Consider the following 142758-nt stretch of genomic DNA (forward strand, 5'->3'; position numbering starts at 1 on the left):
GAATCTTGTCACATGCTGCTTCTGCATCAATTGCTGGGACCCTCTGATTTTTCTGCAGTCTGTTATCGGTGTGGATTACAGTGATTGGCATTTGAGACAGCCTTTTATCTTTCAAATAAACACCTTTTGTTCATGGTGTACAGTTGGTTCTGTCTACAGTGGGTTTCCATTTTTCTGACTGCACCTGCGGCACCTGGAGGTTCCCAGGCCAGTGGTTGAATCTGAGCTGCAACTGCAAGCTATGCCACTACTGCGGCAATGCCAGCTGCTTAACCCACTTCACCACGGATCGAACATGCGCTGCCACTAACACACTAACCCACTTTGCCACAATAGAAACTCCTACAGTTAATTTTTTCTTTTTTCTTTTTTTTGTCTTTTTGGGGCTGCACCCTCGGCATATGGTGGTTCCCAGGCTAGAGGGTCAAATTGGAGCTATAGCATGCTGGCCTACACCACGGCCAAAGCAACACGGGGTCTGAACCATGTCTGTGACCTATACCACAGCTCACGGCAACACTGGATCCTTAACCTGCTGAGCGAGGCCAGGGATGGAACCCGTGTCCTCATGGATTCTCGTCAGTCATTAACCACTAAGCCATGACGGGAACTCCCTCCTGCTGATTTCTATTGCTAATGTTTTCTCCAGAATGTGTGCGTTTTCATGTGGGATTTACCTGGTCATTACTTTTCTTCCCCTCTTTTTAGTAAAAGCATTTTCTGTCTCCTCCCCTGCCCCTCCCGTCTGCCTTCATTCCTCCCACTTTGATCTTCCCTGTTACACCTCCTGTAGGAAATATGTTGGATTCTCACACAGAGGTGTCATGGTCAAATTGCTACCAACTGATCAAAGAGCAGAAGTGGGAGCTGTAATCCTTGGCGTTCAGGAAGCTGGGGAGGCCCCAGCTGACCCCCTGCGATGTGCCCGGCCAGGCCCGTATCTTCACTCTGCTCATCACCCCCAGGCTGCCGGACAGAATGCTTGCGGGAGGGGTGAGGGGAGCAAAGGGAGAAGAGAGGCGATGGCAGGGGAGGGAGGGAGGAAGCGGATGCCTCCCTGGCTCAGGCCCAACCTCCAAAGAATGTCTCTTCCTACCCTGTCCCTTCCCTGCCCTCCTAGAAAGTCACACTCACACCCAGGCCACCAGGCACACATATTTGCCCACTCGTACACCTGGGCTCTTTGTTGCTGTGGAATGCAGCCCAGAGGGAGCTGTTTTTTTCCTTCTTTTTTCCTAATCCCTTTGCTTCGTGTTATATCATGGTAATACTAGCTTTATATCATGGTAATATTAGCCTCACATATTGAGTTGATGTGAGTTCCCTTTGGAGTCAGTGGCTTAAGAACCTGACTTGTTTCCATAAGGATGCAGGTTCCATCCCTGGCCTCACTCACTAGGTTGAGGATCCCACATGGCCCCTTCAGTGTAGGTCACAGATGCACCTCAAGTCCTGCAGCGCTGTGGCTGTGGCACAAATAAATATTAAAAATAAGGAGTCCCCCTCCTGGCTCAGCAGTAAAGAACCCGACTAGGATCCATGAGGACTCACGTTTGACGGCTGGTCTCACTCAGTGGGTTGAGGATCCCGCATTGCCATGAGCTTTGTAGGTCACAGATGCAGCTCCGATCCCGCATTACTGTGGCTGTGGTGTGGACGGCAGCTGCAGCTCCGATCCGACCCCTAGCCTGGGACCTTCCATCAGCCTTGCGTTTGTCCTTAAAAAGGCAAAAACTAAGTAAATGATACATTGAATTGGTAAATAATCTTTACTTTTTTTTTAACTCTCAAAAATAGCAAGTTTAACAGTTAACAGCTTTTCTTCTCTTGTTCTGAAGGGAACACACGGATTGCTAGTAACTGTAGTTCCCTGGGGATAAGACTCATCATGTTCCCATTGATCTCTTCTTAGGAGCCTCACAGGGACTCAGAATTTCGTTCCGTTGTCTTATCGTGATTCCTGGGAACAGTGATTGTCACGGTGAATTCAAATTTTACTTCGTGGTTTTCTCCTTTCCCAGGGCCCCTTTGTTTTGAACAACTTTTAAAGCATCGTGCTATGTAACAACAATGCTCCTGGAATAGCTACTCCCCCAAGGAGGTGACTTTATAAAACATCCCCTGAGAGTGTCAGCTCCTGGTACCTGCTCATCCCCTCTTCCAGCTGGGATTTTTCTACCTTACTGACCTCTCGAGATAAAAGAAAATTCTTTTTTGGTCTGGCTTTTGAGGCTTTACAGGTATTATGGCTGGACTATTCTTGACATGGTAATAATCATTTGGGAAAAAAAAAATCTCTCCTTATGTAAGTTCGACAGCGTTAAAATATTTCAGTTATTCTACTTGAGCTCAAAAATACATATTGGAGTTCCCATCGCGGTGCAGCGGAAATGAATCCGACTAGGAATCATGAGGTTGCAGGTTCGATCCCTGGCCTTGCTCAGTGGATTAAGGATCCAACATTGCCGTGAGCTGTGGTGTACGTCGCAGATGCAGCTTGGATCTGGTGTTGCTGTGACTGTCGCTGTGGTGTGGCTTGGCAGCTGCAGCTCCGATTGGATCCCTAGCCTGGAACCTCCATATGCCAAGGGTGCGGCCCTAAAAGGACAAAAGACAAACAAACAAACAAACAAAATATATATATATACATATATATATATGTATTTATTTAGGGCGTTCCAGTTGTGGCACAGCAGAAACGAATCCTACTGGTATCCATGAGGTTGCGGGTTTGATCCCTGGCCTCCCTCAGTGGGTTGGGGATCTGGCGGTGCTGTGAGCTGTGGTGTAGGTCGCAGATGTGTCCTGGATCCCGCGTTACTGTGGCTGTGGTGACAGCCAGCAGCTGTCGCACCAGTTCGACCCTTAGCCTGAACCTCCATATGCTGTGGGTTCGGGTTCCGCCTTTAACAACACAAGTATTTGAGTATTTCTAGGACTGTGTTTGTCAACATGCATACTTAGATGTCAGGCTATTTCCTTGTGCTTTTTCCATTTTTCAACTGTGACTAATTTCTATCTGTTTCATAACAATATACAGGAAGACATCTCAAAACCTTCCTGTGAGTTAGGAACTTTTTATTTCTCGTGAGTGTGTTCATTTTGCTGCTTTTCAATTTTAAAACCAGCAAAACTCCCCATTAAAAAAAAAAAAGACTTATGACTTTCCCTTACCATGGGCTTCTGTACTGTTTTGTTTAGTGGAAAGTTCCATCACCAACTCATTTCCTTGCTCAGAATCATGGAAGTTCCTACTGAAATGTCTTTCTTAGCAACATTGCATAATACAGAGAAACTTACTTATTTAGACCCCACAATTTTTTCCAGTCACCACATGTTTTTAAAATATGGTGATACAGAATTCCCATTGTGGCTCAGCCAGTTAAGAACCCAATATAATATCCATCAGGACTCAGGTTTGATCACTGGCCTCACACAGTAGGTTAAGAACCCAGCATTGCCACAAGCTGTGGCGCAGGTCCCAGATGCGGCTCAGATCCAGTGTTGCCGTGGGTGTGGTGTAGTCCACAGTTGCAGCTCTGATTCAACCCTCTCCTGGGAACTTCCATATGCTGCAAGTGCAGGCTTAAAAAGAAACACAAATAAAATGTGATGATATATCTTAAATTCAAAAATGTGCTACATTAGGACATTCTGTCATTTTACTGGAAAACATTGCAATTATCTAAAAATCCTCATAGCTCAATGGACTGTCACATCTGTATGGATTTTCACAAACATTATCATGTAGGGATATGCAAAAAATACTTTGTAGTAAATGCTATCCAACAGATATTATCACAAATATATTGAGGGTCAAAATGAAGTTGCTGCAGAGTTCTTGCTGTAGCACAATGGGGTAAGGATCTGGCCGCAGCTTGGATTCAATCCCTGGCACAGGAATACCCATATGCCACGGGTGCAGCCAAAAAAGAAAATGAAAACGAAGTTATTGCACAATTGATAATCTAGTTTTGCTTCTTTATACCTACCCATTAAATGTTCTTAAAATATCGTAAAATTAATTATTTTGATGAAAGCAAACCTCAATTTCTTCTGAAGAGTATTTACAGGCCCTTTTATCTACACAGGACAGAACTTTCAGAAAGGGAAGACAGGGAGTTCTCGTCGTGGCTCAGTGGTTAAGGAACCCAACTAGGAAACATGAGGCTGCGGGTTCGATCCCTGGCTTTGCTCAGTGGGTTAAGGATCCGGCATTGCCATGAGCTGTGGTGTAGGTTGCAGATGCGGCTCAGATCTGGCGTTGCTGTGGCTGTGGTGTAGGCTGGTGGCTACAGCTGTGATTAGACCCCTAGCCTGGGAACCTCCATATGCCACAGGAAGCGGCCCTAGAAAAGACAAAAAAAAAAAAAAGAAAAAAGAAAGAAAAAAGAAAGGGAAGACAGTCAAGGAGCTAAAGGTTACCATTTTTTAAAGAGTAAACTTTCTGTTTACTCTCATGATTGACAAGTATATTCTGATGTAAACGAGTTTTTCAAAGTTATTTAAAGGTAATTCTTGCTTTTAGGGCTGCAACCACGGTATGTGGAAGTTTGCAGGCTAGGGGTCAAATTGGATCTACAGCCACCAGCCTACACATACCATAGGCACAGCAGCAGGGGATCCAAGCCATGTCCCCGACCTACACCACAGCTCGACCTACACCACAGCTCACAGCAACGTCAGCTCCTTAACCTCCTGAGCAAGTCCAGGGATCGAACCCATGTCATCATGGATGCTAGTCGGGTTCCTTAACCGCTGAGCCAGGATGGGAACTCCTAAAAGTAATTCTTTTTTGTTTATGTTTTTGTTCTTGTTTTTGCTTTTTAGGGCCGCACCCATGGCATATGGAGGTTCCCAGGCTAAGGGGTCGAATCGGAGCTACAGCTGCTGGAGCTGCCGGCCTAAACCACAGCCACAGGCCAGGCAGGATTCGAGCTGCACCTGCGACCTACAGAACAGCTCACGGCAATGCCAGATCCTTAACCCACTGAGCGAGGCCAGGAATCGAACCCTCCTTACTAGTGGGGTTCGTTTCCACTGTGCCACAAGGGAAACTCCCTAAAGGTAATACTTAAGTGGAGAGTAGGAAGCACCTTCTACACAGAAGAGTTTTGTGATACACGTTCTAGTTTGTAACACAGAGAAAGGTCCAATTATTGTTTACTTCAACTGCTTAAATTAATTCTAACTACTAGAAATGTACCTGGTTCCCATCACTTCCTTCTGGCCACCACTTGGAAACCCAAGTTTCCAGAGCTCTGAATTTCTTTAGCCGCACTATTGGGACATGCGAGAAAGCTGCTGGCTTAAAAAAACCCGAAAAACTTTGTATTAAACTTTTAAAAACTTGTTAAGAGGAGACATCTTAACTTTTGCGAATCTGGCCTCTATAATTATAAAACTTTACCGTAAAATTCTTGGGGACAGTAACCTAAACAGGTCCAAGCAGAGGAATCCACTTCCCCCCTCCCCCCCGCCGCCCGCCCCTCGTGGGTCCATAGGGAGCTTTCTTGGCTCCGCCCCTTGCCGACGGCGCTCCGCCCAAGCCCCGCCCCGGAGGCCACGCCTCTTTCCCCTGCGTGTCTGCAGTTTCCCACGGAACCGGAAACGGAAGGCGCGTGGGGACGGTCCCGAGGCCGCAGGTAAGTTTCTTGTTTCTAGTAAATGGCTGCTGCGCGGTTCCCCCGACTCAAACCTCAAGGTCTCGAAGTCACTATGGCTCTTAAACCCCAGCACCCGGCCCTCCGCCGCTAGGCAATCCAGACGTCGCCGTTACAGGGCGGGTGTATGTCCTCTGGGTTTGAAGTCGTTCTGTGCCTGGTACCTGTCCTTGGTTTTCTGCTTTCGATCCACGTAGACACGGCCTTTAGGATCGTTTTTCCTGCTTGAAACCCTTTCCTACCTCCGCCCCCAGCCACGTGAGGTCCTCTTGCACTAGGAGGACCCGCGCCCACACCGTGGGGGCGGCACCGGCCGCCCCGCTCCCGGAGAGGCCGCGTCCTCGTCCTGGTCCTGGGATTCGGGAGCCCGCCCTCTTCTGAGACACCCGCCCTGCAGCCCCGCTGTCCTCGCGTCCGTTCAGGCCGGTCCTTCTGCCCCGCAGGCCTCCGCTACGTAGTCAGCCCTTCTCCGCATCCCCCGGAAGGGAAGGTGACCCCAGTCAGTTTCAAAACCCTGTGTTTTGTCCCAAATTCCACCCCTCTGGAAAACGGTCGTCTTCGGCAGGCAGGCATCTTCGTCGCCCTCCATGTATATACGACGGCGAGGAGGATCAGGAGAAGCAGAAACGGAGCGACTGCCAGAGAAACGGAAAACCTGAGAAGGAGAGATGAATGGGGGAGAACGGATCAGGTAGCAACGTCGGGAGAGGGGCCGTTTATCTGCTGTAGGAGGGAGAGCAAAGCAGTGGTGAGGCACTTCACACTGGGGAGTCCCAGGGCTCGGAGTTGAACGCTAACCACATGGCCTTAAGAGCAATATGATGCTGGGAGAGAAAGAGGGGACAGGCAGTGCCTAAAAGAGCAGAGGAAGAGAAAGAGCAGGAAGGAGGCATGACCAGCTGGGGTGCCAGAGCGAGGGAACTAAGGGATTGTGGCAGGCGTAGAAGACATCAGAGGGCGTAGAGGGCTGTAACCAGGAGGTCAGATAGGGAGCCAACATAGAGACTAAAGACGCGGAAGTAGGAGTTCCCATTGTGGCAAAACGGAAACGAATCCAACTAGGAACCACGAGGTCGCGGCTTCCATCCCTGACCTCTCTCGGCGGGTTAAGGATCGGGCGTTGTCGTGAGCTGTGGGGTAGGTCGGAGAGACGCGGCTGGGGTCCCGCCCTGCTGTGGCTGTGGTGTAGGCTGGCAGCTGTAGCTCCGATTGGACTTTTAGCCTGGGAACCTCCGTATGCCGCGGGTGCAGCCCTAAAAAGCAAATAAATAAATAAACAGAGGAGGCATGAAACCGTCGGGAGAGTAGAAGGTGACAGAGAGAGAGGGAGCTAGATAAACCTAATGAAATGCAAACACATAGCAATGCAGGTAGAGGGGAGACACTGAGTCCGGATGGGTGGCGAGATTGGATATGGATAATTAAGTTGTGACATATCACCTTGTGGCTGGGCTTTACAGTCTAATGAATTTAGGATCTGCTTCAATTCTGCAAATGGGGATGAGAATTGCAAAGATGTCTGCTAGGTTTGGGGCGGGGTGGGGGGGGAGCATTTGTTTGTTTCTTCTGGCCACACCCTCTGCAGTATGGAAGTTGCTGGGCTAGGGATGGAATCCCAGCTGCAGCTGCGGCAAGACCACCTAAGCTGTCTTCTTACAATGTTTTCTTCACAAGTGGCTGTGTTTTTGCAAATCTGCATGTTTAAAATATTTTTCTGTGATCTTTTGGAAAAGAAGGATTAAATGACTGGTGCCAGTGAGATCAGACTTTGAAAGACAAGTTTCCTTTGCTCAGGCTCATGAAAGATGCTCCCTGTGTTAAGTGGGATAGGCGAGAAGGACAAAGTGTCACTGTCGCATGAGGCTCCTATTTCGTAATCCAGCTACACCTGGAGTTCCCATCGTGGCTCAGCGGTAACACACCCGACTAGGCCCCATGAAGACTTGGGTTCGATCCCTGGCCTTGCTCAGGGGTTAAGGATCCAGCGTTGTTTGTGAGCTGTGGTGTGGCTCGAAGACGAGGCTCAGGTCCCAAGTAGCTTTGGCTCCGATTTGCCCCCTAGCCTGGGTATTTCCACATGCCACGTGTTCAGCCCTAAGAAGCAAAAAGAAAAAAAAAATTATTCAGCGACACCTGGTTCTGTTCACTTAGCTCAGACTTCCTCAGAAATGTCTCCCGTCTGGGCCTCAGGGAGCCCCCTTGTAACATGAAGATGAGAGATGAGACTGGAAACTCTCAACTGATCCCTAGAATGATCAGTCAAATTGGGTGTGTGTGGAGGGGGAATTATTTCTAAGAAGAGTGTCCATTTGTATTTAAAAAAAAATTTTTTTTTCTGTATACAGGGTACTAATCTTTTTTTTATTTTATTTTATTTTATTTTATTTATTTATTTATTTATTTATTTATTTTTTTTTTGTCTTTTTTTGCTATTTCTTGGGCTGCTCCCGTGGCATATGGGGGTTCCCAGGCTAGGGGTCAAATTGGAGCTGTAGCCACTGGCCTACGCCAGAGCCACAGCAACGCGGGATCCGAGCCGCGTCTGCGACCTACACCACAGCTCACGGCAACGCCGGATCGTTAACCCACTGAGCAAGGGCAGGGACCGAACCCGCAACCTCATGGTTCCTAGTCGGATTCGTTAACCACTGCGCCACGACGGGAACTCCTAAAAAAATTTTTTTTAACACATTTTTTCACTTTATTTTTTTGGCCACCCTGTGGCATATGGAATTCCCTGTTCAGAGATCACAACTACAGCAACGCTGGATCCTTAACCCAGGGATTGAACCTGTGTCCCAGTGCTCCCAAGATGCTGCTGATCCCATTACACCCCAAGGGGAGCTCCTGACATTTTTTTTTTTTTTTTTTTGTCTTTTTGCTATTTCTTTGGGCCGCTCCCACGGCATATGGAGGTTCCCAGGCTGGGGGTCGAATCGGAGCTGTAGCCACTAGCCTACGCCAGAGCCACAGCAACGCGGGATCCGAGCCGTGTCTGCAACCTACACCACAGCTCATGGCAACACCGGATCGTTAACCCACTGAGCAAGGGCAGGGACCGAACCCGCAACCTCATGGTTGCTGGTCGGATTCGTTAACCACTGCGCCACGATGGGAACTCCTCTTGACATTTTTAATGATTCCCAGTCACCCAGAATGAAAATCCAATGTGTTCGGGTGGAGACTAGAACTTAGCCTCACCCTGAGCCTAAATCTGAAGGGAGTTTCTGTCAGCGATGGCCCTCAGCCCTCCCCTGGCTCGTCTTTGACCAAACCTGGACTCCTCCCTGTGGCTACACAGCCCTGTGTCATCCCCAGGGCCCTGCCCGTGTCTCCAGCCCCGTCCTGGGAGCTCACCCAGGTCTCACAGTTTACTCTGTTCTCAGACGCTGACAGCTTTCTGTCTCACATCTCAGATGCTTACTTTTTGACATTCCATCGTCATGACTGCCCCTACATCCTCTTCAGATCTTGGCTGAAGATGATCTCTGTGGCATTAACCAGGTTTCGTGGGCTCTAAATCAGTCACCCTCATCAGAAATGCACTTCTTCATTGATTTTGTTTGTTGCTTGGTTTTTGGGGGTTTTTTTAGGGCTGCACCTGCGGCACATGGACGTTCCCAGGTTAGGGGTCTAATCAGACCTGTAGCTTCCGGCCTACACCACAGCCACAGCAGCACCAGATCTGAGCCACGTCTGTGACTCCTACCATAGCTCACGGCTACGCCGGATCCTTGACCCACTGAGCAAGCCCATGGCTCAAAACCGTATCCTCACGGATACTAGTCGGGTTCATTTCTGCTGAGCCATGATAGGAACTCCCACCATTGAGTATTTTTAGTCTTTCCTGTTTCACCTCCTTTGCAGGACAAAGCGTTCTTCTTCTTCCCAGGGTGGCTGCAGCACCCCACTCACGGGGTGTGTTCAGACGTGTCCTCACTCATGGGGACGTGTTTGTGGATGGATGTGTTTAGATATTTAGCCTGGGGTGAGTGCTCCTCAGAGGAGAGCAAGGCCCCAGGGAAGGTGAGCAGGATGGTTTCCCACGACTGTTCTGGATGTTTCCCCTCCTACGGACCCTTAACCTTATGTGGCTGCTTAATTACTCAACGTAAGAGCAAAAAGCTGTGAGGAGGCCCAAGAAATACCACACCACCGGGGTCCTCCTGCAGGGTGCCGAGGTGTCCCCGTGTGTCATCTGCTGTGTCACTGCTCTGCTGTAGCCCCAGGGCTTCCCGGCTGTGCACATCCAGGGACCAGTTCCCTCCTTGGACAGGAGCTTTGCCTTCCAGCCGTCCATCTGCTCCATTGGGGATGGTGACGTCACTGTTTTACGGGTGGACAGAAGCCCCAGAACCTAAGGGGGCTTGAAAGAAACTGCCCTAAACAGGGAGCGTATTTTCCAATTAGATGCGAGTGGGGGGAACAGGAGAAGAGAAACGTGAGGCCCCGATCTCTGTAACTAGCTCATTGCCCTCAAATGCCTTTGTAACCCGACGCCATGCCTTCCCCAGTTGCTGGCAAGTTTTCCCAGGAGAACCAACGTCTTTTTTTTTTAAGTTTTTTTTTTTTTTTTAATTACAGTCGATTTACAGTGTTCTGTCAATTTCTGTTGTACAGCAAAGTGAACCAGTCATACATACATGTGTATATATATATACACGCACATATATACACATCCTTTTCCTCTCGTTAGCCTCCATCGTGTTCCAGCTCAAGTGACTGGATATAGTTCGCTGTGCTACACAACAGGATCTCATTGCTTATCCACTCCGAAGGCAAGGGTTTGCATCTGCCAACTCCCCCTCGCCCTTGGCAACCACACGTCTGCTCTCCGTGTCCATGAGTTTGTTTCAGGAGAACCGACTTCTTGACCTTCAGACCAAATGCCCACTGTCCTTTGGGCGGCAGCTTGTGTGTAGTCTTGTTGCAGTGCCTCTGCTGAGGGGTCTTTGTGCACGTGACCTGTTTCCTTGTGTTTGCATGTGGGACAGTGGAGGGGAGCCTGCAGGTGTCTGTGGGAGGGATGTGGCAGCAGGTGTGGGCATCCAGGTGAGCTCGGCGAAGGATGTGTGCATCTGTACCTGTGGGATCAAGGAGTGTGGGGAAGTATTGGAAAGGGGTGTCTTAACCCTGGCTGCAGCACCTTGACCCGTGTCCAGAGTTGATGGGTAACTGTGGGCTTCATTGCGTGATTTCAGGCGCTGTGGGTTCCCAGCTCAGTTTCCCTGGCACGTAGATGCTGAGATGGAAGTTGGCATGTATTGGTTATATTGGGTCTCCCCTGAGGTGAAATGAAGGCGGTGAGTGTTGAAAGAGAGAAACATTTTCCTCCAGTGCTGTTAGAGCTTTGGCCTCAGCTGTGCCCACAGGGAGCTCTGGGTCGAAGAGGATGGAAGCCTTTGTCCTGTGCCCGCGCGTCTGGAGAGTGCCCCCACAGGATCCACTCCACAAGGTGTCTTGTGCTGGCTGTTGTGGAAGGGCAGGAATCATTCAAACCTTAGAGTAATGTAGGGAAAATCTTAGCAATTACCTAAGTTGGGTCACCTTTCTTATTTTTGAGCATTCCATTGCATTACAGAGGTACTCCACCTTGCGACTGTGTAATTTTTAAAAATTTTTATTTATTTATTTATTTATTTAGTTAGTTAGTTAGTTAGTTAGTTAGTTAGTTAGTTATTTTAGGGTGACACCCACAGCATATGGAAGTTCCCAGTCCAGGGATCTAATCGGAGCTATAGCTACTGGCCTGCACCAGAGCCACAGCAACACCAGATCCGAGCCGCATCTGCAACCTACACCACAGCCACAGCACCACTGGATCCAAGCCACATCTACGACCTACACACCACATCTCATGGCCACGTTGGATCCTTAACCCACCGAGAGGCACCAGGGACCGAACCTGCATCCTCGTGGATACTAGTGGGGTTCTTAACCTGCTGAACCATGGCACAAACTCCCAGTGTGAACATTTTTGTTTGATAAACTAGAAATTTCACCTGTTTACCCTTAAGACATCTTGTTGTTCCTGGTTGCACTTGTGGCCATTCACTGGGATAGGGTTATTGAGGCTGATACTAATATTCAAGTGTTAGGAGAAGGTTTGTTATATAATTCAGCTTTCTGAGGGAAAGGTGGAGACTTCCAAGGGGTTCAGCAAATGGTTTGAGAGAACAGGCGGTGGTGACTGGCTTGGTGAGTTAAGATTCCTTGGTAAGGATTGAACTTTGCACTTCTAGCTTGTATCGATGGAGCGAGTCCTCCGGGTGTTTTATCAGTTTGCCCTCGTAGGCGGAATAGGAAGAGGCTGTCCTGCAGCCTAAAGCTGTCAGTAGTCAAGCATCGTGAAGGGGGTTTGCACTCTTTCACACAACACTGAAGGCTTACTCTTTTAAAAAATTTTTTGGGAGTTCCCTTCGTGGCGCAGTGGTTAACGAATCTGACTGGAAACCATGAGGTTGCGGGTTCGATCCCTGGCCTTGCCCAGTGGGTTAAGGATCTGGCCTTGCCGTGAGCTGTGGTGTAGGTTGCAGATGTGGCTCGGATCCCGCGTTGCTGTGGCTCTGGCGTAGGCCGGTGGCTACAGCTCCAATTGGACCCCTAGCCTGGGAACCTCCATATGCCGCGGGAGCAGCCCCAGAAAAGGCAAAAAGACAAAACAAAAAAAATTTTTTTTTTTTTGGCTTCACCCACAGTATTTGGAAGTTCCCAGACCAAGTATTGAACCAGAGCCATAGCAGTAACAACTCTGAATCCTTAACTGCTAGGCTACCAAGGAACACTTAGCTGATAATCTAGTTTTACTTTCCTTAGGGTTCATGTTAAAGAGAATATACCTCCTTACTAAATCCCTGTAGAAATATGGCAATTTATTTATTCTTCAGATGGAAATAAATCCCAGTGTCTTCTGAGGGCTTATATTTTACAGGCTCTGTTATCCATGCTTGGTACAGCTTTCCAAAATAGAAAACAAAGCGAATATTTAAAATATATTGGAATTTGAAAATAAAAAGTGAAAAGTTGTAATTGCCCTTCTAGTGAACATACAGTCATGTTGAAATTACATTATGTTTAGCTATTGTATACTCAAGTATAATTTCATAGACATGTTTTTCTGGAAAATAGTTAAAGGTAATTCCCTCGAATGTGGACTAGGCCAAGTATTTTAAAGAATAATGCAGTTGTTGGAGTTCATGTTGTGGTGCAGTGGTTAATGAATCCGACTAGGAACCATGAGGTTGTGGATTCAATCCCTGGCCTCGCTCAGTGGGTTAAGGATCCGGCATTGCCGTGAGCTGTGGTGTAGGTTGCAGACATGGCTCAGATGTGTTGCTGTGGCTCTGGCGTAGGCTAGCAGCTACAGCTCCGTTTAGACCCCTAGCCTGGGAACCTCCATATGCCGCGGGAGCAGCCCCAGAAAAGACAAAAAAAAAAAAAAAAAAAAAAAAAAAGAATAATGCAGTTGTTGTTTTTTTTTTTTAATGGCCGTACCTGAGGCATGTAAATGGTCCCAGGCCAGGGCTCAAATCTGAGCTGCCGCTGTGATCTAGGCCACAGCTGTGGCAATACCAGATTCTTTTAAAACACTTCAGCGGGCCAGGGACTGACCCTGTGCCACCATGTGAGAGTGTCAGGTCCTTAACCTGTCATGCGACAGTGGGAACTCCTAATGCAGTTCTTATAAAAAATAATTTTTTTCCTGTTATTTCCTTTTCTTTTTTATCATGTCAATATGAGATGATGGATACTTACCAAATTTCTTTCAGTAACTTTTTAAATATATGTAAATCAGAATATCATGCTGTGTAACTTCACCCTATACAATGATATATATCAGCACATCTCAATAAAACTGGCAGGGGAAGGGGGAATTGTGGTTTTAAAAAAGGCAAATAACAGGAGTTCCCTTCATCGCTCAGCAGTTAACAAACCTAACTAGGATCGGTGAGGATGCGGGTTCGATCCCTGGCCTTGCTCAGTGGGTCAAGTATCTGGCGTTGCCCTGAGCTGTGGTGTGAGTCTTGGATGCAACTAGGATCCTGCATTGCTGTGGCTGTAGCGTAGGCCAGCAGTGGTAGGTCCGATTCGACCCTGAACCTGGGAACCTCCATATGCAAGGTTGTGGTCCTAAAAAGCTTAAAAAAAAAAAAAGGCAAATAACAGTTCACATCAGTCAGAAGGACCATCACCAAAAAGTCTACAAACAGTAAATGCTGGAGAGGGTGTGGAGACAAGGGAACTGTCCTACACTATAGGTGGAATGTAAATTGGTACAACCACTATGGAAAACGGTACGGAGGTGCCTTCAAATACTAAATATAAAACTACCATATGATCCAACATTCCCACTCCCGGGCATGTATCCAGAGAAAACCTTAATTCGAAAAGAGATGTGTATGTACCCCTCTGTTCATTGCAGCACTATTTACAATAGCCACAAAGTGGAAGCAACCTAAATGTCCATCCACAGAGGAATGGATAAAGCAGATGTGGTTCATATATACAATGGAATATTACTCAGCCATGCAAATAATGAAATGTCATTTTCAGCAATACAGATGGACCTAGAGATTTTCATTCTAAGTATGTCAGAGAGAGAAAGACAAATATCATATGATATCACTTGTATGTGGAATCTAATGAAAAATGGTACGAAATAACTCATTTATTTACAAAATGGCAACAGACTCACAGATTTCAAAATCAAACCTAAGGTTACCAAAGGGGTAATGCTGCAGGGAGGGATAAATTAGGAGTTGGGCAGTAACGTATACACACTACTCTATATAAAATATAGATAAGTAACATGGACCTACCATATCATAGGAAAATCTATTCAATATTCTGTAACAACCTATGTGGGATAAGAATCTGAAAAAGAATGTATATATGTATAACTTATTCAGTTTGCTGTACACCTGAAACTAACATTGTAAGTTGGCTATATGCCAATAAAATTCAAAAATAAAATACTAACAAAAAGAAAATTCAATTTATAGCAATTTTAAACAAATGTATTGCATTTTTTTTTTTAAAGAAATGGTTACTTGGGAGTTCCCTTAGTGGCTCAGTTCAAACGAATATGACTAGCATCCATGAAGACCCTGGCCTCCCTCCTGCGAGTCAAGGAACCTGCGATGCCGTGAGCTGTGGTGTAAGGTCGCAGGCGCAGCTCCGATCTGGCGTGGCTGTGACTCTGGCGTAGGCCAGCAGCTACAGTTCCAATTTGAGCCCTAGCCTGGGAACTTCCATATGTTGGGGTGCGGCCCTAAAAAGACAAAAAGAAGAAAGGAAGAAATGCTTAGTGGGAGTTCCGTTGTGGCTCAGCCGTAAGAAATAACTAGTATTCACAAGGTCGCGGGTTGGATCCCTGGCCCTGCTCTGTAGGTTAAGGATCCAGCGTTGCCGTGGCCTAGGCTGGCATCTGCAGCTCCGATTCCACCGCTAACCTGGAAACGTCCTCGGGGTGCGGCCCTAAAAAGACAAAAAAGAAAGAAAGAAATGGTTTGTGATAGAAATGATCACATGCCTTAGTCCTCAAGTCCCAGACCCCAGGTTTTGTCCCTGAGCCTCTGGAATCTCGAGAGTTGAGTTTGGCTTCCTTGCTGAATGAGAAATGGAAGGGAAAGCTGTTTGGTAGGGTGTCCCATGAAATGGCCTGTTCTACACAGGGAGAATTTTGTAGCTGTCAATCTAATTTGTAATAAAGGAACAAGTCCTCTTTCTGTTTCTTAAGCGACTTTAATTCGACCTGCAGGAAACCGCCCCACAGCAACCCCTTAGGCACCCACATTCCCCGGCTGTCCAGCCTCAGGAGCTGGGCAGTCGGCCACCTGGTGGCAAAGTAGCTTTTTATTGAAACCATTCTCAGATTGCTCTGCGGAAACATCCTCGTTTTCGACATCAGTGGTCCCCGCAAGTGTCCCTTTTCACTCGCAATGGTTCCGAACAGTAACCGAAAGGGTGTAACTTCAAGATTCGGGGCAGCCCCCCTCGCTCCTCGCCCCTCGCCCCCTTGGGCCGGCGCGACTCGACCCGCCCCTCGCCGGCTCGGCCCCGCCCCTCACCGGCATGGCCCCGCCCCTAGGCCCGCCCAGGCCCCGCCTCAAAGTCCGCGCGGGCCTCGGCCGAGGAAGCCCTCTGTTCCCCGCGTGCCGCGTAGGTGCCGATGCGGGGCGCATGTTCCTCCTCATAGTGTACGTTTGTGCTGCACGGTCCCTTTTACTCGGTCCTCAGAGGCTTGGCATAGGCCGTGGACCTTCCGTCCCCACACTGGCCCTCTGCCCGGGGTCATAACCGACGTCGCCGTTCCGAGTCGGGTATGGTTTCCTTTGAAATCGCTCTGCGGCCAGACCCTGCCTTTGGCTTCTTTCTGACTTTGGTCCACGCAGAGGACACCTTGAGAGGCACGTTCCTGCTTAAAGCCTGTCGCACCTCCGCCCCGCCGTGTAAAGTCCTCTTCCACGAGGAGGGTCCGCGCCCCCCCTTGTCTCCAGCCCTCGCCTGAGACACCCTCCCTGCAGCCCCTCTGTCCGCGCGTCCCCTCAGGCCGGTCCTTCTGCCCCGAAGGCCTCCCTTGCGCAGTCAGCCCTTCCCCGGTGGTGACACCCGGTGCTCTGATGTCCCAAATTCCCCCGGATGGAAAATGGTCTTTTCCTGTAGGCGGGCCATCCCTGTAAATTCAGTTGCCATCCCTGTAAATTCGTGGGCCAGGGATCAGGGGAAGCATAGACAGAGCGGCTGAATAATAGAAAATCTGAGGAAAGAACGAGAGAGAACCAATGGAGACCTGGGGGCTGGCTGAGGAACCTGTGAAGAGTCCGTGAAATGAAAGAAAGCCTTGAAAATAGCAGGTGAATAAAAGAGAAAAGTAAATGAAGAAGATGGATTGCCAGGGATTGGAGAGCAGCGTAGGGAGAGGGGCCCTGAATCAGCGGTGGGAGGGGGTTAACAGCGGGGGGTCACTTCACAGGGTCGGAACCGGGGCTTTCCGAGCGTCCCGGTGCCGGGAGAGAAAGAGGGTGACCAGAAGAGCAGAGGAAGAGAGAGCGGGAAGGGAGCATCTGAGGGGCTAGGAGAAGGGCGAGGGGGCAGAACAGGGATGGAAGGGGCGCAACCCGCAGGGCAAAGAGCGAGCAGAGATGGGGGAAGAAAGGGGCAGAAACACTTGGAGATTTAGGGCAGCCGGGACGGTCGGGGAGAGCTGGCATCGGGAAGGAGATCGAGTTGCAGAGTGGCGCAGGTCCCGCGTGGGGGGAGAAATAGGAGGGCAGGGACAGCAGGAGAGCAGAGGGGAGCGAAAAGAGGAAGAGAAAGAAGCAGGAGATAAATAGAAAGATGCAAACACAGTGCAGGTAGAGGGGAAGCCAGAGGGGATGGGTGGTGAGTTGTTCGGATTAAGTTGTGATGTATGACTTGTGGATTTAGAACCTGGTACATTTACATTTTGTTTAGGTTATGTGGGTGAGGATGCGAATTGCAAAGCTGTCCACAAAGCTTGTGCATTTTGTAATTGTTTCTAGGATACAATAACTTACATTTGTCCACCCTGTTAAGCCTGGGCGGGGAGTGGGGGTTGTTGATTCACTCACTTGTGTCACCACCCCCCTTCCCTTTTCCTGACATGGAGCGGGGGACAGGGGAGAGAAGTGGGGCCAGAAACGACTGACTCTGTGACTATATGGCTTTTTTTTTTTTTTTTTTCTTTTTGCCTTTTATAGGGCCGCTCCCACGGCACATGGAGGTTCCCAGGCCAGGGGTCTAATTGGAGCTGTAGCCACCGGCCTACACCAGAGCCACAGCAACGCCAGATCTGAGCCGGGTCTGCGACCTACGCCACAGCTCACAGCAACGATGGATCCTTAACCCACTGAGCAAGGCCAGGGACCGAACCCGAAACCTCATGGTTCCTAGTCGGATTCGTTAACCACTGCGCCACAACAGGAACTCCAACTACATGGCTTTTAAAAGGAACATTAAAAGTCTTGGTTTTTTGAGTTCCTGTTGTGACTGAGTGGAAACGAATCTGACTAATATCCATGAGGACGCAGGTTCAATTCCTGGCCTCGCTCAGTGGGTTAAGGATCCCACGTTGCTGTGAGCTGTGGTGTAGGTTGCAGACTCGGTGTAGGCCGGCAGTTACAGCTCCCCATTCGACCCTAACCTGGGATCATCCATATGCCAAGGGTGTGGCCCTAAAAAGACAAAAAAAAAGTCTTGATTTTTTGTGATGGGTTTATTTTCCGTTGTCATTTCTTTACCTATAATTCTTTTTGTGGCTTCGAGTACATTTTAGTTCATTCCATTTCTACTTCTCGATCAGTAATTATTATCTCCTGCAATAAACTTTGGTGGTCTTTTAAAATTGAGCCATTTTTCTAAATACGATATATTGTCAATTCTCTAAAACTTTGTTACCAGAATTATTATTTTTTTATGATGTTTCATAATTTCCTTGAGGCCTGCCCCTCCTTTGTCCTCTTAATGTTATATAAACAGTCAAAACCTAGTTTTACCCATCAGTCTTTCTTTTTTGGGGGCGAGGGGAGGCTTCACCTGCGGCATGGGCAGTTCCTGGGCTTGGTATCAAATCTGGGCTGCAGCTGCTGGCTTTGGCCACAGCCACAACAAGGCAGGATACAAGCCACATCTGTGACCTGTGCCACAGCTTGCAGCAATGCCAGATCCTTAACCCACTGAGTGAGGCCAGGAACCCATATCCTCATGGATTCTAGTCGGGTTCTTAACCTTCTGAGCCACAGTAGAAACTCCTACCCATTAGTCTTACATTCAGGTTTCTCTATTTTCTGGTTTTGTTTGTTTGTTTGTTTGTTTGTTTTTAGGGCAACACCTGCAGCATATGGAGCTTCCCAGGCTAGGGGTCTAATCGGAGCTACTGCTGCTGGCCTACAACACAGGATCTGAGCCGCAACTGTGGCCTACACCACAGCTCATAGCAATGCCAGATCCTTAACCCACTGACTGAGGCCAGGGATCAAACTTGCAACCTCATCGTTCCTTGTCAGGTCCTTTTCCACTGCGCCACACCGGGAACTCCTGTTTTCTGTGTTCTGCTAAAACAGTGAGCTGTGAGGTGATGTGACCCTCCTGTCTGTCTTGACTGCAGGTGATAATGGGTGGGCTGGATTGACTTGGAACCTCCTCCAACAGAGCCCTTCTATGCATGATGAAATAAGCTCAGAGCTCTTTTTTTTTTTTTTTTTTTTTTTTTGCTTTTTAGGGCCACACCCTCAGCATATGGAAGTTCCCAAGCTAGGGGTTGAATCGGAGCTACAGCTGCCAGCCCACACCACAGGCACAGCCACTCGGAATCCAAGCTGCATCTACCATCTACACCACAGCTCACAGCAACACCTGATCCTTAACCCACTGAGCAGGGCCAGGGATCAAATCCACATCCTCATGGTTGCTGATCTGATTCATTTCCCTGGAGCCGCAGTGGGAACTCCCTCAGAGCTTATTTCTAATGTGACCCCTTGCAGTGTTTTCTGTACCAGTGGCTATATTTTTTGTAATTCTCTATTTTTGAGTTATTTCACTGTGATCTTCAGGAAGAGAAGAATTCAATGCTTGGCATCTGTGTGTTCAGATCTTGAAGGAACAGGTTCTCTTTGCTCAGTCGCATAAAGGATGCTCCCCTGTGTTTGAAGAGGGACTGGTGATAAGGACAGACTGTCCCCTGGCCCTTCCGGCGACCTGCTCAGAATTCAGCTCCACCTGATTCTCTTCACGGACACAGACGTCCTCATAAGTGTCCCCTTCCGGGCTTCAAGGGTGACCACGTGTAACATGCAGATGAGAGACTAGCCTAGAAACTCCGAGTCTGAGCAACACGATCCCTGAAATGTTTGGCCCCATTGGGTCTGTGTCTGTTATGTGGCAACTTTGGAGAATGTGCAGGTGCATTTAGAATTTGAAATAGGTCCCAGACCTCCCACAGTGGAAAAGAAAAACCGAAATGCTAGAACGGAGACCAGAACCTAAGCTCAGAGCAGCCTCATGGATATTTGCTGGGTTCGTTACCACTGAGCCGCAGTGGGAACTCCACATGAGGTGGTGTGCATTTGTTTAACACACTGTCATTATCTGGAACAGTATCTATCTGTGACCTTGGGATTTAAAGTGCGATGGGCCCTTCTGATGGCATCCTTGTAACATGAGCAAGGGTTGTGGTCCTGAGCGTGCTTTGTGTTGGCGCCTCTGGCAGTTGTGAAGATCTTCTACCAGAATGCAGTGCGGCTGAAAGGGAGGGGCACCTGCAGGGGTCTGCTGAGGGGCATGACAGCAAGTGGGCCATTGCAGTGAGCCCAGTCGCTGCGGTGGCACCTGTCCCTTATGGGCTCCAGGACGTGTGGAACTGGTAGAAAGGGTGTCTCCGTTCTGGCTGGAGCACCTGGAACTGAGTTGATGGGTAGTTGGGGGGGCCTCGTGTGGTCTGAGGTTCCAAAGTGTCTTAGCTCATGTTCCCCAGAACCGAGCTGCTGACACTGAGGTTGCCATGCACTGGTTTATTCGGATATTTCACGGTCACACCCAAGGAAGAGGGAAGGCAGTGGATTGAGGCAAAGACAAGCATTTTCCTCCAAAGTTAGATGTGTGGCCTGAGCCGAGCCCGAAGGCATCTTTGGGTGCAGGAGGGGATGGAGCTAGAGGGTGCTTCACTCAGGAAGTGACTTTGTCGGGTCTTTGAGAGATCAAGTTTCATCCTGGCAAGACACTACTTTGGGAAAGATCTCTGGGGTTCTCCTTACTTGCTGCAAGTAATAAATCCTTCCCTGGGGGGAAAAATATAAAAAAGGAAATCATTGTGATATTTTTAGAATAATGTATGGAAAATTTCAGAGATCACTTTTGGGGTTACCGTTGTTATTTTTTAGTATTTTGTGTTGCACATATAGTTTCAGATACACTAAGAAACATACGAAAGAGAATTTAGAGTGTTTGCTTGGGAGATGTTGGGGTCTCGCTGTGGCATGTGTGTCACTGGATACTTTTTTTTTAATGTAGGTGTTTGGTTGGTTTGTTTGTTTTTTGCTTCTTAGGCCCGAACCTGAGGCATATGGAGGTTCCCAAGCTAGAGGTCAAATCGGAGCTGTAGCCAGTAGCCTATGTGGTTTTTGGAGATGACACCATTTGATCTGTGGTCGCTGTGAATGGAAGTATGTTTTGTGTCTAGTGGTTCCTTGAGTGTCTCCAAAAGTAATTTTTGGAGTTCCCCTTGTGGCACAGCAGAAACAAATCTAACTAGTATCCATGAGGACGAGGGTGCAATCCCTGGCCTCGATCAGTGGATTAAGGATCTAGTTTTGCCGTGAGCTGTGGTGTAGGTCACAGACATGGCTCGGATCCTGCATTGCTCTGACTGCAGCATAGGCTGGCAGCTGCAGCTCTGATTCGACCCCTAGCCTGGGAACCTCCCTATGCCACGGGTGGGGCCCTAAAAAAAAACAAACAACGAAAAAAAAGGTTTTTTCCCATCTGGTATGATTTAGTAGACTTGATGTTTTCTGGTATTTGATAGCCGGGTGAGTGGGTCATTACGAGTTTCGTGGAGGCTCTGTTGGACCCTATGTGAGTTTTTACGTTCCTCTGAGGCCTGAAAGGGAATTAATGAGAACTAAGCCTCAGATGACAAGGTTTTCATTAGCGTGACACTGCTTGATGTGTGTCTCTGCGCATGTCTTGGGAGAGGCCAGTCACGTCTTTGTTTTTTTGTCTTTTTTTGGCCATCTTGTGGCAGGTGGAATTCCTCGGCCTGGGATCAGATCCGAGCCACAATTTTGACCTGTGTCACCGCTGCCGCAATGCCAGATCCTTAAACCGCTGTGTGGGACCAGGGATTAAACCTGTGTCCCATCGCTCCAGAGAGGCTGCCCCATCCTGTTGCTCTACAGTGGAAGCTATTACATGGTGCCTTTTAAAAGGATTATTGAAGGAGTTCCTTTCGTGGGTCAGTGGTTAACAAACCCCACTAGGATCCATGAGGATGTCCATTCAATCCCTGGCCTCGCTCAGTGGGTTAAGGATCTGGTGTTGCTGTAGCTGTGGTGTAGGCTGGCAGCTGTAACTCTGATTCAACCCTTAGCCTGGGAACCTCCATATGCCGCAGGTGCACCATGAACATTGGGGTTCATGAATCTTTGCTGGTATGAATCTTTTTTTTTTTTTTTGTCTTTTTGCCATTTCTTGGGCCACTCCCATGGCATATGGAGGTTCCCAGGCTAAGGGTCTAATCGGAGCTGTAGCCGCCAGCCTACACCACAACCACAGCAACGCAGGATCCGAGCCGCGTCTGCAACCTACACCACAGCTCACGGCAACACCGGATCCTTAACCCACTGAGCAAGGCCAGGAATCGAACCCCCGCAACCTCATGGTTCCTAGTCAGTTCATTAACCACTGAGCCACGACGGGAACTCCATGGCATGAATCTTTTCAAATTAGTGTTTTTGTGTTTTTTTGGATATATATGCCCAGGAGTAGAATGATTGGATCATATGGCAGTTCTATTTTTTTTGTCTTTTTGCCAAATAGTTCTATTTTTAATTTTTTGAGAAACTTCCATACTGTTTTCCATAGTGTCTATACCAATATACATTCCCACCAAGGGTGTAAGAAGGTCCCCTTTTATTCACATTGTCACCAACATTTTATTATTATTATTATTTTTTTTCTTTTTATGGCCACACCTGTGGCATATGGAAGTTCCTGGGTTAGGGGTTGAATCAGAGCTGCAGTTGCTGGCCTACACCACAGCCACGGATCCAAGCCACATATGTGACCTACACCCCAGCTGGTGGCAATGCTGGATCCTTAACACACTGAGTGAGGCCAGGGATCAAACCCACATCCTCACTGACACTAGGTCTGGTTCTTAACCCGCTGAGCCACAGTGGGAACATAGACAGCCTTTCATATGTGTTTTTTTTTTTTTTTTTGTCTTTTGCCTTTTCTAGGGCCGCTCCTGCGGCATATGGAGGTTCCCAGTCTAGGGGTTGAATCGGAGCTGTAGCCGCTGGCCGACACCAGAGCAACAGCAACTTAGGATCCAAGCTGCATCTACAACCTACACCACAGCTTGAGGCAACGCCAGATCCCCAACCCACTTGGCAAGGGCAGGGATCGAACCTGCAACCTCATGGTTCCTAGTCGGATTCATTAACCACTGCGCCACAACGGGAACTCCTTCACCTGTGTTCTTTTTGTCGATCGCCATTCTGACCAGTGTGTTCTTTGACATTTAAAGTAGCACTCCACAGAGCTCCCATGGTGGCTCAGCAGTTAAGGGTCCAGCATTGCTGCCACTGCAGCATAGGTTACAGCTCTGGTTTGGTTTCAGTCCTTGGTCCAGGAACTTGCATATCCCATAACAACAATAAAAGTAAGAAAATAAATAAAGTAGTGCTCAACATGTCATGGATATGAGGACAGGGACAGTACTGGGGGGAGGGTGCATTATTCACCCTGCCGCCCCCGTAACGTCACCTGCAAATGGAGGAGCTCCCTGGCGGCACAGTGGGTTAAGGATTTGATGTCACTGCTGTGGCTTGTTGGAGCTGTGGTATGGGTTCCATTGCTGGCCCAGCAACTTCCATGTGCCGTGGGTGCAGCCCAAAAAATTGATTAATTAAAAGAAAACAAAGAAAATGGGAGACATTGTTTTATCTTTTCTTCTCTTTGTCTTTATTTTTTCTCTTTTCCCTAATTTTATTGGCTAGAACTTCTAATACAGTGTTAATAACAGTGATGAGAGTGGACATTGTTTCCTTGTTCCAGCTCTTTGGGGAAAAGCATCCAGTCTTTCACTGCTATGCATGATGTGTGTTGTAAGGTTTTGTTTTGTTTTGTTTAACAGGTGTTCTTTATTGAGTTGAGTGAGGTTTCCTGACTTCGTAGTTTTGTGCAGTGTTATCATATGTGGTGGCTGAATTTTGTGAAATGCTCCCTCTGCATCAGTGGACAGGACCCTCTGCTTTTTCTTCTTCAGCTTAACTGTGGATTACATTGATTGGGATTTACAAAGATACACTTATATCTTTCAAATACCTTCCACTGGTTCATGGTTCTTTCTGAGGTTGATTTCTTTCTCTTTTTCTCCCCCCATGGTGTTTGTTAATTGTTTATCCACAAGAGAAACTTAGCCCAGGAATTCACAATTCATAGTTTCATAGCTCAGGATCACAGGTAAATGAGAAACCGCCATGGACCTCAACCCAGAGAAATTCTTTCCTTTCCAGATTCACTGCATCCTGAACGATACCAGCCTTCCTCATCTCCTCAAAAATCTTTTTTTTTTTTTTTTTTGTCTTTTTTGCCATTTCTTGGGCCGCTTCCGCGGCATATGGAGGTTCCCAGGCTAGGGGTTGAATTGGAGCTGTAGCCACCGGCCTACGCCAGAGCCACAGCAACTCGGGATCCGAGCCACATCTGCAACCTACACCACAGCTCATGGCAACGCCAGATCCTTAACCCACTGAGCAAGGGCAGGGATCGAACCCACAACCTCATGGTTCCTAGTCGGATTCGTTGACTACTGTGCCACGACAGGAACTCCACCTCAAAATCTTTTATGGAATCATAATTTCTGGAGAAATTTGCATGTGTCTTCATTCTTGGTTCAGCCACAGCAAACTTATATAAAGTTGCAACTCCCAGGACAATGACTGCGTGAAATCACCTAGAATTTTTGCTTCTTTTTTTCGAATACCTTTGTCTAGTTTTGTATTGTTGTAATCCTGGCCTCATAAATTGATTTGGGAAGTATGGTGAAATTTCGTTAAAAAATATGTGTAGAATTACTGTTAATTCTTCATATACTTGATAGAATTGTCTTATATCACTCTTGTGGCTTTTTTTTTAGGGCCACACTTGCAGCATATGGAAGTTCTCAGGCTAGGGGTCGAACTGGAGCTGCAGGTACCGGCCTACACCACAGACACAGCCACAGCCACACCAGATGTGAGCTGCATCTGCAACCTACACCACAGCTTATGGCAACCCCAGATCCTTCACCCACTGAGCAAGGCCAGCAATCGAACTAGAATCCTTGTGCATACTAGTTGGGAAATCCTCTTGTGACATTTTGTAATTAACATTTGTTAATTAGAGCACTCGATGTCGAATGCTGAGCAACAGGTCAACAAAGGACGGCAAGGGAAAGTGAAATAGAAATATTTATTGCTGGTAGATCCTGGAGGAGCTACCAGCCACCTGGAGGGCCTGTGTAAGAATTCAAGCCCGGGTGCAGGCGGAGAGCAGGGGGCTTGACCTGAGGCAGTTACCTTCGTTAGAGTCCATGGATGGAGTGGTTTGGGTTCTTGGGTTTAGGCTGGATGTGTCAGTTCAAACCAAAAAGAACAGGAACTGGTAAGCTTCATTTTTGGAAGAGTGTCTCATCTGAAGAAGAACCAGGGGAAAGCCTTGGATGACAGGGGTGAATGGTTATCACGTGGGCAGTTTGGGGAGTCCTATCAGGAACTTAATTTCACTGTCACTCTGTGGGCTGTTGTATAGGACACTTTTTTTTTTTTTTTTGAGATACATTTATTTTATTTTTTCCATTTTTTTTTATTACTCAAATGAATTTATCACATCTGTAGTTGTATAATGATCATCACAATCCAATTTCACAGGATTTCCATCCCACAGCCCAGGCACATCTCCCCACCCCCCAAACTGTCTCCTCCGGAGACCATAAGGTTTTCAGTATCTGTGAGTCAGCATCTGTTCTGCAAAGAAGTTCCGTCTGTCCTTTCTTCAGATTCCACACGTCAGTGAAAGCATTTGATGTTGGTGTCTCATTGTCTGGCTGACTTCACTTAGCATGATAGTTTCTAGGTCCATCCATGTTGCAAATGCATAGGACATTTTGTCAAGAGAAAGGTTAGAATCAGATCAAGATCCCTGCCAGCCAATTGCCTACACCAAATATATGCTTCTTTTTTTTCTTTTCTCTTTTTAGGGCTGCACCTTGCAGCACATGGAAGTTCCCAGGCGAGGGGTCGAATCAGAGCCATAGCTGCCAGCCTACACTACAGCTCATGGCAATGCTGGAGTTAAGACCCACTGAGTGAGGCCAGGGATCGAACCCTTGACCTCATGGATTCAAGTCGGGTTTGTTACCACTGAGCCACAACGGGATCTTCTAGGCCAAATATATGCTGAAACCATCACATTATGGAGTCGTTTAACCAGCTTCTCATGGTCACCTTTGTTCTGGGAGATTTCTTGTTTGGGTGGTGGGGACTTTGAGATTACACATTTGAAAAAAAACCAAACAACTAACCAAATTTGGTCTGTGATTCAAAGTATTTCCTCAAATGATTTGTTCATAAATCTGAATTGTGGCAGGTTATTTGTTTACCTGAAAATATTGTAATTAAGTTATTTCCCTATATAATAATCATAGTTCAATGAATTGGCATTTCTCTGTGGTTGAAAGCTTTTTCATGTAGGGATATAAGAAAACATACTTTGTAGCAGATGTTATCTGACAAATATTTCCATAAATATATTCAGGGTTGAAATGAAGTTTTTGCTTAATTGATGATCTAATTTTAATTTCTTTAGGGTTCCTCTTCAAGAGAATATACCTCCCCATTAAATGACCTGAACATATTGTAAAATTAATTATTCTTTAGATAAAAATAAATCTGAATTTCTTCTGAATATTATACACTTTACAGGCTTTCTTATCCAGGCATAACAATGTTCAGAAACAGAACCAAAACTAAAATCTGTTACAATTTTAAAAGAAAAGTAAATGTTCTAGTTATAGTTGCATCATATTTAGTTGTGTTTGACTTAGGTATGCTGTGCCATAAACAAGTTTTTCTCAGAGATATGTGAAGGTAACTATTAAATGTAGACTAGAATAAGTACTTTAAAGACTAATTCATTCTTGGGAGGTCCCTTTGTGGCTCAGTGGTTAACGAACCCGACTAGGATCCATGAGGATGCGGGTTCGATCCCTGGCCTGCTCAGTGGGTTGGGGATCCGGCGTTGCCTTGAGCTGTCATGTAGGTCACAGACTCGGTTCAGATCCTGCGTTGCTGTGGCTGTGGTGTAGGCCAGCAGCTGTAGCTCCAGTTCGATCCCTAGCTTGGGAACCTCCATATGCTGCTGGTATGGCCCTAAACAGCAAAAAAAAGAAAGAATGCATTCTTGTGAAAGGAATAAAATATTTCTCTTTTTTGCTTTTTATTTGTATGAGATGATGGGTGCTAGTTTACTGTGGTAATCATTTCAGAAGATGTGTAAGTTAGACAAATGCAGTACACCCTAAGAAATACAATGCTATAGCTCAAGTATTACTCTATGAAACTCGGGGAGAAAGGTAGTTTTAAGAGCTAAAAACAAGCAAAAACAAATTTGAAAATTTACCCACAAAAGAAAAAAGAAGAATACAATTTAAAAATTGTATTTTTTTTTTCTCTTTTTCGGCGAAACCGGCATATGTAAGTTCCCCGGGCCAGAGGTCTATGGGAGCTGAGGCAGTGCTGGAGCCTTGGCAACACCAGATCCGAGCTGCATCTGTGACCTGTGCTGCAGCTACCTGGATCCTTAACCTCGCTGAGCCGCAAAGGGAACTCTGGTGTATTGCTCTTTTGATAGTAAGGGTTAGTGACCTAAATCATCCCTTGCCTTAGTCCTCTAGTCTCTGGTCTCAGATCCTAGGTCTTGTCTCTGATTTCTCTGGAAATGAGCAGCCTCCTGAGTTTGGCTTCCCCACTGAATAAATAAATAACAGAAACAGAACGTCTCTTCTTTAGAGTTTCACTATGAAGCACTATGCAGAGAGAGTTTTGTAATTCTCATTGTGATTTGTAATATATAAACAAGTTCAGGAGTTCCTGTCGTGGCGCAGTGGTTAACGAATCCGACTAGGAACCATGAGGTTGCCGGTTCGATCCCTGCCCTTGCTTCGATCCCTGCCCTTGCTCAGTGGGTCAAGGATCCGGCGTTGCCGTGAGCTGTGGTGTAGGTTGCAGACGCGACTGGGATCCTGCGTTGCTGTGGCTCTGGCGTAGGCCGGCGGCTGCAGCTCGGATGCAGCTCCGATTGGACCCCTAACCTGGGAACCTCCATATGTCGCGGGAGCGGCCTTGGAAAAGGCAAAAAGACAAAAAGAAAAAAAAATGTGTATATATATAAGTTCTTACATATTAAGAACTACTGCTTAATTTTTTTTTTTTTCCTTTTAGGGCCGCACCTCTGGCATATGGAAATTCCCAGGCTAGGGGTCGAATTGGAGTTGTAGCTTCTGGTCTATGCCACAATCACAGCAACGCCAGATCCGAGCTGCGTCTGCAATCTACCCACAGATGGTGGCAACGTTGGATCCTTAAACCGCTGTGTGAAATCCGGGATGGAATCGACGTGTATACTAGCTGGGTTCTTAACCCGCAGAGCTACAGTGAGAATTCTACTCCTGCTTTAATTCTTTTTTTTTTTTTTTTTTTTTTGCTTTTTAGGGCCGCATTCGCGGCACATGGAGGTTGATGGAAACAGAGCTACAGCTGTCAGCCTGTGACAGAGCCATAGCAACTCTGGATCTGAGCCGCATCTGCGACCACAGCTCACTGCAACGCTGGATCTTTGACTTACTGCGCAAGGCCAGGGAAAGAACCCCCAACTTCATGGCTCCTAGTGGAATACGTTTCTGCTGCGCCACGATGGGAACTCCCTGCTTAAATTAATTAATTAATTAATTTTTATTTGTATTTTGTCTTTTTAGGGCCTCATCCTCGGCATATGGAGGTTCCCAGGCTAGGGGTCTAACCAGAGCTGTTGCCGCTGGCCTACGCCACAGCCACAGCACCACCAGGCCCGAGCCCTGTCTGCGACCTACACCACAGGTCATGGCAACGCTAGATCCTTAAACCACTGAGCAAGGCCAGGGATCGAACCCACCACCTCATACTTCCTAGTCGGATTCGTTTCCACTGCGCCACGAGGGACCTCGCTTAAATTAATTCTAATTGCAGGAAATGTACCTGGCTGCACTCACGAACCCCTACCTACTATTTGGAGACCTAAGTTTCCAGAACTCTGAGTTGCTTCAGCCTCATTAGCGTGACGTTAAAGCAACCTGTTGACAAACGAAAACCCATTTGTAAGTTGTTGAGAGGAGACATCTCAGTTTTTGACAAAAGTGGCCTCCGTGTTCCCTGCCGCGCCCTCCCGCCCTTCCCGCGCCCGCCTGGCTTCGCGCCCCGCCCCTCGCACTAGCGCCCCGCCCAGGCCCCGCCCACGGACGTCTCGTCCCGCCCCCGCTGGGCGACCAGAGAAGGAAAGCGTGGCGGCGAGGTCGCCCTGCAGAGGTAAATTTGTTTTTTCTGGTCAAGATCTGTGTTTCGCAGTCTCCCTTACGCCAACCTCCGGGCACTCCAGGAATGCCAACACCTAGCCCTCCGCCCCAGGTGGATCCAGCCGTTGCTGTTACCGGCGGGCGCCTATTCCTTCGGGTTTGAAATCGCTGAGACTGGTCCCTGCGGGAGCTTTTCGGCCTTCATTCCACGTAGACACGGCCTTTGGCTCCGTTTTCCTGCTTTAAACCCTTCCCTGAGTCCCGCCCCGAATCCTTGTAAAGTCCTCTTCCGGGAGTTGGGTCCGCGCCCCCACCTCGCCCCCCGCCCCTGGAGGCAGCGCCGGCCGCCCGGCTCCCAGAGAGGCCGCGTCCTCGCCCTGGTCCTGGGATTCGGGAGCGCCCCCTCTCCGGAGACACCCGCCCTGCAGCCCCTCTGTCCTCGCGGCCCCTCCGGCGGGTCCTTCCGGACTCCCTTAGTGACTAGAAGAGCAGGGTTAGAGAACAGACTGGAAGTATAGCCACTTGGAGGTGCCAGAGCGTGAATCAAACGGGATGGTAACAGAGGTGAAAGGGCTGTAACCTGGGTATCAGAGAGGAAGCCGAGACAGGGAATAAGGATGCAGAAATATACGGATATTTAGGACAATTCGAAATGTTGCCAGGGGAGGGGGGAAGAGCAACAAGAGGGGAAACAAGTTGCAGAGTGAGGCGGGACAGGTGTGAGGGCAGTAGGGGAGAGGACAGGAGTTCCTGGTGTGGCTCAGTGGTAACCCGACTAGTACCCATGAGGGTGCGGGTTCGATCCCTGGCCTGTAAGGATCCAGCAATTGACATGAGCTGTGGTGTCGGTTGCAGACCCTGCTTGGATCTGGCGTTGCTGTGGTGTAGGCCAGATGCTGTAGCTCGGATTCAATCCCTAGCCTGGGAACTTCCATATGCCGCAGATGTGACCCTAAAAAAAAAAAAAAAGAAAGAAAGAAAGAAATAGGGGAAAGAACAAACAGCAGGAGAGTAGAGGGGAACAAAATGATGGAGGCAGAGAAAGAAGCACGCAGATAGAAAAATCTAATTGAAAGTAAACACGTAGGAGTTCCTGCTGTGGTGTTGGTGTGTGGCAGTTCTTTTTGGAGAGAGTGTGCAGGTGTATTTAGAATTTTTGGAGTTCACTTTATGGCTCAGCGGGTTAAGAACCCAACAGAGTGTCTTTGAGGATGCAGGTTCGATCTCTGGCCTCGATCTGTGGGTTAAGGATCCAGCAGCTCGGATCCAGTGTTGCTGTGACAGTGGGTAGGTCAGCGGCTGTGACTCTGATGCAGCCCCTAGCCCAGGAACTTCCATATGCTGCAAATGCAGCCCTAATAAGAAAAAATTTAAAAATAAAAAGAATTTTAAATGGGTCCCAGTCCTCTTAGAATGCGTAAGAAAAACAAATGCTAGAATGGAGGCGATAACATAGGCTCAGAGTAAAAATGACCAGAGATGTATTTCTCTGCATAAAGTTTGAATTTGAAGAGAGTTTCTGTCAGTCCCGGCCCTTAGACTTCCCCTGGCTCTTCTTTGTCCTCAGTACCAAATCCCAACTTCTGCCTGTGGCTACACAGCCCTGTGTCATCCTCAGGGCCCTGCCCATGTCTCCAGCCCCATCCTGGGAGCTGACCCTGTTCTCAGGGTTCGCTCTGCCCTGGCACACTCACCTTATCTCAGAGGTGTCTTCCCTTCTCTCCGTCAAGTTCACCAGGGTTAATTACCTCTCCATCAGTCACCCTCAGCAAAAATGCACTTCTCCACTGATTATTTTTTGTCTTTTTGTCTTTTGTAGGGCCGCACCTGCGGCATAGGGAGGTTCCCAGGCTAGGGGTCCAATCGGAGCTGTAGCTGCCGGCCTATGCCACAGCCACAGAAACACCAGATCCGAGCCGCGTCTGCGATCTATACCACAGCTGACGGCAATGCCGGATCCTTAACCCACTGAGCGAGGCCAGGGATCGAACCCGAAACCTCATGGTTCCTAGTTGGATTCGTTTCCCCTGCGCCACGATGGGAAATCCCTCCACTGATTCTTTTTAGTCTTTCCTGTTTCACTTCCATTGAAGGACAAAGGGTTCGTCCTCTTCCCAGGGTGGCTGCAGCACCTCATCTGGGGCTGGTTTTGCGACTAGGATTGTCCACTGGGCTGAGTACTCCTTGTGGGAGACCAGGGCACCAGGGTAGGTATGGAGGATGATTCTCACACTTCTTCTAGATCCTTGCCCTCTAACTTTTCTTTTCCTTCTGTACTTAATTACTTAAGAGCATAAAGATGTAGGGAGGCCTAAGAAGTCCTGTACAAATGGCATCCCCCTGCAGTGTGCTGAAGTGTCCCCATGAGTCGTGTGCTGTGTCACTGCTCTGATGTAGCCCCAGGGGTTCCAGGCTGTGCACACCCAGGGACCAGTTCCTTCCTTGGACGGGAGCTTTGCCTTCCAGCCATTCATCTGCTCACAGTGAGGGATGGTGATTTCGCTGTGCTAAGGGAGGGCAGAAGTCTGGAACCTCGGGGAGGCGTGAAGGAGGCTCCCCTCAAAGAACTAGGGTGTCTTTTTATTACCTGTGCTTGGGGAGAACAGGAGACAAGAAACTTGAGAACCATCTGTCTTTGAGACTGAGCTCAAATGCCTTTGTAACTGGACTCCATAATGACCCCAGGTGCTGGTATGTTTTCCCAGGAGAGGCAGCTTCTTGATCTTTCCTCTGAATGCCCAGTGTCCTCTGGGTGGCCGCTTCTGTGCTTTCCTGTTGGGATGGCTTAGCTGAGAGGTCCTTGTGCGTTTTGTCCCCGTTTGCCCATGAGCACATGGAGGAGAGGTAGAAAAATGGAGGAGTGGAGGGGAGCCTGGAGGGGTCCGCAGGAGGGGTAGGGCAGCAAGTGTGGGCATCAGGGTGAGCAGATTGAATGTTGCGTGCACCTGGCTCTTATGGGATCAAGGGATGTTGGGACATATTGGAAAGGGATGTCTTTAATTCTGGCTGGGACACCTTGAGGTGGGTTTATGGGTTTTTATGGGCCTCACTGCATGAACAATTGCCATCGAGTCCTAGTTCAGGTTCCCTGGGACGTACATACTGGGACTGGATTGCATGCATTGATCGCATTGGGTAAGTCATGGTCACGTGTAAGTGGGAATGAAGGCAGTGGATTTAGAAAGAAGTGTTTTCCTCCAGGGTTGTTAGAGATATGACCTGAGCTGTGCCCATAGGGTGCTCTGGGCTCTGGGTATAGGAGGATGGGTGACATGGTTGGTCCTGAGGCAATGCTTCTCTAGGGTGCCCCACAGAATCTTCTCTATAAGACTGTCTTTTGACAAAGGGAGAATCGTCATGCAACCCTTAAAGTAGTATAAGGAAAATCTCAGATTTTTGTGGATTACCTTTGGAATTTTTGAGCCTCTTGTTGTGCAAGTGAAGAGCGTTTCAGGTGCCCTTAGAAAGATGCAAAAGTGGGAGTTTGGAGCAAAAGAGAGGTTGTGGTCTGACTGTGGCATGCGCATCATTGGAGCCATTCGTCTTTACTTAGGTTTGGGAGATGACAGTGTTTGGGCTGGAGTTGCTGTAAATGAAAATATGGTACCTTGGGTCTAGTGGGTCCTTGGGAATCTTCGCCTGTGTTTTTTATGATAGTTATTACACAGGGTGTGTGTCTGCCAGGTAATCTCATCGTACAGCTATAGGTACAGCATTTGTATTCGTTGCTTCGGTAGAGCTCAAAAAGAAAAGGAATTTGGATGTTGTGTTGGATTTACCTCCTCTAGGTGGTGCTAACCCAGACTTCACGTTGGTTCGAAAAATTCATCTTCTTATACTTGTTTTATACCCCCTGACCAGAGATTTGCCTTCAAATAGTCTGGGTGGAGCCCAACATTAATAATATTTAAGGTGCCCCAGGGGATTCCAATCCGGATCCATCCTTGAGCAGCAAGGCTCTGCGTCCTCCCAATTCTGAGGGCTGGGATCTGGGCTGAGGGCGAGGGGGCTCTGCTCTGCAGGGCATTGTGGGGTCCAGCTGAGGTGCCCACGGCTGCAGTGTGCGTGAGGGCCTCACCAGGAGGGGAGCGAGATGAGAAGAAAGTGTGGGGAAATCTCCCCTCTTGGTCTTTGTGGGAGTTTCCTGTCCTGAGTCCCTCCTGGGACCGTGGGCAGCAGAGGCCTGTCTCTTCCACATGGTGAGCTCTCCCCTGTGTGTGTAGTTGTGGCACCAGAAGGAGGCGTGTGGATCCTAAGCATTGAACAGCATGATTTTGACTTTTAAGATTGACTTCTAAAGAATCCTGTTGTCTAAGAGAGAAGATCTTAAGAGGAAGAAGAGGAAAGACAAGGAGTCAGGAATGGCTGTTTCTCAGGTAAAGTCATAGTCTCAGTTGATTCTCAGTCTGAATTTCCGGAGATGCCCTTCTTTGGACTTGCTAATCTTGTCTGACTCTGAAGTATCCTGCCTGACACTGACACCCTTACCTCCTCTTCCCTCAGGGACTGTCATGTCCCCTTAGATTCCATCTCCTCTGAGGTCCCACTGAAAATCAAATTGGTGGGGCTTTGCACCCATGGACTGGGGATGGGGTGTCTGTGCTATTGGGCTGCAAGCATTGCTTAAGGGGGTCATCTGGATGCACTGTCTGCCTCTCTGTAAATCCCTATTCCTGAAGTTAGATATTAATATGCATAATACTTGGTAAATTCTGGGAAACTGACCAGTAATGAGAAATTTGTTCTGATTTTTTTTTTTTATAATACACTAGAAGAGAAATCATTTCAGAAGCTTAATGATTGGAAGTGGAAAGCAAAGTTCAGAAAGAGATAGCAGTATTAGAGGGTGTTTTATTCCATCATTTGTTTTAAGCTATGATATCAACAAACTTCTCTGATACTTGGAGATACTTGAAGTCACTTTCATCACCTCCATTCCTCAGGAGATGTTTTCCACTCTGTTGATTGCTACCTTTGAGACAGAAGCTTTTCCCTTTGATGCAGGTAAGGGTCAAGCTTTATCCTTTTGCTGGTCCGCACCCAGTTTCCCAGCACCTTTTGTTCCTGAGACTGTCCTTTGTCTGTCGTGTAATCTTAGCACCCTTGTGAGTCCATTTTAGGTACATGCAAAGGATTATTTGTGAGCATTCTGTTCTGTTCCATTGCTTTATGTGTCTGTGTTCTTGCCCCTACCAACTCTCCTGACTACTTTGTATGTAGTGGGTTTTGGTATTTAAAAAGGTCCTCCTCTGAGTTCCCGTTGTGGCTCAGTGGCTAACAAATCCAACTAGGAACCATGAGGTTTCGGGTTCGATCCCTGCCCTTGCTTAGTGGGTTAAGGATCCGGCGTTGCCATGAGCTGGGGTGTAGGTTGCAGACATGGCTCGGATCCCACGTTGCTGTGGCTCTGGCGTAGGCCGGCGGCTACAGCTCCGATTTGACCCCTAGCCTGGGAACCTCCATATGCCGCGGAAGTGGCCCAAGAAATGGCAAAAAGACAAAAATAAATAAATAAATAAATAATAAAAAGGTCCTTGTCCATCTTCCTTCTATTTCAAAAGTATTTTTTGTTATTTCGGGTCCTTTTCTAAGCGTGTTTTTTTAATCATATATATTTTTTTATTATTGCAAAGCATGTTTTTTGTTATTACCGCAAAAATTGCCATTGAAAGTTTGATGGTATTCCATTGTATCTATAGAACAGTTTTAGAACTGTGATCATTTCAAGAATATTAAGTCTTCCAGTGCATGAATACTGGATCTTTCTGTTTGTATCTCCTTAGATGTAACAAATTTTATAGTAAGCAATATACAAGCCTTCCATCTTCATTAATTTATTTCTAAATATCTGTCTCAGTGCTCTAGATATGTTTTTTTTGTTTTTTGGGGTTTTTTGGTTGTTGTTTTTTTTGGGTTTTTTTTGGTCTTTTCTAGGGCCACTCCGGCAGCATATGGAGCTTCCAGGGCTAGGGGTCTAATCAGAGCTGTAGCTGCCGGCCTACACCGCAGCCACAGCAATGTGGGATCTCGAGCCATGTCTGCAACCTACACCACAGCTCATGGCAACGCCGGATCCTTAACCCGGCGGTTAAGGATTGAACCTGCAACCTCATGGTTCCTAGTCGGATTCATTAACCACCGCGCCTCGACAGGAACTCCTAGATTTGTTTTTTTGTTTTGTTTATTTTTATGCCACACCTGCAGCATATGGAAGTTCCACAGCTACAGCAATGCTGAATCCTTAACCCAGTGAGCGAGGCCAGGGATCAAACCCACATTCTCGTGGTTACTAGTCGGGTTCATTATCGCTGAGCCATGATGGGAACTCCCAATCATTTGTGAGTTTTTTTCCTTTATTAATGTGCTGTGTCACATTAATAAATGTTTGTGCATTTAGCCATCCTTGCTTTAAAGAAATAAAATCTATTTGGTCATAATTTGAACAAATTTTAGTGTGCTGTTGAGTTTTGTTTTATAGAGTTTTGTTTTTGTTTTTTTTTTGGTTTCTAGGGCTGCTCCTGCAGCATGTGGAGGTTCCCAGGCTAGGGATCAAATCAAAGCTACAGCTGCCAGCCTACGCCACAGCCACAGCAACATGTGATCCGAGCTGTTTCTGCAGCCTACACCACAGCTCGTGGCAATGCCGGATCCTTAACCCACTGAGTGAGGCCAGGGTTCGAACCCACAACCTCATGATTCCTAGTCGGATTCGTTTTCACTGTGCCATGACGGGAACTCCTCATAGAGTTTTTTAAAAGAATTTTGTATCAGGGAGTTCCTGTGGTGGCTCAGTGGTTAACGAACCCAACTAGTATCCATGAGAACGTGAGTTTGATCCTTGGTCTTGCTCAGTGGGTTAAGGACCTGGTGTTGCCCTGAGCTGTGGTGTAGATCACAGACTCGGCTCAGATCCTGTGTTGCTGTAGCTGTGGCATTGGCTGGCAGCTGTAGCTACGATTGGACCCCTAGCCTGGGGTCCTAAAAAGACCAAAAAAAAAAAAAAAAAAAAAAAAAAAAAAGAAAGAATAGAAAAAAATTTTGCATCAGTATGCATGGGGGTTGTTGGTTTTGTAGTTTTCTTCTTGTGTCTTTTTCTGACTTTGGTATCAAAGTCACACAGGATCCATAGACAGAGTTTGCCAGTGTTCCCTCTGAGACTCTTCAGAAGATTTTTAGCAGGATTTGAGGTAATTCTTCTGTAAATGTTTGGTAGCATTTGGTAGTGATGCTCTCTTGTCCTAGGTTTTCCCTTGTTTGGGGTTTTTGATTTTGGCTTGAATCTCCCAGTTATAACTAGGAGAGTTTTTAAATTTTCTAATGATTAGGCCTTACCAGGTTTGACATTTGTCTGAATTTACTTGTATCTTCTAGTTTATGTAACGTGTCAACATTATTGTTCGTGGTACTCCCTTATAAGCATTTAAAAAAAAAACACATTTTTTGTGACATCAGTTGCAATCTCTTGTATTTTTTTTCATATTTTCAAGTTTTCTTGAAGCTTGGTTGATTTACAATATTGTGATAATTTCTGCTGCACAGTAGTGTTTCACTAATACATATACTCACATGCATTCTTTTTCAGATCCCATGTAGATTATCACACAATATTGATTCAATTCTCCTATATGTTTTTAGCTATTTGAATCTTGTTTTTTCTTTTCCAGTCTAGCTATTAGTTTGTCCATTTAATGTTTTTAAAACACCAATTCTGGGAGTTCTCTTGTGGCATTATGGGCTAAGGATCTGGCATTATCACTGCAGTGGCTCAGGTTTAACCCCTGGCTCAGGAACTTCCACATGCCACGGGTATGTTTTTCTACATTCTATTTCATTTCTCTCTCATCTAATCTTTCTTCTCTCGCTCTTTCTACTAAATTTCTGTTCCCTTTTTTCTGTTTCTGCTTTCTCGTCGTGATAAATATATTTCTGATTTGTGTTCTCTCTTTTTTGTGGTAGGTATTTAGCAGTGTAGACTTCCTTTTTTTTTTTTTGTCTTTTTGCCATTTCTTGGGCCGCATCCATGGCATGTGGAGGTTCCCAGGCTAGGGGTCGAACCAGAGCTGTAGCCACTGGCCTATGCCAGAGCCACAGCAACGCGGGATCCAAGCCTACACCACAGCTCACGGCAACACCAGATCCTTAACCCAATGAGCAAGGCCAGGGATCGAACCTGCAAGCTCATGGTTCCTAGTCAGATTCATTAACCATTGCGCCATGACGGGAACTCCCTAGACTTCCCTTTCTGTACAAATTCAATTGTATGCTATAATTTTTATTTTTTTGTCTTTTTGCCATTTCTTGGGCCGCACCCACAGCATGTGGAGGTTCCCAGGCTCGGGGTTGAATCGGAGCTGTAGCTGCTGGCCTACACCACAGCCATAGCAATGCAGGATCCAAGCCACGTCTGCAACCTACACCACAGCTCACAGCAACGCCAGATCCCCAACCCACTGGGCAAGGCCAGGGATCGAACCTGCAACCTCATGGTTCTTAGTCGGATTTGTTAACTACTGAGCCACAACAGGAACTCCAATATGCTATAATTTTTAGTATGTTGTGTTGTTATTTTCATTTAGAGACTTTAGAAATTAGTTCGACTTGGATTTCCTGTGGTGGCTCGGTGTGTTAAGAGTCCAACTGCAGTGCCTCAGTTGCTGTGGAGATGTGGGCTTGATCCCCGGCCCAGTGCAGTGGGTTAAAGGATCTAGTAAGTTGCAGCTGTGGCTTGGATTCAGGCCCTTGCCCAGGACCGTCATATGCCACAGGTGTAGTCATTTAAAAATAAAAAAAGTTACCTTGTCTTCTCCAACACATATTGGTTGTTTAGGAATGGATTGTTGAATCTACATGTTTGAAGTATTTCTGTTTTCTGCTGGTTAGTTGAAGTTTGATTTCATTGTGTTTGGAGAAGATACTTTTTATCATCTCGGCCTCCTTAACTTTGCTAAGATTTGTTTTGTGGCCTACCATGTAGTCTGTTATGGAGACTATTTCATGTGTGCTCCAGAAGCATATGTTTTCTGTTGCTGTTGGGTGGGATGATCTCTTTGGTCCACTGGGTCTGTAATGTTGTTCCAGTGCTGTATCCCTTTGGTCTTTGCTTTGCTTTCATTTGTACATAAAACTTGGGTATGGAAGTTACTTTGTAAAATTACTGTGGCTACTGTGTATTTCTCTCTTCATTTCTGTTAGTGTTTGTTTTCTTTTGCTGGGATCTCTGATGTCAGATTATGCATATTTATAATTGTTATGGCTTCTTTGGAGAATGGACCCCTTTCTGATAATGTAATGCCTTTCTTTTTTATGTCAAATTTTCTCTTTAATTCATTTTGCCTGACAGGCAGTCATCGCCCTGCCAGCCTACGCCACAGCAGTGTGGGATCCGAGCTGTGTCTGTGATCTACATCACAACTCTTGGCAACACCAGATCCTTAACCCACTGAGCTAGGCCAGGGATTGAACCCCCATCCTCATGTATCCTCCATGTCCTCATGGATCCTGGTCCAGTTTGTTACTGCTGAGCCAGATTGGCAACTCCTTCATATTATTCTCTATGATGGTTTATCACAGGATGTTGAATATGGTTCCCTGTGCCACACCGGAGGAACTTATAATTTATCTATCCTATATATACTAGTTTTTATCTGCTAATCTTAAAGTCTCAATCCTTCCTTTCCCCATACCTCTTCCCCCTTGGCAACCACAAGTCTGTTCTCTATGTCCATGAGTCTATTTCTGGTTCTTAGATAAGTTGATTTGTGTTACAGTTTAGAGTCCACATGTAAGTGATATACTATGGGAAGTGTCTTTCTTCTTCTGACTTGTTTTGCTTAGTGTGATAAGTGTAGGTCCATCCATGTTGCTGCAAATGGCATTATTTTATTCTTTTTTATGGCTGAGTAATATTCCATTGTATGTATGTACACCACATCTTCTTTATCCATTCATCTGTTTATGGGCATTTAGATTATTTCCATGTCTTAACTATTGCAACTAGTGATGCTATAAACATAGGGATGCATGGTCTGTTTCCAATGATGGTTTTCGGTGGGTGTATGTGTCAAAAATATGACAGCTCAACTTTTAATTTTTGGGGGAGGGACCTCCATACTGTTTTCCATAATGACTAAGCCAATTTACACTCCCACCAACAGTGTAAGAGGGTTCCCTTTTCTCTGAGTGTGTTCTTCTGATCATCACATTTGGTGAAATGTTCTTGCCTTTTTTCTTTTTTTCTTTTTTAAGGGACACACCATAGCATTTGGACGTTCCCAGGCTAGGGGTCAAATAGAGCTACAGCTGCCAGCTTACACCACAGCCACAGCAATGTGGGATCTGAGCCACATCTGCAACCTAAACCATAGCTCACAGCAATGCCAGATCCTTAATCCACTGAGGGAGGCCAGGGATTGAACCCGCATCCCTATGTATACTAGTTGGGTTTGTTACCTCTGAGCCATGACAGGAACTTGCTGTTCTTGCTTAATTACAGTATTTTTTCTGTATTTTTAATCATTTTTAATGTTCCAGTAAGTTTTTAACTTTATTATTGTGTTTTCTTTTTTTTCTTCTCCTTTTTTTGGGGGGTGGGGCAGGGGAGCTGCACCTGTGATATATGGAAGTTCCCCGGCTAGAGGTGAAACTGGAGCTACAGCTGCTGGCCTATGCCACAGCCACAGAAACAGAAACTCGAGATCCGAGGTGCATCTGTGACCTACAGCACAGCTCATGGCAATGCTGGATCCTTAACCCACTGAGCAAGGCCAGGGATCAAACCCACGTCCTCATGGATACTAGCCAGGTTTGTTACTACTGAGCCACCATGGGAGCGCCCTAATTTTCTTTCTTAATCCATTAAATAAGCATATATTAGTAACTTTTCTAATTTTGAGTCAGTATACTGTTAGTGGAATACACAGATAAACTCTTTCACAGTTGGTGCAATGTGCTTTGCATTTCAGGGACCATTGACCTTGGAGGAGGTGGCCATCGAGTTCTCTCAGGAGGAGTGGGCCTGCCTGGACCCTGCCCAGAGGGCCTTGTACAGGGATGTGATGCTGGAGACCTACAGGAACCTGCTCTCCCTGGGTGAGGATGTCTTACTCCAGAAGTTGGGGTCTGCCCTTGGATATCTTTTCATTTTCCTTGTTTGCTTTTCACCTGCCTTGCTTAACTGAGCTCAAAGTCCAGTGGACTCAGGTATGAAAAGCTTCCTGATGTAGCACCAGGAGTTTCAGCATATGCCTTTTCTTGAGATGATCTGCCCGCTTCATGTTACACCAGAAATTTTTCTAGTGCTAAATGTTTGTTTGTTTGTTTGTTTTTTGCTTCTTAGGACCACACTCTCAGCATATGGAGGTTTCCAGGCTAGGGGTCCAATCGGAGCTGTAGCCTCCGGCCTACACCACAGCCACAGCAATGCGGGATCCAAACCGTATCTGCAACCTACACCACATCTCATGGCAACACCAGATCCTTAACCCACTAAGGCCTGAGATCGAACCTGCAACCTCATGGTTCCTAGTCTGGTTTGTTTCTACTGCACCACAGTGGGAACTCCAGCTGCTGTTAATACATGTCCTTTATTGTGTTGCAGTAGCTTTGTCTTTGTTCCTACTTTATTAAAGTATTTTTATCTTGAAAGCCTGTTGGTTTTTGTCAAATGCTTTTTACAACATCAATTGAGACCATCATGTAAATTTTTTAGTTTCCTTCTGTTAATGTATTTGTTTTACATTGAAAGTTTTCATATATTGAACCATCCTTATATCTCATGGACATATTTTTCTTTGTTATCGTATGTAATCCTTTTAATTGTATGTTAATTTTAGTTTGTTGTTGTTTTATTGATGCTTTTTGCATCATTATTCAGTAGAGGTTTTTTTTTTTTTTTGGTCTTTCTGCCATTTCTAGGGCTGCTTCTGTAACATATGGAGGTTCCCAGGCTAGGGGTCCAATCGGAGCTATAGCCACAGGCCTACACCACAGCCACAGCAGCATGGGATCCGAGCCACATCTGTAACCTACGCCACAGCTCACGGCAACGCTGGATCCTTAACTCACTGAGTGAGGCCAGGGATCAAACCCGCAATCTCATGGTTCCTAGTCAGATTCATTAACCACTGAGCCATGACGAGAACTCCAACAGAGATTTTAGTCTCTGGTTTTCTTATACTGTCTTTGACTGGAGTTGGTATTAGATTAATTCTAGTGTCACAGAGTTTGAAACTGTTCTGTTTTGTTTGTTTTGGGGGGAACAGTTTAAACAAGATGATTCTTATTTAGTTTTGGAATGTTGTATAGAATTATCTGATTTTCCTTATCAGTTGTGATTAGTGATTTTGTCTCCTTGCCAGTTCATGCAGACTTTAAATTTCTTCATGGTTGTGTCACTAGGTTGTGTTTTTCTCAGAATTTATTCATTTCTTGTTTTTCTGCTACCTACTCACAGTATTGTCCTAATGTTCTGTTCTAATTTTCTTGATTGTTTTTTAATCATTTGTAATGTCCTCTTTCATTTCTGATTTCAGTAATTTGAGGCTTCTCTCCTTTTGTTATTCTAGATGTAGGTAAGAACCAACTTGTAGGGTTGTGATTTTATGTAGTTTTTATGCTCTATTTCTTTGACCTATAATCTAATTCTATTCACTTCTGCCAGCTATGGTGTATTTTGTACTCCTAAAATATTTTATTTATATGTTTTTTAAGATTTATTTTTTTTCCTTTGGTAAACCACAACTTTTTTTTTTTTTTTTGTTTGTTTGGTGCACCTACAGCATGCAGAAGGTCTTAGGCCAGGGAGCAAACCAGAGCCACAGCAATGGCAATGGTGGATCATTAACCACTAGGCTACCGTGGAACTCTGACTGTGACGTTTTTTTATCTACTTAATTCTGTTTTCTTTCCCTGACTTATTGAAATTTTTTTATTTATTTAATTTTATTTTATTTTTGTCTTTTTGCCTTTTCTAGGGCCGTTCCCGTGGCATATGGAGATTTCCAGGCAAGGGGTTGAATCCAAGCTGTAGCTGCCAGCCTTCGCCAGAGCCACGGCAATGTGGGATCTGAGCTGTGTCTGCGACCTACACCACAGCTCATGGCAACGCCAGATCCTTAACCCACTGAGCAAGGCCAGGGATTCCTTGGTTCCTAGTCGGATTTGTTAGCCACTGAGCCATGACGGGAACTCCTGTAATTTAATTAATATATATTGTTGGATCAGTTTAAGTTGTACACTGTAATGATTTGATCCAGTTTTATTCCAAAATAATTGCTTCAATGAGTTACTTAATAAATTCATCTTTGAGATAATTACAGATTTTTTTGTCTGTGATGAGAACATCTAAGGTCTACTGTCTTATAAACTTTCAAATATATAGTATATTATTGATAACAGTAATTACCATGCTTTACACTAAATTTGTAGAACTATTTCAACTTAAGATGGTAAATTTATTCCTTTGATGAATATCTCCCCATTCTACTAAAAACCAACCTTTGATGACCACTCTTCTACTTTATGTTGGTCTTAGTTTGGCTCTTTTTTAAAAAATATATTTTACACATAGGTGGGATCATTCAGTGATTTTATTTTATTTTATTTTGTCTTTTTAGGACTGCACTCCTGGCATATGGAAGTTCCCAGGCTAGGAGTCAAATCGGAGCTGTAGCCACCGGCCTGTGCCACAGCCATGGCAACGTGGGATCTGAATCGCATCCATGACCTACACCACAGCTCATAGCAATACCGGATCCTTAACCCACTGACCAAGGCCAGGAATGGAACCTGTGTCCTCATGGATACTAGTCAGATTCATTTCTGCTGAGTCACATTGGGAACTCCTGATCATTCAGTATTCTTGCCCTTTGAAATATTTTACTGAGGAGTTTCTGCTGTAGTGCAACGGGATCTGTGGCATGCTTGGCCTGGCACAGTGGATTAAATGACCTGTTGTTGCTGCAGCTGTGGGCCTGATCCGGTCCCTAGCCTGGGAACTGCATTTGCCACAGGGCAGCCAAAATAGGGGGAAAGAAAGAAAAGAAATATTTTCCTGAGCCCATACCCTCATTGTCCATCTGTGTGGTTTTAAATAGGAGGGGAATTTCCATTGTGGCTTAGCGGGTTACAGACCTGACCAGTATCCATGAAGATGTGGGTTTGATCCCTGGCCTCTCTCAGTGGGTTAAGGATCCGGTATTGCCGTGAGCTATGATGTAGGTCTCAGATGTAGCTAGATCTTGTGTGGCTGTGGCTATGGCAGGCAGCTGCAGCTCCAATTTGACCCCTAGCCTGGGAACTTCCATATGCTGACCCTATGGCCCTAAAAACCAAAAAAAAAAAAAAGGACTTTTTTCTTCGTTATGGGTAAACCATACTGCATTCTGTGTATCTCCCAGGTTTTTCCATTCACCTGTTGGACACCAAGGTTGTTCTGTGGCCTTGGTTATTGTGGTTACTGCTCTAACAAGTGTGGGAGTACAGGTGTCTTTTAAGACAATGACTTCATTTTGTGTGATAGAGTCCCAAGAAAGTAATTGCTGCATTCTAGCAGTATTTTTCTTTTTTAAATTATTTCAGGAATTTTTGTACTTTGATTTCTTTGTATCTCTATTTGTGTCTGAGATAAACTCACCCATCTGCTTTGTTTGTTTGTTTGTTTTGCTTTTTAGGGCTGCACCTGCAGCATATGGAGGTTCCCAGGCTAGGGGTCAAAGTGGAGCTATAGATGCTGGCCTATGCCACAGCCACAGCAACACTGAATCCTTAACCCACTGAGCAAAGCCAGGGATCAAACCCTCAACCTCATTGTTCTTAGTCGGATTCATTTCCACTGTGCCATGATGGGAATTCCCATCCATCTGCCTTTCTTTTTGTCTTTTTTTTTTAGCTATTTCTTGGCCCGCTCCCGCGGCATATGGAGGTTCCCAGGCTAGGGGTCAAGTCAGAGCTGTAGCCACCGGCCTACGCCAGAGTCACAGCAACGCAGGATCTGAGCTGCGTCTGTGACCTACACCACAGCTCACGGCAACGCCAGATCGTCAACCCATTGAGCAAGGGCAGGGACCGAACCCGCAACCTCATGGTTCCTAGTTGGATTCGTTAACCACTGCGCCACAACGGGAACTCCCCATCTGCCTTTGATGGCCTTTTTCTAGCTTTTCTTTCAGGTTTCGGCCAAGGGTTCCACATCTTCTGGAATATTATGTATGCTCTTCGTGAATGTATGCATGGAAATAGGGCTTATGGAATATTCAGTTTGATACCTTACATAGCAAATAATGTAATAGATATAAACCTTGCTTTGTTTCTGCAATATCTCATTTTGTCCCTTTTTAAATTCCTTGTTTCTGTCTCCTACCCATATTGTAATTCCCACAGTTCAAAATGGAACAGGATATGTTACTTGCTAAGCCAGTGCTTTTCTTTAACCGCAGTCTTTCAGTTGCCTCCTGCAGTTTTACTCTCACGTGTATGCAATCGCAGGTTGGTATTACTGATGATCCTTTGTGGTCCTCTCAGCCCCCTTCTCCATCCTGCTGCTTCTTTACATGGTCCCTTCATGTGCATGATACTGTCATTTGCTCATATAATTTAAATTGTTGTCATCTTCCCACTTTCCCCAAATACTCCTCCACCTGATCCGCCACTTCCCTTCTTAATCACCCTGTGAAAACCATCTCCTTTCACCAACTCAACAACTTTCTCAGGACATGACCTAAGTTGCGAGGCAGCCCTGATAATGCCGAAATCATTTCTAGAAGGAATGACTGAATAACTTGATTTGCTATATGACTCACTTCTTTCATCTCCCTGGAAGTTTTCTCTCTAAACTGCAGGTTATTTGTGTGTTTACCATGAATGGGTATGTTCTTGAGGTCATGGTGGAAAAAAAAAACCCTTTTTTTGTGAGCTCATATAAATGTTTCCAATTCAAATGTTTTATCATGCTATGTTTGATGCTATACCCTAAACTTAATTGAATTACATGTAATCACTTTTTCTTTAGTAAAGGATCCTATTCTTAATGTTTCTAAGAATTTTACCATGGTTGTAAAATTTCCTCACTGTTTGTTGTAAGTATTAGCTTTGGTGTAATGTCATTTCTTCAACGTGAATCATTTACTCATGCATCCTCATGAGTAGGATATCTGTGGTTCGTTCTAGCTTGTAGATATCGCTCATATGGATGTGACCAGGAAACTAAAGCCAAACACCGACAGAGGTGACGTATTCCAAACACTGATGCTGGGAAGACATGAAAGCCAGGAAATCAAACATTCGTATCATCGGGAAATTGAGGAAAATACTTGTGACCATGGTTGTCCGTGGAGAGGTGATGAAAGAAATCACAAAACTACCCCTACATCCCCTGACCAAGATGTCACTGATAGAAGGTGTCACCATTCAAGAAGGGATACGAGACACAAGCGTGTTGGAAACAGACTTGTGTTAGGCTTTCAGGATGAATGGACTATGTTTCAAGATGAACCAAAAAGTGATGAATTTAATCAAGCCGAGAAGAGCATCCACCGTAGGTCTCCTACTGCCCAGGCCAGCATATCTAACATGGACGGGGGCGACTTTCTTCAGACATTAGCACTGACACAGGCGCAGAGCACACACAGGGAAGGACCTCACACATGTCACCAGTGTGGCAAAACCTTTCCCCGGGGCTCAAATCTCAGGAGTCAGCAGAGAATCCACATGGCAGAGAAGTTACCCAAATGCAATGTATGTCACAAGTTCTTCCGCCGAAATTCAGACCTTGTAGTTCATCGACGAATTCATACTGGCGAGAAACCTTACAGGTGTAATGTGTGTGGCAAGGCCTTTAGTTGGAAAGGAACTATATCAGCTCACTGGAGAATTCATACTGGCGAGAAACCTTACAAATGCAACACGTGTGGCAAGACCTTCCCTCTTGGCTCATACCTCAGAAGACATCAGCTCATCTGCATTCAAGGCAAATTATATAAATGTGACAATTTACATAAATGTGACAACTGTGGCAAAGTCTATCGTCAGAATATATCCCTCAAACATCATCAGAGGATTCATACTGGAGAGAACCTTTACAAATGCCATCTGTGTGGGAAAACCTTTGTTTGTGGCACAGGCCTCAGGGCCCATGAGGTCAGCCATGCAGGAGCCAAACCACATAAATGCGATTTATGCGGCAACGTCTTTGGTCGAAATTCCTATCTTAAGCGTCATCAGAGAATTCATACCGGAGAGAAACCTTACAAATGTCATTTTTGTGAGAAAACCTTTGTTTTTAGTACAGGCCTCAGAAAACATGAGATAATCCACACAGGGGCAAAACCGTATAAATGTGATGTGTGTGGGAAAGTCTTCAGTTGTGGTTCAATCCTTGCTCATCATCAGAGGATTCATACTGGAGAGAAACCTTACCAATGGAGTGAGTGTGGCAGGGTCTTTAGGATGGAAGGAAACCTCACAGTTCATCAGAGAATTCATACTGGAGAGAAACCTTACAAAGGCAATGACTGCAACAAGGTCTTTACTCAAAGTTCAACCCTTTCAAGTCATCAGAGAAAACATTATGATGAGCAACCCAGGTAGGCATCGCCTTTCCTGACATTTTCCTGCTTAAAACCCTTTACTCCCCTGACCCCACTGTGTAAAATCCTTTTCTGTGAGTTGGATTCACACCTTGCAGGGCAGCTCCTCCACGCTGGAGGCCACATCAAGCTGCGGCAAGTTCAGTTCCTACTTTCTTTTCTTTTTCCTTTTTAGGGCTGCAGCCGAGGTATATGGAGGTTCCCAGGCTAGGGGTCCGATGGAGTAGCTGCTGGCCTGCGCCGCAGCCCCAGCAATGTCAGATCCTACGCCACAGCCTATACCACAGTTCACGGCAACGCCGGATCCTTAACCCACTGAGCAAGGCCAGGGCTGGAACCTGCAACCTCATGGTTCCTCGTCGGATTCCTTTCCCCTGAGCCACAACAGGAGCTCCAGTTTCTACTTTTCTATAAATATTAATTTCTGAAATAAGTTTCAGTGGCTTTCTATAATTAATTCATGTCATCCTCTGTTCTCTATACGATATATTCTCAATTATTTAAAACTTTACACCAGAATTTTTAGGTTTCACATAATTCACAAATTGTTTCCATTTAAATTTTCATGTGGTTTGTTTGATATTTGTGTGCTTCCTGCATTTGTCTAAGATTTGGAAAAGGACTTTGGAAAATCATAAATAATTTTAGTCTGTTTTGATGAGTATTTGGCAAAGATGTCAAAGGTCTTTTTTTTAACATATATTCTGTTTATCTCTATTTCTTTAAAAAAATTTTTATTATAGTTAATTTACTCAAAGATCTTTCATATTAACATTCAAACCTAGTTTAACAGTTAGCCTTATATTCCATTTTCCTCCTTTTTCTGTGATCTGTTGAAATAGCTATGAAGTGATCAGATATTTCCATCAGGTCCATCTTTTTTTTTTTTTTTTTTTTTTGGACTGCATCCATGGCATTCAGAAGTTCCCAGGCCAGAGATTGAACACACAACACAGTGGTGATGATGCCAGATCCTCAACCTGCTGAGCCACCAAGGGAACTCCCCATCAAGTCTGTCTTAACTGTTCTCTACAAATGATGATGGCAGGACTGGACTGCCCTGGTACCTTCTTCCACCATAGCCCCTCTGATTCATGATGAAGAAGTTTGCTCAGAGCTTATTTATAAGCTGATGCCTTCTAATGTTTTTTAGCTTTTTTTATTTTTTATTTTTTGGCACTTCTGTGCTTTTTATTATTTTACTGTGAACTTCTGGAGACATATAACCTGCTAAATAGCATGGGAATTCCCTGGTCGTCAGCATGGTCAGTCCTGGAACAAGAAGTTTCCATTGCTCAAGATCCTGAAAGGTGGTGTTTTAAATGAGAAAATCAGTAAGGACAAACTCTGTCCACGGGCCATTCCGGCTCCCATTTCAGAATTCAGCTACACCTGGTTCAGGTCACTCAGCTCAGATTTTCTCAGAAATGTCTCCTGTCTGCACCTCAGGGAGCCCACTTGTAACATGGAGATGAGAGACTATTCCAGAAACTCTAAGTCTGAGCCACACTGACCCTTGAAATCATTGGCCTAATTAGGTGTGTGTCTTATGTATAGCAGGTCTTTTTGGAGAGCGTGTCCCGCCATATTTAGAATTTTCAGTGGGTCCCAGTCCTCCCAGAATGAAAAAGGCAAAAAAAACCACTAGAATGGATTCAGGAATGTAGAGTAAGACAGGAGATGGCTTTCTTGCCATTAAGTGGAAACCTGAAGGCAGTTTATTTGTAAAGCATAATGACAAACTTTTCACATACCCACTTTCCCGTTTTCTACCCATGCGTTTTGTTTTATTTTTTAAGCTGTTTATTGATTAGTACTTTTATTTTTATGTTTTTGCCTTTTTGCCTTTTCTAGGGCTGCTCCCGCGGCATATGGAGGTTCCCAGGCTAGGGGTTGAATCGGAGCTGTAGCCACCGGCCTACACCACAGCCACAGCAATGCGGGATCTGAGGCGCGTCTGCAACCTACACCACAGCTCACGGCAACCCCGGATCCTTAACCCACTGAGCAAGGGCAGGGACCGAACCCGCAACCTCACGGTTCCTAGTCAGATTCATTAACTACTGCGCCACGACAGGAACTCCTAGTACTTTTATTTTATAATAATTATTATTATTTAATAGTTATTTCCCCAATACAATTTTTTTTTTTTTTTTTTTGTCTTTTTGCTATTTCTTGGGCCGCTCCTGCGGCATATGGAGGTTCCCAGGCTAGGGGTCCAATCGGAGCTGTAGCCACCGGCCTACACCAGAGCCACAGCAATGCAGGATCCGAGCCATGTCTGCAACCTACACCACAGCTCACAGCAACGCTGGGTCCTTTAACCCACTGAGCAAGGGCAGGGACCGAACCCGTAACCTCATGGTTCCTAGTCGGATTCGTTAACCACTGCGCCACGACGGGAACTCCCCCAATACAATTTTTTTCCTACTGTACAGCATGGTGACCCAGTTACACATACATGTACACATTCTATTTTTGCACATTATCACGCTCCATTGTAAGTGACTAGACATAGTTCTACCCATGTGTTTTAGATTTAACAGTTTTATGAAGGGAACTACATTTCAACGTGTTATACTGTTCGCTGTGTATTCAGAAGGAGGATGGAGTTTTGAAATATTTTTCTAGACCCATCAGGGATGTCCTGAATCCTCCAGTGAACAAAGAACTGGGTTCCTGGAAAAGCCACAGCCAATCATGTTTCTTTCTTCTTACATGGAGGAATTTTTGTTTCTTATCTGAATTTTTACCCACTTTGTAGCAAGAGAAAGAGCCCTGGGCCACAGAGAGTGATGAGAATACCCTGGGGTGTATCAGAGTGTGAACCCAGGACCGCTCTCCGAAGGGCCAAGGGGAAGCCTTCTTATTCATAGTGCTTGAGGAGTTCCCACTGTGGGTTCAGTGTCTCTGTGGTGGCACTGGTTCAATCCCAGGCCCAGCACAATGCGTTAAGATTCCAGTGTTTCTGGAGTTCCCGTCGTTGAGCAGTGCTTAATGTATCCAACTAGGAACCATGAGGTTGCAGGTTCGATCCCTGGCCTTGCTCAGTGGGTTAAGGATCCAGCGTTGCCATGAGCTGTGGTGTAGGTTGCAGACGCGCCTCAGATCCCGCATTGCTGTGGCTGTGGTGTAGGCCGGCAGCAACTGCTCCGATGAGACCCCTAGTTTGGGAACCTCCATATGCTGTGAGAGCATCCCAGGAATGGCAAAAAGACAAAAAAAAAAAAAAAAAAAAAGATTCCAGCGTTTCTGCAGCTGCCACGGAGGTCGCAGCTGCAGCTCTAATTCAGTCCCTGGCCCAGGAATTCCCATCTTCCATGGGGACAGTCAAAAAAAAAAAAAAAAAGAAAAGAAAAAGAAAAAAGAAAAGTGAGAAACTTCCCTGTCGGAGAGTGCTTTGGGAATAGGTAGTTTGGTATTTGAATGCAGAGGGAAAATTTTCTTTTCCATAACTTACCACTCTCTCCTTCCATATGTGAAACGTATTCTTTGATTTTTCCCAGTGGCGCTGCGGTTCGACTGGAGACAAATAGAAGCTCTGGATCGTGATCCGCCTCACTCGCCATCTGGCGCCTGGGAAATCGTTGTCACTTGACCTACAGGAGCATGTGGCGGGCTTTTTTTTTTTTTTTTTTTTTTTTTTAGTTTTTTTAGTTTTTTTCCTTTAAATATTACCGCATTTTCCTTAGCCTCATTATTTGATGTCTCTCTGTCGTGGGGACCGGGGGGCTGCGGAGGAGGGAGTCACCTCTCTTGCGCATAGAGGGTGTGAAAGGGATGATGCCGAAAACTCCTCTGCGAGCGCACGGGCTGAGGGCCACCTTTGGTGGAACTGGGAAGCCAAGTCCCTCAGCCGGCACAGGCCCAGAGTGGGCCAGGAGGCGCTCTGCGGAGGGAGGAGCCCACCCTGTCCTCTCCCCGGCAGTCGTGCCTTGCTCAGGACTTGCTCAGGAAAAAAAAAGCTGCCAGGACCAGGCCCGCTCCTGAGCATCCTCCATGAGCCCCTGCTCACTGGACTACTGGCTGTTTGACGTAGGCCCCCTGCCCCTCATCTCTCAGTTGTTTTGGAAGCTCAATTCTCAGTCCACATAGAAAAGAGGTGAGGCCTCCAGACCCCAGTCCCTGAACTTCTCTGGGTTCCATCCTCATCTCATGTTCTCAGGAGACCTCGTCCGAAGATGGACAAACACTGGCTGCTCTCTGAGTCCGTCTGGCCCCTCAGAGCCTGCATGCAGCTGCCTCAAGCCCTGTCTGTGTGTTTGCACCCCTGAGACGTTTCTTCTCTTCGGCTTTTGCCACATGCTTCAGAGATGCATGTAACAGCCAGGTGGATTGTTCTTCTGTGACTGTTATTTAGGAAAAGGTTGAGGTCAGTGGACAGAGAGGTCTCTTCGTAGTCCCCAGGTCCCCTTGGAGTGAAGAGCTGCATCTTTCAGGCTTTTTGTTGGGTATCTGCCCTTAGAGCCCTCGTTAGCATTTGATGGTCTTACAATTCGTGACACACCTATCTTGTATTTTTATCACTCGTACTGCTCTGCCTTGTTTAGGAATCTATGTGTTTCCTGATTTTGTGTTTTCTAGGTTTGCATGATTTTGCTCCTGAAATTTGCTTTTGAAATGCATAGTCCTAGGGCCTGAAATTTTTTCTGGTTTCTTTGCTGTGATGGTCCACCCTAGTTAATGGATACCTGCTGGTGGAGTCTGTGGAGTGGGCTTACTGGGTTACAGTTTTGTTGGAGACTGTGTTCCCTCAACTGTTGTAATATTTTCCTTCTACCTTCAAAATCTCCACGTCAAGCCACTTTGTGAAGTGGTCATGATGTCTAGGAGAGGAGACAGAAAGTACGTCTGGAGCCTCCCAATGAGACTTTCTGGTTTTGAGGAATGTGACAAAGGCTTGTCTCCAGGGCACTGTGATAGTGTTTCTCATGTACTAATGACCGTCCCCTTTCTCATGTGCTAATGACCCTTCCCTTTCTCATGTGCTAATGACCCTCCCCTTTCTCATGTACTAATGAGCATCCCTTTTCTCATGTGCTAATGACCATCCCCTTGCTCATGTGCTAATGACCATCCCGTTTCAGCCTCAGTGAGTGATACAGGGATTTCTCCTAGGGAGAAAGAGCATTGTCCAAGTTCACATCTTCGTATTTGTGATGCTGTTAAGTAAACTGTTGTTGATGACTTTTTTTTTTTTTTGTCACCATTGTTCATTCTACCTCAACTCCTAATTTTGAAGCACCTTTATGTGAGAGCTTATGAAGTGGATTGATACCTTCAATGATGAACCAGAAACCATTTCCAGGAGGCATGGCTGAATAGTATTTTTAGTTGCATAGCTCTTGTCTTCTTGCATTTCCCTTGAAACTTTTTTTTTCCCCCTAAACTCCTGGAAGTTGGTGTAATAGTATGTCCTCTCTGCTCCTTGGATGGGCAGTCATGCTTGTTATGTTGTTTCAGTGTGTAGGTCCAGGTTCAAATCCTGGTTCCCTCACTGTCTGTGCCATTTGGGGTCGTGTACATAAACCTGTGAGTCTAGTGCCCTTAAGTGAAAAATCATATGTTTCCTTAAGGCTTTTAAGAGAAACTAGTACTGTGAGATGCCTTAGAATAGTGCTTTTTTTTTTTTAAGTAAGGACTCAAAAGTTACTTTTTTATAAAAAGCTATGTTAATACTGTCATGTTTGTTATCCCTTTTGTTTGCATATTATCTTCTATGTTCTTTTCTTTTTTTTTTTTTTTTTTTTTTTTTTTTGGTCTTTTTGTCTTTTGTTGTTGTTGTTGCTGTTGTTGCTATTTCTTGGGCCGCTCCCGCGGCATATGGAGATTCCCAGGCTAGGGGTTGAATCGGAGCTGTAGCCACCGGCCTACACCAGAGCCACAGCAACGCGGGATCCGAGCCGCGTCTGCAACCTACACCACAGCTCACGGCAACGCCGGATCGTTAACCCACTGAGCAAGGGCAGCGACCGAACCCGCAACCTCATGGTTCCTAGTCGGATTCGTTAACCACTGTGCCACGACGGGAACTCCTCTTTTCTTTTTTTGAAATTTATTCTCATCAACCCTGTGTTTGACCCTAACTTAATAAATTTATAAATTGCTAATATTCCTAAAACAGTTATTTCTATAAAGTTTATCTGAAAGCTCTTATTTACATTTATTTCCCTTAAGTTTTTTCACTTTGGGTTGTTTTAGGAGAATGATCTCTCCAGATATTTGGTAATCTTGGGGTGTGCTAAATTGGGTGATCAAAATTTGAATGGCTGGGTGTTTCTCAGATAAAATAAAACACTGAAACCTTAATTCCCTTTGCAGAGAAACTAGAATATTTAGGAGTAGCTGAGGCAAGACTTGGATTTGGTCTTTGTTAAAAGAGAACAAGGTTTGTTTTTGTTTATTTGTTTTTTGTTTTGGTCTTTTGTCTTTTTAAGGCTGCACCTGGGCCTAGGCCACAGCCATAGCCATGTGGGATCCGAGACATGTTTGCAGCCTACACCACAGTTCATGGCAATGCCAGATCCTTAACCTAGTGAGCAAGGCCAGGGATCGAACCCACAGCTTCATGGTTCCTAGTCGGATTCGTTTGCTCTGCACCACAACGGAAGTCCAGGAACAAGGTTGTCTTGATAGTGCTTTTGATTGTGTCTGTTTTGAAATTGTCTTTAATTTGTATTTGGTTTTGAAATCTGTTACTTTGCATGAGTACTGTTTCAAAATAACCTATGATTTTATTTGACCAAGTGTTAAACTTTTTTATATAGTTAACAAATTTTGTTTTTAGGGCTGTACCTGTGGCATTTGGAAGTTCCTGGGCTAGGAGTCAAATCAGAGCTGAAACCTTATGGTAATGCTGGATCCTTAACCCACTGAGCGAGGCCGTGGATTGAGCTCGTATCCTCATGGACACTACGTCAGGTTCGTCACCTGCTGAGCCCCAAGAGGAACTCCGTGTTTAAGAAATTTACTGAGTGTAGGAGTTCCCATCGAGGCTCAGTGGTTCAGGAATCGGACTAGGAACCATGAGGTTGCATGTTCTATCCTGGCCTTGCTCAGTGGGTTAAGGATCCAGCGTTGCTGTGAGCTGTGGTGTAGGTCGCAGATGAGGCTCAGATCCTGCGTTGTGGCTGTGGTGGAGGCCGGTGGCTACAGCTCTGATTCGACCCCTAGCCTGGGAATCTCCATATGCCGCAGGTGTGGCCCTAGAAAATGGCAAAAAGACCAAAAAAAAAAAAAAGAAAAAAGAAAAAAGAAAAGAAATTTACTGAGTGTCAAATTCTAATTAAAACTCTGACCTGCAGCTCACTTTGGGGTGCTTCAGAGGGCCCTTGAGGCATCTCAAAAATTATTAAACTAAATAGGATTATCTGATAGATTAAATTACAGGAGAAACATTGTCAAATTAGAAGCAACAGCAAGAAAATCTGTCAAGATGATGGCACATGTAGATACAGTGTATTCTACCTCTACAAAAATTAACCTCCTTGTCAGACTTTGGTTTCCTGATATCCTTGTAGCATAGCAAGTGTGCTCCTAAATCAGAGAAATTAAGGTAGGTAAACAAGGAGTTCCCTTGCAGCGAAGCAGGTTAGGGATCTGGCATTGTCACTGCAGTGGCTCAGAGTTACTGCTGTGGTGGGGGTTCAATCCCTGACCTGGGGAACTTCCACGTGCCATGAGTGTGGCCCAAAAAAATAGGTTAACAATAGCTGAGAATTAAACTGTCAGGGCTCTGGGAATTCCAAGGAGGCCACTTGGTTCTTCCCAGGTCCCGGGCAAACCCCATTTTTATTTGGTGAATGAAAGCCTTCCCTTGCTGCAGGGCAGATGCCCTTACAATGAAAAAGAAAAAGTGGTTAGAAAATGTGTTTTCTACTTGGCATGCTTTCTATAGTCTTAACTTGGCTTTATATATGCATATATATATATATATTTTTTTTTTTAATGAGGGACATTTTAAATAAAAAGATAATATTTCAACAAATATTAAATTCATTTTGTGCCTTGAGGTCAGTGTTTACAGTCTAAAACTCACTTTCCAAAAAGTTATTCCTTGCTTTGTGACATCGTAAAGTTTAATTAAGAAGGGATTCTAAGCTTGCTTCTGAAGCTGATTACTTTTTATTTTTTATTTTTTTGTCTTTTTTCTGCCATTTCTTGGGCCGCTTCTGCGGCATATGGAGGTTCCCAGGCTAGGGGTCTAATCGGAGCTGTAGCTGCCAGCCTATGGCAGAGCCACAGCAACGCAGGATCCGAGCCATGTCTGCAACCTACACCACAGCTTACGGCAACGCCAGATCATTAACCCACTGAGCAAGGGCAGGGATCGAACCAGCAACCTCATGGTTCCTAGTCGGATTCGTTAACCACTGCGCCACGACGGGAACTCCCTGATTGCTTTTATTGATCTTTGGGTGGCTATCAGAGGCCCCATGATGACCAGGAGATGATACGTACTAGATAAAGCATCGTTTAAAGAAAGATAGATAAAGCTTATTACATACATTTTGGAGCCACTGAAGCAGACGTTTAAGTGTACTGTATAGATAGGGAATTGCTTCATTTATTGGCTGTTAATATAACTGGAATTGGAATTCAGATCATGCAAGTAACCGTAGGCATATCCAGAAATCAAAGAAGGAAATCTTTCTTTCTTTTATAGGGAAAACAGGCGAGTTGGGATAGGCTGTGATAACCCGAGTCCCTTGGAGGAAGGTTTAGGTCCACAGTTTGAAAGCTTCAACTCAGTTGGGCTGCTGCAGCCTCTGAACAACCCGGCCATCATGGGACAGAGTGTTTTCCTTTCCTGCTGGGTATTAGAGACATCTCCTGTTCCAGATGTAGGCCTGAGTCACTGTGGAGCCTTTTATGATGCAAGACAGGCGGTGAGAGTGCCCCTACAGACCTGTCCCAGCTCCAGTCGCTGGGCTTTGTCTCCTCATTCCACAAAACTAAATAAGGATTTTTCAGCTTTGCAACCTAGGGATTTTTTATTTTTTTAACCAGTTTATGTGGGAGAGCAGGAGCCTAACAAGCAATGTCCTATATCCTAAAGGTAGAAAAACTGTTTCCCACTTCTCTCTAGATTATATGCTAACACAGCGGGTCATCCCAGTTACTAAGCAAAGGTAAGATGAATTATGTGTAACTAATGGTACTGTTAAGTACCTTATGTGATACCTAGCTTGACTAGTTTGCTAGTTTGCGTGTATGATAACTAGTTCTTTTTTCTTTTTTCGGTCAAGCCATGGGCATGCAGAATTTCCCAGGTCAGGGATTGAGCCCATGCCACAGTAGTGACCTGAGCCACAGCAGTGACAATACCAGCGCCTCAACCCTCTGTGCCACCAGCAAACTCCTCACTGCTCTTTCGGATTCTTCACGCACAGTGCCTCTGCACTGCGTATATGCGGGTGTGCAGCCAGCAAATGCGAAGGTGTTCCATGCTTCTCTGTTACACAACTCCCTTCCCTGGGTTTCCTTGCAGTCATCATTTGTAGTGTTCTCACAGCCTATTAGCGGAGGCTGAGCTGGTGTTATGAAAATATACATGGAAGGGCCACAGATAGTGCATGATTTTGGAGACCACTTTTTGTTTGTTTGTTTGTTTTTTTCGGGCCGCCACCCAAGACATATCAAAGTTCCCAGGTTAGGGGTTGAAGCGCAGCTGTAGCTCCCAGCCTAGACCACAGCCAGAGCAATGTGGGGTCCAAGCCGCATCTGCGACCTGCACCACAGCTCTCAGCAACACCAGATCCTTAACCCACTGAGCGAAGCCAGGGATTGAACCTGTGTCCTCATGGATTCCACTGGTTGGATTCATTTCTGCTGTGCCACAACGGGAACTCTGATACCACTTTTTTTTTCTTTTGGTCTTTTATTGGCTTCACCCAGGGTATATGGAAGTTCCCAGGCTAGCGGTAGGTTTGGAGCTGCAGCTGCTGGCCTTTGCCACGGCTACAAAATGCCAGATCGGAGCTGCATATGTGGCCTACACTGCAGCTAGCAGCAACTAGCAGCAACAACTGGATCCTTAACCCACTGAGCGGGACCAGGGATGGAACCCATGTCCTCGTGGATACTAGTTGGGTTCTTAACCCGCTGAGCCGTTCTCATCCTCTTCTGAGACTGGCTGTTTTATGTTTGGCCATGCCCGAGACACATGGTGTAAGTACCTGGGCCAGTGATCAAACACATGCCACAGCAATGACAACGCCAGATCCTTTACCTGCTGAGCCGCCAAGGAACGTCAAGCCTTGTTGTTTTGAAAGCTTGATTGCAAGAGAAAAGGCTTGTACAAAAATCCCCCTTTGCCTTCCCACCTCCCCCAAAATAACAGGGGGAATAAACATTGGTCCCTTGGGAGGGTGAAGCCAGCCTGCTAAGAGGGCAGTGCAGCTGGGTTTGGGGATAGAGTAGGGCTCACACTGGAGCACCTGCTTTGGGGGGCCTCCAGCATGTGGAAGTTCCAGGGTCAGGGATAGAATCCACTACACAGCAGTGACAATGCCAGATCCTTAACCCACTTGACACCTACTTTCTGTGCACACAAAGAGCACCCTTTGGGGTTCCCATTGTGCCTCAGCAGTATCTGACTAGTAACCATGAGGATGCAGGTTTGATCCCTGGCCTCACTCAGTCAGTTAAGAATCTGGCGTTGCTGTGACCTATGGTGTAGGGTGCAGGCAAGGCTCAGATCCCACGTGGCTGTGGCCGTGGCTGTGGCCAGCAGCTGCAGCTCCAATTCGACCCCTAGCCTGGGAACTTCCATACGCCGAAGGTGCCACCCTAAAAAGCAAAAAACAAGCAGAAACAGACTTCTCTTGGAGTTCCCGTCGTGACACAGTGGTTAACGAATCCGACTTGGAACCATGAGGTTGCGGGTTCGGTCGCTGCCCTTGCTCAGTGGGTTAACGATCCGGCGTTGCCGTGAGCTGTGGTGTAGGTCACAGACGCAGCTCGAATCCCGCGTTGCTGTGGCTCTGGCGTAGGCAGGTGGCCACAGCTCCGATTCGACCCCTAGCCTGGGAACCTCCATGTGTCGCAGGACCGGCCCTAGAAATGGCAAAAAGACGAAAAAAAAAAAAAAAGAAACAGACTTCTCTTCCCCCAGCAAAGTAGCAGCTATAACCTTGAGTCCATCAAAATCACTTTCAGCCGGGGGGAAGAACCTCATGACGACAGCTGGTGTGGCCTGAGGGTGGCCACGGTGGGAGATGGGCCTAAGAATAAGCACCTCCCCAAACTGAATGTGAGCCCCAGCAGAGAGGGTGGTGGGGTTGCCAGGGCTCAGACACACCAGCTGATTCGCCACCCCACCCTGCCTCACCTTCTCTTTGTTTCCTTGGGGGCGATGCTGAACATCAGCGTCTTATCTCCTCTACCTGGACAGTGGTGTGTAGCAAGCCGGGTAGGTGTTTGCTGTGGAGACTTGTGGGGCCTGGGAGGAGATGCAGATGAGGTCCTTGCTGTGAATATTGGCCTGCTTAAATTCACACACACAAACACACACACACACACACACACACACACACACACACACACGCACACACGCAAGATATTCCCCCCCCCAAAAAAAGAAATATTGCAGCTTAATTATTCTTTAGAGCAAAGTAAATCTCAGTGTCTTCTGAAAGCTGTATATTTTCCAGGCTCTGTTATCCAAGCTGGACTGAACTTTCAGAAATAGAAAACACAGAGCTTAAAATGCATTATGATTTGAAAATTAAAAGTGAAACTTTCTAATTACATGCCATCTATCTGAAATTGCATTATGTTTAGTTATTTTTATTTAACCATAATTCCATAAACAAGTTTCTCTGAAAGTTATTAAAGGTAAGCGTGGAATAGAGCAAGTATTTTAATGAATAATGCAGTTCTCGTAAAAGAAACACTTTCCTTTTTTTTTTTTTTTTTTTTTTTTTTGCTTTTGATTGCCTCTATATGATGACATGCTAACTAGACTTATGCGGTAACTAGTCCTTTCCCTGTGCCACTTAAACTCACCCAACAATGTGTGTCAAGTACATCTAAATAAAACTGGGTGGGTTTAAAAGGCAAATAAAACTTGAGCAAAAGGAACAGTGAAAAACTGCAACTTACAACAATGTTTTTTGAATGTACTGCTCTTTTGAAAATTATGGTTAGTGAGGGATATTATCACATGCCTTTGTCCTCCAGTCTCAGACCCCATGTTTTGTCCCCAAGTCTCTGGAACTGAGCAGTTTTGAGCTTTTCCTCTGGGTGAAAGAGGAATAGAAATGAAACAGCTGTTCTGTAGGATGTCGGTATGAAATGGCCCATTCTGCTCGGGGAGAATTTTTATATTTCTCATTCTAGCTTGTAAAAGAGACAAGCCCAGCTCTTGTTTCCTCACACTGCTTTAATTAGTGCTGCTGGCAGGAAATGTTCCCAGATCCAAAGACCTCCCCACAGCAGCCACCTGGCGACCCACGTTTCCAATCACTGAATTGCTCCAACCTCAGGAGCGGGACCTAGGAACCACCAGCCAGGCAAAAACAGCTCTTTATTGCACGTTGCCTGTGATGCAGCGGGTTAACGATCCAGCGTTGCCACAGCTGCAGCGCAGGTGTGATCTCTGGCCCGGGAACACAGGCTGTGAGCCTGCCAAAAAAAAAAAAAAAACAACAAAAAAAAAACCAAACCCCCAAACCACAGCTTTTTATTGAAAGCATTCCGAGCAGGGGCCCACACAACCGAAAGCTTTTACCTTAAAACTGTTCTTGGAGTTCTGCTGTGGCGCAGTGAATTACGAATTTGACTGCAGGGGCTGGGGTCCCTACGGAGGCTTGGGTTCCATCCCCAGCCCAGCGTAGGTGGCAGCTGCGGCTCGCATCCAACCCCTGGCCAGGGAACCTCCTTATGCCCCGAGTGAAGCCAATAAAAGAAAACTCAACCAAGTATGCTAACGGTCCAAACAGTAACAGAATCATCACTTCCGAGGCACCGGGAAGCAACCTCAACTCAGGCCCGGTGCCCCTTCCCTGGGCTCTCGGAGCCCCGAGGCCCCGCCCCGCCCCGCCCTCTCGGGATCCTTCCCCCAGGCCCCGCCCCCTAACTCTGCGCCTGCGCAGTTTCTTAGGGAACCGGAAGCGGGGAGTGAAGGTCACGCTGCAGGGGGTAAGTTTCTCCTTTCTCGCACAAATCTGTGATTCGCGGTCTCCTGTACTCCTTCCTCAGGGTGTGGGGGCCGCCACGGTTCGAAAAAGCCAGCTCCCGCCCCTCTTCCCAAACAAATCCAGACGTCGCCGCTACAGGTCGGGTATTCCCGTTGGTTTTGCAATCGCTCTGTGCCTGCTCCCGGAGCCCTTGGTTTTTCTGCCTTCGGTCCACGTAGATGCCACCTTTCCTGTCGTTTGTCTTCATAAAACCGTTTACTATCTCCCTGGAAAGTCCTCTTCGGCGAGGAGGGTCCGTGTACCCCGCCCCTGGGGGCAGCGCCGGTCGCCCCGCTCCTGGAGAGGCCGCATCCTCCCCCTGGTCCTGGGATTCGGGAACCCGCCCTCTCCGGAGACACCCTCCCTGCAGCCCCTCTGTCCTCGCGTCCCCTCAGGCCGGTCCTTCTGCCCCGCAGGTCTCCCCTGCGTCGTCAGCCCTTCCCCGCATCCTGCGGCGCGCGCGCGGGGGGGGGGTTGACCTCTGCACCCAAAATCTTCAGGCTTAAATCCCACCCCCTGGAAAATGTGCTTTTCCAGTAGGCGGGGGATTTTATTCAGTCTCCATCTCTGTAAAGGTGTGAGCAAGGGGGATCCAGAGAAGCAAAGACAGAAAGCGACCAAGAGGAGGAATGAATGATGATGAACCTATGGGGACATAGAGGACAGTAACATGAAAGAGATTAAGTCTTGGAAGTAGCAGGTGGATCATGGAGTTCCTGTTGTGGCTCAGTGGTTAACGAACCCGGTTAACGAACCTGAATGTTGAGGGTTCGATCCCTGACCTCGCTCAGTGGGTCGCAGACGCGGCTCCGATCCCGCGTTGCTGTGGCTGTGCTGTAGACTGCCAGCTACAGCTCGGATTCTACCCCTAGCCTGGGAACCTCCATAGGCCGCAAAAGACAAAAAAGAAAAAAAAAAAAAGTAGCAGATGAATCATTTGCCGGGATTGGAGAAGGACAAGGGGGAAGCGGTAGAAGGGGCAGCGGGGCCGCAACAGCGATGAGGCCCCTCACCCAGAGTTGGGGGAGAGGATAGAAGGTGGAACCGTGGGCTTCAGAGCTTCATGTCTTGGGGTGACACTCCAAGCAAAGGCAGAAAGAGAGCAGGCAGGAAGCATGGCCACTGGCGGGCCAGAGTGAGTGGGGAGGGAGGGAATGCAGCCTCTAACTCAGAGAGAGAGCAGAGTTGGGAGAAGGGGCAGAAATATACAGAGATTTAGGACAATGAGAAAGGTTAGTGGAAAGCAGCATTATTTTTATTTAAAAAAAATTTTTTTTTTTTTAGGGCCGCACCTCCACATATGGAGGTTCCCAGGCTAACAGTTGAGTCGAAGCTGTAGCCCTGGCATGCGCCACAGCCATAGCAACTCGAATCACCTCATCTGCAGCCTACACCACAGCTCACCGCAACTCGGGGTCCTTAACCCTTAACCCACTGAGCAAGGCCAGGAATCGAACCCGCAACCTCATGGTTTGTAGTCAGACTTGTTTCTGCTGCGCCACGACGAGAACTCCATCAACTATGCTTTAGTTTTTAATCATTAAAAAAGAGGGGAACAAGATGCAGAGTGGGGCAGGACAGGAGTGAGGGAAGGAATCGAGAGGAGGGCAGAGTCAACAGGAGAGCAGAGGGAAACAAAAAGAGACAGATGAAATAGGGAGCCGGATAAGCAGGATGACGTGGAAACACATAGTAGTGCAGGTAGAGGGGAGACTGGATCCGGGAGGGTGGTGGGATGTTTGGATGTGGGTGATTTAAGTTGTGATGTTTGATTTGCGGCTTTAGAATGTAGTCAGTTAATTAATTAATTTATTTGTGTTTTGAGGTCCACACCCTCGGCATATGGAGGTTCCCAGGCTAGGGGTCCAGTCAGAGCTGTAGTGGCCAGCCTACACCACAGCCACAGCCACACCAGATCTGAGCAGCATCTGTGACCTACACCACAGCTCACGCCAACGCCAGACCCTTAACCCACTGAGGGAGGCCAGGGATCGAACCCACAACCTCATGGCTCCTAGTCAGATTCATTAACCACTGACCCACGACGGGAACTCCACAGAATGCAGTAAACTTAAAATTTGTTGGCTTCAATTAGGCAGATGAGGATGAGCATTGCAAACCTTGCCATGAGGCTTTGGCCTTTTGCAGTTGCTTGTATGAGAGGCTAACTTCCACTTCCAGTCCCCTAGTCAGCCAGAGGGCAGTGACTTGACTCAAGACAGTCTGCGGTCACCCCCCCTTTCCTTTTTCCTGACCTGGGAGAGAGGACAAGGACGAGGAGCCTGGGGCAAGAAATGACTGCCTCTGTCTCTAGGTGAGGCCTCTTTGAAGGAACATTAAACGCGTTTCTGGTGGATTCACTTTTTTCTGTCTCATTTTTTTACATTTAATTCTTCTTGTTGCTTGGAATAAATCTTGGTTTCGTTTCATTTCTGCTTCCCTATAAGTGATTGTAAACTTCTGACATAAGCGTTGGTGGTCTTGTATAATCAACTCATGCAGTTAATATCATATATTCTCAGTTTTTTTTAACTTTCACCTCAGAATTTTACAAGAAAAAATTTACAAAATACTTCTTTTAGTGTTTAAGGTTTGTTTGAGGCCTGCCTCCTGTCTCCACTTTATCTTATGTTTTGGGCAAGTTCTTTGGTAATTAGTAAATAATTTTAGACTATTTTGATGGTACTTGATAAAGATGTCAATGATTTTGCCGGGCGGTTTGCACCTGTGGCAAGATGGAATTTTCTTTCTTTTTTTTTGCTTTTTAGGGCCACACCTGTGGCATCTGGAAGTTCCCAGGCTAGGGGCAAATCAGAGCTGCAGCCGTTGGCCTACACAACAGCCATAGCCACTCGGGATCCGAGTTGAGTCTGCGACCTACACCACAGCTCACGGCAACGCCGGATCCTTAACCCACTGAGCGGGGCCAGGGATCAAACCTACGTCCTCACGGATGCTAGCTGCGACCTACACCACAGCTCACGGCAACGCCGGATCCTTAACCCACTGAGCGGGGCCAGGGATCAAACCTACGTCCTCACGGATGCTCGTTACCTGCTGAGCCACGAACTGTGGTGTAGGTCACAGGCGCAGCTCAGATCCTGCGTTGCTGTGGCTGCAGTGCAGGCTGGCAGCTGTAGCTCTGATCTGACCGCTAGCCTGGGAACCTCCATGTGCTGCAGGTGTGACCCTAAAAAGCAAAAAAAAAATTCCGTTTTCAGAGTTCCTTTGTGGAGCAGCAGGTTAAGGATCCAACGTTGTCCCTGTAGCCACTTTGTCACTGCTGTGACCGGTTAGGTTCAGTTCCTGCCCCCCAAACTTCCACATGCTGTGGGTGTGGAGAAAAAAGGAAGGAAGAAAAAGAAAGAAATTCTCTTTTCCATTGATTTGGAGTCTTCCTGTTTTCCCTTCCTTGACGGGCTCACAGCATCTGTCTTCCTCCCAGGGTCACTGCAGCATCTCACTGTGGGGACGTGTTTCGATGCTGGGACTGTGGTTGGGCTGAGTCATCCTCAGGGAGCGTCAAGGGACCAGGGTAGGTGATGAGGAGGCTCCCACATTTGTTTTGGACCTTTCAGCTGTAATGGAGCCTTACCCATGTGGCTACTTAATTACTCAAAAATGAGAGCCAGAAGACATAGGGAGTCCTAAAAACCCCTACCGATAGAGTTCCCGTCGTGGCTCAGTGGTTAAGGAATCCGACTAGGATCCCTGGCCTCACTCAGTGGGTTAAAGATCCGTGTTGCCGTGAGCTGTGGTGTAGGTTGCAGATGTGGCTCGGATGTGGTATTGCTGTGGCTCTGGCATAGGCTGGTGGCTATGGCTCCGATTCGACCCCTAGCCTGGGAACCTCCATATGCCGCGAGAGCGGCCCAAGAAGTGGCAAAAAGACAAAAAATAAAATAAAAACCCCTGCCGAACTGGTGTCCACCTGCAGTGCGCTGAGGTGTCCCTATGTTTAATCTGCTGTGTCACTGCTCTGCTGTAACCCCAGGGGTTCCAGGCTGTGCACACCCAGGGACCAGTTCCTTCCTTGGACGGGAGCTCTTGCCTTCCAGCCATCCATCTGCTCACAGTCAGGGGTGGTGATTTCGCTGTGCTAAGGGAGGGCAGAAGTCTGGAACCTCGGGGCGGGGGGCATGAAGGCGTCTCCCCTCAAAGAACTAGGGTGTCTTTATTGCCTGTGCGTGGAGAGAACAGGAGACAAGAAAACTGGGGACCCTCTCAATTGGAGACTTCACCACTGAATTGAAATGCCTTTGTAACGGCACTCCATCACGTCCCAGGTTGCTGTAAGTTTTCCCAGGAGCGCCGACTCCTTAACCTTCATGCTGAATGCTCAATGTCCTTTGGGTGGCAGCTTCTGACTATTCTTACTGAGATTCCTTTGCTGAGTAGTCCTGGTGCCTTTTGGCCCTGGTGGCCCGTGAACGCATGGAGGAGAGGTAGAGAAATGGGGGAATTGGAGGGGAGCCTGGAGGGGGCAGCAGGTGCGGGCATCGAGATGAGCCCAGTGAAGGACATATGGAGGCTCAAGGGGTGTGTGGACCTGGCAGCAAGCGATGTCCCAGTTCTGGCCGGAGCACCTGGAGTTGCGTTTCTGTGTAGTTGGGGGAGAATTGCATGGCTTGGGGTGCCTCAGTGTCATGGCCTGGGTTCCCTGGGACAGAACTGATGATCCTGAGATTTCTGTGCGTTGGTTTCATTGGGTATTTCATGATCCAACCCAAGAAGGAATGAAGGCAGTAGATGTAGGCAAAGAAAAGCATTTTCCTGGAGTTCCCGTCGTGGCTCAGTGGTTAATGAATCCAACTAGGAACCATGAGGTTTCGGGTTCAGTCCCTGGCCTTGCTCAGTGGGTCAAGGATCCGGCATTGCCATGAGCTGTGGTATAGGTCATAGACTCGGCTCAGATCTGGTGTTGTTGTGGCTCTGGCATAGGCCGGTGGCTACAGCTGTGATTAGACCCCTAGCCTGGGAAACTCCATATGCGGTGGGCGCGGCCCCAGAAAAGACCAAAAAAAAAAAAAAAAAGGCATTTTCTTCCAGTGCTGTTAAAAGTGTGGCCTGAGCTGAGCCCATAGGGATCTTTGGGTGTTGGAAGATGAGTGCTTTGTCTTTAGGTGACAGATCAAAGGGGTGCCCCACAGCATCCCTTCCACTGCTGACCTTTCTCAGGTGTTTTGGCAGGTCAAGAATCATCATGCAGGGAGTTCCCGCCGGGGCTCAGCGGAAACAAAACCAACTAGTGTCCATGAGGATGTGGATCCCTGGCCTCACTCAGTGGGTCGGGGATCTAGCGTTGCCATGAGCTGTGGTGTAGACTGCAGATGTGGCTCAGATCCCACGTTGCTGTGGCTCTGGTGTAGGCCAGCAGCTGTAGCTCCGATTCGACCGCTAGTCTGGGAACTTCCATATGCCTCGGATGTGGCCCTAAAAAGAGAAAAAAAAAAAAAAAAAAAAAAAAAAAGAATCATATGCAGTTTGAGTAGTAATATGGAGTAGTAACATAGGAACAATTTCAGAGACCATTTTGTGGGTTCCCTCTGGTGTTTGTTTGTTTGTTTTTAGCATTTTAGGTTACAGATGAAGAAAATTTCAGATCCACTGAGAAAGACGCAAAAGAGGATTTGGGGCGTTTGCCCGGGAGATGTCGGGTTTGTTACTGTACCAAACTTGAATCCCCTTGGCTGCATGCGGTAAAGCCAATCCACTGACAGCAGGTTGGGGTGAAGGAAAGTGCGTTTGTGGCAGGCACCAAGCCAGGAGTCCAGGGGTTGGTGCTTAAAAGGCCCCAACTCCCTGGCCACTTTGAGGGAGTGGCCTTATGGGGGGTGTGATCAGCTCACGGACATACTTGGGGTGGCTGGGTGGTGAGGCTGTCAGGGGTCAGCACCAACCTTCTGGTTCCTGTTGGTCTGGGGTCCATGTGCTTGTGGGCGAAATGGAATTAACGTCTTCCACCTGGCGAGGATTTCAGCCGCTGCCAAATGGCTCAAAGGACATGGCTCAGGATGTCACAGCCCTTGCGGAGAAACTAAAGGTCCTTCCTTGACTTTGTTTAATGGCTGAACAATTATTATTTTGGAGTTCCCATCGTGGTGCAGTGGTTAACGAATCCGACTAGGAACCCTGAGCTTGCGGGTTCGATCCCTGGCCTTGCTCAGTGGGTGAAGGATCCAGTGTTGCCATGAGCTGTGGTGTAGGTTGCAGATACGGCTCGGATCCCGAATTGCTGTGGCTGTGACTGTGGTGTAGGCCGGTGGCTACAGCTCCGATTGGGCCCCTAGCCTGGGAACCTCCATATGCCGAGGGAGCAGCCCAAGAAAAGGCAAAAAAAAAAAAAACCAAAAAACAAAACAAACTATTTTGTCTGGCTTGAGTGTTGTCCTTTCCGAATTTTCTCCCTTCTCTGATGAACTGTATTCTTTGGATAAAGTTTTCCTTTTTTTTTTTTTAATTTGTGCTAAAATTGCTTGTTTTTTAAAATGACTTTTATTTTTTCCATTATAGCTGGTTTACTGCGTTCTGTCAGATTTCTACTGTACAGCAAGGTGACCCAGTCACATGTACATGTATATATTCTTTTTCTCGAATTATCCTCCATCATGTTCCATCACAAGTGACTAGGCAGAGTTCCCAGGGCGACACAGCGGGATCTCATTGCTTATCCACTCCAAAGGCAATAGTTGGCATCTGTTAACCCCAGGTTCCCAGTCCATCCCGCTTCCTGAGTAAAGTTTTTCTGCAGACAAAAGGCAGGCGCAGGACATGGAGGAGGGCCTCTTCTGGGAAGGTCCCCTAAGGTCCTGCTTGGTTACAGTTTCTCCCCGTTTTTTGACTCCTCAGTCTCGAGGAAAGGGAGCCACGTTTTGGATGGAGAGCTAAATCATAAACCTGGCAGAGGCACTCCATCTTCGTTACCATTTCTGGTTTGTTTGTGTGTTCGTTTCTGGCTGTGCCCACGGCATGTGAAAGTTCCTGGGGCCAGGGATCGAACCCACGCCACAGCAGGGACCCGAGCCACAGCCGTGGCAATGCCAGATCCTTAACTGCTAGGCCACCAGGGAACGCCTACCATTTCTGTTTTACCTTCATCTAACTCTTTGAAGGAACAGGACATAGACTGTCCCGGCCGCTTCCTGCTGCAATGAGGTGTCATCCTGCCTCGATTCAGCAAATGGGCAGAACTGGAAGTAATCTCTAGTTCCAAGCCTCGCAACAGTATTTTGTATCCTGAAAACACTGCTTGTCTTTCTTTTTTCCTTTTAAGAGCTTTATTGAAGTAGAATTGACTGTAAAACCTTTTACCTATTTAACGAATACAACTTAATGTTTCATATATGTTTTCATATTGTGAAAGATTATCATAAGCTAGTTAGCGTATCCCTTACCCGGCCTTTTTTTTTTTTTTTTTTTTTTTTGCCATTTCTTGGGCCGCGCCCGCGGCATATGGAGGTTCCCAGGCTAGGGGTCTCATCGGAGCTGTAGCCGCCAGCCTACGCCACAGTCACAGCAATGCGGGATCCGAGCCGCATCTGCAACCTACACCACAGCTCACGGCAACGCCGGATCCTTAACCCACTGAGCAAGGCCAGGGATCGAACCGCAACCTCATGGTTCCTAGTCAGATTCGTTAACCACTGCGCCACGACGGGAACTCCTACCTGGTCTTATTGATCATTTTCTTCTTTTTTTGTGTGTGCTGTGAGAACACTTAAGATCTACCCTCTTAGCCCCTGTCAAGTATACAAGACAGTATATTTACCTGTAGTCTCCATGCCGTGTATAGATCTCCAGAATTTACTCACCTTGCCTACCTGAACGTTTGTATCCTTTTTACTTTTTATTTTTATTTTTAAAGTTGTATTGGCGTTTAGTTGGCTTAACAAATGTCGTGTTAGCTTTGGACGTACAGCAAAAGGAATCAGTCATCCATACAGATATATCCATTCTTTTTTCCCCATATAGGTTATCGAAAACTATTGAGTAGATTTTCCTGTGCTACGCAGTAGGTTCTCGTTCATCATCTATTTTATACCATAGTGTCGTTACTTCTCTTTTTGGTTATGTTGTTACAGCACCTGGACAAACATTGAAAAAGTAGTGGACATGTTATATTGAGGTTCATGATCAAATACACCCTTATAGCTTTTCTCAAAAGAGTCTTTCTATTTCAGACAGCAACCAGGAAAGTAAGTCCTGGAATGTTGCTTTTTTACAACTATTCAGTAACCAAGTAGCCTTTTGAAGTATTTTATATATGCGTTTTAACTTGTCCCAGGGTATTAATTATACATAGCAGGAGCTATTGGTCTCTGTTTTTTTCTTTTCTTTTTTTTTTTTTTTTTTAATGCCAAACTATAATGTAAGGCAGCTTTATTAGCTAATATTCTTCTGGCGGAAAAATCTGGTGTCTTTTGCTGGGAGGCTATGGCTTGAGCTGTTTCATGGCTGTATCTAAAGTGGGATATGAGGAAACCTTGAAGCCGTAAAGTTGCAGCTTGCAGCTGTTAACAGCTGCTGTTTTTGAGAACAGTTGGTGGTGCCCTTCCATCTAATAAAATTTTGAAAATGCCAGTTCTTGGTAAGAGAGGAATGTGTCTGAACCCACAGTGGCCACCTACTTGATTTCGAATGTCAGAACCACAATTACTCTATTCTGATTTTCTTCATGCGTTTCTCCTTAATGGCAAAAGCAGATGTACAGCGCAGGTTTCAGAGGCCACAAACAGGCTGTTTCAGTTAGCTTAAAGCTCAAATTAAATCATGTATGAGCCGGAAGGACTCCCCCATACCTTAGCATGAGAAAATTTCCATGTTATCATACACAGTTGTCACATTAGCACTGTACACAGGCGTTCAGCAATAGACTTAAAAATACAGCGGGCACTGGCATATCTCAGGAGCAGTCATACACTGTGAAAAATCCCTTAGAAAATGATTTTCTGGAGTTCCTGATGTGGCGCAGCAGGTCAGGGGCCCAGTGTTATCTCTGTGAGGATGCAGGTTCAACCCCTGGCCTTGCCCAATTCAGTTTTCGGCATTTGCCGCCAGCTGCGATCTGCCCCTCAGCTGCTGCTCCAGTTCAGCCCCTAGCCTGGGAACTTCCATATGTTGCAGATGCTACCATTAAAAAACAAACAAACAAACGAAAAACAAGTAAATGATCTTCCTCCCCTAAACACTCTGGGCAACAGCATGATTAGAAGTCAAACAGTAATTTTCAGTTTTGACACGGAGACAGACCTTTGGTACATGGTCCAATTAAAGTAGCCACACAAGCCTGGTCCGCGTTCTTGGGTCTCCTGCCTGCCACCGGCGTTGTTTTCTTCCCATCCTGGTGTAAACGTTGTTTGGGGTCAGCAGTCCTTTCTATGGACCAGTCTGTAGAAGAGCAAAGGCTCTTCTCAAGGGAGGAGTAAGTACTTAAGAGTTAATTACCTTCAATTTCTTGGTGCATGATGTACTTTACCTGGTAAGGAGTTCCCTGGTGGCCTAGCAGTTAAGGAGCTGGTGTTGTCATGGCTGTGGTTCTAGTCACTGCTGTCCCTGGCCTAAACTTCTATATGCCATGGGTGCAGCCAAAAAAAAAAAAAAAAAAAGAATGCCTGATAAGTGGCCTTTCATCTACATTGGGGAGACAGTTCTTTAAATGATGCTTTTTCCAGTATGTATAATCTGCTAGTTATAGATCATGGGGCATCTGATCTTTATCCAAAGGTAAATTACAGTGATCAGCTTCAGAACAGGCTGAGAGGAGTTCCCTGGTGGCCTAGTGGGTTTAGGATCAGGCATTGTCACTTCTGTGGCTCAGCTTTTTTTTTTTTTTGCTAATTAGGGCTGCACCCACGGCATATGGAGGTTCCCAGGCTGGAGGTTGAATCGGAGCTACAGCTGCCAGTCTACACCACAGCCACAGCAACATAAGATCCGACAACATAAGATCCGAGCCACATCTGTGACCTACACCACAGCTCATGGCAACGCCGGATCCTTAACCAACTGAGCGAAGCCAGGGATCGAACCTGCAACCTCATGGATCCTAGTCGGGTTTGTCAACTGCTGAGCCATAAAGGGAACTCCTGTGGTGCAGCTTTGATTCCTGGCCTGGAAGCTTCTGCATGTGCCCTGAGTACAGCCTAAATAAATGAATAAATAAAAGGAAGCAAGCTTAGAATATCTCCTTTTGTTTGTTTGTTTGTTTGTTTGTTTTTGTCTTTTGTCTTTTGTCTTTGAGGGCTGCACTCTGGTTATATGGAGGTTCCCAGGCTATGGGTCTAATTGGAGCTGTTGCTGCTAACCTACGCCAGAGCCACAGCAACGCCAGATCCAAGCGGCATCTGCGACCTACACTACACCACACACAGCTCATGGCAATGCCGGATCCTTAACCCACTGAGTGAGGCCAGGGATCGAACCTGCACTTCATGGTTCCTAGTCGGATTCGTTTCTGCTGTGCCATTCCGGGAACTCCTAGAATATCTTTTAATAACTCAGTTAAACTTTACAATAATGTACCATAGCAGCAAAGACCTATTTGGGGATAGGAGTTTTAGACAGTAAGTACTGATCTCTATGAACAAAACTGGAATTTAACATCTGTTGAAATGTAATCTTTTTCTCTCCAAAATTATCCTCATTTTTACCAAATATGGCCAAATTAATGTGTTTGCAAAATAAGTCTGGTTAATTGATCACATCGGCTTTTTTAATTGGTTGCTTTGGAACTTTTCATAAGGAATCTCAGACTGCACTTTGTTTTTCTTTTTAGGACCATACTTGGGGCATGCAGAAGTTCCCAGGTTAGGGGTCAATTCAGAGCTGCGGCTGCCGGCCAACACCACAGCCACAGCAAAACAGGATCCAAGCCACACCTGCAGCCTATACCACAGCTCATGGCAATTCTGTATCCTTAACTCACTGAGTGAGGCCAGGGATCAAACCTGCATCCTCGTGGATACTAGTCAGATTCTTAGCCCACTGAGCCAACTGAGCCACAGTGGGAACTCCCAGACTGAACTTTTATTTATTTATTTATTTATTTATTTTTGCTTTTTAGGGCCGCACCCGCGGCATATGGAGGTTCCCGGGTTAGGGGTCCAATCAAAGCTGCAGCTGCCAGCCTACACCACAGCCACAGCAACGTGGGATCCGAGCCGCGTCTGCAACCTACACCACAGCTCACGGCAACGCCAGATCCTTTACCCGCTGAGCGAGGTCAGGGGTCGAACCCGCAACCTCATGGCTCCTAGTTGGACTCATTTCCGCTGCGCCACAACGGGATCCCCCAAGACTGAACTTTTAAAAGGCCTCTCAGGGACAGGAGAACCTCACCAAGGGCTTATCACAGATTCCAGCTGCAGTTTCTATAAACTTGGGTGAATTTTTGTTTTCTCCTTGTCCCCAAAATATTTTGAGATCTTAAATTTGTCAAGAGGTGACCTTCCTTGTTCATCTGACAAGGCTTTTGGGAACCTGAGAGTTTCTAATTTCTGGAGGGATCAGGTAGAAAGAAAAGATAAATATTTCAATTTTATTTTTCTTAAGAAGGCAAAAGTAGACAAATTTAGTTTTGTCTAGCAATCAGTGTTCCTGCATTTTATTTTAGTTTAAAATGACCTACATTTCCAGTGAATTTTTATCATTTAAGTTAATTTGGCGAAACTTTAAAGTTTCAAGCTAATAAGAATCTGGAAAAACATAATTATTTCTAAAGTGTTTACCTAAACTTTTTGTACCATTTAGCTCTATTTTATTTTATTTATTTATTATTATTATTTTTTTGTCTTTTTGCCGTTTCTAGGGCTAATTCTGCGGCATATGGAGGTTCCCAGGCTAGGGGTCGAATCGGAGCTGTAGCCGCCCACCTATGCCAGAGCCATAGCAACTCAGGATCCGACCGCGTCTGCGACCTACACCACAGCTCATGGCAATGCCAGTTCCCTAACCCACTGCGCAAGGCCAGGGATCAAACCCGCAACCTCATGGTTCCTAGTCGAATTCGTTAACCACTGAGCCATGACGGGAACTCCTAGCTCTATTTTATTATTTATGACAATATCACACTAAGTTAATTTTCTTGCTGACAAATTTTGTAACAGCTATAATATGAATTTATTGACTTTTAGTAAACATTTTCTTTTTTTTTTCTTCTTTTTTTTTTTGGCTGTCGCAAGGCATATGGAATTCCCAGGCCAGGGATCGGATCTGAGCCACACTTGCAACCTAACCACACTGCAGCAGTGCTGGATCCTTTAATCCACTGTGCCTGGCCAGGAATGAAACCTGCATCCTAGCCCTGCAGACATACCACTGATCCCGTTGTGCCCCAGTGAGAACTCGACCAGCTATTAATTTAATATTGAATATTTTCCACATCCCATGAACTTGAAATTCATTTGGGTTATTTTCTTTTGTATTTAGAAATGTTTGATGGACTGGGAGTTTGGAGTTCCTCGGTGCAAACTCTTATGTTTAGAATGGATAAGCAATGAGGTATAACACAGGGAACTGTATCCAGTCACTTGGGATTGGCTGTGAGGGAAGGTAATCTAATGAAAAGGAATGTATGTATATTCTATGAATGACTGGGTCACTTTGCTGTACAGCAGGAATTGGCACAGCCTTGTAAATGAACTGTGCTTTAATTAAAAAAATACAAAAAAAAAAGGGAGTTCCCATCGTGGCGCAGTGGTTAATGAATCCGACTAGGAACCATGAGGTTGCAGTTCGATCCCTGGCCTTGCTCAGTGGGTTAAGGATTCAGCGTTGCCGTGAGCTGTGGTGTAGGTTGCAGACGTGGCTCGGATCCTGCGTTGCTGTGACTGTGGTGTAGGCTGGCAGCTACAGCTCCGATTGGACCCCTAGCCTGGGAACCTCCATATGCCATGGGTGCGGCCCTAGAAATGGAAAAAAAAAAAAAAAAAAAAAAAAGACAAAAAAAGAGAAATGTTTGATTTATTAGCACTTATTTTCCTTTAAGCCAATTAAATAGAGCTCACTTACAAATCAACCTCCACAATATTATCCAATAACAGAGAAACATAATCATAACGAGACATATGTATATCCAGACAGGAAGAGATCTCATAGGTCTATTTTAAAATATAATCATGAATCAGATTTTTTTTTTTTTTTTTTTTTTTTTTTTTGTCTTTTTGCCATTTCTTGGGCTGCTCCCGCGGCATATGGAGGTTCCCAGGCTAGGGGTCGAATCGGAGCTGTAGCCACCGGCCTACGCCAGAGCCACAGCAACGTGGGATCCGAGCCGCGTCTGCAGCCTACACCACAGCTCACGGCAACGCCGGATCATTAACCCACTGAGCAAGGGCAGGGACTGAACCCGCAACCTCATGGTTCCTAGTCGAATTCGTTAACCACTGTGCCACGACGGGAACTCCTGAATCAAATATTTTAATGTAAAACATTAGTTTATACATTTTGTTGTATTTCCCCTCTTTATCGTAAAACAGCTCTAATTGTATGATTGTTGCATAGGTTTTGTTTTGATTCTTTTTCTTTTCTTTTTTTAAATTTTTTTTCTTTTTTGTGGTCACCCCATAGCATATGGAGTTCCCCACCCAGGGATCAGATCTGAGGTGCAGTTGTGACCCACGAGGCAGCAACACCGGATCCTCCGGCCTATTTTGTTGGGACTGGGGATTGAACCTGCACCCTGGCGCGGCAGAGATGCTGCTGGTCCTGCTGCACCACAGTGGGAACCCCTGGTTCTTTGTTTTTGTTTTCGTTTTTCTTTTTATAGCATCACCTGCAGCACATGCAAGTTCCCGGGCTAGGGGTTGAATTGGATCTGCAGCTGCAGGCCTGCGCCACAGCCACAGCCACGCCAGCCATGAGCTGCATCTGCCACCTACCCCATAGCTTGAAGCAATGTCAGATCCTTAACCACTGAGCGAGGCCAGGGATCGAACCTGTGTCCTCATGGATCCTAGTCAGATATGTTAACCACTGAGCCACAACGGGAACTGCATCCTCACCTTTTTCAAACAAGGATCCCTCTTTTCTTTTTTTTTTTTTTTTTTGTCTTTTTGCCATTTCTTGGGCTGCTCCCCGAAGCATATGGAGGTTCCCAGGCTAGGGTCGAATCGGAGCTGTAGCCACTGGCTTACACCAGAGCCACAGCAACTTGGGATCCAAGCTGTGTCTGCAACCTAAACCACAGCTCACAGCAACGCCAGATCCTTAACCCACTGAACAAGGCCAGGGATCGAACCTGCAACCTCATGGTTCCTAGTGGGATTTGTTAACCACTGAGCCACGATGGGAACTCCAAGGATCCCTCTTTTAATAAGAAACAACAGGCAGATGGAAGGATAGGGAATCGTAGCCTCATGTGTCACTGTGTCATGACAGTTTACCTGGCATGTGCAAAATTGAAAAATAACAGTTTGAATAAGTTAAATTTACTTACTCGAGTATTTAAAAAAAAAGCCTCTTTCCCCCCCTTTACCCCTCTGCTTTGAAGTTCCATTAATTAACCAAAGCCGAAGTCTTAGGCAGAGTGGATTGTGTTTGTATTTCAGGTACACGATAAGAATTAACTTCCGGCTTTCTCCTAGGAATATTTTTGTTCTCTCAAGGTCAGAATTCTGAAAAAAGTATTTTAGCAAGCCAGCTTTCTCTACCTGCATATGCAAAATGAGCCAATTCTGGAATTTCAAGAGTTTCATCTTAGCCAGTTTTCTTCAGAGTCTAAAGAATATTGTGGCCACACAGTATTAAATCATTTTTTCCCCTTTAGTCATAGGTTCACAGCTATAATCAACATTTCTCTACAGTGTGCCCCAAGGGGCACATTCCCCATCCACAAAGACAAGAAAAACAAAACACAGATGACACCTCCAAAGAAACCAAATGCTAGCATCCAAAGAAACCAAGAATTGGAGTTTCCTAATGGCTCAGCAGGTTAAAGACCTTGCATTGGAGTTTTTGTTGTGGTTCAGTGGGTTAAGAACCCAGCTAGCATCCATGAGGATGCAGATTCAGTCCCTGGCCTTGCTCAGTGGGCTAAGGATCCAGTGTTGCCTCGAGCTGCGGTACAGGTGACAGATGTGGCTGGGATCTGGCGAGGCTGTGGCTGCTGTGTAGGCTGGCAGCTGTAGCTCCGACTCAGCCACTAGCCTGGGAACTTCCATATGCTGCAGTGTGGCCCTCAAAAGACACAAAGAGAAAGGAAAAAAAAAAGAAAAAAAAAAAAAAAAGACCTGGCATTGTCATTGCTGTGGTTTGGGTCATTGCTGTGGTTTGGATTTGATCCCTGGCCCCAGAATGTCTCTGTGCTCTGGGTGTGGCCAAACCCCCAAAAAACCCAAACCCCAAAGAGTCAGCTCACCAGGAGGGCTGAGGTCCAACTGTTCCTCTCTCCCACTGGGTTACCCGTCACTAGTACAAAAGGAACAGGTTTACTGTGGGGAGGAAGAGCCCAGGGTGGATAGGAAGGGGGTTTGGTTGCACACAGCACAGCCACTCACCCTCCTGCAGCAAGTCTGTGGACGCCCAGATGTCTGTCTGTCCTGCTGGACAGGGTCCAAGAGCTGCCACCGGCCAGCGTCTTGATTCTTTTATGTAAGTAAATCTTCAGTTCCAGGGGCTGTTTTTTCTCATTTCCTGGAGGCCCGTCCCTGTGGTGGTACAGGATGGAGCAGCTTGTGTCATGGCTACAGCCTGGTCACCATGTAGTCAGCATCTTCCCCCCTGATGGGGTTTTGGTGTCTGCCACGCAGCTCAAAGCACGTGGCTCAGAATGTTCTCTGGAGCCTGTAAGGAGAAACTCAAAGAACCTTGACTTTGTTTAATGGCTAAACTATCATTATTTTGTCTCGCTTTGGCTGCTGTCCTGTCTTTGCTGTGTTTTCTCACTTCATTCATTACATTTATTCTTTCTTTCTTTCCTTTTTTTTTTTTTTTTTTTTTGACGTTTTGCATTTTCTTGGGCCGCTTCCGCGGCATATGAAGGTTCCCAGGCTAGGGGTCCAATCGGAGCTGTAGCCACAGGCCTACACCAGAGCCACAGCAACACGGAATCCAAGCCACGTCTGCAGCCTACAGCATAGTTCACAGCAACGCCGGATCCTTAACCCACTGAGCAAGGCCAGGGATCGAACCCGCAACCTCATGGTTCCTAGTCAGATTTGTTAACCACTGAGCCATGACGGAACTCCTAAATTTATTCTTTGACTAAAGTTTTGTTTTTTTTTTTAATTTCTTATTGACTAAAGTTTTTCTACAGACAGTAGGCAGGCAGAGGACATGGGAGGTAGGGAGTTGGGTTCTGGGGAGGTCCTATGGGTCCTGCAAGCGCATCATTGGAAACCTCTTTCTTTTATGTGTGGTTTTTTGAGATGACAGTGTTTGGTCCCTGCTCCCTGTGAGTCCAGACACGGTGTGTTCCATCTCGTGGTTCCCCGGGTGTCTTCCTATGTACTTTTCCCTCAGACATGATTTATTAGAGTTTGGAATGTCTTCTGCTATTTTATAACAGAGTGTGGGTATGAGTCATACGGAGCCTGTGTGGGATTTATGAGAATTTGCAAGGTCGCTTGAGCACAGAAGGGAAATTATGAGTTCTAAACTTCAAAGTTCAGAATGTTTTCATTAGAGAGATTCTGCTAGGTCTGGGTATGTGGACAGAACTTGCGAGGAGCCAGTAAGTTCTTTCATGTGGGGAAAGATTGTTCCAAGAATCAGAAGGCCAGCGTTCCCCAGGTGGCTCAGGGGGTTAAGAACCTGACTGGTATCCGTGAAGATGTGGGTTCAATCCCTGGCCTCGCTCAGTGGATTAAGGATCTGGTGTTGCCATGGGCTGTGGTGTAGGGCACAGACTTGGCCCAGACCCTGAGTTGCTGTGGCTGTGGTGTAGGCTGGCAGCTGTAGTTCCAATTCGACCCCTAGCCTGGGAACTTCCATATGCTGTAGGTGTGGCCCTTAAAAAAAAAAAAAGAAAAAGATCAGGGGGCTGGCAATGCCACAGTGACCCACATCCCAGAAGCACACCCCTGAGAAGCTATAGCTGCTACTTTCTTGCTGCCAAGCTAGAGCAGGTTCCTCTACTGTGCTCTCCCTGCCTGACTCACTCACTCTCTCTCCCTCTCTCTCTCTCTCTCTCTCTCTCTCTCTCTCTCTCTCTCTCTCTCTCTCTCTCTCTCTCTCTCTCTCACACACACACACACACACACACACATGCAAAATAGAGAACAGGGCGTTCCTGCTGCGGGGCAGTGGGTTAAGGATCCACTGTTGCTACAGCTCTGGCGTAGGTCACAACTGCAACTTGGGTTTGATCCCTGGCCTGGGAACTTCCATTTGCCGAAGTTATGGCCAAAAAAATTTTTTTTAATGTTTTAAAAAAGAGGCGTTCCCATTGTGGCTCAGTGGAAACGAATCAGACCAGTATCTGTGAGGTTGCAGGTTCAATCTCTGGCCTCGTTCAGTGGGTTAAGGATCTGGCGTTGCCATAAGCTGTGGTGTAGGTCGCAGACGTGGCTCAGATCCAGTGTGGCTGTGGCTGTGGTGTAGGCCAGCAGCTGTAGCTCTGATTTGACCCCTAGCTTGGGAACTTCCATATGCTGCGAGTTTGGCCCTGAAAAGACCAAAAAAAAAGAAAAGAAAAGAGAGAGAGAACAGGGACCGCTTCTGCTTTTTAGCGGGAATGTAAATGGTTTGGCTCTTAGTGAACACAATAGGAGTTTCCTCTGTATGTTTTTTTTTTTTTTCCTAAAGGCCACACACAGAGATTCCCAGGCTAGGGGTCTAATCAGAGCTACCGCTGCTGGCCTCACCACAGCCACAGCAACGCCAGATCCAAGCCGAGTCTGTGCCCCACGCCTCAGCTCTAGACAACGGAGCGAGGCCAGGGATCGAACCTGCAACCTCATGGTTCCTAGTGGGATTTGCTTCCGCTGCGCCACGACAGGACCTCCATCCTCTGTAAATTAAACAGAACAGCTGCACAATCTGTTTAAGCCTACCTCTGGGAGTTCCTGTTGTGGCTCAGTGGGTTAAGGACCCAACATTGTCTCTGTGAGGATTCAAGTTTAATCCCTGGCCTTGCTTAGTGGGTTAAGGATCTGGCACTGCCACAAGCTGCAGCGAAGGCCGCAGATGCCTCTTGAATTCAGTGTCGCTGTGGCCGTGACTGTGGCGTCGGCCTGCGCTGCAGCTCCAATCGACCCCTAGCCCGGAAACTTCCGTGTGCTGCAGGTGCAGTCCCAAAAAGAAAAAAAAAAAAAATGAAAGAAAAGAAACCCACCTCTGGCTAGATATCCAGAGGAAACAAAATCAGGACGGTGAGGGAAGCATTTGGACTCCAATAAGCATTACTGCATCATTCATTAACAAGATGTCTAAAGAACCGAAATGTTTGATCACAGATGAATTGATAGAGAAATTTATGTCGGCCCTAAATTATTATTCTAACATTCTGACAGTATCATTATTGTTACTTCTGACATTATTGGACTGAAAAAGATGCGTAGACAGATATCCGAAATGTCAAACTCATAGCGCCGTAGACTCTGCAGTTTGCTACGTGGGACTGAGTGGCGTGACAATTAGGGAGCTGTCGGCCAGAGGTTACCCACACTCAGTTGTGCCCTGAAGAGGTACCCCGTGTCCATCTAGTGTGAAGTGTGCCCGCTGCCGTTAATGCTGTGTTACTGTATGCGTGGAAGTTGCTCCGCGGGTGAAACTTAAGGATTCTCACCACACAGACGCCCGCTGGTAGTTGTGAGTCGACGGAAGCATCAATTCTGTCACTGTCAACATCTCTACGCATCCGAACGTCTGACAGGCAGTCCCGTCAGATGCTTCGTATGAACCCCATTGTTTGTCATCAATTACGTGCCCAGAAAGCTGGAAAAGCAAACAGGAATGAGAGGTGTCCTGGGCCCGCCCCCTCTGAGTGGTGCCCAACCCAGGCTTCACGTCCGATGGTTGGTGTGTTTTGCATATACGTGTTCCGTGCCCTTTGACCAGAGAGTCCCCTTCGAATAGTGGATGTGGGGCCTCAACAATAGTTAAGGCCCCCCCCCCAGGTGATTCCAATCCGGATCCATCCTTGAGCAGCAAGGCTCTGCGTCCTCCCAATCCTGAGGGCTGGGATCTGGGCTGAGGGGCCGGGGGCTCTGCTCTGCACGGGGGATGGAGCAGGGCTGGTCTGTCACCTGCTGGGGGTTGTGGGGTCCAGCGGAGGTGCCCACGGCTGTGGTGTGGGTGAGGGCCTCACCAGAAGAATACTGCGATCTGAAGAAAAGTCGGGGAAAACTTCTTTGTGGGTCATTATGGGTTTCCTGTCCTGAGTCCCTCCTGGGACCGTGGGCAGCAGAGGCCTGTCTCTTGCACATGGTGAAGTTTCCCTTGTGTGTGTGGTTGTGGCACAGGAAGGAGGCGTGTGGATCTTACACCTTAGGAACCTTCTCACCTTTCAAGATTGACTTCGAAACCTCATGTTGCCTGAGCAAGAAGCCCAGCAGGGGAGGAGGAGGAGGAGGAAGGAAGGCCAGGAGTCAGGAATGGCTGTTTCTCAGGTAAAGTTAATTCCTCAGGGATTCTCCGTCTGTCCTTCCTGAGATGCCCTCCTTTGGCCTCACTCATCTTGTCTGACGCTGAAGTGTCCTGCCCGACACTGTCCGTTCCCAGTCACCCGGGGCCTCCCCTCAGGGCCTGTCCCCTCCACTTATGACCCAGTGACCTGGAGCTTGGCATCCCCCTGGGCATCGTCCTGGGCTTCACACCCGTGGACTGGAGATGGGGTGTCAGTGCTATTAGGGCCCCGTCTGGATGCATAGTCTGCTCTCTGTCAACCAGGCTCCAGAAGCTGCCAGTGGAAGTCAAGAATTAATGTGCACAAAAGCCTGGTAAAATCTGGACGTGAGACCCATTAGGGGAAATGTCTTCTGACGTTTTCTTGGGCAGTCGAAGCACAAGTGAGTCTCTGACTTCAAAATCTTAATGATTGGGAATGGAATGGAAAGTTCAGTGAGAGAAGGTGTTTTAGTCCATCCTTGAATTTAAGTTACGAAGTCAATCTAAGTCTCTGACAGTTGGAAATATTTTATGTGTTTTGGTTTTTAGGGCCGCATTTGCAGCATATGGAAGCTCCCAGGCTAGGGGCTGAAACAGAGCTGCAGCTGCCGGCCCACACCACTGCCACGGCAACGCGGGATCCGAGCCTCGCCTGCCACCTATGCCACAGCTCAGGGCAACGCCAGATCCTTAACTCACTGAGGGAGGCCAGGGATTGAACCCATGTCCTCCTTGGTTACCGCTGAGCCCCAACGGGCACTCCTGGAAATACTTTAGGTCACTTTCATCACCTCCCTTCCTGAGAGGTTGTCTTTCTCACGCTGTGGGTTGTACCACTTGACACACAGTTTTCTACCTTCGTTGCAGGTAACATTCTGGTTCATTCCTTTGCTAGTGGCTCTCTCGCTTCTCAGCGCCACGTGTTCCTGAGGCTGTCCTTTCCCCTTCGTGTATCTTGAAACCCTGGTCCGTACATCTTACATATATTCAAAGGATTGTGTCTGCTCTTCTAACTTCCTCCTTTGGTTTATGTATCTCTGTTTATGACAGCGTTACATCGTCGTGACGACTTTCTAAGATGTTTTGACATGTAAAGGTCACAGCTTCCGTCCTCTTTTTCAAGAATGTTTTAGCTCCTTGGGGGTCCCTTGAGATGCCCTATGGATTTTAGTGTGACTTTTTTTTTTTTTTTTTTTTTTTTTTTCTGTTACTGCGAAAATTGCCATTGAAATTTCAATAGGGATTCCACTGACTCTATGGAACATCTGGGGCAATATAGTCATTTAAGAATGGTAAGGAGTTCCCTGGCGGCTCAGCAGGTTAAGGATCCAGTGTTGTCACTGCTGTGCCTCGGGTTCGATCCCTGGCCCTGGAACTACTGTATGCTGTGTATTGCTGTGGCGGTGGTGTAGGCCAGCAGCTACAGCTCCCACGAGACCCCTAGCATGGGAACCTCCATTGGCTGTGGTGCGGCCTAGAAAAAGACAAAAATAAAATGTCCAGAGATAACTCTCATTTTAGTTAATTGTATGTTTCCATGTGTGTCCGGGAGTTCAGGGATGTTCAAGTGCATCGTTTGATAAGATACATCCTGATTTGGGGAGTTTCCATTGTGGCTCACCCCAGGTGAAGAACCCGACAGGTATCCTTGAGGACTCGGGTTTGATCCCTGGTCTCGCTCAGTGGATTAAGGATCCGGCATTGCTGAAGGCTCTGGTGTGGGTCACAGAGGCAGCTCAGATCCTGCATGGCTGTGACTGTGGAAAGGAAAAAGAAAAAAAAAATTACATGTTGATTTCATAACTATGTGTTCTATCTTCTTTCAGTTGAAATTATATCATAGATATAATCCATGGCCTTCAGTTTTTTTCTACACTATCCTGTTAATGGTTTAAACAGTAGGAAGACTACCAACATTTTATGTGTATTTGTGTGTGTGTGTGTGTGTTCACATCTATGACCTTTTTTTTTTTTTTTTTTTTTGTCTTTTGTCGTTTCGTTGTTGTTGTTGTTGCTATTTCTTGGGCCGCACCCGCGGCATATGGAGGTTCCCAGGCTAGGGGTTGAATCGGAGCTGTAGCCACCAGCCTACGCCAGAGCCACAGCAACGCGGGATCCGAGCCGCGTCTGCAACCTACACCACAGCTCACGGCAACGCCGGATCGTTAACCCACTGAGCAAGGGCAGGGACCGAACCCGCAACCTCATGGTTCCTAGTCAGTTTCGGTAACCACTGCACCACGACGGGAACTCCTATTTTTTTTTTTTTTTTATTTTTTGCTTTTTAGGGCCTCACCCACGGCATATGAAAGTTCCCAGGCTAGGGGTCGAATCAGAGCTGTAGCTACAGGCCTACACCACAGCCACAGCAATCTGGAATCTGAACCACATCTTCGACCTACACCACAGCTCATGGCAACACCGGATCCTAAACCCACTGATCGAGGCCGGGGATCAAACCCTAGTCCTCATGGATTCTAGTTGGGTTTGTTATCACTGAGCCACAACAGGAACTCCCAGTGTTGTTCACTTTAAATTTCAATTTCTCTCAAGTTTTTTCAGGGAATCCTCCATCAATGTTTTTGTTTGTCTGTTTTTAATTTGGTCTTTTTTAGAGCAGCACCTGTGGCTGGCCTACACCACAGCCACAGCAACGCAGGATCCGAGCCACGTCTGAGACCTACACCACAGCTCACAGCAATGCCAGAACCTTAATCCACTGATTGAGGCCAGGGGTGGAACCCACATCCTCATGAATACTAGTTGGGTTCTTAACCCACTGAGCCACAATGGGAACTCCCTCTATCAGTGTATTTTTGTTGTTGTTGTTATTGTCTTTTTTCTTTTTTAGGGCCACACCGAGGTATATGGAGGTTCCCAGCCTCGGGGTCTAATTGGAGCTGTAGCTGCTGGCCTACACCACAGCCACAGCAACGCCGGATCCTTAACCCACTGAGCATGGCCAGGGATCAAACCCGCAACCTCATGGTTCCTACTTGGGTTCGTTAACCACTTGGCCACGACGGGAACTCCTATCAGTGTACGTTTAATGCTCTTTCTGTTACTGAACTTTTTGCTTCTTTAGCTTCAGTTCTGGAGCCCAGCCACCTTAGATCATGTCTGTGTTGTGTCATTTTTTAGCTTCTTGACCTGAGTTGTTTTTCTCAGAGTCTCTGACAGCTTTCTCCTCTGTAAGATGGGAACAGATCTTTCTTTTTTTTTTTTTTTTTTTTTGAGGTTGATAACAAGTTCATGTGTATAAAGCATTTAGTGTAACGTATAGCTTATAGGAAGTGTCCAAACACCCTTACTTGTTGCTCCTGTTGTCGTCATCGTAATTTAAGATTCTGACTTTTTTTTTTTTTTTTTTTGCTTTTTAGGGCCTCACCCACATGGCATATGGAGGTTCCCAGGCTATGGGTCGAATCGGAGCCACAGCTACCAGCCTACACCACAGCCACGGCAACGCGGGATCCGAGCCACATCTGTGACCTACACTGCAGCTCATGGCAACGCTGGATCCTCAACCCACTGAGCAAGGCCAGGGATCGAACCCGCAACCTCATGGTTCCTGGTGGGTTTCGTTTCCGCTGCACCACAACGGGAGCTCCAAGATCTGGACTTTTGTTAATAGCACTGTGGACTTTGTCATCTCTGAAGACACCAGTCACTCGGTAGCTCATTTAGATACTGGCTGTCACTCAATGTATAGAATATAACATGTAACACTTGTGCCTAGACCACCCATTGTTGGGTTTTATTTGTACATATTTTGCGTATTGTCCACAAAAATGAAAAATCCACATTGAATGTTACAATCTCATGAAAAAGCTTAAGAAAGTACAATTAAACACCCATCCTTTTGGAGTTCCCTGGCTTCGTGGTTAAGGATCTGGTGTTATTGCTGCCGTGGCAAGGGTTTGATCCCTGGCCCGTGAACTTGTGCATCCATGGACATAGCCAAAAAAAAAAAGAACCCGTAATTTATTTGCTCCGTATGCTTTTACTTGGATATTTGATAATGTATATTTCACCTGAGTCGATCCTTACCCCTCTCTCCTCTTCTCATTTTGTGTGACGATAAGAACTGTCCTCAGGGCCCCTTGGTGAAACGGGTTTTCCTTTCAGGGACCATTGACCTTGGAGGACGTGGCCGTGGAGTTCTCTCCGGAGGAGTGGGCCTGCCTGGACCCTGCGCAGAGGGCCTTGTACAGGGACGTGATGCTGGAGACCTACAGGAACCTGCTCTCTCTGGGTGAGCATCGCTTCCCTTGAGGGCTGGCATCTTCCCCTGGGTGTCTTTGCATTTCTGTTACGTGGCTCTTTTGAGCCCGTTTTGCGTTACTGATCTGGAATCTCTGTTGACTCCGTGAAAAACTTCAGGAGGAGGCATCAGGAGTTTAAACCTAGCTTTTCCTCGGATGCTCTACCCACTTCATGACACATCAGGGCTTGTTCCGGAGCTTAGGCGGTTTTCCAGCTCAGTGGCAAACTTTGTACCCACTCTCCTGTTTTCTCTCCATGTGCTTTTGATTTAGGAGTTCTGGGGAAAGAGCTGCATTTCTGCATAGGATCCTGTGCCCTGTGTATCCAGAAGGAGGCGGAAGTGGGTGACTTCTGAAACTATCTTTCTAGACCCACTGATAATGTCCTTTCCCCTTAGGTGAACAGAGACCTGGGTCCCTGGAAAAGCCACCGCCAATCATGTTTCTTTCTTCTTCTGCGGAAGGGTATCTGTTTCTCATCTGAATATTTTACCCACTTTGTAGCAAGAGAAAGAGCCCTGGGCGGTGGAGAGCGACATGCATGCCTTGTGGGTGTATCAGAGAGTGAATGCATCTCAGAAGGGCCGAGGGCAAGCCACGGTATTAATAGTGTTTGGTTAACTTGCCCCTCCTCGGAGAGTTCTGCAGAAGCTAATTTATTTTCGTGAACTCTCAGGACATTTTTCTTCTCCATAACTTATCACTCTGTCCTGCAACATGTGAAATGTACGCTTGGACCCTCCAGTGGGCCTGCAGCTCCTACAGAGACACATGCAAAGAATTATGACTGACAGCACTCTGGCGCCTGTGAACTCGTTGTTACTGGACTTGGAGGAGCGTGAGGGGGGCTGTTATTTCTTTCTTTCTTTCTTTTAAATATTACTTTTTTTTTTTTTTTTGTCTTTCTGTCGTTTTTAGGACCGCACCCACGGCCTATGGAAGTTCCCAGGCTAGGGGTCGAATCGGAGCTGTAGCCGCCAGCCTAGTCCACAGCCACAGCAACGTGGGATCCGAGCCGCGTCTGCGACCTGCACCACAGCTCATGGCGACGCCGGATCCTTAACCCACTGAGCAAGGCCAGGGATCAAATCCACAACCTCATGGTTCCTAGTCAGATTCGTTTCCGCTGCATCACGACAGGAACTTCTAAATATTACCGTATTTACTGTATTACCGTATTTTTATTAGTGTCAGTCATTGATGTCTGTTCATTGAGGGGGGGATTCAGCTTTCTCATGCAGAAAGGGTGTGACGGTGTGACGTTAATTGCAAATGATGGTGAAAATTCTCAGTGTACTAATGCATACTGAGGGTGACATTTATTGAAAGCTGGAAGCCAATTCTTCTGTCTGGAAGTGGCCCATGGAGGGGGGAACTCTTACCTGCCCCTACAGTGGTCCCTCTCCCGGGATGTTCAGAATAAAAAGTTGCTGGTCCCCTGCCCTCAGTCCCAGCCCCATCTCCATCCCCATACCTGGCTGTGGCCCGAAGCAGAGAAATGCCCACCTGGAGGATGGGGACCATGCCCAGAGCCTGGGGGTCCACCAGTGACCCTGCCCCACCCATGGACCCCAGTGGATATGGCTCACTCGACTGCTGGTTCTCCAGTGCTGTTTTTTTTTTTTTTTTTCTTTCTTTCTTTCTTTTTTAAAAATTTTATGATTTTTATTTTTTCCATTATAGTCGATTTATAGTGTTCTGTCAGTTTCTACTGTACAGCAAAGTGACCCAACTGTCTACCTATCTATCTGTCTATGTATGGATTCTTTTTCTCATGTTATCCTCTATCATGTTCCATCACAAGTGACTGGATTAGAGTTCCCTGTGGTATTCAGATCTCATTGCTTATCTACTCCAAATGCAATAGTTTGCATCTACCATGCTGGCTTTTTTTATCAGGGCCTCTACCCCTCATCTCTCTTTCAGGCATGCCTCCATGGGAGGCTCAATTCTCAGTCCACATAGAAAAGAGGTGAGGCCTCCAGACCCCAGTCCCTGAACTTCTCTGGGTGCCATCCTCATCTCATGTTCTCAGGAGACCTCGTCCGAAGATGGACAAACACTGGCTGCTCTCTGAGTCCGTCCAGCCCCTCAGAGCTTGCATGCAATTGCCTCAAGCCCTGTCTGCGTGTTTGCACCCCTGAGACGTTTCTTCTCCTCTGCTTTTGCCACATGCTTCAGAGATGCGTGTAACAGCCAGTGGATTGTTCTTCTGAAACTGTTATGTAGGAAAAGGTTGAGGTCAGTGGACAGAGAGGTCTCTTTGTAGTCTCCAGGTCCCCGTGGAGTGAAGAGCTGCATCTTTCAGGCTCCTAGTTTGGCATCTGTGGGTAGAACGTATGGTTCCATCTCAAAGTCCTGTACTATCTCACATCCTGTATTTTTTCCCTCTAGTACTGCTCTACCTAGTTGGAGAATGTATACTCCGATGTCATACTCTGCTGGGTTTGCATGATTTTGCCCCAAAACTTGCTTTTGAAGTACGTAGTCCTAGGGTCTGAAATTTTTTCTGGTTTCTTTGCTGTGATGGTCCACCCTAGTTAATGGATACCTGCTGGTGGAGTCTGTGGAGTAGGCTTACTGGGTTACAGTTTTGTTGGAGACTGTGTTCCCTCAACTGTTGTAATATTTTCCTTCTACCTACAAAATCTCCACGCCAAGCCACTTTGTGGAGTGGTCATCATGTCTGGGAGAGGAGTAGAAAGTACATCTGCAGCCTCCCAGTGAGTCTTTCTGGTTTTGAGGAATGTGACAAAGGTTTGTCTCCAGGGCACTGTGATAGTGTTTCTCATGTACTAATGACCGTCCCCTTTCTCATGTGCTAATGACCACCCTCTTTCTCATGTACTAATGACCCTTCTCTTTCTCATGTGCTAATGACCCTTCCCTTTCTCATGTACTAATGACCCTTCCCTTTCTCATGTATTAATGACCCTCCCCTTTCTCATGTGCTAATGACCCTCCCCTTTCACATGTGCTAATGACCCTCCCCTTTCTCATGTACTAATGAGCATCCCTTTTCTCATGTGCTAATGACCACCCCCCTTTCTCATGTGCTAATGACCACCCCCTTTCTCATGTGCTAATGACCCTCCCCTTTCTCATGTACTAATGAGCATCCCCTTTCTCATGTACTAATGACCCTCTCTTTGATCATGTGCTAATGACCATCCCGTTTCAGCCTCAGTGATACAGGAATTTCTCCTAGGGACAAAGAGCATTGTCCAAGTTCACATCTTCGTATTTGTGATGCTATTGAGTAAACTGTTGTTGATGACATATCTTTTTTTGTCACCTGTGTGCCATTGCTTATTCTACCTCAACTCCTAATTTTGAAACTTTTTTTTTTTTTTTTTTTTTTTGCTTTTTAGGGCCACTCCTGCATTATAAGGAGGTTCCCAGGCTAGGGGTCTAATTGGAGCTAGAGCTGCCGGCCTATACCACAGCCAAAGCAATGTGAGATACGAGCTGTGTCTGTGACCTACACCACAGCTCACGGCAATGCCAGATCCTTAACCCACTGAGCAAGGCCAGGGATCAAACCGCAACTCATGTTGAAGCATCTTTTTTTAGATAAGTCTATGGTCATTTTATTTATTTATTTTTTGCTTCATTAATTTTTTATTTTTTATAGTTATTTGTTGAAGCATCTTAATGCGGGAGCTTATGAAGTAGATTAATACCTTCAGTGATGAACCAGAAACCATTTCCAGGAGGGATGGCCGAATAACATTTTTAGTTACACAGCTCCTCTCTTGCATTTCCCTTGAAGTTTTTTTTTTTTTTTCCCTAAGCTCCTGGAATTTGCTGTAATAGTATGTCCTCTATTTGGCTCAAATGACAGTCATTGTCAAGTTACATTGTCTCGGTCTGCAGATCCAGGTTCACATGCTGCTTCCCTCATGATGTTTTGTATCAATTGGGGTCATGCACATAAACCTGCGAGTCTACTGCCCTTACCTGAAAAATCATAAATTTACTCAAGCCTTTTAAAAGAAATTTGTACTGTTAGATGCTTTAAGACAGTGTTTTGTTTTGTTTTGTTTTGTCTTTTTGCCTTTTCTAGGGCCTTACCCACAGCATATGGAGGTTCCCAGGCTAGGGGTCGAATCGGAGCTGCAGCCACCGGCCTACGCCAGAGCCACAGCAACGCGGGATCCGAGCCGCGTCTGCAACCTACACCACAGCTCACCGCAACGCTGGATCCTCAACTCACTGAGCAAGGCCAGGGATCAAACCTGAAACCTCCTGGTACCTAGTTGGATTCGTTAACCACTGAGCCACAACGGGAACTCTTTCTTTTTGTTTTAGGGTCGCACCCATGGCACATGGAGGTTCCCAGGCTATGGGTCGAATTCGAGCTGTAGCCACTGGCCTATGCCACAGCCACAGCAATGCCAGATCCAAGCTATGTCTGCAACTAAACCACAGCTCACTGCAACATCAGATCCTTAACCCAACGAGTGAGGCCAGAGATTGAACCTGTGTCCTCATGAATCCTAGTCAGATTCATTTCCGCTGCACCATGGGAACTCCCTCTTAGCATTATTTCTGGAATGATTTTTTTTTTTTTTTTTTTTTTTTTGCAATTTGTCCTTCGTAGCATTGTGTCTGACCTAGTTAATAAATTTACAGATTGCTCACTCTTGATTACATATATTTTCGAGCCAGTGAACTAGATGTTGAAGGTAGAGAATTTCTCCATTTATTGGCCGTTAACATAACTGGAGACTGTTTCATTTAATATTTGGTTTATTTTGCCCTCACCCATGGCAAGTGGATGTTCCGAGGCCAGGGATTGAACCGGCACCGCAGCAGTGACCCCAAGCCCTTGCAGTGACATTGAAGGAGGCTTAACCTTCTGACCACAAGCGAACTTCATTAATATTGAATTTCAATTTAATGGTGTTTCAGAATTTTTTATTCTTCATAGGTACATAGTTTTATAGAAAGTATTTAGAAAATTGTTTTATCAATTTCTTCGTTTCCTCTATGCTTTGTTTCCCAGTTCTATCCTTCCACTCATTTAGACTATGCATAAGATAAACTAGTTTTCTATTTACTGTTACAATACGTTGTCCACTCTTAAGCATTATTCTTGCATAATAGGTATGCTGAGTATATGTGTAGTATATTTTTTCTCTTTGATTATGAGGCAGCTGTATGTTTATTATTAATTGATAGGTGCTTTGTTGTCATAGTGGAAAAATATACTTTCTTTGATAGCTAACAGAAGTTTTTTTCCATTGTAAGCGTTTTTGGCTTAGGTTGCTTCAAACACTGTACCCTAAAATTAATTAGAATTACCTCCAATGACTTTTTCTTTGGTAAGAAATCATTTATGAAAAATGTGCTTCTAAAACTTTTACATCTTGGTGTTCCTGCTGTGGCTCAGTGGGTTAAGAATGCAACTAATATCCATGAGGATGTGGGTTCAATCCCTGGCCTCACTCAGTGGATTAAGGATCCAGTGTTACCACAAGCCATGGCACAGGTCACAGATGTGGCTCAGATCCCACATTGCTGTGGCTGTGGCATAGGCCTGCTGCTGCAGCTCCAGTTCAACCCCTAGCCCAGGAAGGTTTGGCCCTAAAGAGAAAAATACTAGAAAACAACAACAAAAAAAAATTTTTTTGTCTTTTTGTCTTTTCTAGGGCCTCATTTGCAGCATATGGAGGTTCCCAGGCTAGGGGTCCAATTGGAGCTGTAGCCTCCAGCCTATGCCACAGCCATAGCAACGAGGGATCCGAGTTGCGTCTGTGACCCACACCACCGCTCACGGCAGCGCCAGATCCTTAAGCCACTGAGTAAGGCCAGGGATCGAACCTGCAACCTCATGGTTCCTAGTCGGATTCGTTAACCACTGAGCCACGACGGGAACTCCAAAAAAAAAAAAAAAAAGAAAAAGAAATTCCAAGATCTTTATTGGACCGTTACTAACTTGGTTTGCTCTAAGGGTTAGTTTTGGTGTAATGTCATGTATTTAACATACTGTATTAATTATGAATTATATCCAATAAGCCACTTATGTTTATCTCTTCTAGATATCTCTCCTATACATGTGATCAAGAAATTACAACCGAAAGTAAACACTGATAGAGGAGAAGCATTCCAGACAGTGAAGCTGCAAAGACAGGAAAGGAACAAAATCAAACATTTTTACCTGAGGGAAATCCAGGGAAACACATACGACCTTGAGTCTCAGCAGAGAGATGAGGAAAGAACTGACAAAGGAATGGCTGTAACGCAACACGAAAATCTCACCGCTAAGCGAGATCGACATGGTACCAGTATTGCAGGGATCAGTCCTGCTGGTAGCAGGTTTGCAGTAAGCTTTCAGGATGAACTGCATGGATTTAAAAGTGCAGAGAAAATTCTTCAAGCTGACTCGAGTCTCCGTAGTCGTGCCTCATTTTCACCACCTCAAACAGTGTCTCCTGTCATCCAAGCCAACATCCCTAACACAAATGGGAGTGATTTTCCGCCTCCTTCCATACTGACGCAAGACCATCGTGAACACAGGGAAAGCCCGCACAGATATAATCGGGGGAGTGAAACTTTTCATCAGGACCTAAACCTCACTGAACCTCCGATCATCCTTGCAGGAGAGAAAGTGCATGACCGTGAACTTTGCGGCAAAGTCTTTCGTCTGAACTCAGATCTTGCAGTTCATCCGAGAAATCATACTGGAGAGAAAGCTTACAAACCTCCTGTGCGTGGCCAAACCCTGAGTCCCGGCTCACACAACACAGGACCTCTGACAAGCCGTATAGACGAGAACACGTATACATGTGAGGTGTGCAAAAAAGCCTTCCGTCGAAAGTCATACCTCGCCATGCATCAGCGAATTCATGCCGCAGAGAAAGCCTACACCTGTGATGTGTGTGGCAAGAAGTTTCATCACAGTTCGAATCGAAGGAGACATCAGAGAATCCACACAGGAGCCAAGCCGTACGCATGTGACGTGTGCGGTAAAGGCTTTAATCGCAATTCAATCCTCGCGCTTCATCGGCGAATTCACACGGGCGAGAAGCCCTACAAGTGTAACGCGTGTGGCAAGGTCTTTAGCCGAAAAGGAACCCTTGCGAGTCACCAGAGGATTCACACGGGAGAGAAACCTTACAGATGTACCCAGTGTGGCAAAACCTTTCACCACCGCTCCGTCCTCCTGCGCCATCAGATGATCCATAAGGGGCTTAAGTTGCATAAATGCGATGTCTGCGGCAACGTTTATAGTCGCAGATCAAATCTTGTCATTCATCACAGGACTCACACTGGAGAGAAACCTTACACATGCCATGCGTGCGGCCAGGTCTTCAGTCAGAAAGCATCCCTTGCATGTCATCAGGCAGTTCATACGGGAGAGGAGCCTTACAAATGCAGTGAGTGCGGCAAAAGCTTCCACCACAGTTCAAACCTCAGGAAACACCAGCTCCTTCATAATGGAGGGAAAGAATATAAATGCGAGGTGTGTGGCAAAGTCTTCCGTCAAAATGCATACCTCGCAAAGCACCAGAGACTTCACTCTGGAGAGACCCCTTACAGGTGCAGCGACTGTGGGAAGGTCTTTAGGAAAAAAGCAATTCTTACACTTCATCAGAGGACACATACCGGAGAGGAGGACGCTTATCAATGTCACGAGTGCGGCAAAGTCTTTTGTCAGAAAGGCACCCTTGCAAGGCATCGGCTCATCCACGCTCGAGCCACACCTTGCACATGTGATGCGTGTGGCAAAACCTTTGATCAGCACGCAACCCTCGCTCGCCATCAGGCAACCCACGCAGGCGAGAAATTACATAAATGTGATATCTGCGGCAGAATCTATCGTCGAAAGTCAGACCTTGCCATTCATCAGAGAAATCACACTGGCGAGAAGCCTTACCAATGCCATGAGTGTGGCAAGACCTTTAATTACAGATCGAAACTCAGTCGCCATCTGCTAATCCACACGGAAGAGAAACTGTATAAATGCGATGTGTGCGGCAGAGTCTTCAGTCAAAATTCCTACCTTGCCAGACACCAGAGAATTCACACTGGAGAGAAGCCTTACGAATGTAGCGCCTGTGGCAAAACCTTTAATGATAAGTCCGCCTTCAGCCGACATCTGATGATCCACACAGGAGCAAAACCTTACAAGTGCGATGTGTGTGGCAGCGTGTTCCGTCGCCGTTCACACCTTGCCGGGCATCAGAGAATTCACACTCAAGAGAGACCGTATACATGCAATGTCTGCGGCAAGGTGTTTACCCAGAATTCACATCTTAGGGTGCATCAGAGGGTTCACACTGGAGAGAAACCTTACAAATGTCACGAGTGTGGCAAGGTCTTTAGTCAGAATCCAACCCTTGCAAAGCATCAGAGGATTCACACCCAAAAGAAACCTTAACGATGTCGCGAGCGTGGTCAAGTCTTCAGTGAAGAGTCTCGGCTTGAAACTCAGTGGAAAATCCATGCTGTGCAGAAACCTTTCCTTCCGAAGGGTTGCGTGTGGAAACGCCTTCAGTCAGATTTCCACCCTCGTCAGGTAATGGGTACACAGGGGACGTCATGCCGATGTGACCTGTTTGGCAAGGACGTCAGTAAACACAGACACTTTAAATCCACGGGCCATTCACAGTGGGGAGAATGGGTGTGAATATCTTAAGTGTGGCAGAGCCTTACGTCCAACCACGGAGCCCCTGCTCGACAGAAACTGGAGCAACCTCGTGCCTGTCTCAGGAGTCTTAAGTCAAAATTCATGCCTTCACGATCCACCAAGAAATTCCGACTGGAGATAAACCTCACAAGTATCAGGAGTCTGGGGAATTCGTCAGTGTACTTTCAAGCCTAACTTACTGTCAGGTCATCCCTATTGGGAGAGATTTTAATAGAGCAAGGGTTTTAGCAGGTGTCCTCATCCACGTGTTATTGGAGAAGTCACGCTTGAGAGAAATCAGGTGCATGTATTTCATATGACCAGGCTTTCAGACCAGAAAGTCATCCACCAAAGAATTCACTCTGCAGATGACCTCACACAGGCCACGCGTGGGAAGAACCTTTACTCAGGGCTCACATCTCACGAATCATCAGACTCTCCCCACAGGACAGAATATGACAGAGGTGCCGAAGGTGGCAACGCTTTTCTATTGTGCCTTAAACAAAGCCTTCACCAAATGCTCCATGCTTACAAATTGAGTGAACATGGCAATTTCAAAGTATTACACACTCACCCCTGGACACCAGAGTATCCGTCCTGGAAGAAAAACCATCAGAATGCAGTGTGCATGGCGAAGATTTTACCCAACGATTCCAAGATGGGAAGGTCCTGAAATAATACCTTCCAAACGCGAGGAGTGTAGCAAAACCTTCTACCTGAGGTTCAAATATTCGGTAACGTGGGCAGTTCATTTGAAACCGTACAATTGCGGGGGCAGAGGCTTTACCCAGTCCTCGCAAGGAACTAGACTCTTCAGTGTACATGTTTGAGAAGCCACACAAAGCAGTGTGTGTGCCAAGGCTGGTACCTGAAGATGGAAGCTGTGAAACGTAGAGAATTAATGTTGGAGAGCTGCGTTTCGGATGCAGTGAGGGTTGTTGACATTTTCATCAAGTGTTGACAACGTCGACGTGACCTTATGTCAATATTTTGAAGTCTGTGGCTCTTATGCCTTTGCTACAGGCCTTTCAGGGTTGTCCCTGGGCAGGAATCCATAGGATAATACACCTGACAGCATTAGGTGGGGTTCCCTCGCATCCACGTTCCCTGGACAAAGTGGGACCCTGGATTTTCCGGTTCAACAGCACGTGCATTAGCCTTAGAGAAAACCCCAGGCAAAACCGTGACACGACTCATCCCGCTTGTCGGGTTCTGGGCGCCCTTCTGTAGACAGGCTGCTGCGGGTTACAGGACAGAATCCTCTCCCGGCTGACGGTGAACGGGGCAGGATGGGCATCAGGGAGCCCCGTTTTTGCCACGAGCAGAGTGAGAGGTTCCCAGGCACTGATTATGCAGTGGAAACAATGCTCAGGTAAAGCTGGTCACTTTTTCCCATGAATGAGAGTAGCTGTTGTATGTTTCTGTGGGGTTTTGTCCTTGTTATTTTGTCTTTTTAGGGCCGCACCCGCGGCATATGGAGGTTCCCAGGCTAGGGGGTCGCATCAGAGCTGCAGCTGCCGGCCTACACCACAGCCGCAGCAACGCGGGATCTGAGCTGCATCTGCGACCTACACCACAGCTCACGCAACGCCAGATCCTTAGCCCACTGAGCGAGGCCAGGGATGGAACCCACATTCTCATAGATACTAATTGGGTTCGTTATAGCTGAGCCACAAGGGGAACTCATCTACCTGTGTTTAATGAAAAATGAGTCTTATTCTTGGAAATTGAAGGGAGGGCAGTTATCGTTGAGAGGAAAAATTAATCAAAAGAATCAGAAGGGTATGCATGTGTATGATTCACATGTAGCTGTTGTTACATTTCACCGTGGTTTTATTCTGAAGTAAAATAGGTGTCCTGTTTTAATTAATAAAATTGAATCACTTTTTTCACTGATTCTGGTCATGGTAACTTCCTATCAAGTCAGCACAAGCATACCTGTTTTATTGCACTTTTCTTTTTCCCTTTTTTTTTTTTTTTATTTTTAGGACCGCTCCTGCAGCATATGGAGGTTCCCAGGCTAGGGCTTGAATCAGAGCTATAGCCACCTGCCTACGCCAGAGCCACAGCAACGTGGAATCCGAGCCGAGTCTTCGACCTACACCACAGCTCACGTCAGCGTCGGCTCCTTAACCCACTGGAGCGAGGTCAGGGATCGAACCCGCAACCTCATGGTTCCTAGTCGGATTCGCTGCTGCTGCGCCACGACAAGAACTCCCAGGTGGTGCATTTTTTAGAGGGAAGGTTCGAAGCGCGTGCTTGGCACCATATTTCCAACAGCATTTGGTCCGTTCATGTCTCTGTGTCACATTTTGGTAATTCTCTATATGTTTCAAACTTTATTATATTTGTCATGTTGTCTGTGGCCGATGATCTATTTTTTTTTTTTCTTCTTCTTCTTTTTTGGCCACCTTGAGGCATATGGAGCTCCCCGGCCAGAGATCAGAGCTGAGCCACAGTTGCAACCTAAGCTGCAGTTGCAGCAGCGCCGGATCCTTACCCCACGGTGCCAGGCTGGCCGCTGAACCCGCTGTTCCCATTGTGCCACAGCAGGAGCTCCTGTAACCTGTGGTCTTGGTGATACAATGCTGTTTTATTTGTTTGCTGCTTGGTGTTAAAGGGAAAGTTGCGTTTGTGCTGGAGGGCGCCCTGCTGGTGGGGGAGGTCGTGGATGGGTCTTTGTTGATGTTTTTCTTGGGGTGCAGGTGGTTGGTGTGGGCACTGTTAATGTTTTTCTCGGGGGCAGTGGGCACCGTTCTTCATGGGGCCGTTGACAGAACCAGGGCACGGGGCAGAATAACACGCGGGGCAGCTCATCTCGTCCCAGTTGTATTTCTGGGTGAGCTGCTGAGGGGAGGCTCCCCGATGCCACCCTTCAGGTAAAGCACCAAGTTCAGGGTGACGTCTCTGGGTATTTTAGCCAAAAGGTAAACCATCCTCCAGCTCTTTGCCCACCAAAATCACAGTCTGCTCAGGTAGGACCCCTCAGGGTCTTCGCAGCCTTCTGCCTCCTTAGAAAGAACAGCAACAATGTAGCTTTAATTTAATGAACAGGAGGGGGGTTTTGTTTTTTGGTGGGTTTTTTTTTTGAGGGGGGCAGGCAGGGCTTCATGCCCATGGCATGCAGAAGTTCCCAGGCCAGGGATCTAGCTCACACCACAGCAGTGACAGTGCCAGGTCCTTAACCCACTGAGTCACCAGGGAATTCCTAATGTACTTTTTAAGAGATGTAATGCCGGTGTTCCTATTGTGGTGCAGTGGAGACGAATCCAACTAGGAACCATGAGGTTGCAGGTTCCATCCCTGGCCTCCCTCAGTGGATTAAGGATTTGGTGTTGCCGTGAGCTGTGGTGGGAAGTCGCAGATGCAGCTTGGATCTGATGTCGCTGGTGTAGGCCGGCAGCTGTAGCTCCAATTGAACCCCTAGACTGAGAATCTTCATATGCTGTGGGCATGACCCTAAAACAAATAAACGAAAGACATTGCAAACTTTATAGTCTACAGAATGGTGTAAACATAACTTTCATGTGCACTGTGAACATAATTTCATGTCACCCACTTAACGCCATATTTAATTTATTGGGGTGCTCTGGAACCAAATTCCCAGTATTTGCAAAGCATGCCTACAGTTTTTTGTTTGTTTGGTTTGCTTTTTAGGGCCACACCTATGGCATATGGATTCTCCCAGGCTAGGGGTTGAATCGGAGCTGCACCTGCTGGCCTACACCACAGCCACAGCAATGCCAGATCCAAGCCATGTCTGCAGCCCACACCACAGCTCACGCAACATGAGAGCCGTAACCCACTGTGGGAGGCCAGGGATCGAACCCCATCCTCATGGATGCTAGTTGGGTTCGATACCACTCAGCCATGGTGGGAACCCCTAGCATGTCTACGGTTTTATTTCACAGGCCAGTATTACCAATGAATGAATATTTAAATAAGATGTAGGTACAGTGATCATGACATAATCCTACAAGAAAGGTGGAGTTGTATTTACTGAGGAAAGAATGGTCCCCATTATGAGGGATAAAAAAAGATACATTTCCAGAGTTTCCGTTGTGGCTCAGTGGTAATGGGTGCAGCCCTAAAGAGCCAAAAGAAAAAAAAAAAAAAAAGACCTTTTTTCCAGGAACAAATGTAAAGTGATACCAGCTTCTAAAATGATTGCACAATATTGCAGCTAGCTAAGATATTAAGCGAAAATATGAGAAAGAGATGAGAATTTTATTAGAGATAATACTTTTAAGGTTCAGATAAATGATTAGAAATATTATCAGTAAATTATTAATGGGGGATTACTAAGAGAAAACTATTATAAATAATGTAATAACTTTTTTTAAGACTCAAAAATTGAGTTCCCATTTGGAACAGTGGGTTAAGGATTAGGCATTTTCACTGCTGTGGCTCTGGTTATGGCTGAGTCTGATCCCTGACCCGGGAGCTTCTGCATGCTGCTATTATTGCCCTGTGGGGGGGGACCTCAAAAGACACATAAGGTTGCATCTAAATGCTTTGAAGAAATGTATATAAATAAATTGAGATAGATTTGTCTAGGGTAATACTGAATTTACAACAATGAACAAATTGAGATAATTTACATACTATTAAATTATTTCATTTAAAATATAGAGTTCAGTGGTTTGCAGTAGATTTACGAAATTTTTTTTGTTTGTTTGTTTGTTTTGCCTTTTCTAGGGCCGCTCCCTCGGCATACAGAGGTTCCCAGGCTAGGGGTCCAATCGGAGCTGTAGCCACCAGCCTAGCCAAAGCCACAGCAACGAGGGATCTGAGCCGCTTCTGCGACTTACATCACAGCTTATGGCAACGCCAGTTCCTTAACTGGCTGAGCAAGGCTAAGGATCGAACCCACGACCTCATGGTTCCTAGTCAGATTCGTTAACCACTGAGCCACAACAGGAACTCCAGATTTACAGAATTGTGACAGCATTCACACACAATCTACTTTTAGAATATTTCCGTCAGCCCCCCCCAAAATATTTTCAACCAGGAGTTCCCATCGTGGCCCAGTGGAAATGAATCCGACTAGGAACCATGTGGTTGTGGGTTTGATCCCTGGCCTCCCTCAGTGGGTTAAGGAGCCAGTGTTGCCATGAGCTGTGGGGTAGGTTGCAGATATGGCTTGGATTTTGCGTGGCTATGACTGTGGTGTAGACTGGCAGCTGTAGCTCTAATTCGACCCCTAGCCTGGGAACCTCCATATGCTGTGAGTGTGGCCCTAAAAAGACAAAAAAATAAAAAAGGGAAATTATTCTTACCATAGTCAGTGGATCATCAGTGTTCATCTAATTGATGTCTCCATTAAGTTCATCCAGTATCCCTTAGAGCAAAAGCCACATTTTTTTTTTTTTTTTTTGTCTTTTTGCCTTTTTCTAGGGCCACTCCCGTGGCATATGGAGATTTCCAGGCTAGGGGTCTAATCGGAGCCATAGCTGTTGGCCTACACCACAGCCACAGCAATTCGGGATCTGAGCCTCGTATGCGACCTACACCACAACTCACGGCAACGCCAGATCCTTAACCCAGTGAGCAAGGCCAGGGATCGAACCCGCAACCTCATGGTTCCTAGTCAGATTCTTTAACCACTGCACCACTGCAGGAACTCCCCAAAGCCACATTTTTAACCCATTTTCACAAAGATATTTTTTCCCACATAATTAGGCTATTATCTTACCTTGATTAGAGGGAGTTCCCTGGTGGTTAGCCAGTTAAGTATCTGCTGTTGTGACAGTTGTGGCTCCGGGTGCTGCTGTAGCTCGAGTTCCATCCCTGGCCTGGGGACTTCCGCAGCACAGGCTCAGCCAAACAGAAAAGAATCATGTGCCTGGAGGTTTTATGGAAACTCATCTTTTTTTTTTTTTTTTTTTTCCCTGGTCTTTTTAGGGCCGCACCTTCAGCATATAGAGATTCCCAGGCTAGGGGTCTAATTGGAGCTGTAGCCGCCGGCCTGCGCCAGAGCCACAGCAACACGGGATCCGAGCCACATCTGCAACCTACACCACAGCTCAGGACAATGCCAGATCCTTAACCCACTGAGCAAGGCCAGGGATCGAACCCGTGTCCTTAGAGATACTAGTAGATTCCTTAACTGCTGAGCCACAATGGGAACTCCCAATCTATCTGTTATATTGAAAATAATGTCAAGGCTCTTATGTCAGGAAAATCAGAATTAGAACCGTAGATACATTTAACATCAGATAAGATGCTCCACGGATAGAACATTAACAACCACCATCAGTGAGCATATTCCATAAATTATCTGAGCAGCAGTCAGGGACTGCTTGTTTACTGTGTGGTGTTTAGGGCCTGTAGTTATCTCCACACACTCAGCTCCTTTCTCAGGAATTATTCCTCCTGCCTCTGTGTCTTTGCTACTGGAATAGTTTCCACTCCAGAGAAACCCTCGTTTCTTCTGTTCCCCAACTCCGCATAAACCTCTTTCATATACAGACTCTGCCTCAGACTGAAATAGGCAAATACTCAACGTGGGTCCTTCCTGCTACTGGGACCATGGCTTAGTGTGACGTTAGAGAGTGGGACCATGGCTTAGTGTGACGTTAGAGAGTGGGACCATGGCTTAGTGTGATGTTAGAGAGTGGGACCATGGCTTAGTGTGACATTAGAGAGTTGGGTGGGAAGGAGACAGCCAGTCTCTGGGAAGTGTTTGTCATTCTGTCACACCCTCTCCTTGCACTGCAGCACTAATTCAGCTGCAGTGCAAGGGCAGTGCATGCTTGGTGATTTGAGAATGTTTCTGAAAAATTGTGTCCCCAGTTGCCAGTTCGCACAAACAATAAGTTCCTAATGAATGGCACCAGGATATGTTAGAGACCCTTCTTTTTCTGTGAACCCTGAAGGCAGACTGGGTCCTCGTGGAGGAAACAGGAAATACTGAAGTCTCACCCTTGCTTGTGATGTTGAAAATATTTTCTGGAGTTCCCACTGTGGCATAGCATGTTAAGGATCCAATGTAGGTCACAGCTGTGGCTCGGATTCCATCCCTAGCCCGGGGAACGTCTATATGTCATGGGTGTGGCCAAGATAATTTTTTTTCCATGGGTGCTTTTTCAAAAACGTCTCCTCTAGGAGTTCCCATTGTGGCTCAGTGGTAGTGAACTCAACTGGTATCCATAAAGACCAGAGTTCGATCCCTGGCCTCGCCCAGTGGGTTAAGAATCCGGTGTTGCCATGAGCTGTGATGTAGGTTGCAGACGGGGCTCGGGGCCCTTGTTGCTGTGGCTGTGGTGTAGGCTGGCAGTTGTAGCTCTGATTAGACCCCCAACCTGGGAACCTCCATATGCCTCGGGTGTGGCCCTAAAAAGATCAAAAAAGAAAAAAAAATTGTCCTTCTCTAGTGGCAGATTAAAAATGTTACCCCGTTCTGTTTTCATTTTCATTCAATTCAGAATACATTCTAATTTCTCATTTCTTCTTTTCCCCAGGATTAGTTACAGGTCAATCATCATTTTCCAAGTATTTGATTTTCAGGAGATTTTTCTGTTATTGATGTTTATTTTAATCCCACTGTGGTCATAGAAGTATTTTGTGTTCTTTTTTTTTTGGTTTGTTTTTTGTGGGGTTTTGTTGTTGTTTTGGCCACACCCATGGAATGTGTACATTCACTCCTAGGCCAGGGATGGAACCCACTCACCACAACAGTAATCAGAGCCGCCGCTGTGATAACGTTGGATCCTTAACCCACCTTGCCAAAGGGAACTCCCTCAGAAATAATTTGTATTACTTGTGTTTTTCAAATTTATGATGACTCGTTTGATGGCCAGGACTCTGGTTTATCTTGGGGAGGTACTGTGTGCTCTGTGAAGATGGTGCAAAAGCCTCTCACTGGGCGACTATTCTTGTAAACCCAAAACCCAAACCAAAAAACCTCAGTTGTCTTCTTCCTGCGGAAGGAATAATTCAGATCTTCCTGTGCTGCTTTCTTCTGTGTCTCCTTTATGCTCACACTACAGCCATGCTAACTCAGAGGAGTTTTGAGAATGTCGGTGACCGATGTGGGGGGGCTTTCCCCGATACAAGCAATTCCGGGCACCCCCAGCTGTGTGTCCTACAATTCAACTCAATTCTGGCCCCGTCTTCACAGAGATAGCATGAGATCCCACAAGACTTCCCACCCAGCACACTTCAGATGCCAGTGGCAAGTCCAGGGTTGGGTTGTGTCACCCTCCCCATTTGGAGCTTTCTGAACCAAACAGACTTGGGATTTGATGTGGCTTCTTCAGGTCGGCCTGATCAATTTCTTGCCCAACTCCTCTATCTCTGAAAAATGAGGGGTAGGGTTGAAAGTTCAAAGCTTCCAATCGTGGTCTTTTTTTGGGGGGGGAATCTTATGTCTTTTTAGGGCCACACCCTTGGCATATGGAGGTTCCCAGGCTGGGGTCCAATCGGAGCTGCAGCTGCCGGCCTACACCACAGCCACAGCAATGTGGGATCTGTACCATGTCTGGGACCCACACCACAGCTCACGGCAACGCCAGATCCTTAACCCACTGAGCAAGGCCAGGGATCAAACTGGCAACCTACCTCATGGTTCCTAGTTGGATTCGTTAACCACTGAGCCACAATGGGAATCCCTGGTCTTTTTTTTTTTTTTTAATTGAAGTATTGCTTTGCAATATTGTGTTAGAATTCAGTTACACTGAGTTATATATTGTATCTATTATAGATCATTCTTTTTTAGATCCTTTTCCGTTATACTTTAAGACATTGAATATCGTTCCCAGGGCTGTACGGTAGGACCTTGAGCTTGTTGACGATCAATTGTATGTACAGTAATATGCATCTGCTATTCCCAAACCCCTAATATATCCCTCCTGTCCTCTTTCCCTTTGGTAAGAATGAGAGGTTTTTTGTTTTTGTTTTGAAATCTTGTTTCAGTTGTTTTATTTTTAATTGTTTTTTTAGATTTTTTTTTTTTTTTTTTTTTTTTTTTGTCTTTTTGTCTTTTCTAGGGCTGCACCTGTGGCATATGGAGGTTCCCAGGCTAGGGGTCGAATCGGAGCTACAGCTGCTGGTCTACACCACAGCCACAGCAACGGGGGATCCGAGCCTCATCTGCGACCCACACCACAGCTCACGGCAACACTGGATCCTTAACCCACTGATCTTTCACCCAGGGATCGAACCCAAAACCTCATGGTTCCTAGTCGGATTTGTTAACCACAGAGCCACAACAGGAACTCCATGTGTTTTTAGAATTTTATAACATGCCAGTTTCCTGAATTTATTTTCTATGTCTTTGAGTCTGTGTCTGTTTTGTAACTAGGTTCATTTGTATCATTTTTAAGATTCCACATGTAAGTGATATCATATATTTGTCTTTCTCTTGCTGATTTACTTCACTTGATATGATAACCTCGAAGTCCATCCATATTGCCACAAATGGCAGTATTTCATTCTTTTTTATGGCTGAGTAGTATTCCACCGTATATATGTACCACATCTTCTTTATCCATTCATCTGTCCATGGACATTGAGGTTGCTTCCACCTCTTGGCTGTTGTAAGTAGTTCTGCAATGAATATTGGGGTGCATGTATCTCTTCGAATTAGAGTTTTCTCCCAGATATATATCCCCAGGAGTGGGACTGCTGGATCATATAGTAACTCTATTTTTAGTATTTGATGGTACCTCCACACTGTTCTCCATAGTGGCTGCAAGAATTTACATTTCTACCAACAGTTCAGGAGGGTTCCCTTTTATCTACTGTGGACTCGAATGCTGTTTTTATGTGGGAGCATTGCTGTGTAGACTGCGTACGTCTAGTATTTGGATATGAGGGCCGTGTCTTGCCCCATTGTTTGCTGTTGTCCCCTTTCATAGGGGACGTGATTGGTGGCATGGTGACCAGAAGCTGCACTGTATGTTGAGCAGGACATCCTCTTTGCTCTGTGGTTGTCACAGCCCTTTGGGGGGCTGTGCCTGCTTGGCAGCTGTTGGAGTAGAAGCCCCCACACCTGGTTCTGAGCTGCAGTAGGAAGAAGGCAGGACTGGAGCCTTGTTCCTGCCCAGGAGCTGCCCAAGGGTAAGTGTGCTCCCTGGCCTTGCTGGTCACTTGTGCACGCTCACGAAGTGTTGGCAATGTCCCTGGCCCCGCCGCCACCATGGGAATGGAGGCTGTTGGCCTGGATGTACATCGGGTGCCATGCTCACGAAGCCCAGGTGAAGATCCGCGGATCTCAGGCACCCGGACCCACCTAGTCGTGCACGTGGCCCCAACGCCAGGGCTCCGGAATCAACCCAAACTCTAGCCTCACCTCCACCTCCGTATGTGCACTGCTCACCTGGACCTGCCCCAGCCACCAGTACGCCTGTGATCCTCTGGGAGGTCCCGCAGGCGCTGAGGTTTTGAAGCCACCAGAGCGGTCAATCCGCCCTCGCCGTGGCGTCCTGTGGACAGGGATCAGATGTCAGCCCCCCAGTCCCGGAGCCCCCCAATGTGGGCTGGTCTTGCCGGATCCCAAGCTCCTGGAGGCGGAGCCTGGGCAGCTGCGAATACGCCCCTCCCTTCCCACCTGCCTTACCTAGGGGGCTGCTGTGGTGGAGAAGGATCCGCCCTATGCCCACCCCCATTTGTGGCCCAGACCACCCCCATTTGTGACTCCAGCGTCTTTGGGTTATCTCAGCGCAGCCAACCCCAGTCCTCCTTAGGTCTGTCCGCAGAAGCCTGAGTCTCAGCACCCAGCCCCTGCATGCACCACAGATGTCCAGCTCAGGTTGGGGTGCAGTGGGGTGGCCAGGACCCTCAATACCTGTCTCTGTTCCGCCTGCTGCAGTTTAGCTCTGAGCCTGGGATTTAGCTCTGAGCCTGGGAAGCTCCCTAATCTCCCAGCTGGTCTCCCAGCCAGTGAAACGGCTTCCCAAGGTGAGGGAACCTGATCCTATAGATTCCTTTTTTTTTTTTCCCCCTTTCATCTCCCTAGTTTATGTGATGATTTTTTCCTTGTTGTTGTTGTTTTTGTTTGTTTGTTTTTTGTTTTTTTTAGCAGTGCCAGAGGCATGCAGAAGTTTTCAGCCCTGGGACTGAACCCATTCCACCACCAGATTCTCAGCCACTAGGCCACCAGGAAACTCCCTCTTACAGCTTTGATTGTATGAAATCTTCTGCCAGCATTCAGCAGGTGTTCTGTGAGAATTGTTCCCCATGTAGATTTTTTTAATTACAAAAAATTTTTTTATAGTGCCTCACCTGCAGCACATGGAAGTTCCCAGGCTAGGGGTCAAAACAGAGCTACAGCTGCCAGCCTACACCACAGCCACACAGCAACGCTGGATCCAAGCCGCATCTGCGACCCATACCACAGCTTGCGGCAACTCTGGATCCTTAACCCACTGATTGAGGCCAGAGATCAAACCCACAACCTTGTGGTTGCTATGTGGAGTTCTCCACCCACTGAGCAGCTTCGGGAACTCAAGATGTGTTTTTTTGTTTGTTTGTTTAACTTTTTTTTTTTTGTCTTTGCCATTTCTTGGGCCACTTCTGCGGCATATGGAGGTTCCCAGGCTGGAGGTCTAGTCAGAGCTGTAGCTGCTGGCCTACACCAGAGCCACAGCAACTCGGAATCTGAGCCAAATCTGCAACCTACACCACAGCTCACCGCAACACCAGATCGTTAACCCACTGAGCAAGGCCAGGGACCAAACCCGAAACCTCATGGTTCCTAGTCGGATTCGTTAACCACTGAGCCACGACAGGAACTCCTCAAGATGTGTTTTTGATGTGTTTGTGGGAGGCAGTGAGATCCATGTCCTTCCAATCCACCACCTTTTTTTTTTTTTTTTTTTTTTTTTGTCTTTTGTCTTTTGTCTTTTTAGCACCGCAACCGAGGCACAGGGATGTTCCCAGGCTAGGGGTCCAATCGGAGCTGTAGCTGCCAGCCTGAGCCACAGCCACAGCAATGCTGGATCCGAGCTGTGTCTGCAACCTACACCACAGCTCATGGCAACACCGGATTGTTAACCCACTGAGCAAGGCCAGGGATCGAACCCACATCCTCATGGATCCTAGTCAGGTTCATTAACCCCTGAGCTGCAATGGGAACTCCCACTCTCCCATCTTGATCTCTTCACGTGGCTTAGGCCTTCTGAAAACCAAGCCCCCATTTAAGAGCCATCCTGGATCCCACCCATAGACCCACAATCAGCTCCATAGAACAAAGGATATTCCTGAGGCTCTTATCTTTTAGGAATTCACAGGGAATTAGAGCCTGTGTGAGAGACTAGGTCTGTGTGAAAGACAGGGCACTGGTTCAACTTCCAGCCCAGCCCAATGAGTTAAGGAGTCAGCATTTCCACAGCCTCAGGGTGGGCTGCAGCTGAGGCTCAGATTTGATCCCTGACCCAGGAAGCCAAAAAGAAAAACACCAAAACCAAAATAGAGTGGGTTTCAAAATAGAGTGAGCAAATAATATGACCAAGGATAAGGACATTTTATAATCATAAAGGGAGAAATTAAGAGTTCGCATCACGGTGCAGCGGAAATGAATCCGACTGCAGCCCAATCTGCTACAGGGACGATGCTGACCTTGCTGTACCACAGCAGGAATTCCTGTTTTTGTTTTTTTTTAGCTGCAACCTCGGCCTGTAGAAGTTCCTGGGCCAGGGATCTAACAATGGCAGTGACAACCCTGGATCCTTAACCTGAACTTCAAGACCTCTCTATTTTGAATAGTGTGGATGTGGTTACAGTTTTCCCTTGCTTTCTCCTTCTCTCTCTCTCTCTCTTTTTTCTCCCCTCTTTGTACGGCCATCCCGGTGGCATAATGTAGTTCCTGGGCTAGGGAGCTGTAACTGGAGCCTACTCTACAGCCACAGCATCATGGGATCTGAGCCGTGTCTGTGACCTATACCACGGTTCATGGCAATGCCAGATCCTTAACTCACTGATCAAAGCCGGGGATCCAACCCACATCCTTATGGATATTAGTCAGGTTTGTTACCGTGGAGCCACAATGGGAACACTTCATTTTTGTTTTTTATTTTTGGCTTTTTAGGTCTGCACCTGCAGCCTATGGACGTTCCCAGGCTAAGGGTCCAATTGGAGCTACAGCTGTCAGCCTACACCACAGCCACAGCAACATGGGATCCTAGATGCATCTGCAACCTACACACCAGCTCATGGCAACGTGAGATCCCTGACCCACCGAGCGAGGCCAGGGATGGAACCTGCATCCTCATGGATGCTAGTCGGGATTTGTCTCTGCCGCACCACAAAGGGAACACCTCTTTTTTTTTTTTTTAGGTTTTGTTTTGTTTTTCCTTTTTTGGCTGCCCTGTGGTATATGGAGTTTCCAGGCCAGGGAACTGAACCACATTTTCAGCCTGCACAACAGGGATCAAACCTGCATCCTGGCACTGCAGAAACACCTCCGATCCCATTGCACCATCCAGGGAGTTCCTCCATGCTTTTACTTGGTGTACTTTAATTTTTGGTGTGTATTTCACATGAGAAACAAATTGTTTTCTGTGTTTTAAAAAATCCATTTGAGGGGAGTTCCCTGGTGGCCCAGTGGTTAGGATTTGGTGCTTTCACTATTGCTGTTTGGGTTTGATCCCTGGTTTGGGGACTGAGATCCCACATTAAGTCACTGCACGCTACGGCCAAAAAAATAAAATAAAAAATATTAAAAATAAAAAAAGTTAATACTTGCTTTCAATTGGAATCTTTAGCCCAGATTTTATTTATTTATTTATTTATTTATTGCCTACACCACAGCCACGGAAATGCAGGATCCAAGCCACAGCTCATGGCAACACTGATCCTTAACCCACTGAGCAAGGCCAGGGATCAAACCTGTGTCCTCATGGATGGTAGATTCATTAAGCCCTGAGCCACGATGGGAACTCTTATTTATTTCCTAATTTTGGGCTCACCCAAGGCATGTGGAAGTTCCTGGACCAGGGATCAAACCTGTGCCACAGCAGCAACCCAAGCTGCTTCAATAATAAGATCCTTAACCAGCTGTGCCACAAGGGAACTCATAGCTCATTTTGTTTTAAAGAGATTATTATTATTATTTTTTGTCTTTTGTCCTTTTAGGGCCATGCCTGCAGCATATGGAGGTTCCCTGGCTGGGGGCTGAATCAGAACTGTAGGCACCAGCCTACACCAGAGCCACAGCAATGCCAGATCCGAGCCGCGTCTGCGACCTACACCACAGCTCACGGCAATGCTGGATCCTTAACCCACTGAGAAAGGCCAGGGATCGAACCTGAAACCTCATGGTTCCTAGTCGGATTCGCTGCTGCCGCGACGGGAACTCCCTAAAGAGATTATTATAGGAGTTCCCATTGTGGCTCAATGGCTCCTCCAACTTGCAATAGTGGGCAAATATATAGAAAAAAAATTAGGCCAAAAAAAAAAGGAGTTCCCTGATAGCCTAGCAGTTAAGGAGTTGGCATTGTCACTGTTGTGGCTCAGGTTCGATCCCTGGCCAGAGACCTTCCGCATGCTGAGAGTGTGACCAAAAAAAAAAAAAAGTAGGCACAGCACTGAGGAACATTATAAACCAAGGGCAGGTGGTGGCACCCTGGTGTTGAGGGGCAAACATTTGGTCTTTCAAAAGATTTGTAATTAAAAGGGAAAATCATGGAAATATCTTCACTCATTGATGTACCGGGAAGTCATTCTGGCTTATACATGGTTCACATGAAACTTTACTAACCAGTGTAGCCTGTTTTGTGGCGTATGAAACATAAGTTGCCCATTTGCTTTGATCATTGAGTAAGGGAATGCACTTAAAATTTAAAATGGGAGTTCCGGGAGTTCCCGTCGTGGCACAGTGGTAAACGAATGCGACTAGGAACCATGAGGTTGCGGGTTTGGTCCCTGGCCTTGCTCAGTGGGTTAACGATCCGGCGTTGCCGTGAGCTGTGGTGTAGGTTGCAGACGCGGCTCGGATCCCGCGTTGCTGTGGCTCTGGCGTAGGCTGGTGGCTACAGCTCCGATTCGACCCCTGGCCTGGGAACCTCCATATGCCGCGGGAGCGGCCCAAGAAATAGCAACAACAACAAAGACAAAAAAATAAAATAAAATAAAATGGGAGTTCCGGTCTGGCACAGCGGAAACGCATCCGACTAGGAACCATGAGGTTGTGGGTTTGATCCCTGGCCCCCCTCAGTGGGTTAAGGATCCAGCATTGCCTTGAGCTGTGGTGTAGGTCACAGACACAGCTCGGATCCCGCATTGCTGTGGTTGTGGTGTAGGCCGGCAGTCGTAGCTTCAATTGGACCCCCCTAGCCTGGGAACCTCCATATGCCACCTGTGAGGCCCTAAAAAGACTAAATAAATAAATAAAAATAATATTAAATAAAATTAAAAATGGAGTTCCACTGTGGCGCAGTGGGTTAAGTATCCCAACTGCACAGCGGCTTCAATCCCGACCCGGGTTTAGAATCTGGCATTGCCATGGCTTTGGCGTAGGTCACAGCTATTGCTCAGATTCAGTTCCTCGTCCGGGGAACTTACATATGCTGAGGGTGTGTGGCCATAAAATTAAAAGGATATTTTAAATCGAGTAGCTATGGTGTGGCAGGGATCTCTTAGCTTCCTGGTCACTGAAAAAGCCACTGAGGCACTTTCAACACCTTTGGAGCTTAGCATAGAGACGCGGGTCCCACTGCTCGCTCCGCCCTCCCGCGCTCCCTGCGCAGCTCCGAGGAACCTCCACGCCCCGCCCCTCGAAGTATCGCTCCGCCCAGGCCCCACCCCGGGCACCGCCCACTCACGCTGCGCAGGCGCAGTTCTCTACCGGAGGCGGAAGGTGTGGGGCAGAGGTCACACCGGGGCGTGTAAGTTTCTTTCTATTGTAAGTCTGTGCTTCTCCGTCTGTTTACTCCTCAGCAGGATTTCCGTGTGACTACTGACTCTAAAATCCCCATACCCGGAGTTCCCGTCGTGGCGGAGGGGTTAACGAATCCGACTAGGAACCATGAGGTTGCGGGTTCAGTCCCTGCCCTTGCTCAGTGGGTTAACGATCCGGCGTTGCCATGAGCTGTGGTGTAGGTTGCAGACGCGGCTCGGATCCCGCGTTGCTGTGGCTCTGGCGCAGGCTAGTGGCTACAGCTCCTATTCGACCCCTAGCCTGGGAACCTCCGTATGCCACGGGAGCGGCCCAAGAAATAGCAAAAAAGACAAAAAAAAAAAAAAAAAAAAAAAAAATCCCCATACCGAGGAGCTCCCCCTGTGGTGCAGCGGGTTAAGGATCCGGTGTTGACTCTGTAGCGGCTCGGGTTTGACCCCCAGCACCGCCCAGTGGGTTAAGGATGCGGGGTTGCCGCGGCTTCCCTGGCTCGGGAAAAAAATAAATTACGATAACCCCCGTACCAGCTCTCCGCCTCAAATAAATCCAAGCATTCCCTTTTGTGTTTAAAATTGCTCTTAGGCGGGTCCCTGCCCTTGGCTTTAATGCGTTGGGTCCATGTAGAGGCCGCCTTTTGGACATTTTCCTGCTTAAAACTGCTCCCTGGCCCATGTAGTCCTCTGGGCGAAGAGAACCTGCGCCCCCACCTCGACCCGGGAGGCAGCTCCAGCCGCCTGGCTCCCTGGAGAGGCCTCGTCCTCGCCTTGGTCCTGGGATTCTGGAGCCCGCCCTCTCTTGAGACACCATCCCTGCAGCCCCTCTGTCCTCGCGGCTCCGCAGGCCACCCCTCACCTTCCCTACACCTCGTGTAGGGGGAGGTGACCTGGGCCAGATGTATGACACCCAGCGTTCTGTCCCACATTCCCACCTCGCTGGAAAATGGCCAACGGAACATAGTGCTGGAGAGAACGAGAAGAACTGATAATGAGAGCAAAGGAAGGAAGAGAGCAGGAAGCATAGCCACCTGGGGTGCCAAAGAGTGAGGAGGGAGGAAGTGTAACTGGGATAGAAGGGGTGTAACCCGAAAGGCAAAAGGGGACTAGAGAGGGAGGTAGGAAAAGGCAGACACATAGGGACATTTCGGACAATCAGAAAGGTTGGGAGCAAGAGCAACTAGAGGAGAAACGTTGCAGAGTGAGGCAGGACAGGTGTGAAGGAAGAAATAGGGCAGAAATAGCAGGCGAGCAGAGAGGAACAAAAAGAGACAGAAGTAGGGAGATAAACAGAATGAAATGGAAACACATTGTAATGCAGGTGGATTGCAGAGTAATGCAAGATGGATCCAGGTAGGTGGTGTGTTGTTTGGATATGGATGATCAATATTAAACTGTGATACTTGTGATTTCCTTGATGGCCTAGAGCTTGAGGATTTGGCATTGTTACTGTGGTGGCTCTGGTTAGATCCCTGGCCTGGGGACTTGCGCACGCCACAGGCGCAGCCAAAAACAAAAACAAAACCCATAAGATCACCTGTCCCATTCATTTCTCATTGTGTTGGAAGTTTGGCCAGGGCAATTTCAACTGGCATGGGAATTGGAAAGACAGACATAACACTATGCTTGAAGATGATGCATACGTGATGAATCAAACATCTGGAAACACAAAAGATAGAAAACCTACAACAAATAAACCAGGGAGATCATAGAATATAAATATTTAAAAAACAGCGTTTGTAGGTACAAAACCCAATCATTTACAAGTTACAGTGCAGAGAACTATAATTAGAAAAGCATAACCTGAAATGAAATAAACCAATTGTGAGTAAATCTAATAAAAACTTGTAAAACTTATGTGAGAAAAACTATAAACATTCCTGAAATATATGCAATATGTATAAACAAATGGAAAACCACATCATATCCTGGGTAAAAAAACCCTCAACATTATGATGAGGTCAGTTTTCAAAGCTAATTTATAAACTTAATCTGTTCCTGATATAGGCACTCAATTTTGTGTGTGTTTTGTTGTTGTTTGGTTGTGCCTAAGGCACGTGGAATTTCCTGGGCTCGGGATGGAACCAAGCGCCACAGCAGCGGTTCCGGCCACAGCGGTGACAATGCCACTGCTTAACCCACTGTGCCACAAGGGAACTCCGACACTCAGTTTCTGAAGCCTGCAATGTTACAGAAAAATCATACAGAATAAAGAAAAAGAACAGCCACAAGAGAAGAGGGCGCGGCTATCCGTAGGAGACATTTCTGATTGAGAGAGATCAGTGACATTAAAAATTGAGAAACATACCATAGTGCATATGAGAAGTTAATAAGCAGCAAAACCTACAGCAGAGATGTTGGTATTTGGGAAATGGAAATTCCTATCACAATGACAATAAATGGTCTTATTCGTCATATACTGTGACGAGATACAGGTCAAAGGGTAAAGAAAAATTAAAATGTTTGCATTATTTAATAGCGGTATTCTCAAAAGCCTGACTGTAGTCAATTGCTTGCTCGTGTCTCCAAAGGAGTTCCTCAGACAATGACAGGTTTGGGGTTGAAAGTTTTCCCAGTGATTTCTTATGCCTCCAAGTGTATGGGGAACAGAAGGGAAAGTTATGTTCTGAAGAAAAGGAGTATAACATTGCAAATTCCGCACAGAAACAATTTTGCACTTCCTGCCACGCTCGGATTTCCATCAGCCACTCTAAAATTGAGGCTTTCGCTTCATTAAATAAGGAGCCACAACTGCCCCGTGTCTCAGAAATTCCCGGATCCAGCCCCGCCCCCCAACTTCGTGCCGCGCCCCCAGGTCCCAGCGGTCCCCCTGGTCGCAGCCTCGCGGCTCCGAGCATCCGCGTCTTCTCCGCTCGGTGTTTTCAGCCAAACCGTTCTCAACTCTCCGGTTCCAACATTAGTGGCCCGCGCGTCTCTAATTCTGCACATGGCCTGGTTCTAAAGGACACGAGACCCATTCACAGGATCCAAAGCAGAGAAGCAGAGCCTCTCCGAGAGAAAAAGGCCAGACCTGCCGCCCACCAGCAACCTCGCTGCCCCGCCCTGCCAACGACCCAGACGCGCCCCCTGGCGGCCCTGCCCTGGTGCGCACGCGCGGGTCGCTTAGACCCGGAAGCGGTTCCTGAGAAACGACGGGCGCACGGGGGCGTGTGCGTCTCGGAATTTTGGTTCGTTACCGCGCTATGCGCAGGCCCTGCTTCTCCACACCCAGCTTGCGGGGTCTCTCGGTAAGTTATATTCCCTGAAGGCGCCGGCGCTTAGGTTCCTCCCTTTTCGGCTCTCGCGGCGACGCCGGAAGACTTCGTGTGTCGGGAGTCTGGGTCTGACGCTGGTAAAAATCACTCCCGCGCAGGCCGGCCCCGGTGTTCTGCCTTCGGTCCGTATAGAAACTCACCTCGGGCGGCCTGTTTGCTTCTGGACCCTTTCTCAAACCTTTGTCTGACTGCCGATTCAGCAGCCCCCACCCCCACCCCTCCGCCCAGTTCCACCCTGTAACGACCTCACTCGGGAGATGCGTAAGCGCCCGACTTCTCCTTCCAGGGAGAGCAGAGAGGGGATACAGAGGTAGATATATATGCAGTGAGTGAGACGTCAGAACCTGTGGGGAGAAACAGCGACAGGGATGGAAACAGATTGGGACCACACAGTCTGCTGGAGGAGGAGGACTAGAGAGGGAGGGAGACAGAATGAAGAGTAGAAACAAAGGAGAGAAGCAGAAGGACCCAGAGAGACGTATATAGAGAACCAAGCACATAATGGTGGGGAGAGGGGGGAACCCAAATCCAGGGTCATCAGTATCGAGTTGATTAAATCTGGAGAATTAAGCTGTGACGAACTAACTAGGGTCTCTGTAAGCTAATTTATTTAAAATTTGTTTACTTCTTACAAGTACGCAGAAGAGAATGACCGTTGCAACAGTCGGTATTTGAGAGATCTCCATTTTCGAATAATTGCTTCAGATGATGACTTCATTTGCAACCCAAATGCCTCTGGAGGGCGGAGACTTAGCTCAGTCTGTTCCAGGTCATTCTCTTCCCTTCCAAGAAATGGGGGAAGAATTTCTGTCATCAGATAATGCAACTGATTGGTTATCACGTATGTAGCTGCTTGTTGTGGGATCTCAGTTCCCAAACCAGGGATTGAACCTCAGGTTGAGCAGTCAGTCCTAACCACTAGTCCACAGGGGAGCTCCCCCACATGGTGCTTTTTAAAACCGCCTTTATTTTTTAAAATATATTTTATGGAAGTATTGTTGATTTACAGTGTTGTGTTAATTTCTGCTGTACTGCAAAATGATTCAGCTATACATACATATACATTTTTGAAAGAAATAGTCTTTTCCATTATTTTCTTTTTTTAGGGCAGCATCCATGGCAAATGGAGGTTCCCAGGCTAGGGGTCGAATTGGAGCTGTAGCCACTGGCCTACTGCCACAGCCACAGCAATGTGAGATCTCAGCTGTGTCTGCAGCCGACACCACAGCTCACCGCAATGCTGGATCCTTAACCCACTGAGTGAGGCCTGGGATCGATCCTTCACCTTCATGGATGCTAGTCAAATTCACTTCCGCTGGGCCACGACGGGAACTCCTCCATTATGGTTTATCATAGGACATTGAATGTAGTTCTCTGTGCCATTGTTTAACTCTTCCGTGTGTAGTAGCTCACGCCTGCTAACCCCGACCTCCCTCTCCACTCCGCTCCCAACCTCCCTCCCCTTTGGCAGCCACAAGTCTGTTCTCTTTGTCCATGAGTCTGTTCCGTAGATAGGTTCATTTCTGTCATTTTCGATTCCACATATAAGTCATATCATAGGGTATTTGTCTTTCTAACTTATTTCACCAGTACCTAGTTTAACCCGTTTCATATTTGGTAGCTTCTTTTTTCCTTTAAGTGATCTGCTAAATGAGTGAGCTCTAAGCTGAAGTGTCCAACTAAGTAGACTTTCCCCTCACGTCCCCTCTCTGCTTTCTGTGCAGATGTTGAGGGATGGCCTGGATTCCTTACTGACTGGGTTCTTGAACTTTTTATTTATTTTTTATTTTTTTGTCTTTTCTCGGGTTGCACTTGTGGCATATCGATTTTCCCAGGCTAGGGGTCCAGTCAAAGCTGTAGCTGCCGGCCTACACCTACAGCCACAGCCACACGGGATCTGAGCCACATCTGTGACCTACACCACAGCTCACGGCAACTCCAGATCCTTAACCCACTGAGCAAGGCCAGGGACTGAACCCGAAACCTCGTGGTTCCTAGTCGGATTCGTTAACCACTGCACCACGACGGGAACTCCTTCTTTTTTTTTTTTTTTTTTTTGGTTCTTGAACTCTTTTAATCAGTAGAAATTGATAACAAAAGAGTTCCTGTTGTGGCTCAGCAGTAACGAACTCAGCTAGTATCCATGAGGACTTGGGTTCCATCCCTGGTCCCGCTCAGTGGGTTGAGGATCCAGTGAGCTGTGGTGTAGGTCACAGATGAGGCTCAGATCTGGTGTTGCTGTGGCTGTGGTGTAGGCCGAAGCTTCAGCTTGGATTGGCCCCCTAGCCTGAGAACTTCAATATGCTGCGTATGTGGCCCTAAGAAGACAAAACAACAACAACAACAACAAAAAAACCAAGAAAGGCAGGGGCATAGGCCCAGAGATAGAGGCCTCCTTTTCTGTCCCTGTCTTTCTCACTGTATCGTGGATAAACCATAAGTTTGTGTCATCCTTTTATGGTTTCCCATCCCCTTCCGGACAGAAATCTAGGCTGTTGCGTCTCCGGCAGGGCGCTCTGGGGCGGGGGTGGCCCTCCAGAGTTGCTGCCGGTGAACAAGAGGGACAGACTTCCATGTCACCCAGGCACTGGCTGCTGGCCGCCCAGGGAGGAGCCCAGCAGGTGGAGGAGGTGGTTCCTTGGCTGAGCGCGGGGGGCGAAAGGCCAGTGAGGTGCAGGAGCCCGGGGGCTTGGGCAGCAGGGCAGGGCTTCCTGAAGGAAGGGCTGAGCCCTCACCGGGTGGTCTCCGTGGAAGAGTTCATCGCTCCCGCACCCTCCTCTTCCCTTGGCAGCAGAGGGCTGTCTTCCCCCTTTGCTGAGGTGCCCCTGGTGTCACTGTGGCAGAGCAGAGGGCTCTGCTGATGCTGAACGTTAAGTGGTATATTTGGTCACAGAATAATCTTCCTTGAAGAATCCTGCGAGAAGCTCAGAGAAGGAGGAAAGAAGAAGGAATGGAGCTTTCAGAGGTAACAAGCATATTATTTGTTGATCTCTTATTCTTTTACTAAAATGACGCAATTTGGACTTGTTTTTCTGCTCTGTTGTCTGTTTGTTTGTTTGTTTTGTTTTTTGGCTTTTTAGGGCTGAATCGAGGCATATGGAAGTTCCCAGGCACAATGAAAAAGAAAACATCCTGGTTTTTTTGTTTGTTTGTTTGTTTTTTGTTTTGTTTGTTTGTTTTTTTTTTTTTTAAGGCCACACTTGCGACATATGGAGGTTCCCAGGCTAGGGATCCGATTGGACCTGCAGCTGCTGGCCTACACCACAGCCGCAGCAACTGGGGATCCCAGCCATGTCTGTGATCTACACCACAGCTCATAGCCATACCAGATCCTTAACCCACTGAGCAGGGCCAGGGATTGAACCTGTGTCCTCTTGGATACTAGTAACCCGGGAATGCCTATCTCGTGATCCTGGGTGGAAGACTTAGAGTGGTTATGATGGCAATATTTGCCAAAGTGATATAAAAATTCAAAGTAATCCCCTTCACAATCCCAGCAGCCTTTTTTATACAAGTGAGAACCTGAACTTATAATTCACATGGATTTGGTTCGGACCCCAAATACCCAAAGTAAATGTGAAAAGTACAGAATTGGAGGGCTTACCCTCATAACCTCAAACCTGACTGCAAAGCAGGGTTAAACAAAACTGCAGTTCCAGGAGTTCCCCTCATGGCTCAGCGGAAACGAATCTGACTAGCATCCATGAGGATGCAGGTTCGATCCCTGGCCTTGCTCAGTAGGTTAAGTATCTGGCGTTGTCGTGAGCTGTGTTGTAGGTCGCAGACACAGCTCAGATCGGGCATGGCTGTGTCTGTGGCGTAGGCCAGTGGCTACAGCCTTGATTCCACCCCTAGCCTGGGAACCTCCATGTGCCTTGAGTGTGGCCCTCAAAAGCAAAAAAAAAAAAAAATTAAATTAAAAAAAATTTTTAGAAAGATAAAAAAAACCCCTGCAGTTCCAGCATGAGAAGAGAAATATAGATCAAAGTGACAGACTAAGAGTCTAGAAATAAACCCATCTCTCTACAGTCTATTCCTTTTTACAAGAATATCAGAAACATTCAAAGAAAAAGAGTAGTCTTTTTTTCTTTTTTTGTGCCACGCACATCGCATATTGAAGTTCCTGGTTCCTGGGCCAAGGATCAAACCCATGATGCAGCGGTGACAACTCTGGGTCCTAGACCCACTTGTGCCACGGTGGGAATTTGAAAAGAGTGGTCTCTTAAATGATATGAGTGTAACTGGGATTGAAAGGGAATGAAAGGGAATGAAATTGCATCTCCACCTTTCATCGTATAAATAAATCATTTCAAAATGAATCAAAGTCTGAATGTAAGAGCTGAAGCTATGGGGGTTTTTTGCTTTTTTTGTGTGGGTTTTTTGTTTTGTTTTGTTTTTTTAGGGCTGCACCTGCAGCATATGGAGGTCCCCAGGCTAGGGGTCTAACTGGAGCTGGAGCTGCTGGCCTACACCAAGCCACAGCAACGTGAGATCCAAGCCATGTCTGCGACCTACACCACAGCTCATGGCAACGCCGGATCCCCAACCCTCTGAACAAGGCCAGGGATCGAACCCATAGCCTCATGGTTCCTAGTCGGATTTGTTTCCGCTGTGCCACCATGGCAACTCCTAAAACTATAATGTGCTTAAATGAAAGCATAGGGATAAATCTACATGCTGTGGACTGGCCGTGAATTTTTTTTTTTTTTTTTTGGTTTTGGTTTTTTTGTTGTTGTTTTTTTTGTCTTTTTGCCATTTCCAGGGCCGCTTCCGCGGGATCCGAGCCACGTCTGCAACCTACACCACGGCTCATGGCAATGCCGGATCTTTTAACCCACTGAGCGAGGCCAGGGATCGAACCCGCCACCTCATGGTTCCTAGTCGGATTTGCTAACCACTGAGCCACGACGGGAACTCCTTTTTTTGTATTTTTTGTTTCCTTTTTTTGGGTAAGGGATTTTTAGATATGACATGGGCAGCAAAAGATAGAAAGATAAAACACATAAGTTGATCTTCACCAAAATTAATATTTTTACAGTGAGGGGTACTGTCACATAAGTCAGAACGTAGTCTACCAAGTGGGAGAAAGCATTTACAAATCGCATATCTGGTATGGGGTCTGTACTTGTGTACCTCAAGGTCCCAAATACAAAGAACATGCTGTCAAATGTGGTTGTGATGGTTGTTGCACACCTATCAAGTAATAAAATCATTAAGTAATAAAACAAACAAACAAAACCCCCAAAATACAAAGAACGAAGTCATAAAGTGGTCAGAGAACTTTAGTAGCTGTTTCTTCACAGGAGATACAGCCATAACCAACGAGCAAATGAAAGGATGTCCAGCGAGGTTAGTCTGTAGTAAAATGCAAAATCAAAACCACCATGAGATATCATCTCACATACAATAGGATGACTGTAGTAACACAGAAAATAACCGGTGTTGGTTAAAATGTAGGGCAATTATGTTTTACATTGTTTGTAAAATGTTGCAGCCCTGGTGGAAAATAAAACTATATGACCTAGGAGTTTCCGTCGTGGCACAGTGGTTAACGAATCCGACTGGGAACCATGAGGTGGCGGGTTCAGTCCCTGCCCTTGCTCAGTGGGTTAATGATCCGGCCTTGCCGTGAGTTGTGGTGTAGGTCGTAGACGCGGCTCAGATCCTGTGTTGCTGTGGCTCTGCTGCAGTCCGGCGGCTACAGCTCCGATGGGACCCCTAGCCTGGGAACCTCCATATGCCACGGGAGCAGCCCTAGAACTGGCAATAAGACCAAAAAAAAAAAAAAAAAAAAAAAGACCTAATGATTCCACTTCTAGATATATACCAAAAAAAATTGAAAGAGCTAGTCAAACATATACCGGCCTATGCCAGAGCCACAGCAATGCGGGATCCAAGCTGCACCTTCGACCTACACCACAGCTCACAGCAACACAGCAACACCAGATCCTTAACCCGCTGAGCAAGGCCAGGGATTGAACCCGCAACCTCTTGGTTCTTAGTCAGATTCGCTAACCACTGAGCCATGACAGGAACTCCCAAACATACTTCTACATGAAACTTTCAGTGGCACTATTAATACCAGACAGAAGTGGGTTATAACCCACATGTCCATGGGGGAATCAGTGCGGTGTACTCAGACAATGGAGTATTATTTGGCCGTGAAGAGGAATGCAATACTGATACATGCTAAGCCTGGATGAGCTAAAAACATTATTCGAAGGGAAAGAAGCCTGACAGAAGGTCCCGTGTCATCGCAATCCATTTACATGCACATATCCCAAAGGGGTACAGCCATGGAGACAAAGCGTTAGAGGTGTCAAGGGACTGAGGGCCAATGGGGAAGAGGGAGGCAACTGTTGAAAGGGCAGAGGATTTCCCCTGGGGGTGCTTAAAACATTTTTGAACTTGATAGTGGTGCTGTTTACTCCTCAGCATTGTTTGGAGTTCCCATTGTGGCTCATTGGAGATGAATCTGATTAATATCCATGAGGACGTGGGTTCGGTCCCTGGCCTTGCTTGGTGGGTTAGGATCCGGTGTTACTGTGAGCTGTGCTGTAGGTCGAAGATGAGCCTCAGATCTGGCGTAGCCGTGGCTGTGGTGTAGGCCAGCAGCTGCAGCTCCAGTTGGACCCCTAGCCTGGGAACCTCCATATGCTGCAGGTGTGGCCATAAAAAAAAAACCCAAAAAATAAACTTGTAAATGTACTAAATGCTACTGAGCGGTACTTTAAAAGTGGCTACCTCTATGTTACATGAATTTCACCTTCAGTTAAAAACAAAATTGGAGTCAGGTAACGTGCTCAAAAGTATCTTACCTGGGAGTTCCCGTCATGGCTCAGCAGTTAACAAACCCGACTGGTATCCATGAGGGAACATTCATGTGCCTCCAGGGTGACCATAACATAAAACTACCTTACATGGATCAGTCAGAACATTCACTGGAGCCAGGTCAGTCCTTACATCTCTGCTTCTGTAAGTTGGTGTCAGACATCTGTCACCTGGTCCACCTGGTGAAACGGGTTTTTCCTTTCAGGGACCATTGACCTTGGAGGACGTGGCCATCGAGTTCTCCCAGGAGGAGTGGGCCTGCCTGGACCCTGCGCAGAGGGCCTTGTACAGGGACGTGATGCTGGAGACCTGCAGGAACCTGCTCTCCCTGGGGGAGCATCGCTTTCCTCCGGGAGTTGGTAACTGCTTTTGTCTCTCTTTGAATTTTCTCGTGTGGACGTCTTGCGAGCCGGTACATGCTTGTGAAAGCTTCAGATCCTTGTGTTGGAAGGTATTTGGATTCAGAATGAAAGGCTTCGCGATATAGATTTTAACTCTGACTTCTTGCTGCTTCTGAAGTTCAGCACAGGCTTGATGAGTGGTGTTTGTAGGACATCAGCAGTCAGAAAACCTTATGCCACATTTTAAAAAATATCTCATTCTGTGGTTTGACCACTGAGCTTTTGATTCAGTAGTTCTTGGAAGAGAGCTACGTATCTACACATTAAAAATATCTCTGAGCGGAGTTCCCGTCATGGTGCAGTGGTTAACGAATCCGACTAGGAACCATGAGGTTGCGGGTTCGGTCCCTGCCCTTGCACAGTGGGTTAACGATCCGGCGTTGCCGTGAGCTGTGGTGTAGATTGCAGACGCGGCTCGGATCCCAAGTTGCTGTGGCTCTGGCGTAGGCCGGCAGCTACAGCTCCGATTCGACCCCTAGCCTGGGAACCTCCATATGCCTCGGGAGTGGCTCACGTAAAGGCAAAAAGACAAAAAAAAAAAAAAATCTCTGAGCATTAAGGAGGCAGTCAGTTGACTAATTTTTGAAATACCTTGCTAGATTCATCTGCAGTATCCTTTCTTCTTAGCTGAACAAAGAACTGAGTCTAGCATGTCAGGTTTTGTTTTTCTTTATAAATGGAAATCTCTTTTGAGGGGAGCATTATCTTCATTATGGAACAGAGGAAAGAGCCCTGATGTGTGGAAAGTGAAGTGAAAATAGGGAAAAATACTGAGAGGTGAGAATGTATTTAGATGTAAACACAAATATAAGAGCTCAGATGGGCACAGGACAAGATTCTCCATTAAATTTTTTTTTTTTTTTTTTTTGTCTTTTTGTCTTTTCTAGGGCCACACCTGAGGAATATGGAGGTTCCCAGGCTAGGGGTCGAATCGGAGCTGCAGCTCTTGGCCGAGGCGGAAACTCCCCCTCTGACCACTTGTGATGTCCTGGTTTGAGTGGGTGGGAAATGACTCTCCCAGAGTCCTCTCTCCCCTTGATCTCTCCCGGCTTTTGGTTGCTTCAGATCAGAGCTAAGTTCTCTGTAGGCCTGACCTCAGGACCTATTTCGTTGCCATTTGCATTTCATAGTTTTGGGAGAACGTCTCAGGGGAGAGACAAACAATATAGCTGCTCTTCTGTTGTACCCAGAGCTCCGTGGAACTTCACGGGGCCACGTCAGGCCGGCTCTGCCTCTTCAGGCCCTTAAGCCGCCGTAGTTGTCTGTGGGCCACATGTGAGTCATTGGGGATGGGCTGGCTCCTGGGAGAATGATTCTTGGCAGTGATACAGAGACTAGACCCTGCGATCCGCTCCGTTCTCATTGCTCCCTGCGAGTGTCTCAGCCTGTGCCTTCCCCCTTCCAGCCTTTGGGCAGCACACAACCCCTTCTCAAGAACCCCGCAGAGAATTTGACTGTTTTATTTCATTCCCACATCGTGTATTTTTCTCCCTTTTCCAGCTCTGTCTGGTACCAGAACATGGAAGGACCTTAGGCATTCTGATTTCTTACTCTCTCCTGAGATTTTTTGCTGCAGAAACTTGTTTTTGAAACGCACAACCCAGGGGTCTCAAGGTTCAACTCCTCTCTGCTGTGATAAACCTGCCTCTATCTGGTAGGCAACTTAGGGTGGACACTTCCATGGAAGGGGCTTACTGTTCAAGAGCAAATTCTTGAAAAAAAAAACACTGAATGATGTACGTTACAATATTTTCTTGCTCTGTGTACAGAAGTGGCTCTTGAAGCCACTGGGTAGAGGGTTCAGTACGTCCAAGGTCCTAAAACAAAGTATCGGGGAGCCTGACAAGTACGGGCCTCCAGCTGTCCTTCTAGTCCTCGAGCCTTCCTGGAGCAGGGTGACCACGTGCGTAGAACATAATATAATTGTTGCCTTTGAGCCAGAAATAAAAGGGGCAGGAGTTTTACTAAGGAGAAGATTTATTGAAGTTCATGGCCTCATACCTTCAAGGCCAATGCAACTACTGTTCATGATGTTTTGTTCATCCTGTGTATGTGCCATCCGTCACCTTTTTTTTGGGGTTTGGGGGGCGCACCTGGGAAGGTTCCCAGGCCAGGGATCAAACCTTCACCACAGCAGTGACCCAAGCCACAGCCATGACACCACCAGATCCTTAACCTGCTTTGTCACCGGGGAACATCTTCATTCATTTTCAACAAATACGATTTTTTTTTTTTTCCTTTTTACAGCTGCACCTGCGGCATGTGGAAGTTCCCGGGCCAGGGGTGAGAGCTGCAGCTGTAGCCTATGCCACATCCATGGCCATACTGGATCCTTAACCCACTGGGCAAGGCCAGGGATCGAACCCACATCCTCACAAGGGTGGGTCCTTAACCCGCTGAGCCACAAAAAGAAATCCTGTTTCATCATTTTTAGAGCAAATACTGGACTAGATGGAAACCTCCGGCCTTCCCCTAACAGCACACTAACTCCCTTTCTAGTACCTTCCCCATGGCCTCCAAACCCACCGTCTAGTTTCCATAGGAATAAGTTAACTTTTTTTTTTAGGCTTTGTTATCCCCATTTTATTTAATTTTGCTTTTAAATGATTTTTATTTTTCCATTACAGTTGGTTTACCGTATCTGTCAGTTTCTACTGTACAGCAAAGTGACCCAGGCACACGTGCACACATACGTGCTTTTTCTCACAGTATGCGCCGTCGTGCTCCATCACGAGTGCCTGGAGCGTGAGTCACGGTTACGACTCTTGCGGTGGCAGGTCTTTTCCAAGGTCGGGGTCTCAGCTGCTCCAGCCCCGTCCAGCCCCACAGATCTGCAAGCACAAGCGCTGCTCCCACACTGCCCACGACTTCCACTCTCGCTTTACCAAATCCCAGTCCTGGCCTCGCCTCCGGTTCTTATGGATCTGAGTGACCGCTCTTGGGACCCCCTAGGGGTAGGTTCACTTTTAGCAGCCAGGCTCCCCTGTTTCCGAAGGACCCCCTCTTCCCGACCCCCCTCCCCGGCACACAGCACGTAAGGAAAGGCCCTCTGCTCACACACAGTACCGTTTGCTCAGATCGACAGCATCGCCTGGTTTCTGTGCAGACGTTGCACGAGCAGAACAGGACTCGGTTGTCGGCTGGGACTCCCAGGACAGTCACCCGTCAAGCGACATAATCCCTTTCCTGTATGACACGGTCATTGGCTGGGACGTCTCGAAATCTGTGCTGCTGGGATGGGGGGGATGCTGCGTAATAGTTATGAACTTGGCATCTTATTCTGCACACCCAGGTTCAAAGCTTGGCTCTTAAATTTGCTTTCTGGGTGAGTTAGGGATAGATGTACAGGCATGTGGGTCCTTTACTTTTATATGAAAAACCGTGATGATTTACCTCTAGAAGAATTAAATAAGTTAATGCTGTTACAGGGCTGGAAATAGTGCATGGCAGATAGTAAGGACTGAAAAGTTACCTTTAGTTGCTAGTTATGCCATTTTGGGGTCATGGGTATCAGAGACTGACCTTGGCCCACGTTATATTTTGCCTCTTGTTTGTTTGTTTTTGCTTTTTAGGGCCACACCCGTGGCATATGCAGGTTTCCAGGCTAGGGGTCAGATTGGAGCTGCAGCTGCAGGCCTACACCAGTCACAGCACTGCAGGATCTGAGCCTTGTCTGTGACCTGCACCACAGCTCATGGAAACACTGGATCCTTAACCCACTGAGCAAGGCCAGAGAGCAAACCCACATCCTCATGGATACTAGTCAGGTTCATTATCACTGAGCCAAAACAGGAACTCGTTGCTTCTTGTCTTTTTGTAAATTTTTTCTGTGTGAGTGCTCTCTCTGTCCTTAGATAACAAATTTTCAAATCATGCATTATATGTTACATTTATTTTTTGCCGTATAACTGAATGGTTAAATGTTACTCTTTAGTTGGGTAGTTGAAGTATGTACTGGCTGTTATAGAACCGCAGGCATGTTTTCATGATTGAGATTTCAGATAGCTATTTCCCTAATTTTTTTTTTTTTTTTTTTTTTAGGGCCGCACTTGCGGCATGTAGAGGTTACCAGGCTGGGGGCTGAATTGGAATTGGAGCTACAGTTGCTGGCCTTCGCCACAGCCACAGCAACCCGGGATCTAAGCTGCGTCTACAACCTACACCACAACTCATGGCAGTAGCAGATCCTTAACCCACTGAGCAAGGCCAGGGATTGAACCCACATCCTCATGGATCCTAGTCGGGTTCGTTAACCACTGAGCCATGACAGGAACGCCTTAATTTCCCTAATTCTTAAACTTTATACATATGGGTGTTTACCTGAACCTGGTATTTCAAAATTTCTTGCTTATCAACTTTTTTTTTTTTTTTTTGTCTTTTTGCCTTTTCTAGGGACACAACCGCGGCATATGGAGGTTCCCAGGCTAGGGGTCGAATCGGAGCTGTAGCCGTCGGCCTACTCCAGAGCCACAGCAACGTGGGGTCCGAGCCGCGTCTGCAACCTACACCACAGCTCACGGTAACGCCGGATCCTTAACCCACTGAGCAAGGCCAAGGATCGAACCCGCAACCTCATGGTTCCCAGTCGGATTTGTTAACCACTGAGCCACGCCGGGAACTCCAGTGCTTATCAACCTTTTAAAAATTTTTCCTATTGTGTATTCTTTCTGGAATGTAAATTCTTTTTTGGGACTTATGAAAGAAGCTTTTAGAACTCCAGAGGCCATTGTTTTGCATAACTGCGATTATTTACTAACTTACCTGCTGGGTTTATCATGGGTTATGAAAATGTTTTTATCAATTCTTACTGTGATGTGCAGACCGAATTTTATTCATACACTATACTCACATGTTATTAAACACATTCTCATAAGGTTTAATTAGAGAAGACTGAAAGCTCAATTATGATTTCATTCCTCTAGTTCTATAAGCCCTTAGATAGATCACTTCTCTAACTGCAGAGTGTCATTTAACTATCCAGTTATATGGCCAAAAAAATGTGTAATAGGTAGTGTGTGCTTGAAATGTTATTATCCAAGATCAGAGAAAGCACTAATAAGGGAAAAATATAAAAATAAATTTAAAAAAACTGTGTATCACTGTCCTGTCTAAAGATCATGCTTGAGAAACTTCTACATTCGTATTATTTTTTGTGTAATGCTCTAATTCACTGTAACATATTTATTTTCCAACTCTCTTTCATAGGAAGCCATCCTCCTGGACTTAGGATCAACTTAGCACCAAGAGAGGACATGAAGAAAAGAGAATTAGGCCATCTAGTGATATTGGAAAGAAATGAGAGTCGAGGCATCAAGGACTGTGACCTCAAGGAAGTCTGTGAAAATATGCTTGAGTGTGAGAGCGAGTGGGGATGTGATGCAGGACATTATAAAGAAGTGCTTTTGACCCATAACAAAAATCTCAGACCTAGAGAAGATCAGGATCATAAATCCTTCATTCATTTTTCTCAGAATGTTTTTGTAAGAAGTCATCCATGTGACTGTGTCAAGCATGACCAGCCATTTGTAAAAAATCCGTTAAAAATGAAAAATAACATAAGCCTTGCTGGAAATAAAAGTATCAGGCGTCTGGAAAGGAGAACTGGAGGAAGGCTGCAGGCAGAGGTGGCCAAACTGCAGAGATTTCCAGCTGAGGAGACAATGTATGAACACGGTCAAGTGGAGACGTCTGTCAACAACAGTTCCTCACCCCTGCATAGAATTCCTAGTGCAACAAACACTTTGTTACCTGCACAGTACAGGAAAAATTACACTAGAGATAAACCATACAGCTGCCATGACTGCGGGAAGGCTTTTAACAAAAAATCAAACCTCACAAATCACAAGAGAATTCATTCTGGACAGAGACCTTACAGATGTGATGATTGTGGCAAAGCCTTTAACCAGTATTCACACCTCACCACACACCAGCGAGTCCACACTGGAGAGAAATCTTACAAATGCGATGTGTGTGGCAAGGTCTTCAGTCGAAATTCACACCTTGCAAATCACCAGAGGATGCACACCGGTGAGAAACCTTACAAGTGTGATGAATGCGGCAGAGCTTTTAGCCAGTTTTCACACCTTAGCAGACATCAGAAAATGCATGCTGGAGAGAAACCACACGAATGCAATGCGTGTGGCAAGCACTTTACCCAGCGTTCAAATCTCATAGCACACCAGAGAATTCATACAGGAGAGAAACCTTATCAGTGTAATGAATGTGGGAAGGCTTTTATTGAACGGTCGCAACTTTGGGGTCATGAAAGAACTCATACTGGAGAGAAACTTTACAAATGCGATGAGTGTGGCAAAGCCCTCACGAGGCATTCATATCTTACCCAACACAAAACCATCCATACTGGAGAAAAACCTTACAAATGTCATGAGTGTGGCAAAGCTTATACGCAACTTGCAAGCCTCACCAGGCATCTGAAAGTACATTCGGAAAACGGACAGAAGTCTCACATGTGGCAACCCTTTTTTTCAAAGCTCGATGTTTACAGATCATCAGAGATTTTATTATAGAAAGCAGCTTCAAAAATAGATTCAGACGAGGTTTATGCGTGTTTTCAAGCCTTGCTCAACATTCGGGATTCTATCCAAGAGAAAGAAGGCATACAGATGGCCATCGGACACAGGAAAAGATACTCAGCATCGCTGACCACGTGGGAAGTGCAGATCAAAAGCTCCATGAGATACCACCGCACACACTCATTACGATGGGTATTTATCACAAAACCAACAAATAAGTCTTGGCAAGGATGTTGTTTTGCACTGTTGCTGGCGTTGTAAGTTGGTGCAACATTTATTGAAAACATTGTAAAGTTCCTCAGACGTTTAAAAAAGTCATCGTACGAGCCAGATACTGCACTTCTGGGTACTTACTGGAAGAAAACCAAAACCACTAATTTGAGAAGATAGAAGCACTTGAGTATTCATTGTAGTGCTATTTCTAGTAGCCAAGATATAGAAGCAACCTGAGTGGCCATCAGTAGATGAGTCGTTAGAGGAAATGCAGTGTGTGTGTGTACACAGGCACTGGTGTATTACTTATTTCTAAAAAATAATTCTTGCCATTTGCAACAACATGGATGTAGAGGATATTTTGCCAAGTGAAATAAGTGGGATGTTGAAAGACATGCCTTTGTGACCTCCCGGGTGAAATCTAAGAAACAGAAGACAAAACACATTCCTCGCTACCAGCGGCAGATGTGTGGCTGCTGCCAGACGGGATGGCGGTGTGGTGGCACCGTAGGTAAAGAGGGCGGTGGGGCGGAAAGCTCTCGCTGGGTCCTGGAGGAGCCGGGCCGTGGGAGGGACTAACGTCGCAGCGTGGGGACTGTGTTCAGAGATACTGTAGTAGAGGAGCCTGGGCCGTGAGTCGTGACCCTGGGAATCCAGTCTCTGCTACTGGCCAGTTGGAGGTACCATTGGGTCCCGCTGCTTCCTGTGCAAATTGAGGCTAATAGAGCGTCTTTTTTGTCCCTTCTCTCTCTCTTTTTTCTCTTTTGGTTTTTAGGGCTGCCCTCATGGCATATGGAGGTTCCCAGGCTAGAGGTCCAATCAGAGCTACGGCTGCCAGCCCACAGCATATCCACAGCAGCGCCAGATCCGAGCTGTGGCGTAGGTGGCAGGCATGGCTCAGATCCTGCGTTGCTGTGGCTGTGGTGTAGGCCGGCAGCTGCAGCTCCAGTTGGACTCCTAGCCTGGGAATTTAGGACAACCTCAGGGGTGGTCCTTAAAAAATAAAGGGAAAAAATAAATTGTGAGGTATCATAGGGACACCTCCATAGGGAATGGCATTCCCATTTCTCTTCACCACTGTGCTCAGTTCCAGAGACTCATAAGGACAAGACCTGGGGTTTGAAGCTGGGACTCTGTGTGGCGTGGGATACCTCAGGTTACTAACCATTGTTTTTAGAGCAGTTAGTTGAGGTCCCGAGTGGCTCAGTGGGTTAAGAATCTGACATTGTCACTGCAGCAGTTTGGGATGCTGCTGTGCTCTGGGTGTGATCCCTGGCTTGGGAACTTCTGCATGCCTTGGAACAAAAGAGCAGTAAGTTTTCAAAATTGTCATTCATTGCATTGTCCTTTATTTTTTGCTGAAGCATTTTATTGTCTTTTTAAAACCATCTTTCCCCCATCCGGGTCTTACGATTGACATAGATCAACTTTAAACTGTTCAGCAGAATGGGCTGACCCGCAGGTACCGTGAAGTGATTGCCAAAATAAGTTTGCTTAATGTCCACTGTCTTGTGTAGGTACAGTAAAGAGAGACCCGTTAATTTTCCTTTTAATGAGAACTGTGTTCTTTAAAATACTTACTCTGTTCCATACTTACGCATCACCTTCAAATACCTTTGAGAACAGCTCGTTCGTATCATAATGTAGTTAATTCAGTACCTAAATGTAGGAGTTCCTGTTGTAGCTCAGTGGAAACAAATCCCACTAGCATCCATGATGATGCAGGTTCGATCCCTGGCCTCGCTCACTGGGTTAAGGATCTGTTGTTGGGAGTTGTGGTGTAGGTCACAGACGCAGCTTGGATCCTGAGGTGCTGTGGCTGTTGTGTACACCGACAGCTGCAGCCCGAATTCGACTCCTAACCTGAGAACACAGCCTACTATAACACAGCTGCAGCCCTTAAAAAAAAAAATGTGGAGGAATTTAAAATTATACATTCATTTTGATGGTAGACTCTTTGCTTTTTGTTGTTAGTCTTTTTTAGGGCTGCATGTGCAGCACATGGAAGTTCCCAGGCTAGGGGGCTCATTGGAGCCACAGCGGAGGCCTGGTCCACAGCCACAGCCACAGCCACTTGGGGTCTGACCCGCACCTGTGACCTGCACCAGAGCTCACAGCAACACCAGCTCCTTAACCCACTGAATGAGGCCGGGGATCGAACTGTGTCCTTGCGGATGCTAGTCAAGCTCATTACCACTGAGCCACGATGGGAACTCCAGACTGTTTACTTTTAGTTTCAAGATTGTAATATATTTTCTCTCTTTTCTCTGTTCTTTACCTCAGAATGTTTGGTCAAACATAGATAACACGGCCTGTAAAACATGAAGATATTGAGATTTATTTTTACCTAAAATATTATCCGTTTTGCAGTACTCCTAAGGGCATTTCGTAGGGAGTTACAGTCTCTTTAGTATGAACTTTTTAGAAAGTAGAACTAGATGATCAGCTATGAAATAATTTCATTTCTACACTCAGTAATTTTTAGGACAACGTCTGTTTCCATCTACTGCAAATGATGTTTTCTCACATCCTTACATGTGAAGGATTTCATTCACAGGAAGTGGGAAATGGTAATTGTGTCAAATATGGTGATGGTTGGGTATGGAAATTTAAATATTTTCACATACAGACGAGCAGACTGTTCTGGCCTGCATATCTGTGAATACAAGATGATATATTATCACATTTATAAAAGATCCAGCGGCTGGGATGGGTTTCAGGACCTTTAGAAAGTATTGGTAACTAGCCATGTTTGCAAGGAAGACCTTTCAGCTCGGAGTTGGTGGTGGAGCTTTGCAATTTCATTCATCACAGAACACTACAGAAGTTAATTATACGTAGAAGTCACGAATCCATTTTGTTCATGGAGAATTTCGTGGTTTTAATAATTTTAAGGCAGCACAAAGTGGACAGATTAAAAAGAAAAAGGGACAGTCCCTCAATCACAGTAGATTTTGAAATATGTTTCCGGTCATATTAAGAAGCAGATGTAAATCGTTAATGATTGAAAATGTGAAAAATGATTTTTGAAAATAGGTTAATGTATTTCAGTAGCAAACTTACAGGAACAGCACAGAAGACAAACATTAAAAACATGTGCTTACATGTAAGACAACTTAGAATTGTATGACGAATGGATGGAATCCACAGTGTGATTAAAAAACCTATAAACAGGAGTTCCCGTCGTGGCTCAGTTGTCCACCAGTCCGATTAGGAACCATGAGGCTGCAGGTTCGATCCCTGGCCTCACTCAGTGGGTTAAGGATCTGCCATTGCTGTGAGCTGTGGTGTAGGTCGCAGGTGGGGCTTGGATCTGGTGCTGCTGTGGCTCCAGTGGGACCCCAGCCTGGGAACCTCCATATGCTTCGGGTGCAGCCCTAAAAAGCAAAAAAAGAAAAAAAAAAAACCATTAAGTTGAAGTCGATGGGAAATTTAATTGTTTTTAAAAATGCAAATGCTGTGTCCAGAAAAAGTGTAACAGGTTTATTTATAATTGTTATGAAGCTGAACTGTTGAAATTTGTTCATTGAAACATTTGAACTTGCGTTAAATGTTTCACGTCCTTGCACTTGTGTTAAAAATTACATGCAAATGAAAATGGAAGAACTGCCAATACCTCATCTCTGTCCCTTGTTTTTGCACTTCTAATCTTATACTTAGGTACCTTTTTTTTTTTTTTTTTAATTTTTTGTCTTTTTGCCTTTTCTAGGACCACACCCGCAGGATATGGAGGTTCCCAGGCTAGGGGTCAAATCGGAGCTACAGCTACCAGCCTACATCACAGCCACAGCAACGCGGGATTCAAGCCGCGTCTGCAACCTACACCACAACTCACAGCAATGCCGGATCCCTAACCCACTGAGTAAGGTCGGGGATCGAACCCGCAACCCCATGGCTCCCAGTTGGATTTGTCAACCACTGCACCACGATGGGAACTCCTCTTTTTGGCATAATTGTTGCACCTTTGGCATGGCTAGCACACAGGTTGGTGTTTTTATTTTTTATTTTTTTGTCTTTTTGCTATTTCTTGGGCCGCTCCCTTGGCATATGGAGTTTCCCAGGCTAGGGGTCTAATCGGAGCTGTAGCTGCCAGCCTACGCCAGAGCCACAGCAACGCGGGATCCGAGCCGCGTCTGCAACCTACACCACAGCTCACGGCAACGCCGGACCGTTAACCCACTGAGCAAGGGCAGGAACCGAACCCGCAACCTCATGGTTCCTAGTCGGATTCGTTAACCACTGCGCCATGGCGGGAACTCCAGGTTGGTGTTTTTAAAAAGGCCAACCAGATAGGCCTCACCTGCTTCCTGCAAAGCACCAATAGCTGCACTCGAAGCCTAGATCTGATTTGATATTTCTGATCCATTTCCAATGCTGACACGAAGTTTTCGAATCAGATGTTCAGTGGACTTTCGGGAGTTCTCTTGTGGTGGATCGAGTTAGGGACCTGGTGTTGTCACTGCAGTGGCTGAAGTCACTCCTGACATTCCGGCTTGATCCCTGGGCTTGAAATTCTACATGCATCGCCAGTGCAGCAGAAAGAACAAAAGGAAGGGAGGGAGGGTGGGAGGGAAGGAAGTTTAGTGGAAATGTGGTAGCGTCAGATTACACGGAGTGCCACCAGAGCTGGCCTGTAATGAGGTTTCTTTGCCCCTCCAGTAGAGGGTGCACTCTTGAGGGCAGCTTTTGTCCCGGTGGCCTCCTAGGTGCTTGACCACTGGGGATTGCCCGCAGCTCCTTTGCATCCGCAGTGATACAGAGACCTTCTTATCCTGCTTCCCCTTTGGCTGTAGCTCGGAGCTAGAGGCGGCGCTAGAGGTGGAGATCAATGGCCATGTGCCAGCGGATTCTGAAAACAATGACTTTGTTTGGTCTGGGTACGTATATTAAACCCTGTGCTAGAAGGCTAAAGAACATACGTTTTCGAGCACAGATGGAACTACAATATTCACCTCTGCCAAACTTAGGTAGAGGTACTATTACAGTAGAATGCTCCAACCACAGATTCTGCAAAGTCTCAAATCAGAAAAGAGCTTTCCTTCCTTCCTCTTTCTTCCTTCCTCTCTTCCTTTCTTTCTCTCTCTCTCTCTTTTTTTTTTTTTTTTTTTTTGTCTTTTTAGGGCCGCATGTTGAAATTCCCGGGCTATGGGTCACATCAGAGTTGCAGCTGCCGGCCTACCCAACAGCCACACAGGATCCTTAACCCACTGAGCAGTGCCAGGGATCAACCCGTGTCCTCATGGATACTAGACGGGTTTGTTACCGCTGAGCCATGATGGGAACTCCTAAAGAGCTTTTCTTTCATATCAAGGGGTAAACACGTCTAGGAAAAAAAAAAAAAAAAAAAAAAAAAAAATCCGTATGAGGAAGAATGAGTAGGTGGCATGACTCACAGTTTATCCAGGAATGTTTTACCCTGAAGTCACCTACTCTTGGGAGTGGATGGTGTGGCAACAGGATTCTTTCTGAATTACAATGCTCGAATGGTCTAAAATTCCGGGGTCTTTACAGAGGAGAAGAGCTTAAGTAAATTTTGATTACATCCTGTTAGCAGGCAATGTTCCCCTTGATGAATGAGGGCAGACAAGTCAGTAATCATTGATAAGGCAAAGGGTGGGAATTTGCAGCATCTCTATCTGGCTGGTTCCTAAGTGAACAAGGAGACTATCCCAAGTCTTATCAAAACTAACAGGGAAGAGGGGTTCTGAGCTCTTTGGTTCAACACAAAAGGGGAAAGGAATCCTTTTTTACCTTTGCTATTTTCCGGAGGTAAGAGACTGAAGTCCAACATTGTCACTACATAATGACACGAAGAAAAACAGAAAATGTTAATTTTGAAAAATTGAACATTAGGAAATTCGAAGTAATAATTATTGAGGGGGTTCCTGTCGTGGTTCAGTGGTTCAGTGAACCCCACTAGGGTCCATGAGGAGGCGGGTTTGATCCCTGCCCTCGCTCCGTGGGTTAAGGATCCAGTGATGCCGTGAGCTGTGCTGTAGGTCTGCAGATCAGCTCGGATCCCGCTTGGCTGTGGCTGTGACCAGCAGCTGCAGCTCCGATTCAGCCCCTAGCCTGGGAACCTCCATATGCTGTGGGTGTGGCCCCAAAAAGACAACCGACAAATACTCTTTTCAGTGGCATCGAAGGACTTTTCATGTTTATGTGGCTGTGTTGTACACGTTCTTGTTACGTCCAAGAGACATCTTTGTTGAAAGATGTTGCTGTAAATCCTCAATTTAGGAGTTCCCGTTGTGGCTCAGTGGTTAAGAAATCCGACTAGGAATCATGAGGTTGCAGGTTCAATCGCTGGCCTCGATCAGTGGGTTAAGGATCCGCCGTTGCCATGTGCAGTGGTGTAGGTCACAGATGTGGCTTGGATCTGGCTTTGCTGTGGCTCTGGCATAGGCTGGTGGCTACAGCTCCGATTAGACCCCTAGCCTGGGAACCTCCATATGCCACAGGAGTGGCCCTAGAAAAGACAAAAAGACAAATAATTTTTAAAAATCCTCAAGTTAAAAGTCTGGGAACTGGTGAATTGAACAAGAACTTAAAAGTTATCACTGTAAACCAACTATAATGAAAAAAATAAAAATCATTTAAGGAACAGTTGTATTAAGAGAAATATTTTCCTCTGTCTTTTTTGTTGTTGTTTTGCTGATCATAGGGGGGGAAGTTTGAAGACAACATCGTGAATTTTATATCACAGTTTAATAGTACATGAAGTAATGAAAATGTCAGACCCGGAGTTCCCGTTGTGGCGCAGTGGAAACGACTCTGACTAGGAAGTATGAGGTTGCGGGTTCGATCCCTGGCCTCGCTCAGTGGGTTAAGGATCAGGCGTTGCTTTGAACTGTGGTGTAGGTCGAAGAGGTGGCTTGGATCCCAAGTTGCTGTGGCTGTGGGCGTAGGCCGCAGTTATAGCTCCAATTAGACCTCTAGCCTGGGAACCTCCATGTGCTGCAGTTATAGCTCCAAAAAGACAAGAAAATGTCAGACCCATTTACATTCAAGATAATCTGATTTATCCATTACTAGCTGAGTCCTGCTGAAATCCAGTGGAAGTGGAAGATTTTTCCATCCTCATCACAGAAAACAAACTTGATTCTGAAGCCCTTGGCTGTAGCCAACTGCTCCCAGTCTCCAAAGGAGTCCCTCCGACAATGACAGGTTTGGGATTGAACATTTTCCCCTGTGACGTTTGATGCCTTCAAGTGAACGGAAGACAAAATGTTAAATTATGCTCTGGAGGGAGGTGAGTATAAAAATGCACATTACCTACAGGCACAACTTCGCATTTCCTTTCACAGTCGGGTTCCATCACTTTCTCTAGGTGATCTTTTTTTTTTTTGTCCTTTATCTTTTTTTAGGGCCGCACCCGCAGCATATGGAAGTTCCCAGGCTAGGGGTCGAATCAGAGCTGTAGCTACAGCCACGAAGAATCTGAGCCGCGACTGCGACGTACGCCACAGCTCACGGCACCGCCTGATCCTTAACCCACCAAGCAAGGACAGGGATCAAACCCGCATCCTCATGGATGCTAGTCCGGTTTGTTAACCACCGAGCCACGAAGGGAATTCCCCACCGCCTACTCTAAAACTCAGGCTTTGTTTAATACGTTGTAGAGTGGCCTTGGTGGCCCAGCGGTTAAAGATGAAGCAGGAGTGTTCCATAGACTTAGCAGAAAGGAATCCGATTAGCATCCAAGAGGATGAAGGTTTGATCCTTGGCCTTGCTCAGTGGGTTACCCTGGCTGTGGCATAGGCCAGCAGCTACAGCTCCGATTCAACCCCTAGCCTGGGAACTCTAAAAAGTCAAAAAAAAAAAAAAAGATGCAGCCGGTGTCATTGCTGAGATACGGGTTCAGCTGTAGGCCCAGGAACTTCAGCTTGATCTGGGGGGCGGGGAAAGCAGCTGTAGCTGCTGGAGGTTCTGAAGTTTTCGGATTCAACCGCGTCCGCAACTTCGTGCCACGCCTTAGAGCATCCGCGTGCCCATCCGCGCTCTGACTTCACCTAAACCCTTCTCAACACTCGGCTTTCCGTAGGAGTGAGCTGCGGGGCTCCAATGCTGCAGTTGGCCTGTCTCTCTCTAAACGACCTCAGACACTTTCAAAAGATCCAAATCAGAGAAGGAGAGCCTTCCAGAAGGAAGAGGAGTAGCCGGGAATCTCACAGGGGCGGACCCGAACTGCTCCAGCGCCCCGCAGCCTGCTCCAGGCCACGGTGCCAACTCCACCCACTCGAAGGTCCGAGCCGGGCCTCTCGGTGGCCCCGCTCCTGCCTCGCCCCGCCCCGCCGCGCACGCGCACTTCCCTGCAGGCCAGGAAGCGACTCGGGTGGGGAGACCGGTGCCGCGGTTGGTTCTTAGTTAGCTGCCTGCGCTCTGCGAGCTTCAGGTCCCGCGTCTCCACGCTCGGGTGCTGGGGGTCTCCCGGTAAGTTACGGTCCCTAAACGTGCTCGTCGCTCTCGGTCTGAATCCGCCCTTTTTGCCTCTTACGGGTCTGGTTCTGGTTAAAATCACTCTGAGGCCGGTACCCGCCCCAGCGTTCTGCTTTCGGCCCGTATAGAAAGTGACCTCCTGTAGCCTGGTTTCCTGCTCTGACTGCCCTTCTCCAACCTTTGTCAGGCTCCCCTACCCACTCACCCACCCCATCCGCTCCGCCCAGTTCCGTTGTGTAAAGTCCTCACTCGCGTGGATAAGCGCTTGCCCTCCCCTCACGGAGAGCAGAGAGGGGAGGCGGAGAGGCAGGTGTGTGTGCAGTTACTGAGGCGTCAGAATGTTTGGGGAGAAAGAGCGAGAGATTGCAGCAGAGGCCACTCAGTACGAGGAGGCGTAGAGGGAGGACAACAAAATGATGCCTAGAAATAGGAGGAAACAGAGAAGTGGACAAAAGGAGAGGAGAGAGAAGCAAAAGGACTCAGACAGACATATACAGAGAACAGAGCATTTAGCAAGGAAAGCGGGGACCCAAGCCCGGGTGAGTATTGAGTTGGTTAAATATGGAATACTCACTTGTGAAGTCCTGATTCGTGTCTTTATAAAGCTAATTTAGTGTAAATGTGTTGACTTCTTTATTTTTTGCTTTTTTTAGGGCCGCACCCAGACATATGGAGGTTCCCAGACTAGGGGTTTGAATCGGAGCTACAGCCGCCGACCTACACAACAGCCACAGCAACACAGGATTTGAGCCACGTCTGCGACCTACACCACAGCTCATGGCAACGCCAGATGCTTAGCCCACTGAGGGAGGCCAGGGATCGAACCCCTGTGCTCATGGTTACTGGTCTAGTTCCTTACTGCTGAGCCATATTGGGAAGTCCATGTATTGACATGTTTAAATCATGCAGAGGAGAATGAGAGTTGCAAATGCAGGGATGTGCATTTTCTAGTTATTGCTTCATAGGATAGCTCCATCTGCAACCCCAGTTCATCCAGAGGGCAGAGACCTAGCTCAGTCAGTTCCAGATCATTCTCTTCCCTTCCAAGAAATGGGGGAAGAGTTTATCACCCCATCGTGCTTTCTACAGTGGCCCTTCCTAATAGTACCGTGGTCCTCATCCTCTTTCTCAGGCTCATGGCAATCTTTTCTAAATTTGATGGAACCTCACACTTGTTTTAACTTTAACATCAGAAGCCATTGAATGTGTTTTAAATTACCGCATTATTTTCACTATAAATTTTATTGTTTAGATTATGAGGTTTATATACTTTCTACTGTATCCTGTACTGGATCTGTTCTTTGATGCGTGGTAAATATTTATTTTTTGCATTTTTAGGGCCGCACCTGTGGCATATGGAGAGTCCCAAGCTAGGGGTTGAATCGGAGCTACAGCTGCCGGCCTACACCACAGCCACAGCAACACAGTAACTGAGCCGTGTCTGTGACCTACACCACAGCTCATGGCAACGCTGGATCCTTAACTCCCTGAGCGAGCCAGGGATCGAACCCGCAACCTCATGGTTACCAGTCGGATTCACTTCCACTGTGCCGCAGCGGGAACTCCGATGTGTGGGAAATTACTATACATGTGGTGAGATGTTGTTAACTAGGTATTCACAGTGAAAACTAGTTTAACTAATATTCCGTAGCTTCTTTCTTCCCTTAAGTGATCTCCTAAGTCAGTGAGCTCTGAGCTGAAGTGTCCAACTCGATTTTCCCCTCAAGTCCCCTTCATCCTTATTGTGAGATTTGAAGGACGGGCTGGATTTGTTCCCCGTTCTTGGACTCTTTAATTCTTGGACTCTTTTAATTCGTAGAAATTGCTAAGAGGCCAGAGGAGGAACTGGGGCAAGGCTTTTTTGGGACTCTTGATGCAGAACAGGTGCGTGAGAACAAGAAACAGGTGTCCTTGCTCCCTCCCTGGGGCGGGGGGAGGGGGGAAGCTGGTTTTTTAAAGGCGGCGAGGGTGGGGACGGTGCCTTGGCTTGGGCAGGAGGCGGAGCTTAGGTGGTCGGCCCGCCCCCTTGGTGGCGCTGTGTGCGGGGATCACGCACAGCGCCCTGCTTTTGCTCCTCATACCTCAGAAGTGGCGGTTGGGTTTTGGCTTTTTTGTATCTTTTTTGTGTGGCCACACCTGCGGCATATGGAGCTCCCGGGCCAGGGATGGAATCTGAGCTGCAGCACTGCTGGATCCTTAACCCACTGCAGCACAGCGGAACTCCTGACCTTTGTATATCTTTTGGTTCATAATTTACCCTGACTGTGCATGTATGCAGTTATATTTAGTCCCTTAAAGTTTCTTTGGATTCTGTTAGGCAGGAGATATTTGTCCAGGCCCCAGCCTCTCTCAGATTGATGTGAAACTTTGTTCCAGCAGAGCCCAGGGTGTTTGCAATGAAGAGGTTGTTGAGAGCTCATCTCCATGGGTGACCCTTATTCATGTTTTTCCAGAGTAATAACTATATGTAATTTCATGTATATATATATTTTATTATTATTATTTTTTTGTCTTTTTAGGGCCGCACCCATGGCATATGGAAGTTCCTAGACTAGGGGTCCAATGGGAGCTACAGCTGCCAGCCTACACCACCGCTCACGGCAACACCAGATCCTTAAGCCACTGAACAAGACCAGGGATCGAACCCACATCCTCATGGCTACTAGTCAGGTTCGTTAACTACTCAACGGGAACTCCACTAGTTTCATATTGTTGATTACAGTGTTTTCTGGAAAAGAAGAATTAAATGTTTGAATTCGATTAAAGCAAGGAAGCAAAAGAAGCTTCTCTTGCTCAGGCATGTGAACGGTAGTCTGAAATTAGGACAAACCCTTTCTACTTAAATCTCTCCAGGCCGCCACACTACACCTGGTTCTGTTTTCTCAGACTTTCTCAGGATAACTTGGTACAACTTCTCCCCCTCTGAGCCTCAGTGTACCCACCTCTGACTTGGAGAGGATAGAGGAGACCTGTTCACCTGGTTGTAGTGAACATTTTGAACGTGCTGCAGTCCTCCAACAATGGTGTCAACCAAGAGGCAGGGGCAAAGGCCCGGAGGTAGTGGCAGAGCTTTCTGCAGCTCGTCTTGCTGTGTGTGTGTCATGAGTAAATCCTAAGTTTCATCGTGTCATCTCTTGGCATGAAATCCTTTTATGGTTTCCCATCCCCCTCTGGACAGAAATCTAGGCTGTTGCGTCTCCGGCAGGGCGCTCTGGGGCGGGGGTGGCCCTCCAGAGTTGCTGCCGGTGAACAAGAGGGACAGACTTCCATGTCACCCAGGCACTGGCTGCTGGCCGCCCAGGGAGGAGCCCAGCAGGTGGAGGAGGTGGTTCCTTGGCTGAGCGCGGGGGGCGAAAGGCCAGTGAGGTGCAGGAGCCCGGGGGCTTGGGCAGCAGGGCAGGGCTTCCTGAAGGAAGGGCTGAGCCCTCACCGGGTGGTCTCCGTGGAAGAGTTCATCGCTCCCGCACCCTCCTCTTCCCTTGGCAGCAGAGGGCTGTCTTCCCCCTTTGCTGAGGTGCCCCTGGTGTCACTGTGGCAGAGCAGAGGGCTCTGCTGATGCTGAACATTACACAACATCGTTTGGTCATTGAGAATAACCCTACTTGCAGACTCTTGTAGTCTGTTACTTACTTAGAATACTAGAAACACTGAAGGAAAAAGAGTCCTCACCTCCCTCCCTCCCTCTCGGAACTGGTCCTGGGACAGTGGGATGGAGACAAGAAAGGGAATGAAATGAGACCTCTCCCTTTCACTACATAAATCGATCAATCCATCACTTATATCTGGAATCTAATACATGGCACAAATGAACCTATCTCCAGAAAAGAAACACTCGCGGACGTGGAGAACAGACTTGGGGTTGCCAAGGGGGAGGGAGAGGGACAGGGAGGGGGAGTTTGGGGTTCCTAGATGCAAACTATATATAGCATTTGGAGTGGATAAGCAAAGAGATCCTGCTGCATAGCACAGGGAACTGTATCTCATCACTCTGATGGAGCAGGATGGAGGATAATGTGAGGAAAAGAATGTAGGTATGTGTATAATTGGGTCACTTTATAGAAGAAATTCACAAAACATTGTGAATCAACTAATAGAAATTTTAAAAAATCAGTATCACTAACCTACCCAAAATAAATAAATAAATAAATTCAAATTGGGAGTTCCCATCGTGGCGCAGTGGTTAATGAATCCGACTAGGAACCATGAAGTTGCAGGTTTGATCCTTGGCCTCGATCAGTGGGCTAAGGGTTTGGTGTTGCCGTGAGCTGTGGTGCAGGTTGCAGATGCGGCTCGGATCTGGCGTTGCTGTGGCTGTGGTGAAGGCCGGTGGCTACAGCTCTGATGAGACCCCTACCCTGGGAACCTCCATATGCCGAGGGATTGGCTTAAGAAAGGGCAGAAAGACTAAAATAAAATACAATTAGAGAAATGTAACTTGCTCAAAAGTATCTTACGTGGGTCATTCAGAACATTCATTGGAGCCACGTCAATCCTTACTTGTTTCTGCTTCTGTAAGTTTGTGTCGAACTCACTTGTCACTTTGTCCACCTGATGAAAGGTGCTTTCCTTTCAGAGACTGTTTACATTCGAGGACGTGGCCATCGAGTTCTCCCCGGAGGAGTGGGCCTGCCTGGACCCTGCCCAGAGGGCCTTGTACAGGGACATGATGCTGGAGACCTACAGGAACCTGCTCTCCCTGGGGGAGCATCGCTTCCCTCCGGAAGTGGGTATGTAGTTTTATTTTTCTTTGCATTTTTCTCATGTGAATCCCTAGCATGCTTGTGAGAGCTTCCAATCCCTGTTCTTTAGAGAGAAATTGAAGAAGGTGTTTGCATTCAGAATGAAAGATCACCTCCAGTCTTCTCCCCAGGTCTGCCCACTGACGTTCCAGAATCAGCCCCCGGGTGCCTGGCAGCCGCGCATCCTGGGCTGGCAGGTGCAGCGAGGTGGCACAGACGCCTCCGCTGGCCGGTCTCTGCGCCTCCCGCCACAGGCTGGGTGCTGCCCTCCCCTCTGAGCCTCTGAGGTCTGCTTTCTGTCCTGGCTGATCTCCCAGCCGGCAAAGGGGTTTCTCAGGGTGAGGAAACTTTTCATGTTTCATGGCTTCCTTTCCGGGGGAGCAGGTCCTGTCTCGATTCCTTTTCCTCGCAGCCTCCCGGGATGGTGGCCTCTCTTGCGGTTCTGGTTGTCTGAGATCTGCCGGCATTCAGGGGGTTTTCTGGGAGAACTGTCCCCCAGGTAGATGTCTCTTAGATGTGTTGGCAGGAAGAGGTGAGCTCCGCACCCTTTCTCTTCTCCCATCCTGACTCCTTTCTTCTGTTTATTCAGTCTCTCGTTCATTTCCACGCTGCTCTTTATTCTGTCTTTCCTTCTTCTAACTTTGGTTTTTGTTCTGATTTCTCGAGTTCCTTTGGGTGTACGTTTATGTTGTTGGAGACTTTTCTCGTTTCCTGAGGTCAGCTTGCATCCCTATAAACTTCCCTTATTTTCCGGTGGCTCCGTGGGGTAGGGATCTGGCTTGTCCCTCTGGGTTATTTTTTATTTCCTCTCTGATTCCTTCAGCGATCCCCCATTGGTTGTTTAGTAGCAGATGGTTGAGCTTCCATAGCTTTGTTGTTTCTTGCAATTTTTTTCTTCTTGTAGTTGATTTCTAATCTGTGTTGTGTTTAGAAAAGATGCTTGCCATGGTTTTAGGCTTTGTGAAATTTACCAAGGCTTGTTTTGCGACTGAGTACGTGATCTCCGGGGATTGGAGGTCATTCACGGAGCGTGTGCCACGTGCCCTTGAGAAGAATGTGGGCGCTGCTCTCAGAAGGAATGTTCTCTCAGTTTATCAGTTCAGTGCATTTAGTCCAATGTGTTACTGAAGGCCTGTGTTTATTTTTTAATTGAACTACAGTCGATTTACTGTTTCTCCATCTAATCTGCCCAGTGATGGAAGTTTTATCTGTAAATATTTGCCATATATATATCTAGGTGCTCCTCTGTCGGGGGTATGTATGTTTACAATTCTCTTATTCTAGGATTGACCCCTTGTTCACTATGTAGCGTTTTTGCCTCCTGTTATTAGTCTTAATTTTAAAGTTTTGGGAGTTCCCCGTTGTGGCTTAGCAGTAACAAACCCCAATTAGTATCTCTGAGGTTGCAGGTTCAATCCCTGGCCTTGCTCTGTGGGTTTAGGATCTGGTGTTGCTGTGACTGTGGTGTAGGCTGGTGGCTGCAGCTTGAATTCGACCCCTAGCCTAGGAACCTCCACATGCCACAGGTGCACCCCTAAAAAGACACACACACACACACACACACAGACACATAGACGTCTTTTGTCCGACGTAGGTGTCCCTTCCCCGGCTTTCTTTAGCTTTCTGTTCACATAAAAGTCCATTTATCTTCCCTTCACGTTCAGTCTCTGTGTCTCTAGATCTGAAGTATCTTGAAGGCAGCATGTATCCAGGTCTTATTTTTGTGTCCATTCAGCCACTTCATGTCTTTTGGTTGGAGCATTTATTTCATTTACATCCGAGGTAATTAACATGTTTGTCCCTACTGCAATTTTGTTTATTGTTTCGTATTTGCTTTTGTAGTCCTTTTTTTCTCTTGTGACTTAATGACTTCTTTAGCGTTATGTTCGGATTCTTTTTTTCTTTTCTGTGTCTGTATCTATTACAGATTTTTGGTTTGCAGGTACCTGAGTTTTTTGTATGGCTCTCTGTATATACACATGATTGTCTTAAGCTGTTCATCCCTTCATTACAAAGGGATGTTAAAAACCCTGCATTGACCTCTCCTTCCCTCAAGATCACTGTCCTTTTTTTCTATCATAGTTGATTTACATTGTTGTGTTTCGATTTCTGCTGTGCCACAGTGACAAGTCAAACATTTACACACATGCATTCTTTTTCTCACATTATCCTCATGTCCCATCGCAAGTGACCCATTGTGGTGCAGCAGAAACAAATCCGACCAGGAACCATGAGGTTGCGGGTTTGATCCCTGGCCTCGCTCCGTGGGTTAAGGATCTGGCGTTGCTGTGAGCTGTGGTGTGTGTTGCAGGTGTGGCTCAGATCCTGTGTTGCTGTGACAGTGGGCAGGCCGGCAGCTGTGGCTCCAGTTCAACCCCTAGCTTGGGAACCTCCATATGCCTCAGATGTGGCCCTAAAAACAAAAAACCCAAAAAACCCAACACAGGCTCTCATTGTTCGCTCCAGATGCAGTAGTTCACATCCCCGAACCCCAAGCTCCCACCACTGCTGTTTTTGACACCGTATTTCCATCAATGGCCTTGTGTGTTCCCTCACTGCCTACTGTGGATAGAGATGATTTAACTATTTTTGTCTTTTAACCTCCCTCCCAGCCATGTGTGTCTACGAATTCCTACCTTTACTGTGTGTTTGCTTTTATTGGTGGGCTTTTTCACCTTGTAATTTTCTTGTTTCTGGTTGTGTCATTGCCGATATTGTTTAACCACTGATAGGTTCACCTTGGGCATTTATCAGTCGCCTTCATTTTTCTTTATTCAGTCATCAGTTAAGTGGGTTTTTATCTTTATTTCTACAAAGTAGCGTTGATGTACAGCATTGTCTCAACTTTAGTTCTGTATTTTGATGGTGTCTTTAGTGCTATTTTATATCTACAGTTCGGGGTTGTGGAGTCACGGAATGAATATTGTTCTTTGCATGTTAGAAAATTTCATCCCCGAATGCTGATGACTCAGCATTTCCTCCTCCCAGACGCGTCTGTATGACCCCTGGGAACTTTTTAAAAGACTGAGTTACTGCTTTTCCTTTGTTTCTCATTGGTTAGCACCTCCTCTTAACACCTTTGGCTTAATAGACTATTTTTTTTTTAAAGCAGTTTAGGTTCCCAGAAAAACGGAATGGAAGTTAGAGAGATTCCCACGTGCTTTCCGCCACAGACTTGCAGACCCTTACCCACGACTAACATCCCACATGAGTGCACTCTATGTTTAATTTTTATTGTTTTGTCTTTTTAGGGCCGCACCTGCGGTACGTGGATGTTCCCAGGCTAGGGCTTGAACTGGAGCTGTAGCTGCCAGCTTACACCCCAGCCACAGCAGCGCCAGATCCAAGCTGCATCTTTGATGTACACGGCAACACTGGACCCTTAACTCCCTGGGCAAGGCCGGGGATTGAACCTGCATCCTCAGGGATACCAGCTGGGTTTGTTACTGCCGAGCCACAGCAGGAACTCCGAGAGTGCTTTATTTATCACTGGTCAACCTACGCTGGCACAAGCTAACCTCTCAAAGTCCATATTTATGTCAGCGTTCACTCTTGGGGGTTAGATATTATAAGTTTGGCGAAATGGTGAATGACTCTCTGGTACCCTGATGGAACCACCCAAAGTCATGTCATTACTCACATCCTTTGTGCTGGTTCTCTGTTCCTGTGTCCCAACCCCTGCAGCCACAGATGTCTTGACTGGCTTCACAGTTTTGCTTTTTGTTCCCTGTCAAGTAGTTAGAGTCAGTTTATGTAGCCTTTTCAGATTGTCTTCTTTCACTTAGTAATATCCACTTAATTTTCTCCATGTCTTTTCAGTAGCTTGAGAGCTCATTTCTTTTTAGTGCTGAATATTTCCACTGTCTACACAGTTTCTTTTTTAAAAATTAATGAGTTTTATTACATTCATAGGTGTACAACAATCATCCCAACCAAATTCTATAGCATTTCCATTCCAAACCCTCAGTGTCTCCCCCACCCGCCAGCCTGTCTCCTTTGGAAACCATGCATTTTTCAAAGTCTGTGAGTTGGTGTCTGTTCTGCGAAGTTCATTGTGTACAGTTTCTCTCTTTATTCATCAACCGAAGGACATTTTGGTTCCTTCCAAGTTTTGACAATTACAGACTAAGCAGCTGTAAACATTCATGTGCAAGGGGTTTCTTTGTTTTTTGGGGGTTTTTTCTTTAATGATTTCTTTTTCCATTACAGCAGGTTTGGTTTGTTTTTTGGTCTTCGTGGCGTGTAAACAGTCCGTTTCTTTTTACCGCCTTGAAGTAGTCTGTGAATGAACAG

General features: G+C 46.7%; 3 protein-coding genes and 1 long non-coding RNA gene across 9 annotated transcripts; all 4 read left to right on the plus strand.

Annotated features, from left to right (window-relative positions):
• Nucleotides 1–5607: 5607 nt before the first annotated feature.
• On the plus strand, nt 5608–15389 carry LOC146402438 (uncharacterized). Its single transcript, XR_014806623.1, has 3 exons — nt 5608–5645; nt 6229–6354; nt 14704–15389. It is a non-coding gene; the product is annotated as an uncharacterized LOC146402438 (long non-coding RNA).
• Nucleotides 15390–28948: 13559 nt separating this feature from the next.
• LOC110261293 (uncharacterized) lies at nt 28949–52704 on the plus strand. 2 transcript variants are annotated; one of them, XM_084961657.1, is made up of 5 exons: nt 28949–29008; nt 33282–33371; nt 39957–40083; nt 45160–46574; nt 50084–52704. In XM_084961657.1, exons 4-5 carry the CDS (start codon nt 45178–45180, stop codon nt 50127–50129), a joined length of 1443 nt encoding a protein of 480 aa, XP_084817783.1. In that variant the 5' UTR covers nt 28949–29008; nt 33282–33371; nt 39957–40083; nt 45160–45177; the 3' UTR covers nt 50130–52704. The 2 variants fall into 2 exon arrangements, with proteins under 2 accessions (XP_084817783.1, XP_084817782.1); XM_084961656.1 differs by lacking the exon at nt 33282–33371.
• On the plus strand, nt 50361–94099 carry LOC110261288 (uncharacterized). Its single transcript, XM_084965679.1, has 4 exons — nt 50361–50449; nt 59645–59720; nt 83432–83558; nt 89613–94099. The coding sequence occupies exons 1-4, from the start codon at nt 50361–50363 to the stop codon at nt 91952–91954; spliced, it is 2634 nt and encodes an 877-aa protein (XP_084821805.1). The 3' UTR covers nt 91955–94099.
• Nucleotides 94100–111178: 17079 nt separating this feature from the next.
• On the plus strand, nt 111179–133503 carry LOC102158906 (zinc finger protein 534). 5 transcript variants are annotated; one of them, XR_002345347.2, is made up of 4 exons: nt 111179–111282; nt 118346–118499; nt 123747–125798; nt 132323–133503. XR_002345347.2 is itself a non-coding variant. In XM_021097268.2 (3 exons), exons 1-3 carry the CDS (start codon nt 111238–111240, stop codon nt 123777–123779), a joined length of 324 nt encoding a protein of 107 aa, XP_020952927.1. In that variant the 5' UTR covers nt 111179–111237; the 3' UTR covers nt 123780–128214. The 5 variants fall into 5 exon arrangements, 1 of the variants encoding a protein (XP_020952927.1); XR_014806558.1 differs by lacking the exons at nt 118346–118499; nt 132323–133503 and adding exons at nt 129215–129330; nt 131725–131909 and having other exon boundaries at nt 123747–128424; XR_014806559.1 differs by lacking the exon at nt 118346–118499.
• The last annotated feature ends 9255 nt before the right edge of the window (nt 133504–142758 follow it).

Source organism: Sus scrofa, chromosome 6, assembly GCF_054392235.1.
Source record: "Sus scrofa isolate SSC_HxYL_T2T_F1_AM1 chromosome 6, Sscrofa_HxYL_maternal_Yorkshire_Landrace_v2.0, whole genome shotgun sequence".
In the NCBI taxonomy this organism is placed as follows: Eukaryota; Metazoa; Chordata; class Mammalia; order Artiodactyla; family Suidae; genus Sus; species Sus scrofa.

Coding starts and splice junctions, on each gene's coding strand:
- LOC110261293 (XM_084961657.1), top strand. CDS start 45,178: ATGGATGTGACCAGGAAACTAAAGCCAAACACCGACAGAGGTGACGTA. Junction 46,575..50,083: donor CATTATGATGAGCAACCCAG/GTAGGCATCGCC, acceptor GATTTTTCCCAG/TGGCGCTGCGGTTCGACTGG.
- LOC110261288 (XM_084965679.1), top strand. CDS start 50,361: ATGCCGAAAACTCCTCTGCGAGCGCACGGGCTGAGGGCCACCTTTGGT. Junction 50,450..59,644: donor TCAGCCGGCACAGGCCCAGA/GTGGGCCAGGAG, acceptor TCCTTCCCCCAG/GCCCCGCCCCCTAACTCTGC. Junction 59,721..83,431: donor TGAAGGTCACGCTGCAGGGG/GTAAGTTTCTCC, acceptor TTTTCCTTTCAG/GGACCATTGACCTTGGAGGA.
- LOC102158906 (XM_021097268.2), top strand. CDS start 111,238: ATGCGCAGGCCCTGCTTCTCCACACCCAGCTTGCGGGGTCTCTCG. Junction 111,283..118,345: donor CCAGCTTGCGGGGTCTCTCG/GTAAGTTATATT, acceptor TTTTCCTTTCAG/GGACCATTGACCTTGGAGGA. Junction 118,592..123,746: donor TCAGATCCTTGTGTTGGAAG/GTATTTGGATTC, acceptor TCTCTTTCATAG/GAAGCCATCCTCCTGGACTT.